Here is a 123,066-nt window from a genome sequence, read left to right as displayed (position 1 = left end):
TTCACAAAAAGTAAAAAAAATTTAATCAATTTCATATTTTTATTCAGCAAGGAGGCATTCAATTGATCAAAAGTGACAGAAAAGACATATATAATGTTATAAGTTACAAATATTTACTGCATATACAGCAATGTTTTCAACATTGATAATAAGAAATGTTTCTTGAGCATGAAATCAGCATATTCAAATGATTTCTGAAGGATCATGTGAGACTGATGGCTGGAGTAATGATGCTGAAAATTCAGTTTTGCCATGACAGGAATACATTTTAAATATATTAAAATAGAAAACAGTTGAAATTGTAATACTACTTGACAATATTATTATATTTTGATAAAATAAATTCAGCCTGGGTAAGCGCACTGTAAAAAGTGAACAGTTGGATCAACTTAAAAAAATTACTTCAATTGGTAACACCTAAAGAATTTAAGTTTTCTCAACTTAAATCATCACGTTTTTCACGATAAAACGTGATAATTTAAGTTGAGAAAACTTAATTTTCAACTTAAATTACATTAAACTGACAAAAAATAGTTGAATCTTGTATAACTTATAAATGCCTAAATTTAATGATCATATATATATATATATTTAAGTGAAAATATAGAAAAATGCTAATTAGAGCTGCCATATTATATACTCCTGCTCAAAAGTTTTGGGTCTGTAAGAGTTTTTAATGATTTTGAAAGAAGTCTCGCTGTAAAAAGTGAACAGTTGGATCAACTTAAAAAAATTACTTCAATTGGTAACACCTAAGGAAATTAAGTTTTCTCAACTTAAATCATCACGTTTTTCACGATAAAAAATATATAAAATTATATTTTTTATATATAATATGGCAGCTCTAATTAGCATTTTTCTATATTTTCACTTAAAAAATATATATATATATAATCATTAAATTTAGGCATTTATAAGTTATATAAGATTCAACTATTTTTTGTCAGTTAAATGTAATTTAAGTTGAAATGACTTAAACATCCAAGTTGATTGTACTTAAAAATGTAATGCAGCAACCTTTTTTTTTTACAGTGCACCAACACTAGCTATAGAATATATATGTAGAGATTATTACTCAGTTATTCAAAAAAAGATTATTTAGATTTATTGTATTTTTCTTCCTTTGAACTGGATTGCTTTAATTGGGGGTTAAAATGTTATTTCTGTGAAGTGCTTAGAAAAACTTCCTGTCATCTGAATTGAAGTTTGGCTCCTGAGACCAATCTGACCCCAGCCGTAATTATCTGGAGGGGAAATTGTTAGGCAGGCAGGTATAGATGGAGTTCCCACCAACATATAGTGGTCCCGCGTAAGAGATAAGTGGTAAAATGACATCCTCTTCCTCCAAATAGAGATTTTAAATCAAAAGTCATTATACTGGTTAAGTTTCAGTTAATCTTTTAATACCCTTTCCTATATAGATCCAGTGGAGATATCGCGATTGATTAAAGACGAGTGAGCAGCTGAAGAATGCATGTGCCAGCGTTTCCTTACACGGCAGGGCTCAGAATGACCCAGTGCTTTAGATGTTAATTATCCCACAGTAATATATGCACACCCCCCTCTGCCCTCTGCCCTGCTATTCCCTGACAAAAAAAAAAAAAAAATTGCAGTGTGTGAATGTAGTAAAAACAACAGGCAGATGAATTATCCAAGCTCTCTAAAATATATTTTATAGCTTTGTTTTTATATTCATTCACATTTATTATAGCACTAAAAAGGAGTAAAAATCAGCTCAGAGGTGTGTGAAAATAAAATGAATTTTAATGCAGGCATTATTACAGCCTGGGCACCTTCACCCATTTACAGGTCTGCAATACAAATGTTTTTAGCATGAGAGACAGAACAGTCTTTGCATTGAATAAAAAACAAAAAAAAGGTCTGACAACTACATCCCTAAAATTAGATTCATGGAATGAGTGACTTCAAATATGACACCATATTTTGCACAAAAAAAGCTGAAAATTTGTGTAGCATCAAAAAAAATATAAAAATATAGGATTTTATTCTGCGAGCACTGGTCCCATGAGATTGCTTGGTGCCATGAATAGTACCAAACTACACTGATTCTGAGCTGTTTCAAAGAAAAAAAATCTTTTATCAGTCCAAAAAGCAGCTAGACTGCAGGAATGTTCTCTCACAGCCAATAATTCCAGAAAATCTAGGGCTCTGGCTTCACATGGGCCACCCTAACATGAAGAAGAGTGGCAGCTATTCAGATGTATTCCAAGCTTGATTTCTGATGTGTAAGAAGAATCAGCAGATCAAAGTAGATCTGTGTGCACATTAAGGCTTTTCAGAGGTTTTCAAGAGCTGAAGCGCTGCTTAGTCTGACATTCCCCCTGTCACCATCAAACAAAAGCATCTCTCTCTCTTGAGGAAGGGGTGTGAGCTCCAAGATGAGCTTCAGCCATGGTGACCAATCACAACAGAGTACACAATCCATCGCCTGAGGCAAGAAACAGTAAGGTTTATGTTGTCACTTTCAAGACATCATATGTTTTTCTTCTTAGTGTTTCTGCTTACATTCTTGAGCACTTGTCAAAAAAGAAAGCAGCGAGAAATTTGTATTTGCTGTAAATGTTCTCTGAAAGCATTGGCGATCATGGGAATGCATTCCTTACCAGCATTAGTCATGTATGTGCAGTTCTGTGTATGTGGTGACCATGAAGCGTTTACAAGAAAAACAAGCAGGGAATTAAACATGTAGTGATGTCTTGCTGAGAAATCCCACTCTGTCAACAAGAAACAGTTACACCATGTTCAAGAGCAGATATAGTGTTCCACCCTGCAGTCTGCTGTGTGCACCTGAGAGCTGAATAATGTCTAAATTACAACTGGAACAAAAGATTCTTTTATGCAGGGAGCACTGGGCAGAGATGACAGCTATAATATTGGCCTCAGTACATACAGGTAACATTCTAGGTAAGAGGAAATAGCCTTTTTAAGCTTGACATTGACATGCAGAACTGATAACATAGGGTTAGTGTTTGTTGTGGGATATATGCAGGGGGAAACATTAGATGACATTAATGCTGTGCTATGCAGCGTAGATAAGAAGAAGACCAGCAAACGTCTTATTTTGCGAAAGTGTACACTCCAATTGGTTGCTTTAGTTTAGACCATTAAAGGGGTCCTGAATAAAACCATTTACACTCTCAAAAATAAAGGTTCTGTGGGTGCAGTGGGTTCCACAAAACCTTTTTACTGAATAGTTCTTAAAAGAACCCTTTTTTTTTTTTTACTGTGAAGGACATTTTAAACATAGAAAACCTTTTCTGCAATGGAAAGGTCCCATGCAGGTTAAAGGTTTTTAATGGAACCACCAATGTAAATAAAGAACCTTTATTTTTAAGAGTGCACATTTTTAAGGACCGTTAAAATAATATGTGCTCTAGTATACTTTTTGTTATTTATCTTTTAGAATTTATTTAATTTTTGTTTTATTTAAAATTTTTTTTTTTAAATCTAGGGGAAAATTGAGTTGTTGTTTTTTTTTTTTTTTTGGGGGGGGGGTTATGGGCGAGGCCAAGTGTATACCGAAACTGAAAGAAGATCGAGTTCAAGTCAAGGCTGAAGTTTACATGCTTTCGAGTCCAAGACATCACAAAGACAGTGAAAATGAGTCAAAGTCCAAAACCATATTTTTATGTTTAATATACTTTCTGTCATGGACTCGGGAGCTTGTGGTCTTGGTCTTGACTTGTTCTCGACCCTCTTTTAGCCTCAGTCTTAACTCAGACTCTACCCTCTTTTAGTCTCCGTCTTGACTTGGGACTCAACCCTCTTTTAGTCTGTCTTGTCTCGGACTCAACCCTCTTTTATTCTGTCTAGACTTGTTCTCAACCCTCTTTTAGTCTCGATCTAGACTCGGGACTCAACCCTCTTTTAATCTTGGTCTGGATTTATTCTCATCCCTCTTTTAGTCTCGGTCTTGACTTGTTCTCAACACTCTTTTAGTCTCGGTCTGGACTCGGATTCATCCCTCTTTTAGTCTCAGTCTTGACTTGAACTCAACCCTCTTTTAGTCTCGGTCTTGACTTGGACTCGACCCTCTTTTAGTCTTGGTCTTGACTCGTGACTCGACCCTCTTTTAGTCTCGGTCTTGACTCTACCCTCTTTTAGTCTCGGTCTTGACTCTACCCTCTTTTAGTCTCGGTCTTGACTCTACCCTCTTTCAGTCTCGGTCTTGACTTGGACTTGACCCTCTTTTAGTCTCGGTCTTAACTTGGGACTCAACCCTCTTTTAGTCTGTCTTGTCTCGGACTCAACCCTCTTTTATTCTGTCTAGACTTGTTCTCAACCCTCTTTTATTCTCGATCTAGACTCGGGACTCAACCCTCTTTTAATCTTGGTCTGGATTTGTTCTCATCTCTCTTTTAGTCTCGGTCTTGACTTGTTCTCAACACTCTTTTAGTCTCGTCCTGGACTCGGATTCATCCCTCTTTTAGTCTCAGTCTTGACTCGAACTCAACCCTCTTTTAGTCTCGGTCTTGACTTGGACTCGACCCTCTTTTAGTCTTGGTCTTGACTCGTGACTCGACCCTCTTTTAGTCTCGGTCTTGACTCTACCCTCTTTTAGTCTCGGTCTTGACTCTACCCTCTTTCAGTCTCTGTCTTGACTTGGACTCGACCCTCTTTTAGTCTCGGTCTTGACTTGGGACTCAACCCTCTTTTAGTCTGTCTTGTCTCGGACTCAACCCTCTTTTATTCTGTCTAGACTTGTTCTCAACCCTCTTTTAGTCTCGATCTAGACTCGGACTCAACCCTCTTTTAGTCTCGGTCTTGACTTGTTCTCAACACTCTTTTAGTCTCGTCCTGGACTCGGATTCATCCCTCTTTTAGTCTCAGTCTTGACTTGAACTCAACCCTCTTTTAGTCTCGGTCTTGACTTGGACTCGACCCTCTTTTAGTCTCGGTCTTGACTCGGGACTCGACCCTCTTTTAGTCTCGGTCTTGACTCTACCCTCTTTTAGTCTCGGTCTTGACTTGGACTCGACCCTCTTTTAGTCTCGGTCTTGACTCGACCCTCTTTTAGTCTCGGTCTTGACTGGACTCGAATGAGCTGGTCTCAATGAAAACACTGCATTTAAAACAAATAAATGTAAGTTGAACAATAAATTTCTATCTAATCAAATTTGTGACACTGATCAAGAAACATTTCTGATTATTATCAATGTTGAAAACAGTTGTGCTGCTTAAACTTTTTGAGGAAACCGTGATAAATTTGTTCTGGATTCTTTGATGAAAGTTCAAAAGAACACCATTTATTTGAACATCACAAATGGCTTTACTGTCACTTTTGATCAAATTAATGTACTATTGTAGAATAAAGAAAGAAAGAAAGAAAGAAATAGTGACTCCAACCTTTTGAATGGTAGTGTAACTGAAAAAATAGAAATGTTCACAGAAAACACACTTCAAAGAGACAGAAGCTCCGGTGCTCTGTCACCAGCGAGTGCCTGCCTGTCAGCCCATGCTGCATCTCTGCCAAATCCAAGCCCTTTCAGCTGCCCCCTGCTGCCATCATCATGGTGCTGTGGGGGAAAACTAACACAAAAAAACTGATGACAAGCTCCTTTCATGACACTTATCGTTGCATTCTATCTAAAATCTAGATGAGCCAGACAAAGCACCACCAGTCCCTCTACCACAAATCAGAGCGTAATCAATCTCAGCATAAGGAGTTAGGCTCATATCACACTACCTTTATTCCTGTAAGTGAGGATCTCCGCCTGGTGGTCCACACATCTAGCCTGAATGCCGCATGATGATGCTTGTCTTTATCCCAAAGAGATATCTTGGTGTTTTAACCTTGGTTTAACAAATAGAACAAAGTCTTGCCGCAGATCCTCAGAGACACACACACTTGCACGCTACTCTTACGTCGCTGATGGATACATTGTGGTATTGGTTTCAAGATAGGACAACAAAGGCATATGTTTCATCGGCACATACGATGTCACAGAAATGCGGGCCGCGGTCAGAACAACTGAGCACCCGGCATGTGCTCTTTTTTTTGTAAATTGACTTGAAATCCAATTTCATCATTTTTTCATTCCAATGAATGACACATGAATGATGCCAAGATTAAAGTTTCTGCACCAGTCATGTCAAAACAGCCATTATTTCAGCTGACATACCAGCACATGGAAAACTTCCCACAAAGCTTTTCTTTGGTGAAACATCTCAACCTCAAACATCAAAGGAGACAGGACCGCAAAAAACAGTTGGCATGAGCCGTTTCAAAAGACGAGTGAAGCTCCATTCACACTCTTAAGACCCAGCCGCACCTTCAGTTTCATGACTAGCAATGTGAGTGTGTTCCATCTGGACCACCTGGAGGATGATTTTATATTGTTAAACAGGCTTTGAGATCTTTGTGACTCTTATACTCATGGACAAGTATCCGTGTCTGTTAAGCCTTCTCCGAAGCACAATCATCCAGCATTGACCATTGATCTCTGCGGGCTGTTAGAAGATGTGTATCGTAAACACAGAGGGCAAGATGAAGGTGACTGGGGTTGAGATGGATCACAAAGCCACCCCATGAGTTTAAAAGCTCCTCTTAGAAGGTGTTTTCCTGTCAGTTTTAATGTGGATCTGCCTGAAGGTGCTGTTTCAAGTTCATATGTAAAGCTCTCTTCAAATGGAGTGCAAGGATAGAGAGAAAATCACTCTGCATTCTGAAGCCATGACACTGTCAGGGATTTGAAATAAATAACTCGCATATTACTTTGTTTAATGATTGTCACAACATTTAAACAAAAAAAGTACATTTCTCTCCTCTTAAATCTTTAAATCATTTCTTAGAATTATCTCCCTGCATCTGATTGACATTATTAATAGGCCATGTTTTGGACATCAGAAGTAAGTATACTTCATTAAACCTTAAATGCAGTGTTTCGCCAATCATAATGTCATGTTAGGGTCTTTGACGACCCGGATCTATATCTAACACGGATGGATCTCTACCTGTCGTGATAATATACAACTCTCCAGACATTAGAGTAACAGTACATATTTTCTTACCTTTTGATTAGAAGGGTTCAGTTTGAGCAGATGTTTTATACCATCGTCACTGTTCTCGTCAGAGCTCATTTCCCAGTTCATTCAATATCTGGCTCATATTCGCCATCTCAAACATATTCTCAAAACTATAATTTTCAACATTTTCAAAATCAACATTTTGATCACTGACAGCTTCTTCACCAGATCCACCATCAAGTGACAGTGACACTAATTGATTGCGTTCAGTACTTTCTCTGCAGTAAATCTCTGAGCCATTTCAAGTTTTGCTGATGATACTTCCTATTCTTTTGTTTTCTGCCTGCGGTTACTATGAGTGAAACGTCACTTCATCATAGTGTATCAGACATTGACACTTTGTGGAATAAATGTAAATTGAAATTATTCAGTCATCAAAGATTAAATAATTGTGCAGAAAAATATACTTGCACTGTTACACACCTCGGGTCGTTGGCGAAAACATGCATTCTTTGTTAATTGTATTGTTTTTTCTTGTTATATGGTTTATAATTAATTAATTGAGGAAAACTAAGAAGGTTGATGTCTAACTTTAAAAAATGAATGAGGAGGAGGGTATGAAAGAAAATAACTAAATCACAGATGTATTCTTTTTAAAGGGCTAGTTCACCCAAAAAACGTAAAATTCTGTCATCATTTACTCACCCTCATACATTACCAAAATTGTATGACTTTCTGTCTTCTAGGAAACAAAAAAGAAGATATTTTGAAGAATGTCTGTTTTTTGTCTATACAAAGGAAGTCACCAAAACAGTTTGGTTACCAACATTCTTCAAAATATCACAGAAGAAAGAAAGTCATACAGATTTGCAATGAGAGTGAGTAAATTATGACAGAATTTTTATTTTGGCGTGAACTGTCCCTCTATAAAAAAATGTTTATAAAAAACTGCATGCCTCTGCAACCATTCCCCATATAGCTGCTGATCTCTGCACAAACAATTTGAATTGTAATGTGGTTATGATGAGCGGTATGCACTTACAATACAATGAAAGGCATTTGTTCTTGGCTCAAAGCCAGCCTGTACTTTCCAAATGTAACTATGGCACTTTCCAGATTGGATTCACTAGTACTGCTTTGGGAAACCCCGCATCCAGGCCAAAGGTTGTTTTCTCAAAGTATACAGTCTGCACAGCAAAGATGCCAGGTGTTAACTGATTGTTTTTAAATACCAGTTTCTGCTGCGCATTTCCCGTGGATGACAAACACAAGTTTGCACACAACGTAATAATAATAATAATGTGATTTAACTTTGTATGTTAAAATTTTTACATTCGAACATTTCCTGTCAGAACACTGGGAGATGATTTCAAACACACTTGCAAGATGACTAGAAAAACAGTAGCATATTTAAATTATGGAGAAAACTAATTTTTCAATGAAATCTTCTTCACCTCACATTGCTTTTCAGACCTGATCAAAACCATCTATCTCAGTATTTTTAGCTAAAATAGAAATCGCACACTATTTTTAACTGCCGCCAGCTTTTTCCAGCACTGACCTCTGAACTGTTAAGTTGTTCCTGGTTTTTAAAAAGGGTGTTAGTGACCGTAGAAGAGCGCAACCTCCTTATTGAGCTGAAGTACATCCTGACGGATTACAAGAGCTCCAGAGCAGAAGTTGTTACCCAGCATGGCTTTAGGCTACCTGGGTCATGGCCCACCCACTGCAGGGGGTGCCAGGTCAGAGGAGCCAGCCACCAGAGAGACTCCTCAGTTAACACACAACCTCAGGGCACGATAAACTCCACGTCTACCACAACTTCTGCTCATGCCACATGCCTTAACAATGCAGCTTGAAGCGATAAACATGAAAAGAGCTCCGTATTTGTGAGTTCACTACTCAAAATGGACACAATTGCACATTGTTGGTTTCAAAAGAGCTATTTATACAGTACGGGGGACTAATTGTGCTGAACATTGTGAAAGAGTTTATTTTTTAGGCATTCAGAGACAAATTATACAACAATTGACTCTCTAAATTAATAGAGCATTTGTATGGCTCCCCGATGAAAGACATTATTCAGCAGAATGAAAATGTCAAATAGTGTCTCAGCAGCACAATTGCTAGTCTCCAAAGCTATTGTTAACGCGTTTTTGTTTTGACTATCTGGGAATAGAGGAGTATATCGCATCTATTTACTCTCTGTTACAGAACCGGGGCGGTGCTCTCCACTACAGTGGCTTATAAAAACAGTTTTTGCCCACAGAACAGCTATTAAGGACTTGGGATCTGTGATAAGGACAATATTTAGCAAGACTTCCTGGCTGAAATATGATAATGAACAATGGCTAAATAGGCCTCTGTTGCAAGTTCTTAGGAGGCTGCCATGACCTAGAGCTTTCTAAATGGAGTAAATATAAACCCTAAACCAGTATTTAAACTGCAATATGCTGAAACAGAACAATGTTTGGTGTTATCACTGCTATAGTAGTCTTGGTCTCCACACCCTGTCCGGTGCGTACCTTTGGGGTGATGCACGGGCCCTGCTCCGAAGACTGCCGTGTCCTGGAAGCGTGTCCAGCTGTCCTGTCACTCTGTCAGCAATGCTGCCTCTCATGGCCCGAGATTAAACGCTCCCGATGGGGCCTCCAGGAGAAGTGGCTCACTCGCATCTTAGGACTTATGTCAAAAATGTTTCAGCCCAGGTAATTTGCTACAGTCTGCGCTCCTTTCTCTGGTAACTTCAAAAGCTCCTGTGAAGGGAAAACAGACAAATGAAAGAGGGGAAAATGGTATTTAGTTGTGAGTAGCGAAAGATTGAATTCTTGAGGTCTGGGAAGATCTCAGGAAGAGGTGTCTTCCTCCAGGTACAACAAGCCAAATCTCAATGATGCCCTTGCAATCAGTTTTAATGAAACTTTAAAGGAGTAGTTCACTTTCAAATGAAAATTAGCCCATGATTTACTCACCCCTCAAGCCATCCTAGGAGTATATGACTTTCTTCTTTCAGACAAATAGAATCGGAGAATCGTTTTGTACATAAAGCTTGGAAGAGCCAGGACATTTTTTGATATAACTCTGATTGTATTCGTCTGAAAGAAGAAAGTCATATACACCTAGGATGACTTCAGGGTGAGTAAATCATGGGGTAATTTTCATTTGAAAGTGAACCAACCCTTTAAACCAATAAGTTCAATGATATGACACAAATGTATTTATCCCATCTCAATAATTTATTCAAACATACATTAAAAATGTAATTAATACTTGCAATGACTTAGATACAGCACTTATGTGATGATCATATTTTTAATTGAAATTAATTCAAATTCACTTTTGATTTTTTTTTGGGGGGGGGGGTCATAAAGTATATATGCATACATATATATATATATATATATACACACACACACACATATATATGTATATACTGTTTATACATTTGAAGAACTTTTGTCCACAAAATCAAAGTTTTGTAGTCCAACCAACATGCAGAAAAAAAAGCATAAAACAGGAAACGATATCATAGTGAGGACCCCTGCAGACCCTCATGACTGTGTGTCAAGGTCAATAAATCAGCATGAAGCGGAAGTTGCGATAGTCTTTACTGGCCACTTTATTAGGTACACCTTGCGCCTTCAGAACTGCCATAATTCTTAGTGACACAGATTCAACAAAGTGCTGGAAACATTCCTCAGAGACTTTGTGAATTGTAGCCTTAGTTTCCTGTTCTTAGCAGACAGGAATGGCACCCGGTGTGATCTTCTTCTGCTGAAGTAGCCCATCTGCTTCAGCAGATCTTCTGCATGTCTACATGCATTTTGTGCTTTTACTGTGATGTCATCTGAGTGACAGGTTGTCCCACCTTTGCACCAGTAAACACACCATCTGAGAAGGTATATTGCACATGTAATAATGTTGTGCAAGGATAAATCATTTAAAATAAATACTGCAATATTCCATAAAAAAAAACAAGAGTTGTCAATTTTGATTTCATGGTGACTTTAAAATATCAGATAATTAAGATATCATGTGGTAAAGTTCATTCAGGTTATAAAATGCCATGTGGTGCAAAATCACTGGACAAATGACATTTTAATGTCTATCTTACTATATGAGGGCAGTTGTTATCTTCAATGCTCAGCAAATTTCTCTTTTATAAAATGTTTTTACAACCATTAATATCAATATTAACATGTTTATAGCTCCTCCTCTACTCAACTATCCATGTAAATGTTTTAAATAGACTGAGGGCAGTGATCATAACCATGGCTTAAAGACATATTTGACCTCTTTTTTTTTTTTTTTTTTTTTTTTGAGTCGCTTCTCTAATTTTAAACATAATTCCTTGCAGATCTGACATAATCTAACAAAAGTTTTTTCTCAATCTGTGGAATGAGGAAATGAAATAGACCCCTTTGCCGTATTAACCAGACCTGTCAACATTACAAGGAAGCTGAAATCATTAATGAAGACTCATTGACCTTACAGCTAAACATTAAGATTGAACTCTACAGCACGGTAAAATGACGTAAGGTTTAGAAATGAAATAATCTATTTTTCCAAGTTAGAACAGTGGATTCTGACTAAAATAACATTAATGGGACACCACTCACTGGATATCCCTAACACAAAGACATTTTGCACAAAAGTAGGGATCGGTTTTCAATGAAACTACACCATTTGTACGTGTGCGTGCCGACGAGGATGCCTGTGCTTTGAAGGACGGGGCATGTACAAGTGTGTGCACGTGTGATGAAAGTGTTTGACAGCAGCCCTGCCTCGACAAATTGCTTTTGAGATGTGCCAACACAAATGTATTTAACTCTGAGTCCAATAAACCGTGGCAAGAGCAGTGACATCTCTGTGCTGGATCCTTGTCAATGTTTTCTTTAAGTCTCTCCCTCCTTCCTTTGTGCCAGATCAGGAATGCATGTGTTGCATTCACTATTAACAAGACTAAGACTACACAGGTAACAGGATCAGCTCTAATCAGTGTGACCAGAGAAAGCTTGTGAGGGGATTTCAGGCTTTTGTACTGAAATTTGCGAGGTGATTTCTTCCCCAACACGTTTAATCGTGAATATTGAGCCAGCATTCCTCCGTCCAGGCAGGACGTCCTCTTTAATTTGCACTTCAGTCCTTTATTGCTGGTCGTCATAATGATCAAAACAAGTAGAACAACACCAACTTGCCATTATGTGCTAGCTTCTTTTACCTCACAATGAACAATGGCCATCTCATAGGTAATGGCACTGGTACAGAGAGAAGCTTCTGAATGTAAAGATGGCAGAAGCAGAGAGAGAGAGAGAGAGAGAGAGAGAGAGAGAGAGAGAGAGAGAGAGAGAGAGAGAGAGAGAGAGAGAGAGAGAGAGAGAGAGAGAAGAGAGAGAGAGGGAGAGAGAGAGAGAGAGAGAGAGAAAGAGAGAGAGAGGGAGAGAGGGAGAGAGAGAGAGAGAGAGAGAGAGAGAGAGAGAGAGAGAGAGAGAGAGAGAGAGAGAGAGAGAGAGAGAGAGAGAAGAGAGAGAGAAAGAAAATAACCATTATCCAAAGTCATGTTCTATCATGTCAGAAACTCTGTTTTCTCCAGCCAAATCCCTTGGTGCCTTGCTCAGAAAATATTCAGGCTTCGTAATGGAGATGTGAATGGCAGATAGGGAAGAGGTTACGGATTTATCCAAGACTGAAGGAGTGAGAGAAAAATTCTGACATTTATGAGAGACAGACAAGTCATGCATCTTCGGCTTACCGCCCAGGAACACCGGTAACAACACCAGGCTCTCTGTGTCCACAAGCCAGAGCTCAATTATGAACTGAATCTGTTAGTACTATCTTATGTTGCCCTCTACTGACCATAAGGCTGAAACAGTGCAACCCTCTGCAAATCTTTGGAGAGAATAATTAACTCTTGCCCATGTAAAACCACTTCATATTTTTGTCAGTATTGGGTTGAACATGGCAGATATTTTATGTCACATGTCTCAACATTATAAAAGGAACTATAAATGGAAATTCAACACAATGAATATGTTGGCAAGACACTGAGATTAATAAAATATGTTGTTTGTGGATTAGCTACAGGAGAATCGTCCAATAATGGAAATTAATGATTTTTTTTTATTTTATTTTTTTTTATGTATCAACATTAAATGCTATAATAAATATTTTCTTGCAGTCACTGACGACACCACAAGATGGCAGCAGAGTACTGTAAAGAGTAAATGTACAGAAAAAGGACATATTGTTCAATAATAATGACGCTTTTATTTTTATTTTCTATTGGTATGATATAAACTGTCTAATAATATATCCCTTTTAGAGCTTTGTGCATATTGACTGATGTAAAGTTTAAAAGTTTAACTGAGCCAAGACAATTGGCACGGTTGGCTAATATGGTTGATGATAGTACCAGCCACGATAGCCTGTGTATCCAGCTTATAATATATCAATATAGCCTACTGTTTAACTATGCCAGTGAAATCTGGAAACTTTTACCTTTCTAAATGATCCTCAATGTGGCTCGTTCCAATGAATGTCTTGTGTGCATTCTAATCATGATTATTTTCGGAGCATCACGCTTTTCGTTTGTTTTCTATGTAAACGTGCACTGACGTGTTTACGGACGCGTTGCGCTAATTGCTTCTTCTGTAGCGTCACACAAATACGGCACTTAGTTAAAAGAAAAAAGAAGTTAAAAGAAGTTCACTTTTAAAGAACATCAGTCCCCCCAAAAATAATGGGTGTCTTTGGAAATCCATCAAAGCACATCCATTCATGATTAAAGTGTTCCACGCGTCTCCGGGGGGTTAATAAAGGCTTTCTGAAGCAAAGCAATGCATTTGTGTAAGAAAAATATCCTTATTTAAAACTTTATCGACTAAAATTACTAGCTTCCGGCAGACGGCCGGAACTTCAGGGTGAGTAAATCATGGGCTAATTTTCATTTTTGGGTGAACTATCCCTTTAAGTAAATCATATTCAAAGGATTTTTTTTATATAATATATATTTTGGATTTTATGAATTGTATCTCCCAGGATACTTGGCACTATTAAAGGGACAGTTCACCCAAAAATGTAAAATAATTTAGTATTCACTCACCTTCAAGTTCTTCCAAACCTATGAGTTTCTTTCTTCTCTGAACACATGAAGATATTTTGAAGAATGCCTGTAACCAAACATTTGATATGCCCCATTGATTTCCATACTTATATTTTTCCATAATATGGAAGTCAATTGGGTTCATCAACTATCCCTTTCATCAATATTTATGTGTTTTGTGATGCAAACAATATGTAATATGCAAAATATACAACATGTATGACATGTCTAAGTGTCCTAAAATTGAGGCATATACATTTCTTGTGTTTTTACACCGCTGAACTGTCTCATCTTCAACCTTAGCTCTGGCTTGATGGCCACTGTCTTGCAGAGTTTAGCTCCAATCCTAATCAAACACACATGGCTGTAATTTCCAAGAAAATCTGAAGACTTTTAGCAGGTTTTGGTGTGTTTGATTGGGGTTGGAGCTAAACTCTGTCCTCCAGGAGCAAGGTTGGCTACCCTTGTTCAACCCTGCAAAAAAACTATCTATTTATGAAAAGATAATAATATTAGTTTAACGTGAATATTAACATTTGTGCAATTTTTAAACTCAAAAGTTTATCTCAGTATATCTTAGGGGATGCGGATGTTTCAAAATGTGCTAAATAACAGCAAGAAAAACATATGACTTATTTTTTCAGCATCTTAAGACAATGTTCACAATTAATATTACCAGTTTTATTGCTTTTTTACTGTATAAAAGTAACATTAAATTTCAACTACTTTCCAAAAAGTCAGAATGCCCAGCACCATGAGCTAATATGTTTTGGATTTAGGTTAGGCTGACAAAAGGATTACAGAAAATGTGAACCAAGTAATGTGACCCACATACTCAAAACAGAATCAACTATAATAATTACAGTTTTAGGTGAAAAAAAAAACTTTCTCCTCAATGTATATTGCCTGTTTATGGGTTAAATTATGTGTTAATTTATGTATTTATTTTATTACTTTCTTTGTTATTAAAGTACTGATGTTATATCTTCATTTAGGACCCAAATGGTTTGGCTGAATAGCTCCTCCTAAACCATATGGTCCAAAAACTGATAGTATCATGTTGTTGACCTTATAGTGTGATAGGACTGTACTTTAGCTACTAGAAAACTATTTTTATATATTTAAATAAACAAACATAATACAACAAGAACTGATGAAATTGATTTATTTCACTGCTAGATTTACAGGTACCAATGAAGACAAACATTAGATAAAACAATAAATAGTCAAGTTAAAGTACACATGTCATTGAAAACATGAAAAAGTATCTGGCGGCAAACAACCTTGTGACAAGTGACAACCCTGTGCACAAGCCACACCATATGTCCAGTAGGTCCCTCTGAGAGACCATGATCCTTTCTCCATTGGAGCAGTGCCTAAATAAAGGGAAAACCCCCAAATGGTAAGAGTTCAGCTCCATGGCCTCCATGTGGACTGGGTTGGAAGAGGAAACGGTTCCTGTCTAAGAGCCAGGACAGGTGACTGAGGTGGGGTGAAATCTCTAGCCATGTGGGGCAGAATGGGCTGAGGCACAATAACAGGTCTATGGAGTGAGAGTGGTGTTATGAGGCGAGATAATGGGTCAGGAGGAGGAGGTAAAGAACAAGATGTGAAAGGATGTGCAGGAGAATTATTGGGAGAGGAGGAGGATACGCTGGTAAAAGTGGGAGATGATGGCGGGGAACTATATTGTGATGAAGAACTGGAGGGAGAAGTCGACTGACACAAAAGTTTAGAGCCATACAAAGACGATTCAGGGTGTAAAAGAAGTTCCTGGTGGTAGTTCTGGGTTGATGGTGATAGAAGAAAGCCTGTATGGACCACTGGTTGATTTCCTGCTTTGGAAGCATCAGTTAGGTTATCATCAAGACTGATTCCTACTTTCAGAAGAACCTCCTTCTGCTTCCAATAAAAGTCATTGGCATGGACGGGGCCTGCACAAACAGACGTAGGCCTATCAGACTGATTCCGAGTGGTCTTAGAATCCATTTGATTAGACGTCACTGCAGAAAGAGAGAAGAAAATTAGACACAAATTAGCCAAATATATCTAAAATAAATAATAGCTATTAAAAGGTACACTATATACTTTTGGCCCTCTATATATGTTAAAAAACAAAACTACAGGCATGTTGTGGAAGAACGTTATTTTAGTTGTGTTTCGACTCTGTGTGACTGAGTATGAATGTGGTTCTTTCTCATAATTTAAAAAGAGAGATTATCCTACTGCTCATAAAACATTCACTAAACTCATCTACTTAGTGAATCAGGGTAAGGCAAAAACATGTTTAGAAGGATTATTAGTGTATTGACTCTTAATTATTTAAATTGTACATTTTGAACAAAAAAGTTACAGAGTGCACCTTTAAAACTTCATTCAGAGGGGTGAAGTAAAAGGTAAAAATAGTAAAAACATACCTTTTGTCTCAATCTTTCTTGTTGACTTCTTGATGTATTGAACTGCAAGGTCTAAAATCTCTGCTTTTTCCAGTTTAGGATTGTGTAAACGCTGTGGAGGGATGGAATTGAGGGAGAGGGTTTTGTCATTTTAGGGTTTTGCCAAAGAAATAAAGTGAAGCAACTGATCATTAACTGAGTTGAACCGAGGTAGTCTACTCACCGAATCTGCAGTGTTCTTGAAAAGCAGATCTCTTAACGCGTCCAGATTATGGTTGATTCGATCTCTTCTCTTCTTCTCTATCACAGGTTTTAACTTCTTAAAAGTAAAATACATTTTTTTTAATTGTTAGAATGTTTTCAATTTCCCAATGCTTTCATCAAACAACTTTTAAGATTTGTGGAATCAAATAAAAATATGCAGATTATATTAAATATAGGCTAAAAGTTAAATGTTCCTTTGAAAGAAACTTACTCTTTTGATGCCTTCTGTCTTCGCCATGTTGAGAGTTAAACAGACTGCTGTTCACGCTAATTCGAGGATGTGGGAAACTGCTGAAATCTAACCAAACGGGAATTTTAAGCCTATGGAATGGCATTTGATTGGCGGAGAGTTGGTCGTGACGTAGGCAGCGTGAGCTTTCCACCCCATTCTATCTGGCCTTTGCTAAACAATCAGTAAACAGAGGTATTATGGCAAAGTAAAACTGCATTCAATAGTAGGCTATATCTAAATATAAAAGTCTAATAGTATATTTAAAACAGTCATTAATAAATAGATTAAAGTTTTATATTGACGCATATTTAAAAAGTCTATTTTTTCTGGTAAAAAAATAAGCGTTTGCCATTTGATTGTCTACTGCAACATGCAAATGTCAGCAAATGGTTTTGAATAAGCAGCTGAGCTCAATGCTTGAAAGGATAACACATATGGACAAATGGCATCTGTCCTGAGATGTTGGTGATTAAAGTAAGCTACATAACATTTTTGTCAGTAGGCATTCAAAAATTTTAATTTCAAAGTGATGCAATGTGAAAACCTGCAGGGGTAAAAGCACCATAACTTTTTTTTAAACCATTTTGAGTTGAACTACTGATACAGAAAATTGAGTTGAATCTTACAGAAATTAGCCTACTTAATTGTTGACAAATTGGCTGAAAACAAAGATTCAGGCATATGTCCTTATTGAAACATTTTAATCGTGTTTCGACAAATGGTTTTAGTTAAGAAAATACTCAAAATAAAAAAATAGAATGCATTTTGGAGTCGCGCGCCAAAGCGAGATTAGCTCGTGGCCATCAGTGAAAAGTACACGCGCATCCTGCTTTATGTTGAAATGGGGGATGTGAGGAGGTGTGATGCCCTGGCTTTTAGAGCAAATCTGTTAAGTGTGTTGTATGGGAGTGTTTTGATAGAAGTGTGAGCGATTAGGCCAACCATTATTGTCCCACACTTAGCCCTACTTTGGAATGGATCACCAGTAGCCTAATGGCGCGGTTGTTTTTGAAACTTTCTGAGATTTATGTAACGGCCTAATTTCAGAGAATACAATGGTTATTTAATTGTAATTTTGACGTGTTTTGTTGTTGCAGTTTTGTTTGTTTTTTAGTTGTTGTTTTTTTTTAACTTGGTAATCGGCACGTCCACAATTTAGCCTATAGAATTTGATAATACAGTCACTTCCAATTAGCTTTCATTCGTCAAACAGGAGAATTATTTGTGCACACACGAGAAGACCTCACACACATCAAAAGAACAGGAAAAACACCACTTTCAATTGAAGCCACATTCGAGCGCCTCAACCAAACCAAAAGCACGTCTTCCTTTGTTACGCATCGGTGTATAGAGATAGCCTACACATGAAAAAGCAGCCTAGTGATTGTAACCCAACAGAAATACGTTACTTAATTTTCATTGTGAGATTAAACCTAAAAAATTATTGGATTTTGCAAGGCAATATGCCTATCCAACATTCATAAGGGTAGAAAATTATGCGAGGTAGAGTAGTTTGTTTATATTTAGGCTATAGGCATTCACACATTTATCGTAGGCTACAAGCAATAGAAACAGTACAATTTGCAGTGATATACTTTTCCAAATGGCTAAACTGCACCTTTTATTATCTATCGATAATCAAACTATTTGAAATTCCAACAGGTATAATAGTCGCCTTTTAGTGGTTCTTTTAAATATAACGCATATGAATGGCTCAAACCTTCTTTGATAATCTTTGGCAATACTTTAACTGAAGCCATCGTTTAAACATCCCAGTGGGGGTCTTAATGGGTCATTATTGGCTCTTACTTCACAATCGACATTATCTACAGGCATTGTCTCTTTCATCAGTGCGCATGTGAATATTAATGAGGGGGTTTGCTGAGGGACGCACGCGATTGGTCCGTCTTCTTTTGTTATTCATTATGAGGAGAGTAGGCGTGTAGTAGCCTACGGACTGTACCATAAATCATGTGAACTCCAAAATGATGCTCATAATCTCAGTTTAGAAGGAATTTGGTGAATCGCCAGAATGAGCAAACAAGCTGTTGACATATCGGAACAAAAAGACTCGAGACGGGTAAAAACTTATTTTAATATAGGCCTATTTGTTAATTCTAATTAATTCTAATTCACATACAACATTTTACACATATTCCATTCGATATTGGGCTATTTTGATATGGAGACTTGTTCATGTTAAGGCTGCTAAGAATGATATTTGACCATATAATAATATTCAAACTACTATTGTTACAGGTCCCAAAACCTCTCATGGAGAAAAGGAGGAGAGATCGCATTAATCAAAGCCTAGAAACTTTGAGAATGCTATTATTCGAGAATACACACAATGAGGTAAGTTATTTTATTTTTTAAAGACTCTATTTATTGTATCCTGCCCTTATGTCTTTATCTGACCGCGTTTTGTCTAACTTTTAATAGAAGCTAAAAAACCCTAAAGTGGAAAAGGCTGAAATCCTGGAAAGTGTTGTGCACTTCCTAAAAGCTGAACAAGGATCAGAGAATGACCCTTTTCAAATCACTAGAGGAAAAAGGGCACGCGCAGAGGAGTATGATGAGGACCTGAGCTCACCTTGCAAACGTCAGAGCTACAGTAATGGAATGAGGACATGTCTCTTACGAGTCAGCCATTTTATTGCTAGCAAGAGCCATGAGTATGGGCAGGAAGTGGAAAAAACATGTGGAAACCTTCACAAATCACATGCAATGCTACTTTCTGCACCACCCCACAGAGAGACTCCGGTGCATCCCTATGAGGATCCATCACTGCCAGCACAGCAACATCTCACTCATGCCCAACTGAGCAATTCTTGCACACCATCTGGTTGTGCAAAGCTTGCACAAAGAACTGTCCTGTCTGCTCCCACCATGACTTCAAGTCCCAAGCAACCTGTGCTCTGTGACTCCATCTGGAGACCTTGGTAGAAGATCATGTCCTAAGTTCCTGCATAGCTCCCCAAAGACTGGAACGGCCTAGAGCGATTCGTCTCTGACGATTCAGCAGTTTGGGAACAACTCTGGGACAATAGACTATGTGAATGTGTAAATTTTCAGCATGTGTAAATATGTGGATTTTGTACAGTAGATGCCAAAGATTTATTTTGTTATAAAAAGGCACTGACAAATCTGTGCCTGTATAGTGTGTTTGGTGATATTACAGACAAAGAAGATACACACACTTGTTTTGAGATGTATATATTTCTTAGTTGGAATGTTGATGCCTTTTAATACTTTCATATCAACAAATTTTCTTTCAAAACTTTTATGAAATCCATTTTTGACTGGGGAATTGTACTTAATGAGGTGAATGTTTCAAGAGTTTTGTTCTTTAGTGCCAAGAAACTGTTGGAAACTTGTGGAATAGAGCACAAGTTAAAGTCGTTTTTATTTTTTTGGTAATTGTTGTAATTGCCATAAATTTGTGTTCTTCTATGAACCGTTGAAAATGTTAATTTCATTACTTTGAGTATAAGAGATTGTCTTTTTTTTAAACAATATAGCAAGCTTTTTGTTTGCTGTTATTTTTCTTGTCAGCAGAAAGTATTTTACTTTGAACAAAGAATTAAACCTCTTTGAGGATATATTCTTTTATCTTTGGTCTGCTCCCGTTCCTAATATTTGCATGTCTTTAATTCATTTCCTGAGAGATATTCAGCATTAAAAAGAATTGTTCTTCAGTGTGAATGTTCAGCGTTCCAATGTGATAGCAGTTGAAAACTTGATAACAGACCTGGCATTTGCAGATTTTCATTGGGCAATCAGTTGGTCATCTCAATGATGTTGCACTTAATCTATGGAAGATATAAAGTATTGAGGTGCAGATTGCTTAACTGCTCTTCTGCTAGAAACGTGGGTGTGGTCTTTACGGGCTTTTGTCATAACACACGTTAAATGGTTTGATTTCAGATGTTCATGTTGTTGGAATTTGATAGTACTCGAATGAGTCACCCCGTAAAAAATCTGTAGCAATTTAGACTTGATCGAAGATGGTAGATAGCCTGCTCTATATGACAACAAAAAGTTCAAGTTTTAGCCACGATTGACTCGAACGCGTATTTAAAAAAAAAAAAAAAAAAAAAAAAAAAGTTCAGAGTTTGAAAATATACTTTTTTACATTTTTGGCTATATGGTTAATTATATTTATAACAGGCTATAAGAAATAAATAACCCCAACTGTAAGGGTCCAACATAAAGAATACGCCCAGTATCCATTTAAACTACATTTGTATTTCCCTTAGCCTAGCCTGTGTAAATACATGGCATGCACGTACATTTTGGCATACATTTTTCTGAATAAACGATTTTTTTTATCCAATCAACAGTTGTTTGGGTGCAGCACTGCACTATTAAAATGAATGTATGCGCGCAAATGTTTTTGAAACTTGGGCTGCGTCATGAGATCAATTTTCGATAATTCACAGCCTATATTTAAGCCAATTTGAAATCACTGTAAAAAAAGTTGCTGCCTTAAATTTATAAGTACAATCAACTTTGTAGTCTAAGTCATTTCAACTTAAATTACATTGAATCGACTAAAAAATAGACTTGATACAACTTATAAAAAAGTTGAAAATTGCTTAACTTATTCTGAGTAAAAGCAATGTAAAAACATATGTTGTCATAACTAACCTCATCAACATTAACCTATCACAATCAAATGGAAACCATACAAATATTTAGAGGCTAAAAGTTATCAGTAAACAAAACGACCTCTGGAAAGTAGATTTACCACTAGATAGAATGGCTTAGTTCTACTTAACGCTCATACTCTCCCTTAAATCAACCTTCATGTGCAGCTTTGTTTCGCTTTGTCGCTCCGGATAAGCTCTTAGATAAACGAGTTTCAGCTGAAATGAGATTAGACCTTTGAGAGATGCCATGCACCGACTGATGCCTGAACCGGTTATTACAGAGAGATATAGCCTAAGTCTCCCAAATGCCATTCAACACAAAAGGTGTAAATAGATTATCCTTACCGGATGCGTGCTTTTGTCTGTTCTGATCAACAAAGAGCAATGCAAGCAATAGCCATATAAAATGCAGATGTGAAGAAAAGTATTTTCTATACATTTTTAATTATGACTATTGAATGTTCTGATGCCATTAGTTCTTAGGTTATATTTGTATTGATCTGCAGGATTGTTACTCGTTTTAATAATAGGCCTATAGACATTTAAACGTATACTTCAGCAATTATACTTCATTACAATAGGCTACTTATGAACATTATTTTTCATTTTACGCGAGTAGCTATAGCTATAAATATTGAAACTAAATAGGCTACACTCTTATTTATTTTTATTTTCCAGGCAAAATATATTTTTAAAGAGAATCCATATAAATTAATTTAGGCCTTAAATATTTTCCTCTCTCTTGTTCTCATCCATTTCACTCAGCTTCATGTAATGCAGTTGTTTAACAACCATTATTACCTAGAATTTACTTATTTTTAATTTATTTTTTTAAAGGCTGTTATAGTTTCTGTTTTGGCACTTTCTGATTTCATCACAAGTCTAAAGAACTTCTACTTTTCAATTATAAATGAATAAAACATTTTACGTAGTGTCCATGTATAGCCTACATTTTCTGTATTTGAAACTTTTGGATGTGTCATATTATTGTTTTCTCAGGAGGTGTGAATCAGACGCGTCTTGGAGCATCTTGCTTTCATAAGGGCAAACTTCGCCAAACTTAGGCTACACCCAGCTTGACATTTTCCACTATTCAAAATCTACCTCACTCTTATGAGACGTGTCTCTAAATCTGGTCAATCAAATGCTCTATTCAAACAAACAAGTTGTAGTCTTATGTGGTTTATTTTCGCGCCATATCGTGACAGGTCTCGCTGTCGACATACTGTCAGCTGTTGCCACGCACGAGCGCGAGGTGCTAACGTTCTAATACTATCACCTCACTCATGGGAACGAACAGCCAACGTTTATAGCAACGCCACCAACCCACTTCGCTAGTTCAACATGTGGTCTTTCTGGCCATTTGTCAAAAACTGTAAAAAATTGTCAAAAGCCGACGCGTGCCCTGACCTGGTTATAAAAACAAAGGAAGCACGCGCAGCCTGGAGCGTGTTCAGGTGACGATCGAGGCGCGCACGCATATTTGGCGTAAACTTTACTTCAAACAACAGTTCAAGTGAAAAGCAGTATAATTGCTCTATGAGTATAAAGAGTACGAATAAGTATATAGTGTATAATTATCAAACATAAAATAGATAACTGTTTTGTATAGGCCTATTTACATTTTGGAGGCTTGTGTATGGCATTTAAAAATCTCAAATAGGGCCTACTACAGCTATCAGAACTCCAACGTGAATCTACTCAAAACCGCCCAGCTTTTGCATAATTTACCCTACTCAGCCCAGAAAAGTCTACTTCAAAAAGGCGAACAATAGGCTACCTTTAAAGTCTGTCTGTTTAATTAGCTTTGCATATTATTGCTTCAATAAATAGCTAATCCCTTTAGAAGCTTTTCGCCAGAGTTTACGGTTTGGACTTAATGCGGGTGTGTTGGCAACCTGCTTTTAAAGCGTATACAGGTCCCTTACAAGTAGCGCCGTTCTTTTAATGCCTTTTATTCATGCGAGTTAATCCCCGGCGGGTGGGAAATGAAGGGGGACAGGTCCCCCTCTACGGGATATTAATTGGAGGTAAGCATCCACAATGCGGACGTCTGTGCTTCAGCGCTTCTCCATTGCGCGTCTGATGGCCTGTTGCGCAGGGGCGGATGCACACCCTGTTGACCGAGCTCTTCAATGACATTACCCTGAGCAACATCTGGTCGTATGCACCACTCGCCTGCCCCTTTAATTAGAAAACGAGTCGCCTCACTGCTCAACTCTCAAGGCCTTGATAAATGGTGATGCGCAGCCACTGTGAGGTATTACCTGACCAAGGTCTTGTGCTTTTGGGAATGTGGAAGTTTTTATGCATACAAAGCGCTTTTCAGAGATAAAAGCGAGGTTTGGAGGTTTCACCATGACAAAAACTTCTCATTGGTCTTTAAAATTTACTGACATTCATTTAGTGATCAAATTTAACACTCTAATGTAAATATGATGTTTTGTAATTATCTTTTAAACGTACACATTTTCTAATTGTTTGTCATAAATCAACATCTCAAGAAAATGTTATGGGGTTTCTAATCAAAATATGACTTTCTGTTACAAAACAGGGCATTGATTTCATACATGTCCTCTGTAGAGGACACTAGGACTTAAAGCATGTTTATCACAACAAGTGAAAGAAATTCTACATCAATATTCCTATGAAATATGTAATATTATTATGAAAATGTTGCCAACTGTTACTACAACTATTATTCATTTTACATGAAGAACACATATGCAAATTGAATACCATTTATGGCCATTTGAGACACATATTGCATAAATAAAATGGTATATCCATATTCATTCAGTTACATCTTTCATAACATATTGACAATCATCTTTATACACTTTTAAAACTTTATAAGTTTGGTTTAAAAAAAAATCCTGAAACCTTAAAATTGTTTGGTGAATAGAAAAAAAAATCAGATTGTTTTTGCCCATATATGTAATTTCATGTGTTTTTATTTCTTTAGTCCTGGTGTCCACTACAGAGAGAGAATAAAATATATTTATAAAAAAAAAAAAAAAAATCTTATGCTCTAAATCAATGTAGCACAATGACATGAAAAAATACTAAATTCAAAAAACTTTTTTTTTTCTGGGTCTCAGGGGGATATGACATGTTTTACTTTTTATAGGCTAAACATTCATAAATAGTTTTAGTCAAATAGCCTATGACCTAAAAAAAACTTGCCACCATTCATTTTCTAAAAGAACTACAAATACTATTCATGTTTTCATTCAAGCTGATGACCATGTCATGGAAGGTAGAAGGGAAAATATGCTTTTAACGGCGCTGGTTTGCCTGAAGTACATAAGATATACCAAGATACACCAAGTTCCCTTGCTACTTATATCAGAGGCAAGAAACAAGCAAGATTATGCAAGCCTACCCAGAATAATTAGGGTTACAGGCTTACACATAAACAAGCAGATGATACAGGTCATGCGTATCAAAGCTCTGACCCAGTTACCATTGAAGATATGAATGATTTAATATATATTGGTAGCGTCATTCGCACTGATAACATAGCCCAAAAAGACATCAAGGCCGAATAAATAAAACAAGAGGAGCTTTTAGCAGAACCATCTGGAAGCTAAGCTTTAAGCTTTAGAACAGCAATGTTAAATCAGTGCTTCTGTATGGCTCTGAATGTTGGAGAATAGTGAAAGTAGGCATGAGCAAGGTAGACGCCTTCCATAACAGTTGCCTTAGGAAGATCTGCAACATCTACTGGCCCAACCATCTCTAATATCAACATGTAAAAAGACAAGATCCAAGAGCATATGACAGGAGATCAAGATACAGCGATTAAGATGGCTCGGACATGTACTCAGGATGTATCAGGAAAGGATACCTAAAGAACAACATGGTGACGGACAGCGGCGACTGAGCTGGAAATGGGTCTGGAAAAATAAATGTGATTTTACTTTTTCACAACTGTTCTCCCCATCATTTTACAGTTAAAACCCCAGGAACAATTTCTACTCAACTTAATTTTTTTACATTTTCACTCAACTTGGTTAACTGTACATCCAGGAGACTTTATATTGTGCTTATTTACATGTAATATTGCCATTTTCCCCCAAAAGCATCAAAACTCATCTCTTGTGTGAACACTTAACTGCATCTGGCTGGGAAAAAAATATTATTCAATGCTTTCACCATTTTTTAATCCCTCCCTGTTCAAGCTTGTACTATTCCGAACAATGCTTGAAACTTCGTTAGCACTTTTCATGTTTTTACCCCCTTAAAATGAATCGCTTGTTGTATTCCACATTTCTAAATGTAATTTTGTTTTCAATGTATTGTTGAACAACATGTGTTTAATGTATAAAATGATATAATAAAACATGTATTTTCGAGTAGTGCTTTTTACTTTATCATAAAAGTTTGTAGTATGAATTACCGAGTATGTAGTGCTGTCTTTAGTTTGTGCACTCTTGTTTTCATGTTAACAATTCACGTTCTCGAATGTAGTGTGAACTGAAAGCTTAATCAAAAGCTAAACAAATGTCTTCTGTTTAGTTCAGCCCTGTATCACCCCAACCCCAAAATGTCCAACTTTTAAAACTGTCAATGGACAGCAGACTGATAAAATTATCTCAAAGTTGTTCACTGTTTGTAATAGAAACAATGATGTAAAAAAAGAGTCTGAACATAGATAAACAAAATTTATTGATAGCCTAATAGCATCAAACAAACAAAAAAACTACAGAATTATGTGAATAGACATGTGAACAAGCATGGGTTATTAGTAGGTACATTCAGTCTCTGAGTTTCACTGGATAAGACTAGTGTCCCGACTGAGTTATAATCCATTTAGGCCTTCCCGACAGCTTGACCCTGAGCCCGCTGGTACTCCTGCTGTAGGCTGGACAGAACTTCCCGATGCTGATCCGACTTCTTCTCCATCTCCTTCAGTAAAGTTTCATAACGCTGACTGAGATGAAGAGGAGATCAGTAAGTGGTTTGCCTATGTGAACTACTCACTCATTCACAACAGAATCAAATGCAATATGAGGGGTCACTATTCATACATACATTTCACCATTGATGTATTCCAATCTCTTGCCCACTGTTGCTTTGGCTTCATCTAGATCTTGTTTGACCAGAACTGGTCCAATTAGTTTGTAAACTGTATTTTGGCAATCCAACAAGGCAAGCTCCTACAGAGGGAAGACATATGTGGTAAACCATGACAAACCTAAATAAATTAACATGCAAATGTAGACGATATTTGTATTGTAACTGTATTCTTACCTCCTTAACAATATTATTTTCAGTCAACTGTGCCTCCAGTTTCTGTCGTGCTGACATACTTTTACTGACATCTGAGAAAATAGAGTTAATAGTTTATATATTCACAGTAAAGAAATGAGAGAAAGGACATTTTTGTGTGCGCAAAAATCGCAAAGCAAACCAATTTAAAATGTGCACTACTTGAATCTAACACGTTTATACATACACACACACTGAAAAACGCTTCTTTATTAAGCAGATCACTATGACAGCTCTGAACAGGTGCTGAATAACTAACTTAAATCAAGTCCAACTTGAGAAACTGACAGTGACATAAAGACACTTTTAAGTGCGTTGTAAAAAAAAAATCACATATATACAATTTTATGAAAATGGATGTTAATATCAGAGAATGTCTTAATATGCACATGCAGAGTGTGTTGAAAGGATTGCTAACATGGATAGCTAGCGTTGTGATGTATACCTTTTTGCAGTTGTTGATATTTCTCCAGCTCAGACTGTAATTTCTTTTGAATCACTTCAGCCATCACACCAGTTATTCTGATTTCGGAGCAAATGATTTTTATCTGGATAACTACAAACAAAAATATATATCTTACAACAAAAGCAGTCAGCAGCACACGGATCATGCAGTCTGTCTGGGGCGCAGAGGAAATGACGCAATGTTCTTCATGTTTTGACAGTGTCACTTCGCCATCTAGTGTTGAAATGAAGTGATACTGTTCGGTTTTTCACTTTCGCCCCCTCAAATAAACCTCTTGAAATGGCCATTAATCAGGAAATTATAGTTTGTCCTCATTTACTTACCAATATATTGCAATATGTTATGTAGAGGTCAATATAAATAACTTTCATAATAAACGCTACTAGATGCCACCAATATTTACAGGCGTAGTCCCCCTCCTGTCCGTATAGGGGCAGTCTATCTGCTTTCATCACACCACCAGAAGTGACAGTAAAGCCAATATGGCAGCGCGCATGGTTCAAATACAAACGTGAAGGTCTTTTTCGCTTGTACGAGAACACATATTATCCCACTTGCTGGTAATGTGAATTTCATTATTCTTTGTATCACAATCAAATGTATTGTTTGTTTTAAATATGTTCATGAAGCTGCTTATTAACCATCGTTAGAGTGCTATATGCATGCTATGATGTATTATTATTATTATAACTAAGTTACCTTTTCTTTAAAAAAATCGATTCTTTTAACTACTATAACCGGTGTAAACTACCAACTTACTCAATGCTTGAGTTTTACGGTTTCATAATGTCAGTCACTTATTCAAAATTGGGCTCTCTGTTTTCCCACTATTTACTAACGTGACCACTGATATCTATGTTTGCATGTACTAAATATGTCAGTGTAATGTGTATTATGTGATGATACATCCTTTTTCCTCTTTATTTATTTATATCTTTTTGAAGTTTTTACAGTCAGCATCCTTCAAAAGACAAACTGGAATTTAAACTGCTCTGGTCATGTGACTATGTAGCCCTACACCAGTCATGTAATAAACGACATAACATAAAAACAAATCACTCTGCAACTTTCACGATATTTTTTTTTTTTATTTTATTTATTTTTTTTGTCCTTTCAGACTCAAAAGTAAATTTTGGTCACAAATGTTACTGGTGGTGGGATTCAAGGGATAACCAGACGGTTGATTTTTTTTCCTCCTATGGAAGTCAATGGCTACTGTCAACTTTCATTTTTTTGGTGAACTATCCCTTTAAATTGGTTATTTTTATTATATTAACTGGATATGGGTCATTCCGTGTCATGTCATCTCAACCAGAGGTCCCTGGCTCAAATCTTTGATTTTGGTAAAAAAAAAAAAAAAAAAAAAAAATTAAAATAAATCTGTAGACAAACATAAATAGTGATGTAAGCCAAAATGTTAAATGTCACAGGTGTAAATTTCACCTGAGATTTGGAAGCAAATTACGGGGGGGTTAAAATTAAAATGACTGTAGAAAGATGGCTGCATCATTATTTTATTTTTGCACAGAGATGGGTAGGTCTATTAGTTAAATCTGTTGACTTTAGCAATCTTTGTTTCATTATATGCCAACATTGACAGTTCTAAAAAATGGCAAAAAGCACTGCTTGTGTTTTTTTGCCTCAATTTTGCATGCCTGTAATGCCTTTAAATCTTGTTTTTTTCTATCAGCTCATTTGCATAACATACTTGTCTGAGTGCCATAAATATTCTTTGGTTACACTTTATTTCAAGGTGTCATTGCTACAGTGTAATTATATATTTAAGAACTGAGTAATAATAATTAACAACATGTACTTACTATAGGGTTAGGGTAGGATTAGGTTTTGGTTTAGGGTTAATTGTAGGGGTGTGCATTGGCACTGCCACTGCCCTCACGATTCGATTCGATTACGATTCACCAGGTAGCGATTCGATTCAATTCGATTCTACGATGCATTGCGATGCATCAAAATTCTACTGCACACAACAAGGCAAAATTTTCATCAGTCATGAGGCAATACAAGCAGTCAGATATTGAACAACAGATTTTATTGGCTGCTATGTGTGTATTATCACTCTCCTGTATCTTTGACATAAATGTCATTAAATAAAATAAAATTGAATGGTACAGGGTATTGGATATGGCATTTTCAAACCTGAAAAAGAAAGCATAAATCACTGCTTTCAGTGCTTTGAATGAGAAATGTTTCTCTTCTCTCTGCTTGAGAACCATTTGAAATTAAATTTCAACTTTATTGTCCTACTCAAGGCCAGAAAATAAACAGTGTAGGGTGTAACGGTTCTCAAAATTCATGGTTCAGTTCAATACGATACACTTGTGTCACGGTTCGGTACGTTTTCGATACAGCAAAAAGAAAGAAATGCCAGAGAAATTTCCTTGATTTTTTTTTTATTCTTTTTTTTTTATTAGAACTAACATCATAAAGTATGAATTTGTTTTTCTTTGAGCAATGATGGAGCTATAATTGACTCTTCTTAGGAGAATATAAAACAAAACAGCTCCTTGGAAAAAATTATATGTAATATTTTGTGCTTATAAACAAATGTTTATTTTAGTTCAGATTAACATTTGAGGGCAGCAATGTTATTCATAATGTCGAAATAAATCCGACATTTAATGTTACTTGAAAGCATTATAGCCTACTATTCCTGCCAAACTTCCAAAGTTGCAGTTAGTGTTACTACAGTAAATCCATGGCGAATATTGCAGATCTGTGGACACTATTCATGTCACAATGTTCTTCCTGGTATCCTCAGCGCCGTTTGATCCGTTAATAACGGAGAAATGTGAATGTTTCTCACTAGATCTCGCAGCGATGTTATTACTTTAGTGGCGAGTTCAAATGCTTTCTTTACTGGATCTCTTAGCGTTGTGTAGTATAAGATCGGCTCGCGCTGTGTCACGAGTAGCCTAGCTCAGTTTCGTTCCGCTTACATTGCGTTTGCCATTTGATGTTGTGGTCGCGCCATACGTCTACATTATGAGCGCGCTCGCGATGCGCTTACATTTGAAATAACCGTTTGGTTTGAAAATGCGTGCCTTGTACCGAACAGTTTAATACGAATACGCGTACCGTTACACCCCTAAAACAGTGACATAATCGATTATGGCACTTTGCCGCATCGATGCTGAATCGTGCATGCCCCGCATTGCGATGCATCGCCGAATCGATTATTGTTGACACCACTAGTTAATTGTATGTATTTATGCATAATTTACTCTTATTACTACGGTAAGTACATGTAACACATGGACACTGTAAAATAAAGTGTTACCTATTCTTTTTCTAAAGTTTGCATGCCTGTAACTCTAAAAGTATTCAAGATATCTTATACCCTTCTAGATTCTCATTCTTAATAAACTTTTATTTTGAAATCTTCAATTTTAGGGCCCTATATATTCAGTCCCATAGATAGGGGGGATCTCAAAGCAGCTCCATGTTCAAATTGTTGAATTTTACCCATTTTCAGTGGCCAAGAAACAAATCTAGATGTAGACAGAACTTTTTAAACAGCTGATAATTATTGTGTTTAAAGAAAAATGTCTGAAAAACAAATACTGAAACTAGAAATCTTGTTTCCCTCTATCAAAACAATTGAATGCATTGAGTGCCAAAAACAAAACAAAAAATTCAAAAGTTTAGGCTACATGTCTATAATTCAAGAAGTGTTAAAGATATCTTAATGCCATTTTAGAATTTTTTTTTTATGAAACTTTTCTTTTGGAATCTTAATTTTTAAGGCCCTATATGGTTCATTCTCATAGATATAGGGATGTCAATGCAGTAACGTACAGTTACGATACTGCGTATTTGAACTGAAGCTGTTAAAATGAACAAAAATCCCATCTTCCAAATATCCCTAAAACTGATTCAAATATAGATTCTTATAAATAAACTTTTGAGAGTTTATCAACCATTTTCAGTAGATTTTCTTAGAGTTAGCCTATGTTTTATGCAATTCTTTTGATCAAGGGAAACAAGATAGGCTACATTTCTTGTTTAAACATGATTTATTCTTCAGACATTCCACTTTAAATGCAATAAGTATCAGCTGTGTGTGCAAAGTGAACCACATTTGGTTTTCAATCACTGAAAATTCAACAATTTGAACATGGAGCTGCTTTGAGATCCCCATATCAGTGGGACTGGACTATATTATAGGGCCTTGAAAATGAAGATTTCAAAAGAAAAGTTTATGAAGAATGAGAATCTAAAAGGATATTAAGACATCTTGAATTGTTTTAGAGTTACAGGCATGTAAACTTTGGAAAAGGAATATTTATGGCACTCAGACAGGTGTTCTATGCAATTGTGTTGATGAGAAAGAAAAAAACATGAGATACATTTCTAGTTTCAACATTATTTGTTCTTCAGATATTCCTCTTTAAAAAAAAAAAAAAAAAATCAGCTGTATGCAAAGTGACCCACATTTGTTTTTTGACCACTGAAAATGTGTAGAATTTACTCATGGAGCCACATAAAGATCTCCATAGCCCTGGGATTGAACCTTCGAGGGCCTTTAAAATGAAGATACCAAAAGAAAAGTTTAAGAACCAGAATATCTTTAAGATATAAGATAGATTTAAGATATCTTTAACAGTTCTTGAGTTACACAGGCATGCAAGCAAAAAAACACAAGGAAGTGCTTTTTACCAAGTTTTTTGTTGTTGTCGCCTTTGGCATATAATGAAACAAAGATTGCTAAGTCAACAGATTTAACTAATTGACCTACCAATCTCTGTGCAAAAATAAAATAATGATGCTGCCATCTTTCTAAAGGAAATGTCCCCCCCCCTGTAATTTGTTTCTGGTCACCGTGTGTTTCCAAATCTCAGGTGAAAATTTTCATTTTGACCCCGCTCTACAAAATAGTGGATTACTCCGTAAATATACACCTGTGACATTTAATATTGTGGCTTTCATCACTATTTATGTTTGTCTTTCTACAGAAAAAATATTAAAGCTACACTGTGTAGGATTTTCTCCCATCTAGCGGTGAAATTGTTTATGACTACCAACTGAATATTACTTCCTAGCCCCTCCCATTCCGAGGGCGTTTTAACTCCTACGGTGGCCGTATTATTTCAAATCTGCCGGCAGTCGCGAGTAATCTCCCCCTCGCATTCGTCACTGTGCCACTGAGTGTAAAAATGCAAAAGGCAAAGCTTGAATTTCCAGGTATGTCCCTCTTTGGCTAATGTATTTTCAAGATGGAGGCGCAACATGGCTGCCGTCATTCGAGCGACTCGCTCGTATGTATTATAAATGGCAGATTCTACGCTTACGAGAATACTTGATTAGTTGATACAAGTAATTACACATTAATGAGCACATATATTTTTGAAAGAACAAAGTGTTTTTTGCTAAGAATCAACTTAAAAAATTACAGTGTAGCTTTAACAAAATCAAAAATTAGAGCCGGGGAAGTTTCCAAACTTTGGTTGATTTGACACGGAATGACCCATATAGTTTTACTCAGTTTCACTGTGTTTTTTATGTTAGTGTTTATGATCGTGTACTTCTGTGTAGTAGTAATGTAATGTTAATCAAGAATACATAAATCTGAAATGTAGATAACATTTTATGAGGTGAGTCAGAGTGACACTGTTTTGTGCAGGAGTGGTAGCATAATAGTCGTCATTAAATGTAAGTTGCGAAAGTCTTCTTTCTTATTGTGGCGTGGAACAGCTTTTAAAACAAGAAAAAATGTAGGGCAGGTCTTGATTTTGTCCATTAGGAATTGATTGGATTGTTGTTGTTTTGTTATTGCTGTGATGTCATGATGAGTGTCAGGTTGTCCCGCCTTCACACCAGTAAGCGCATCATCAGAGAATAGATGTCGGTTAAAGATTACGAGGGCACATGAATAAAATGTGCATGGATAAATCATTTAATAAATACTGCAGTATTCCATAAAATAAAAAGAATTGTCAATTTTGATTGCATTAGTTCATAGATAGCATGCATGACATCACACATAAACTGAACAGCTTCTGACGGGTCATTATAAACCCTTGTCCCCAGATTAGATGCTATTTCTGCCACCAATGACTAAACGATAGGGTGAAAAGAGAGAGAGACATGTCGTTCTGGAAATTCTTCTGAAGGATCTGTTAGAAAAACAAGTAATAAAAACTCAGTGAGTGTTTTAGCGCAATTTTCTGACGTCATGGGATCACAACACTAAGAGATAGTAAATCTTTTTATGTTTTTTTTTTTTTTGTGCGTTCCCGAGATTAGACCTTCCTTAACATAATGCCGAAAACCCGAAGTCTCTAGGTGGTCTGGTTGAGGAGGAGATAGAAGTGCAAGATTGGTGCGCACAGACAGAACAGAAATCATGAGTTAACAATCGCAATTTTGTCCGTTGGAAAATTGCGCTAAAAAGTGACTGAAGTTTATTTAGGATCATTTAAGTTCAATCTTAACAGTTTGTGTGCCACATTTTAGAGCTGGTTGTTGTAAAAGACTACATTTTGACACTGTATAGCAAACCTGTTTTGTGAAAGAGCCTGAGAAAGTGCTGTGCTGTTGCTCATTTTACAGGGGCCTTTCTTAAAAACAGCAAACAAATGGATTGCTTTATTCTGATGGTCAGAGAGAGAATGGAAGATGATCATTCAAAACTATAACAGAACTATTTTTAGAACACTAACATTCTACAGTTTACCTCAGGGTAAAAAGAGGAAAAATTGTGATACTAATCAGAAACCTGACCTAAATTCTCTGAAATTAGTGCTAATTTGAACCATAACATTCCCACATGTTGATCATTTTGTTTTTAAATTTGATCATTGAATCAAGCGCTGATGATTGTGATAATGGCATTACGTTTGACACGGTGATACTTCAATGTCATTTGAGTGTTTCCGATTTTTCTAGTTTGCTGCTAAATTAGGAGGTAGTTTAGCTCTTTGCTGAGGTTATCACAAATTGCACTCTGCGGTGTTGTCAGAAATCAATATGCACCTGGAGGGCATCAGAGGAATTGAGCAGAACTCTGAAACACCAGCCTGCTCACTGAATTGCGACGTCTGTTGCACCATTGTTTGTTATTGAGACGAGAATAACAGAATCTGAGTTTTGTATCTTGTTCTCAAATCATTTAATTGCTTATGTTCAGAGCACATTTTCATTCACTGTTGTAACCTTTTTGCGAAAGCCAATTTTCCCATATCTTCCCATTTTGTGCAAAACGCAAGCTGGTCGAAGAAACTAAATCACTTTACCAGTCATCTTCTGTTATGCATAAATGTTTTATATACTTTCCTCCTCATTTATTTTCCAGCTTTTGTCTACTTTGCGAAAACAACGATTGCTTGTTCAGCAGTATTCTAAATGGCTATTCTTGCCTCAACAAACATGTTTTCCCATGTCTGCAAGTTCAATTTGTCTCAAACCATAAACAGATATATCAAGAGAGTTAGAATCCAAATGAACTGGCTGGCTTTCAAAAGTCGGGCTGTAAATCTATATATGTAAATGTGAAACTGCAGAGGGAATGATTTTGAGGTTCTTAAATCACTTCATAAAGAGAGTCCTGTCTCTCTTTGTGATCTTAAATCAGGAGTGATGTAGCCCTGCTAATGCCATTGACTCCCTTGAGTGTTTCATTTTTTCATAAACCAGGTTTTATCCCTTTGATGTTAAGTTTGAAGTTTGAACAGAACAGCGGTAGGTATGAGGTTTTTCTAGTACTATGGCTTTCTCTGAATTTGCATATTAATTCTTTTTACGGAGTCTAGGGATTTGTTTTTTTGGCTAATGGACAAAATGGTCCAAAAAAGAAATAAACAAACCTGGCCCACATTCATCTATTGCTAATGGTATATTGCCCTATTTTCCAGTGCAATTTAAAATCCCAGAAGTTGGCATTACTTTTTATCATTGTTATGGCCAAGATACTTCAGTGTAAAACACTGCAACTATTCATTTTCAGGCACCAATTGTTTGTACACCTAGGCCTACTTCATTATTCTCTGTAAAAACAATGCAGAAAAAATCAGATATCACTTTGGCTATAGATTGAGTGGGATAGTAAACAAACAAATGTGAATGTACTATGCAATGATGTTTCAGTGTTTTCAGGAAATTAAATTAGTCTGAAATCATTTGATCATGAAAGGCAAACAAAGCTTAATTTCCACAGATGAAGACATATAGCAGCTGACTCAGTACATTTTCATGACTCCATAAATAAATATATTTTTAAGATGTTTGATATATATATATATATATATATATATATATATATATATATATATATATATATATATTAGGGTGCATCAAAAAACACAATTCTTGAATTTTGATATGGCTGGGTGCTAAAAATGTTCCAATATATGTAGAAACAACACATGCAAAATATTTTTCCAGTACATGATGATTTAGGGGTGCCACCGCACATCTGGTTTTGTTGGATAAAGTGCTTAACAGTGCTCAATGGTCACAATGGAGATCTGAGGTCAACAATACTATAGCTCTAGAAAACTGAGATTATCTTTCTGTTTGAGGTGATCTTTCTGTGTTGGGTATGTATTATTACATAATTACTATCATATCTGTAATTTTGTCTTTGTATACTTATTTATCATAAGTCATTTAAGTCATATTTTGGTGCTCATTACATCTAGCTAACGTTAGCTAGCAACAGTTTATGTTAGCTAAGCTATTAAGCTTAACATCAACAGTATTCTAGAGTGGACAATGTCATATTCAGAGTATACAGTGGGGAGAACAAGTATTTGATATACACTGGCAATTTTGCAGGTTTTCCCACTTACAAAGCATGTAGAGGTCTGTAATTTTTATCATAGGTACACTTCAACTGTGAGAGACGGAATCTAAAACAAAAATTGTGAACCTGTATAAAAGACACCCATCCACACACTCAATCAAACAGACTCCAACCTCTCCACAATGGCCAAGATCAGAGAGCTGTGTAAGGACATCAGGGATAAAATTGTAGACCTGCACAAGGCTGGGATGCTAGGCTGGGCGCAATTATTAGAAAATGGAACAAGTTCTAGGTGACGGTCAATCTCCCTCGGTCTTGGGCACCATGTAAGATCTCACCTCGTGGGGCATCAATGATCATGAGGAAGGTGAGGGATCAGCCCAGAACTACACGGCAGGTCCTGGTCAATGACCTGAAGAGAGCTGGGACCACAGTCTCAAAGAAAACCATTAGTAACACACTACACCGTCATGGATTAAAATCCTGCAGTGCACTCAAGGTCCCCCTGCTCAAGCCAGCGCATGTCCAGGCCCATCTGAAGTTTGCAAATGACCATCTGGATGATCCAGAGGAGGAATGGGAGAAGGTCATGTGGTCTGATGAGACAGAAATAGAGCTTTTTGGTCTAAACTCCACTCGCTGTGTTTGGAGGAAGAAGGATGAGTACAACCTCAAGAAAACCATCCCAGCCGTGAAGCATGGAGGTGGAAACATCATTCTTTGGGGATGCTTTTCTGCAAAGGGGACAGGACAACTGCACCGTATTGAGGGGAGGATGGATGGGGCCATGTATCGCGAGATCTTGACCTACTACCTCCTTCCCTCAGTAAGAGCATTGAAGATGGGCCGAAACACACAGCCAGGGCAACTGAGAAGTGGCTCCGTAAGAAGCATCTCAAGGTCCTGGAGTGGCCTAGCCAGCCTCCAGACCTGAACCCAATACAAAATGTTTGGAGGGAGCTGAAAGTCTGTATTTCCCAGCGACAGCCCCGAAACCTGAAGGATCTGGAGAAGGTCTGTATGGAGGAGTGGGACAAAATTCCAGCAGTGTGTGCAAACCTGGTCAAGAACTACAGGAAACGAATGATCTCTGTAATTGCAAACAAAGGTTTCTGTACCAAAGTTCTGCTTTTCTGATGTATCAAATACTTATGTAATGCATTAAAATGCAAATTAATTACTTAAAAATCATACAATGTGATTTTCTGGATGTCTGTTTTAGATTCCGTCACTCACAGTTGAAGAGTACCTATGATAAAAATTACAGACTTCTACATGCTTTGTAAGTGGGAAAACCTGATAAATCTGCAGTGTATCAAATATTTGTTCTCCCCACTGTAGATGTCTCATGTGTATTGAGAGTAGCATTGTAATTGTTACAGTAAATTAACAGGGTAAGGCCATGTGAACATGTCCCATTGACCTCCATTCATTTTGTCTATAGGACAAATGAATGGAGAATCTTGAAAGTTGAATTCTGAGAAATGCCCAAGTTGCCCAAAGGGTTCAAACAAACAACTTTTACTTTGATAACCCTATAGAACATGTTACTGTATAAAAGTTCACTGTACTCAACATTTCCAGGTCAACCTTTTGGCAATTAGACTAAAAATTGCACATTTTTCGAAATTTCGCCAAAGTTCATGTGTTAGGTGGCACCCCTAAATCCCAATGGAATTCCTCAAAACTTTGCAAAAGTAATTTTTATGTTAATTGGAACAAAATGCAATGCCAGCCAAATTGATATTTTGAAATTGAAATTTCCCATTCAAATTTGATGCACCCTAATATATATATATATATATATATAAGTATCAGTGAAATGAAAATAGGGAATTAATGTTTATTTTTAAACAAACACAATTTTAAACGTTTTTTGCTTGCAAGGAATTAATTAATTTTATTCAAGAATTTAATTAATTAAAAGTGACAGGAAAGACATTTATAATATTACAAAAACTTTCTATTTCAAATAAATGCTTTGTTTTTTTTTTGTTTGTTTGTTTGTTTGTTTGTTTTTACTTTGTATTCAGCAAAGGATAGGAAACAAAAAAAAAGAAAAAAGCAGTTTCTGCAAAAATATTAAGCAGCAAATCTGTTTTCAACATTGAAATAACAATAAGAAGTGTTTCTTAAGCACCAAATCTGATTTCTGAAGGATCATGTGACTCTGAAGATTGGAGTAATGATGCTGAAAATTCAGCTTTGTCATAAAGGGAATAAATTACATTTTAAAATGCACACAATAGAAAACCAACAGCTAGTTTGCATTATAATAATTTTTCACAATATTACTGTTTTTACTGTAGTTTTGGTCAAATAAATGCTGCCTCGGTGAGCATAAGAGACGTCTTTCAAAACATTAAAATCTTACCAACCCCAAAGGGACTGTATTTCTGGCGTTTCTTATTTCCTAATTGCAATGATTCAAACAAAACATGTTGTTTTCCCCCCCTGAAAATATCAAATATTATTCTCAAGCCGTTTAATCTAATTTGGAAAGCTGATGAGTGCTTCAAAGCAGTAAACACATGAAGCACAGTGAAGTTTGACGGAACATGCCTGCAGTCCATATTCACTGAATTTCTTTTCTTTCATGTATTTTATATCCCCATCACGTCAACAGAGTTGCTTTCAAATGGAAAAGAAATTTCATGCATGTTTCTTCAAAACAGTCAGACACTCGGTTATTTTCGGCAAGTAACCCCCACCCCCAAAAAAGTCAATTGGTGCCAAATACAAATAAATTGCTTCAATTCAACTCAGGAATGTTGATTGTCCTATTTTGCTTCTGAAAATGTTAAGATACTTGGACCTCCTGCCAAGAAGTAGAGGTTTATCAGCAGCCCCACCGTCCTTGACTGCCTCTTAAATTGATTCAACATGCTTTTTAAAACAGCAAAAATACATTTGGAGAACAGCGTGAAATAGAACAGCGAAAAGAAGGGCAGGATGTGATTGGCGTTTTAAAGAAAACACAGAAAGTCATTTTTAACGCAATGCATTCCCACAACTGGTGATTGCTGAGCATAAATCTGCTGGTTCTGCTCTCCTTAGATAACCTGCGTATTCTGAGATCCAAGACGTTTCAGTGCTTGTGAAATACTCTCTTTGCTTGTCTCCTTGCGCGCACAGATGCGAGGATTAACTTGGCATTAAAACCAATGGCGCGTTCCAACATGTGGCTAGCGAGGTGTGTTTATTTCACCTCTGTCCTCATCTCCCTTGCATTTATGAATATATAAATAGTGAGGTTAACCTGGGAACAGGGCACTGTGAATAATTCAGAGATCTCGTTTTCACCTGGGTTGAACAGTCACAAAATGGGTCAAGTTCTAACGTCATATTTGTAATTGGCTGTGGCTGTGCTGTGGTCTGGCAAATGGCGTCGAACACGTAGTGGCTTTTATTCCATTTGATTTATATCAGATTATAGGGCGTGTTTTTTATGAGTCATGCTTCCCCATGTGCATACATTTCAGGCCATTTCCATCACTCCACTAATTGATTGAATCATGTAATTGAATTTAGTCTTGAATGGAAAAAACAGGTATTACCCTTTCGCCCTTTGCGTGAGACATTAAATCTGTGCGTTTTGGTTCTTGGTGGCTGCCGTCCAATCTTCTCCATCGACCCTTCCTGATGTAGACCCACAGAGTGCTAGCTAACTGTAATGGATCAGCAGAGTGCAGGGAATTGTTGAAGGCAGCCAAGCACAGAAGCTCCTCGAGTGCACGACACACATGTGCTTTTATCCCTTATCTTTGAAGGTCCTGAGGTTTCATAGCACTTCGTCTCACGACTGTCTTCACACACAGCATCTCGAGATAAGGCCACTGTGCACTCCTGGGAGAGCTTTTATGGATCATAGAGCTTTTGTGTGACTCACTTTTCAACCTCTGGACATGTATTGATTTTTTTGTGTTAAATTTTTTATGGATTAAGGAAACCTCAATAATTACCTTTCTCAACAGGCAAAGGGGACGGACAGACGAGTGGCAGGCCAGACACATAGACAAAATGTCCAAGATATCTAAAGCGGCCAAGGCAGTGAAAAAGTTGGATACTGGAGGCGTCATCAGAGCGATTGTAAGGTCTGGACAGGCGGCTCCTGGGCCTCCCCTGGGCCCCATTCTCGGACAGGTAAGCTTTTAGACCTCTCGTTTTCAGCATCGATTTAATTTTTGTGTGAACTATCCCTTTAATATTTATCCAGTAAATCATGAAAAATTGGACAAAGCCATGCGAAATTATTGGTTAAAAAGAGTGGGAACCCTGAATGCTGCAGGAATGATATTTGTAGACCAAAAACAGGAACCAGTTTGCATTTTTTAGCACATCTGGTTACATCGTCTTGAAGTCCATGTTTTTTTTTTGGTTAAACGCCTGAAATAAGGTACGTGGTTAACACAAGCTCAAGATGGTTTCATTCACGTGTTCTACAACATAAAATACACCAGAAATACCCTTGTGATGTTTTTAAAGCATTTACTTGTCTCAAAAAGAAAAAAAGCTTTTTACTTCTTGCAAATGTATTTAAAGGGATACTTCACCACTGGAAAGATGAATGTGTATTTAAAATAGGTCATTTATGTAGAAGAAATGTGAAGAATTTTTTTAATTTGGAGCTTTCTAGACTGAGAAAAGCCAGAAAATGTATTTTTGGCTTATGTGGATGAAAGACAACAACTCCCAGAATGCACTTGCTTCGCTGCCCTAGGAGGCCACGCCTACCGGTTATAGAGCGCAGTTGAAAACAAAAAGGTTAGGCTACCAGTGAGTCTCCGTGACGAGTCTGCCAGGGATTTCGAGATCGCCCAAAATGTCCGGGATTCGGCTTTTGCGTTCTACAGTCGCCATTCATCATGTTTACTGTGGCGAGCAGGACGAGACTGAGGGCCGCGGGAGAACGGTGCGAGGCCGGTGGCGTCATTACTGAGACGCGCCGGTCTCATATCTCTCACGGAGGAGCGGGAATTTTCTTAGCAATGTTAAAACGCACATCAACCGATCACTTCGGAATCGGAATGAATTCAGTTAGATTGAAACAAGAGGTGTGCATGTAAACAATGAATGGCGACCGCAGAAAGCAAAAGCTGAATCCCGGACATTTTGAGCGATCTCGCCCACCGCACAAGTCCAGGAAAAGGAGGATGGTAACCCCTACTACTCAGCTTTCTCCTACTACTCAGCTTTCTTCACAGAACAAGAGCCTGCTAGCTTAGCTTCCAAAGAAAGACGGCTGACTGTGTGTACATTATGTGAGTGAGACCCCACCCTCTTTGGGCGGGTTGAACACATGCGGAACAGCCCCTACTACTGGCTGTAGTCTTTAGCCTCTGGCCAGAAAATCCTCCGATGACGCAAAATGACGAAAATACATAAATCTCTCCTCTCAGGGGGATATGAGTGTGGAAAGCAAGGTAATTCGAAAATACTACAGGTTTTCTACTAATACAAAGCTTAATGCTAAATCCTGAAGTATCCCTTTAAGCTTTGAAATTCAAAAAAGTTGTGTTAATATGTGAAGATTATCAGGATGAATGAATCATAAACTGTTGCTGGTTACAGAGGTTATTTTCTGCAATAATCCAAAAGCCAATGGAAAAGTCTGTGTTTTTGTTGAGGGAACCAGGGTTATGCCAACTTCCGGGTTGGCCTATTAAAAAAACACAGCTTTCACAGCTTTGACCATTTCAAGTTCTGTCGGCTTCTGCGGGTTTTGAATGTTCAGAACGAAATCTGATATTATATATTTTACCACATCTTTTTATCCCTCTTGTTCACAGAGATCTTATGTTTTCTCTACCACATAGGGACTGTCATTTAGCCCAAAGTTCACAAAGGCTTACCTCTGCTCTCATTTGTAAAGCACATTCATAACTAACAAGCTAATTACAGCTGTAATGATGTCATTACAGTCCCTTGCCCATCATGATGATAATAAATGAGACGCATTTTCTTCTGCCAGTGCAAGTCAACCTGGCCTCCAGAGTGATCTTGCCTTTGAAGAAAGCTGTAATGAACTAAATATGAGGTGTAATGAGTCTCAATCAAGCAAAGCAGCACCATATGTCCGTGAAACACGCAGTCGTGTGTTTGTGCATGCGTCTACACGTGCTCTTGTAAGGTCTGTTTGAGCTCTGCCATCTTTGGCTCTACTTTTATGTGTATTAAACTGTAAATAAATTGCAGCCAGCAGGCCTTCAGCTTACAGCTCTGGCCCTTTAATCTTCCCGCTTTCTCCCTTCTTCGTTTTTTTTCTCTCGTCTGCCTAACCATCCCTGACAGGGTAAGCGCATAGAGGTAGGCTGCCTGTCGGCCGGGGGGCAAATTTAAACAAACGAGAGAAATAAAAGAGGGAGTTCTGGAGGAGAGGGTGGAAACTGACAGCTTCTGTGGAGGAGAGTAATTACAGTCCAGGGAGAAATTAACTCAGCCGGATGGAGGAGAGAAACAGGGACGGAATAAAAGAGGGGCGTGCAAGACAATAGTTCAAGTGTTTACGTTCAGATCAAGCATACCAAAACTGTGAGGGAAATGGCTGAATCTGTGAAACACGTCCACATCACATTTCACTCCATAATCAATAGAAAATATGAATGCACCATGCAATATTTTCATTTCAATTAGAGGAATAGTTCACCTGAAAATTATTTAAATTATCTAAATTAATTTTAGAAATGGTTGTATTGCTTTAGCTGTAGATTATTTCTTTTTCTTTTTTTTGTGATACAGAATTTAGAGAGGGTTGTAATGTGCTAAAACATTGTCATTTCAAAATGCAAAAAAAAAAATTATTTCATTAAGCAAACTACTTATTTGTTTCTTTTTTAATTTATTAATAATTAAATATTACATTTTTCTTGAATAATAAACATGTCTGACCTGCTAGTTCGGTTCTTTTCTCTGATTTCTCTTCATTACGGGCAAGCTGAAGAGTTACAGTGAACATAACATGGAGGGTGTGCATTTAAAATGAAGAGAGAGCGAGAGAGGGAGAGAGATGAAAGGCTGAGAAATGCCATTCTGGTCTGGTTCATATGTCTGATATACCTCTAAAGCGAAATCAGCTTCAGGTTGAGCTGCTCTCAGTAATTCAATTAATTTATAGCTAGGCTTATTTTTAGCATTTATCATGCAAGTTTGTCCCGTTTTACGTTCGGTAAATATTCCTTGTAAATCATGAAGTGCGGTATAATCTCTTAGCTCTTTGAAAAATTATTCCCATTTCAATTAATATGAGTAATAACGGTTTATTAGAGCAAGGGTAGGGGGATTGTAGAGGGCTTTAGAGGCTGCTGATGGAGAGTGAATAATGCCCTACCCCCCATCATCATAATCCGCACCAGGGTTCATTCTCTATCACCACATCAGAATGTCTTTCCCTAACATCGTACTCCTATGTACAGATCTGTCATTGGTAACCACAATAGGAAAGATGCTTCAGTTCATGCTGTGGTAACTATGATACATTTAAAGGTGGAGATTGGTGAGCTCTCACTGTCTATTCTGTGTACAAATGCCTGCTGCACACAAAACGGTCTAAGCCTGAGACAACATTGAGAAACTGGGACTCAGCAATCTGAAAATAAACAAAGTTTTAGGATTTTGAAAGATTGGTGACATTTTAATTTTGTGCTGGAGTAATGTGCTGCTTTTACACAAAATGTTTTCAAGTCAACTTTTGGCCTGAACTTGCTATGCTGACAATATAATTTGTAATGACAATTTTTGTTGAAGTATAAAAATGCAAAATAGAAGCATTTTCACTAGTAGTCTCAAACATTTGGACTCCACTGTATGTCATTTGTGCAGAAAGTTTTACTGTTTTAAGTGTTTGACAGATACTTTCGTTATTGCGTTTTTTCAACCATGAAATGCCCATTTAGTTGGAGGAATGGATTAATTTGTTTGTGAAGACCAACCATAAAAATTGTGATTTAAATGAAGTTCTGTCACATATCATTTTTGAAATGTTGTCATTAGGTTTGACAGGTCTCCACAAATTTACTCGCATGTCAGACCAACAGATTATAGGTCTAGCTGCATCTGAATGGTAGAGGCAGGTGTATATTAAACATTTTTATTACAGAGTGGAATATTAACGGTGGTCATGCTTCACAGTACATGGTTTAATTCAAGTCCTTGATGAAAAATAAACAAGAGTAACAATATTAATTGTAGCTCTTTAAAGAAGGCACTTAATTAAAACAGCTCCAGCTTCATTATCATTTTGTCTGGGAGCTTCACACCACAGTAGGCTACTCGTGTTTGGCTTTACAAATCATCAGTTGTTCAAACTACAAAGTGTGCTAATACGATAAGTTATCTCTGCTAATCTTGTGGAAAGCACAGAGACAGTTGGTTGGTTATGTGCCCATAAATTCCAGTTGCTGGCAGATTCAGGTCTTTTCCGTGACCTCTAGAGCTCGTGGGAAATGTAAGCCGGTCCCAGAGAGGTCTCGGTGGGGTCCAGGGTGACGTGAGAGAGCGAGTGGCTGTGTCCGTGATTGCGTGAAATCGTGTGGTAGCGCGTGGAGGACGGCACTGGAGATGTGCACTCTTGCTCCTGCTCCGTGGTTTGTTCCGAGGCCGCACCTCGAGTCTGGTTTTCAGTTCCTGTGGCGACTCCTGTTCCCTGCATCCCTCTGCTGCCCTTTCTGTGCCTGTCCCAGGCGGAGCTCAGCTTTACAGCAAGAGCCAGCAGGTTTTTCCCCAGGAACACCGTGGACACCCGTGGGTCCCTGTACCACAGCATCCCGACCCCTCTGGGCACGAGCGTGAACACATTAATGGTCACCAGACTGAGCCACGGATAGATGGCCTCCTTTCGTGCCGCCTGCAGCCCAGGCAGCGCAGTGGCACCCAGCTCTGTGAGCGACACGCACGGCAGTAACAGCAACAGCACGTAACAGTAAAAGAACACTATACCCTCAACCCAAAGAGGAACCCCTACGCTCCCCTGCACCTCCCATAGCCCAGCTTGCAGATCCAACACATCAAGCAAGTCGACCACCACCCACAGAAGCCGGCTGCGCACCTCCTGCTTCCTACGGAGGGGAGTCATGTAATCGGCTCCTGTCAGGATGAGGAAAAGCGAGGGCAGGCACACCGAAAGTAAAAGAGTCAGAGTCTTGCGGGCGAGAGGATCCGGGGGTCGTCTCTCCTGTCTGTAATTCTGACACACAAAGAAAAGCTTCAGCTGCAGCAGCGAGAGGAAAAGGAACCAGAGAGCATTGGCGAAGCCCCGACGGGGAGAGCGAGCCTCCGAAACCACACCGGCAGAAACGAAGCGGAGCGCCAGCAGGAAACACAGGTCACCGAGCGCGACGGCAACACAAGGCCATACCGCAGGACGGGCTCCGCTTCGAGGTCCCAGCATGCTCTGCTCCAGCAGGTAGAGGTCGACCACGGCCATCGTGCTCACTGTCACCAGAGTAGACACGCACACCTGGGGCGAGGGCAACATGCTTGAAGTAGAAGGAGAAACAAACAAGGACATAGTCAGACTCTGATGGCTCATTAAGGAAAGAGATGAGGATGGTTTAAGAGGTTATATCCTTCATTTCCTGATAAGGACATGAGCTGCATGATTATGTGCTATTACAAGACCGGAATATACAGAATTAGCCATAAATCTTCAAAGCCTTTGATGTACATGTTAGTAATACTTTAAGGCAGAACAGTCCATTTTTATGGACTAAGCAAATTGCATCATTTTCTACAATGTGCAGGTCAACAATAGACTATTCATACTCTCCCTCAATACCTCTTCATTGTTTGGCAACCTTTAAAATAGGAGAGTTTTTAACTTTAATTTCAAAAGTATGTCTGTACCGAAGGTTTTTCTTGATAAATGTAGTTTGCAATCCTTGGAGATTTTACGATTCATGGCATTTCAAAGGCTTGTTTAGTTGACAAACAAAGCTGGTGACATTGACAGGATTAGTAAGATGAGGTTTGTGGCAGTGCTGAATATAAGCTTTTGCTTGTTTGAGACGGGGCTTTATGGTGGCCAGGGTCTTTTTTCATTACTTCCAAAACAAGCACATCTTTCTGCTTTCAATCGAATGTATTTTTCCCAATTGACGCCTTGAATATAATAGAATATGCCAGAATCTCTCTTCCAGTCTTAAACCAGAATCTCTCTTCCAGTTCTTCTAGTCTTACACCAGAATCTCTTTTTTTTTTTTTTTAATCTTTTTAAATCTGATTTCTTAACTCATGAAACTTTAAGTCCTTTCGTCTTTGGAAGTGTCTGTTATTTGCATAGTATATAACATTCATGTCAACTCTTGTTCCCTTATTAATTAATTATATTGAAGGGAACCAAGGCACACTTTCAAAGCCTTTTCCTCGTGGCTTGCTTTCCATGCTGGTTTTTTCACATATTGCGGTATTTAATGGTTTTTGGTTTCAGTAAGCATGACATGATCAAGTCTGATTCTCTGGCTCATTTTCTTTGGCCTTTCAAGTGCATTGGCCACCTGCAAAATGGCGACACTCAATCTTAATACTGTCTGAAAGGTGTTGTCATAACACTGCATACTGATGTTGATTTTATTCATGTTTCCTCAAGCCATATTTCAGCAACAGACAGTGTAAAACTGGGGTATTGATTAATGTAGAGAAATGATTGTGGGCTTTATGGTGAAATCGAATGCAGGCCTTCTCAGCCGAATGAACTCAATGTCCGATGCACTATAGCCATCTACTAACCATTTGTGTTTGGTGTAGAGTGTCAACACCTCAGATAGATGACTTTTTTTAATAAGAAAGTCATTACTGTTGAGGACATACAGGGTGTCAACAGGGTTATGGAATACAGGATTTTTCTTAAATGTTATAACTACATAAAATAATAGTTTACACAAAAATGGTTTGGAATGGCAAGAGGGAGAGTAAATTATGACAGAAATGTTTTGGATGAACTATCCCATCACAACTCTTGCAACTTTTAAAGACCCATTAGGTATACATGTGGATACATGGGGGAAAAGTGTTAAATCGTGAGGTGAAATGGAAATTGAATGGGGTGAGAGAGAAACCGAGAGAGCAAGATGGTGATTCATTCCCTTGGCTTTTTACAGACCTAATAAAGTGTTATGGCAAGATGGTAATGGTTCATAAATAAGCTGAGGGAAATGAAGAAGGAAAGAGTGACGAGTATAACACAAAAAGCACAGGCGACCTGCTCTGGGAAAAAGGAGATGTTGTGTTGATGAGAATGTGAATGGAAATATATTCATAGCTTGGGAACTGTAGAAATTAAACGCATTAAGTGTGAGGAAATGAAGGGAGTATGTTGGTAAATGACCTAGAATGATTAATCTTCTGTGAGCTCTGTGGAATGAAAATGGAGTGTGCGTCACTAATATCTGATTTTGACAGCAAGATCTTATTTTGTATCTCTGTTACTGATTTTCTCCTTTGGTATTCAATTGAATCCAATAATCTCAGACTGAGTGTTGAATTTAGGAGAAGCCACATGCTCCTGAAAAAAAAAATGCTTCAGCACAGGACACATCTTTCTTTTTCAATCAGAAAAATGATAGAAGATAGTTATTTTTGGACGAAAAAGGAATTGAAACCCAGAAGGCTTGCCTGCAGGTGCAGAGCTTATCTTTTGACTCCACTGTCAGCACATAATTCATCAGGTTATCAAGTCACTTGGATGATACTGTTTTTTTTTTGTTTGTTTTTTTCAAGCACATCAATAAAGACTAGACTTCAGTAGGCTACTGACAGCCAATGCATCCTTAACTATAAGTAATTGTTTAAGGCCACAGGTTACAGTGAATAATTTCATGCAGTTTTGCTTTGTATATGTGTGCTTTGATCTGTGCTTTAGGCTACGTCAACAAAAGATGAGCAATGTACAGACACCAAATTCTTGCGTCTTATAACAATTAGATTTTTTTTGTGTGTGTGTTAAAAAGCAATATTGGTCAATTGATAATATGTAATATTATATTGTTTTAATGTTGTAATTGAATGGTCATGGAATTGTCTAAAAGCAGAAATAAAACAATATAATTTCTCCATATTTGTTATTGTAAACTTAATAAAAAATAACCTATTGATCATTAATATTTGCAAATGTAATTATTTGAATCTCAGTTGTTTTAAAGTGATGTCACCAATAATAATAATAGTAAGCAAAAAAACAGACGTTTCTCAAAATATCTTATGTTCTATGGACTAAAAGGGTATGATATAGGCTGAATAAATTATGACAGAATGTTGAACCATGTCTAATGTTTTATAGAGGATAATAAGTAGGCTAATGTAATAAAGTAATGTACGACATTGTGAGGAGAAATGTAAAAGCTTCTCATAATTAACACTCTAAAGTGATGGTCATTATTAATGGTCTAGGTTAAATATAGTGTGATGAATATTGTAAATGTTTAATTGCTGTGTGCAAGTGCCCATAATCGCGTCTACCTCTCATTCTTGGAGATGCTCTCTGCTGGACTCGTGCCACATGCCCTCATTTACGAGTAAACGACTGAAAATGTTCGTCGGTAATGTGCCATTGAATCATTCCCACACAGAGAATATCATCACAGTGGCTCTCACTATCAGTGTTCGCGAAATAAATGGCATCATCTGTCTTGATGCTTGTAAGTGTCGAGCTGCTGCTGCTGCTGCAGTACACGTGTGATCATCAGACCTGTGCCACTTCAATATATCACCATATTGCGACAGGTGTCATTGCATTAGGATACACATCCGAATTGGCAAGGTGTCAATCTCACCAGTGAGCTCGGTCAGCGGCGAAACGGTGACATCTAAAATATTATGAACTTTTTGGACTTGAAGGCTGCATGAATAATTGAATATTAAGTTGCAAGACAGCTCAACTTCATGTAAGCAGGAATGGATGAAGTAGAGAGTGTATTTACCCCACAGCATGAAGACTTCACAGAGCAGTCTCAATCTAAAGACCAGCGCAAACCTGCAGGCATCAAGATGTTATCTGAATCCAGTGTCCGAAATCGTGCTGTTCGTCCAGTAATGACACTGTACTGCTTCTTAAAACCAAACGTGGAAAATAATCCAGAGAAGTCAACCACGTCACGCTCAAAGGCTACATTGTCCATAACATAAGCCCCGACGTGTAGTTTATTCGGGCGAAGTGATGAGGAAAGCAAGCCTTTCTGCCTACTGACTTTCTTTGTCGCAAAACCCTTATATAATCGGCATGTGGTTTATTCCGTTATCTCGACTCGAGCAGGCTCCATCCCGGTCCATAAAGACTCTCAGGCGGCTGCGATGAAGCTTTTTGCGGGCTGAGCAGTAGAAGTCGGTCAGAAGTGCGTTATAACTGCTGACTCCGTAACTGAAGCCGTTTTTCCGAGTACCTCGACGTCGTCTTCATACTTCACTGTCGAAAGAACGCGTCGCGAGACAGTTTATGATTGCAGTGTGTCATTTGTAGGCAGCTTACGTGCACTTGCACCCCTCCCTCCGATCGCTCTCCAACTCTAACGCTTAGTTGCTTCTCTCTGAACCTCTTGGATTTCACTTCAGATAGCAGGCGGGGATATTTGAATGGCCTCGTGCCTATTGCGAGTCACCATCCGGATGGGTCCGTGCTGCTAATCACTGCTGCTAGTGCAATCATTGCTTTGATAATTACATTGTTCTAGCCTGGAGGAGAAAACAACACCCCCGATGTCCCTGCTGTTAGTGACGAATGATTGTGTGGTGTGAGATGAACTAGAAGGTGCTATCAGATTGGCTATTGTCATTTAACAAATACTTGGGGGGTGAAAAAAATCTAGAACTAATTGCAAGGACAGTCCCCTGGGTAAATGCCTGACTGAAGACTGGTGACTGTGTTCATGCATTGCATAGATTGCAAATGAGCTGCAGTCTTTGTATTGTAAGCATAGATCTTTAAAGGTGCACTCAGTATTTTTTTAATCTTACGTTTTTTGAAGGATGAATAGGCATACATTTGAAAAATGAAAAAAAAAAAAAATCATGTACAGCTCACATAAAAGCTGATTTAATAAATAAATAAAAGCTGGTTTATTTTTTGGGCACATAAATACATATATACTCCCATGCTAGTAAGCATTGTCAGTTGAGTCCCTTTAAAATGAGCCAAATGTTGTACTGTACCTCCCTGAGATATTCACATTTCTCCCATAGGGAATCAATACTTATGTTTTAAGATTTAAAAAAGAATAATTTCATCAGTATCCTGGGTGTCTTTATGGGCGCAATTAGGTCCCAAATACCACCCACGCCTAGAAATGTTTTAACTTTTTTGCAACTAGGGGCCAATTATGAAAGTATTTGTTCCCCGAAGAGACGCTGATCTGTTTGGTCCTGAACGGAACAAGTTTTTCGATGTATCTGTCTGCCAATTCCTGTGAGTCACACAATCATAATTCTTGACATATCACACCCTAAACAAAGCTTCCTAAATAAGACATTTTTTAGAAATAATGAATACTTCAGGGGGGCTGAAAAAAATATGAAAAGATTAAAAATGAAACAAGCTGTGAACATAATGTTTGCTATTACAACATCTTATTTGACATGCACTGACTCCATTGGAAAAAAAATACACATCAGTCTGTTTTAATTGTAGAATAAGGAGGAAACTTATTAATAAGTTTGAGGTATCTGCTGTTGCATGATCAGAGCACCAGTATGACTGGAGATTGAGCTGAATCTCATTATCTGTTAAATTTCTCCCACAACTACTCTGACAGGACAGTTTCCACTCTCTTTATTGAAATCAAAGGTTGTATCTTTTCTTCACAATGTGCTCCTCATATATTCATGGTGAGGGGTCATCTTGGAGTTTTAATCAGGCAGATGGGAAAGAAAGGCATTGAAGGCAAAGTCATCTTTCTTGTCACAGTCCGCTATACGCACCACTGGTTTCCAGACATTTTCCATTCCTTGTCTTCAATATTTTTTTGCCTTTGTTAGCTCCACCCACAACTCCACTCTATCTCTCCATCTCTATCGCCTCCTCTCTCACTCGCTCTTTCCCTTTCAGTCCCCGTGGGGCTGAAGTGGTTGAAGGTCACTCTGATCTGGCTAGATTTCAGCACGGAGGGAGTGAGAGAGGCGGAGAAAACGAGACAACAAAAGTCCAGCAGTGCACAGTCAACACTTTCGCCCCCATAAAGTTGGTAAAGACTTCAAAAAAATGCCTTTTGGAAATGTTGCAGGCCTGATTGGTGCCCCAGGTGTGCACTGGCAGAAGCTTGTCCCAAGACATTCCTCACTGCATCCATCTGCTGCGCATTAGAGCACTTAGCTGACACCACACATGCTCCAGCCACAGCAAAACAATCCGTCTTACTGACTGGAAGATTCTCGCAATGAGCGCACAGCTCAGTGCTGTTTTTGATCATAAATCGGCACCTTAACTTCCTGCTTTTATGTCTGGAATTTAAAATAGCTATAAATCTTACTATTAAAACAAACCCCGGCGAACTGATAATGATAATCGGTTAATTATGAGTCTTCCTTATTAACTGACTGGGATGTTGCAGAGCTCTGATAAGATAAGACATCCTCTGATGCGATGTAATTCTCTGAAGAGTGGGTCTGAGGAATTGAGCTCTTTCCTTTAATAACATACGTTTAATGAAATCTTTTCACACTCGCTGATTTCCATCAGACTTTGGACATTGGCATGCGGCTCCCTCAAAGCATTTATTGTCCTTTTTAACTTTTTCTCTGCCACATAGCCTCATGCTGTGTCTCAGACATTCACCCTGCATTTAATTATCTGTAAATAAATTTGTTCTGCTTTAATAAACTGATTTCAAGTCAACAATCCGCCATATTCAAGGACGGAGCGGTTCACCAGCGGGGCTGCACACTCATTTAGAGGCGCAACATGTTATTTTTGCTTCCAACTGAAGTAGGTATAGCTATCAATATTGGCTGTAAAATTGACCCGAAACTAATGTGTCCCCAGTAGCACGTCTCGCCCTGTAGCCTTCGCTTTGAACCCATTAATCATCACTGCATATATTTAAAAAAGAGAGTGATGTGTTTTTAAATGAGTGAAGTTACAGGGGAGTTTGGGATGATCAAAGATAAAGCCATTAGCCATTCTGACAAACTTTTATGTTAGCGTTCCACAGTGTCTGATGCAAACATTCTGTGATCGCTCATGGCTCAAGCAAATGACTAATAATTCTCTGTGCACCCACAAACAGGACCCTTCCCTGTACTAGGCCTTGTCCATTCCTCTTCTGAAGTTTCCAACTACCAGATGGGCCATGAGGGTATGAGGCTAATCAGCTGTATGACGCCCTTATGGGGAAGAACGTAATAAAATGGGAAGAGTTCAGCACATTGAATTAGGGAAGGGGAACTGGAGTAATTAATTAGAGTGTCTCACACTGCAGAGTTTAATTAACCCCTCGTCTACACCTCCCACCTCACCCCCATCCTTCAGGACGCTGGCATGGGCAATGAATTGCTCGTCCTTGGGTGCCAGGGGCAATTAATCCTGCCTGCTGCCCTTAGGCCACGTCCCCTGTCATGCTTGTGTACACACAACCTTTTTTGCACTTCTGTTTCACTCACCGTTACATATCAGTTCACACAAGGAAGGAACATGCGGTGCCGTGTCCTCTAAATCTTACACTGAGAGAGCCCTCTGAAAGAAACTGTTGTTACGCTCTCTCGCTCGCTTTAATCATCTCGCTCTTTCTCCATTTTACTCTTTCCTTTTGTTTTGTATTGTCTGTAATGTAGAAGGATCATCCAACCTATAATAATAATTAATTCATCATTCTGTCATCATCTGCGCACGATCATGGTGTTCCGAATCTGAACCTGTATGACTTTTCTTTTATCGAACACAAAAGGAGAAATTCTGAGTTCAATTATCGGAAGACTGCATGAGACGTAGAATATAACGCACAAGTCGTACAGACACTTTAATGCAGTTTTGTTATTGTGAACTAAAAATAAGCTATTAAAAATGTTTATATAAGTTTAAAAGCTTAAATACAATAAAATATGGAATATGAAAAATATGAAAATATATATATTTTTAAAATGAATAAACTGAAAATATCTTATTCAAAATATCAATAATGGCGGTCGGTATAAATAAAAAAATTACACTGCTTTAATTCCTTTTATGGTGCTTTTGTTTTTTTGTTTTTTAAGCTTGAAACCTTCAGCTCCTTTTAATGCTATGAAAAAAAAAATGGAAAACTTATTAGGTGTTTTACAGATTTCACCAAAGTCACACAATGACATTTAGAATGACATGGGGCGAATAAAGAATAAATTATGACACAATTAAATATTGGTGCTCTATTAAGTGCCTCATTTTGTTGTAATTTATTTTTTATATATCAGTCCCCATCACTGATTAGGTATTTTGTCCAACAGCTTCTATCCTCAGTACTGATCCATTCAATGTTCTGTTCCTTATATGAAGTGTTAACAATTTTAATTTGCTTAATTTCTTATTCATGCATTTAATTACACAGTTTTTCACTTAGTTGGAAGTCACACTGTCCTCTAATGCCTTCTCCTCAGAGGCTTTGCTGTAAAGTGATTGAACCACTTGAACCCACCACTGTGCTTATTTTCCTTTTCCTCTTGCTTTTTTTTTTTTTAATGGAATGAGCTCACAGCCCTCACACATACATTCTTTATTCATGCCGGTCCCCTATGGCTTCTCCATACATCAGCGCTCTGAAGCCTTTCACCCGCTTTTGTCAAATGGACCTCCTGAATGTTAGTATTGATCTTCATTATTGTTCTCATAGGGGACATGACTTGAACATAACACTGTTCTTCTCTGTCCTGCACTAGAAATATACACACATGTGAGCAGTATTATTAGAATCACTTATATATGTGGCCCTTCAAGCTGTTACTTCAGCTATCTGAAACAACGGTTACTTTCCCGGTCTGTTCTCACTCTTTTTGTCATTCATCCATGTCAGCGGCCATCTCGTTAAATAGAATTGCTGAAGCTGAAAGCTTACGTTATAATAATGAAACGAATGCAAAGTGGGAAAACTGATGAAAAGAATAGAAAAAGGAGATGTTTTGTGAATCTCAAATACAGTCCGGATGCAGATACCATGCACAACGTGGGGTTTTTAGTCTGGTTAAGTTATTCAGTCTTTTAGAGTTCGCTTGCACAATTCAGGCAGGATTTGTCTTCCGTCGGGACCTTCACTGGGAATGGATGCTTTAGAGAATATTGATATGATAAACATTTTTAATATTCATCTGATATGATAATTATAGTGCAGTGTCCAAGGTTGGTAGCACGCCTCCATCATGGTGATGTACTGCAGCCATTTTGTTCTTCGCAGTCCTGCTTTTATCGGACACTATTGAAGAAAGAGGAGGTTTAATTGGACCGCTTCACTTTTGGATGATTAGATCTTGGGTTTTAGAGAGCTATACTGGCAATCTGGCCAGCACTTGAAAGTGAGTGTATCTGCCATTAAACGTGAAGCGTCTTGGTCATCCGGAGCTTTATTCCGTAAAGATTGCCAGAGCAATCTTCATCTTCGAGCCTTGTCCTTTCAACCAACAACAGATTTCCATTTTTATAATGGCCTCACTTATGATATTAAAAGCGTTACTTTAAACTCAATTGCTGCGATTTCTTCCATTGTACCATCTTTGTTTGGCACAGTTTGAATGTTATGTGTGTCTGATCAGTACACTGTCAGAACACTTCCATCACATTTCATCCTTGTTGCCTGCCTGCTCCCCCCCCCCCCCCTCCATCACTGGACGACCTCTTCCTCTCAGATCTGTCTGCTATCCTTTGCATGTCTCTACTTGTTTGAACTCCTTTTCAGACAAAAAAACAACAACTTTAAAGGGTTATAAAGCAGCGGGTGCAAAAATCAGAGTGGAAGCGGTGTGGAATCTCAGTGTGTTCACCCAAGGGTTTCTGAGGCTCTCCTTACAACCTCGGTTTAATATTAATCCATATTTAATTAGGAGTCACCCACTGCCTTTCTTGTTTACTTAGATGTGTTGTTCTCGCTGAAGTTGGGGGTGCTTGAGGAGATGCTAGTGGGGTTGACATGGGATTACTATTAATAAGCAAGTCAGGAGGGAGATAGGCTGCCTGCCATCCAGGGCTTTGTTTTTCATTTTATTTGTGTTAAAATTGAAATTGCTGAACAGTAATACCTCTGGAAGTGGTGGGGAAATATTTGCTGTTCTCGCATGGCAGTGTTTGCTTGAACTAATCTGAAAAGATTGCATCAGTATTTATAAGTTAGAATCAAACACCAATGGCAACTAAAGGAAGTTCTTTGCAAATATACTTTATGCCAAAAAGTGCTGTTTATCTTGGCCCGTATATCACATATGGGAGGTAACTTCGACTTTGGCAAACAGTCTGTTATGTTTTGCAGCTCATTTTTTCCAAGAACCAACTACTTAAACAGGAAAGGTATGACTGACATTTAATGTCACCAAACTCAAATAATTTTCTTTTAACATGCTGTTTGAGGCAGTTTTGTTTATCTGAAATAATTGCTATGGTTGTGCAAAATTCAGAATTCGATTTTACTTTATCTATTTATACAAACATTTCTAAGTTTTATTAAAGAAATTCCAGTTATATGAATTTATTTGAATTTCAATTCATTTTAATTCTGAATGCCACACAGCCCTGGTTGATACCCCAGTAGAAGACTGTAAAGAATATACAGAAAAATGTGTGAAATACAGCACCGTTCAAAACTTTGAGGTCAGTAAGTTAATTTATACTTCTATTTGGCAAACACGCATTAAACTGATCAAAAGTGACAGTAAAGGCATTTATAAAGTTACAAAAGATTTCAATTTGCTTTCTATTCATCAAAGAATCCTAAAAGAAAAGGTCACCACAAAAATTATCATCCAGCAGTGTTACTAACAAATTATTCTTGGGCAGTAAATCAGCATATTAGAATGGTTTCAAGACTGGTAATATTACTGGAAGTAATATTGCTGAAAATCCAGCTTTGATCACAGGAATAGATTACATTTGAAAATATATTAAAACAAAACCAGTTATTTTAAATTGTAATGTTTCACTGTTATTTTTTTTCTTCTATATTTTTGATCAAATAAATGCAGCAATGGAGAGCATAAGAGACATAATCAAAAATCTTAACCACAAACACTAGAAATGGTAGTGTGTTAATATGACAGAATTTATGTCTATCCAAAAATAATAGGTTAAAGATTTTTTCACAGACATCTGAAACATCCAATAATACAATTCTGCTCATGGATATACACTCACTTAAAGGATTATTAGTAACACCATACTAATACTGTGTTTGTCCCCCGTTCGCCTTCAGAACTGCCTTAATTCTACGTGGCATTGATTCAACAAGGTGCTGAAAGCATTCTTTAGAAATGTTGGCCCATATTGATAGGATAGCATCTTGCAGTTGATGGAGATTTGTGGGATGCACATCCAGGGCATGGAGCTCCCGTTCCACCACATCCCAAAGATGCTCTATTGGGTTGAGATCTGGTGATTGTGGGTGCTATTTTAGTACACTGAACTCATTGTCATGTTCAAGAAACCAATTTGAAATGATTCGAGCTTTGTGACATGGTGCATTATCCTGCTGGAAGTAGCCATCAGAGGATGGGTACATGGTGGTCATAAAGGGATGGACATGGTCAGAAACAATGCTCAGGTAGGCCGTGGCATTTAAACGATGCCCAATTGGCACTAAGGGGCCTAAAGTGTGCCAAGAAAACATCCCCCACACCATTACACCACCACCACCAGCCTGCACAGTGGTAACAAGGCATGATGGATCCATGTTCTCATTCTGTTTACGCCAAATTCTGACTCTACCATCTGAATGTCTCAACAGAAATTGAGACTCATCAGACCAGACAACATTTTTCCAGTCTTCAGCTGTCCAATTTTGGTGAGCTCGTGCAAATTGTAGCCTCTCTTTCCTATTTGTAGTGGAGATGAGTGGTACCCGGTGGGGTCTTCTGCTGTTGTAGCCCATCCGCCTCAAGGTTGTACGTGTTGTGGCTTCACAAATGCTTTGCTGCATACCTCGGTTGTAACGAGTGGTTATTTCAGTCAAAGTTGCTCTTCTATTAGCTTGAATCAGTCGGCCCATTCTCCTCTGACCTCTAGCATCAACAAGGCTTTTTCGCCCACAGGACTGCCGCACACTGGATGTTTTTCCATTTTCTTTGTAAACCCTAGAAATGGTTGTGCGTGAAAATCCCAGTAACTGAGCAGATTGTGAAATACTCAGACCGGCCCGTCTGGCACCAACAACCATGCCACGCTCAAAATTGCTTAAATCACCTTTCTTTCCCATTCTGACATTCAGTTTGGAGTTCAGGAGATTGTCTTGACCAGGATCACACCCCTAAATGCATTGAAGCAACTGCCATGTGATTGGTTGATTAGATAATTGCATTAATGAGAAATTGAACAGGTGTTCCTAATAATCCTTTAGTTGAGTGTATATTTTTACTTGGTAGTAGGTGCTTCAAACAAAATAACTGATGCTACTAACTTATCAGTTCTTGGCATTTTTAGGGCAATATGCATCAAACAGTAAGTGGATGAACTGAGGGTGATCCATGGGTTCTTTGCCTAGTTGTAACCAGACTGTTAACTGCAATAGCAGCCCTTTCCAAATAGATCAGAGTCCGACTGTTAAATAAAGCTCTGTAACATCTACCTCAAGATGAAACAAGTGTGCCAGTCACTGTGGATCCTTTGAAAAGTCCAAGTGCAAGGAAAACTTTCACAACTGTAATAAGATTACAGATTAGCAGCTGCCTCTGCAGTCAACCCACAGAAAACACTCATGCTCTGGTGAAGCTGCTCAGGAGAAAAGGCAGCCAGTGTTGACTTAATGTCAGCTATACATTTAGCTTTCTGCCTGGCAAGGGCCAGGAAAGAGAATCTAATTTATCTGGAGTCTCAGAGGCATGATGACTGCCATACTCTGACATTATACACATACACACACACATATACTCACACCCTTGGGTAAATAGGCTTCCACCAGCCTCTCTCGTTCACTTTCTCACTCACTCACTCACGCAGGCATCCAAGCATGCCGAGGCATTCACAGTGCACCAATGAGTTATCGAATGATTGACACCATGCAGCCACTCTAAATGGATATTGGTATTCATCAAAAGACTGCCACGATGAATAACAGGCTAAAATGCGTGTGGGTCTAAACCTTTCTGAATGTTTTTCCTATGCCTTCTTTTCCAGAAAGGGATTCCCATAGGGGCCTTCTGCAAAGACTTCAATGAGAAAACCAAAGACCTCAAAGAAGGCATCCCTCTTCCCATCAAGATCAATGTGAAGGTAATGTAACCGCTAATTAGGAATAGTGTTGTCGTTTTCTCAATGTCAACAGCACTTTACCAATCAGTCACAGAAGTGACGTCTTGGGGGCCTCATAATACACCTTATTGCTTTCAATCAATCTTGCTCTCGTTTGTTTTGCCGCTTGTTTTCTCAGTTTATGAGTCCCCGGGGGTGCTCGTTTACATTCGCATCTCAGTCGCATTAGCAAACGGCATTAGATGCTCCTCGAATGCCAAAGCGCGGATTAGGCCTTCTACTGACATTATGATCAAATGAAGGTATTGAGCGAAGTGGATTAAACAGATGAACGGAGCTTTCCCAATCTGAGCGTGACTCGAAAACGAGGAATAGTCACTGATGCGGCGTATGCAATGTTCGTCTGGCCTAGGTTTATCTCCCCACTCACCTTCTCAGGGAGCTTCAGCATGTTTATTGTAATGTTTTGACAAGGACACACTTTCCATCATGGAAGTCAAAGACCGTAAATGTACTCCAGCTCGAAGTTTCTTGGAGAAATAGGGCCGTCTGATGGATCCCTCACTTGTGTGCATTAGCAGCTTTTTTTTTTTTCGACACATTTTAGTCTGTTTCTCTCGTACAATCGCTCTGTCTCTTCTAATCTATTCTCTCCCGTTTTTCACCCGCCCTCTGTAACAAAATGAGAGGTCTAGCACTTTCTCCTCATATTCTCAGTCTCTTAAATAAAGATGGATTGAAGGCTGTTAGTAATGCTTCCCGAGTCGGCGACAGATTGCTGGGGCATTTGAGCAAAGGCCCATTATAAAGGTTGTGAGAAATGGCTTTTTATTATGGAGGGGTCATTGATCACAACTTTTAAAGTGGCACGACTGCGTGAAATGAGTTCTCATTACAGGTTTCTATCTCTTTTACATTAAAGAACTGTTGAAAAGCTCTTGTGTGGTTTTCAATTGGAAGTCCCAGTTTCGATAACCCTATCCGTCTAAGCGAAATGGGAGATGCCGTGGCAGTCCAGACATTGTGAGTAAATTATATGACCACATTATGCTCCGGCACTGCCACCCAATCTAGGGTGTTTTAATGTCTCTGGCTCATGTCTAATGCGCCGTCTCAGTCAGAATCCAAACACATAATCTTTTCTTCTGAGCTGATTAAGTGAGCGTCCGTGGTCCAGTTCTGCCACACTTTGAATCTAAAGGCTTCTGTTGCATAAAGTAGAACTAGATATCTTTGGCAACAATGTCACCTTCATCTAGCTCATCCCTTTGTGTTGTCCTGTCAGTTGTGCTTGCCCGAGGGTGGGAATTGTCAGGCTTTGTTGTTGGCGCTCCTCTGCAGGTACATCAGCTCTCGTTCCAGGACCAGCTGCAAGACATTTTCAGAGGGAGAGAGAGGAAAATGCGCACCTCAGTGCTGTTGCCATTCATCATTCGCTCTTTGAATACACATGCAACAGCTCACTGTGATTTGACTTGCTGACATGATCGTTTCTCATCTTTTTTGCAATAAAAATTATTAAGGTAACACTTAATTTTTACTATTAAGTAGTTGCTTATTAGCATGCATATTACTAGGATATTGGCTGTCTATTAGTACTTATAATGCACATAGTAATGCCTTATTCTGCATGACCATATTCTACATCCCTTAATACCTAAACTTAACATTTATTGGGTGTGGGGTGTGGTTGCTAAGGTGCTCTCAGCAGTTTTAGCACATTGCTAGGTGGTTGCTCGGTTGTTGTTGTTGTTGTTGCGGTTCTGGTTGTTTGTTTTTCTTTAGTTTTTGTAGGTCTGATTGGTGACTGGGGCATGACTTGAGCACACCTGAACCTCATCATGGCACCTTATTTAAACAACATGCAGTTGTTAGTCGGGGCCACTCCTAAGCTAGACCTGCGCTCCAGTTGTGAGAATATTTGTTTTGTTTGGCATCCATCGCTCTGACAACACTCACAGTTATTCACTCATTCACTTGCAGTCACGACTGACCAACGTTATAGATTACTGATATTTAGATTTGTTGTTTTTGGTCATTTTTAATGTAATAAATTCTTAATTTTACTGTCATCTCCCCTAATGTCGCATCTTTGAGCCAGGTGTGACAAGTCATAAGAGCCCGTCCCCAGTATCCTTGACATCTAAAATTAAAAACGCTGTATTATTCATGCCAGGCCGGTAGTTGGTGATGTCACTTTGTAAAAAAAAAACTATGGACCTATGACTTAACACTTAATATGCACATGACATAATTTTCACAGATTCACATTTTTGTAGTTTACACTGAGACAATAATGGCATTGTTTTCAAATACTTTCACTTTGAAACCCGTTTTCAACAATTTGCATTTTCAGGCCCCCAAAACACTGTTGTCATGTAAATGAATGGCCAAAATGCATAAAAAGTTTTCCTTCTTTTTAGTATTATTTATATTCTATTATAGCATTTATTAATATTTTGAATGACCTTTTTCATATTTTAATTTATGTGCTTTTGTAATTTTTATTAGTTTTATTATTATTATTATTATTATTATTATTTTCAGTTAGTTGCAAGATTTCCTATTTTCATTTACTGTAAGTTTTTCACCTAATATTCATATTTTATTTTAGTTCTGCTTTATTTCAGTTAATGAAAATGCATTTTAATAGTTTTAGTTTTTATTAAAAATACCAACACTGCTAGTTAACAACTCTTTCAATCCATATCAACAATTTTATTTTATTTTTTTAAGTCTAATTGCTTAGAAATGTAATACTTAACCAGTTTAATATCGTTTCATTTATACTGGATGAGATAAAACCCAAATTGTAATACTTAGGTTGAGTGATTTATTCAAACACCTGAACCGGAGAACACCTTATTCAAACATGTTTATGAGCAATAGTAATATTAATGTTTGCCTTAGTAAACAGCACTGTTTGTGCTTGTGTGTTTGTGTCTCTGTCTCTCTCTCTCTGTGTGTGTGTGTCTCTCTCTCTCTCTCTCTCTCTCTCTCTCTCTCTCTCTCTCTCTGTCTCTCTCTCTCTCTGTGTGTCTCTGTCTCTCTCTCTCTGTGTGTCTCTCTCTCTGTCTCTCTCTCTCTCTCTCTCTTTCTCTCAATGCCTTCACCCAACTCTTAGACTCTAGAAATACATAAAGAAATACAATTAATCATAAAGAAAAATTAGCCAAAAAAAACAACTTCATATACTCTTTTTATTTGCAGTATTTGTGAAACTCTTAAAGGAACAGGTCCCCCCAAAATGAAAATTGTCATAATTTACTCACCCTCATGTGGTTCCAAATGTGTTTGACTCTTTCTTCTTTTGAGGCATTTTGATAAGTTCATCCATTTTTGTTGTTGTTGTTGTTGTTGTTGTTGTTGTTGTTGTTGTTGTTGTTGTTTCATATAGTGTAAATAAATAATGACCAAGGTCTGTCAAGCTCCAAAAAGGAAGAAGAAAATCAAGATGAGTCAATATTGTGTGCTATATTGCAAGCCAACAGCTTTCATTGTATAGAAAAGAGTAGTTTGGACATACTACTACAAATAACATCTTTGGTATTCCACAAGCAAAAGTCAGATTCTGGTTTCTAAAGACATGAGGTTGAGTGAGTGATGACGGAATGTTTATATATTGGGTGAATCCCTTTAAGACATCCCTTTAACTTTAACATTGCCAAACAAAGGGAAATGTCTTTTTATGATTTATTCTTCGAGTCCTACAGGCAGATTAGGCCCTAAAGCTAGCGTCCTCTCACTATAACGATGAGCATTCGACAGGGATTGAAGATTAGCCTGAGCTACGTGATCTTTAGCTGCAGGGGGTGTGGGGAAAATTCTGGTCGAGTTTGCAGCACAATGCTTGCTTTAGGCTTGAGCCGGATGGCTGCAGTGCATTTTAGCCAGGCTGTCTCCCCAAGTCAGACTGCCTGTGAAGTCCCAGTTGTCCCATTAAGCTGTCTGCTGCACACTCATTGTTTTTGAGCCTCTCTATGCAGACTAATCCCTGCCTTAAAGCTTTGGTTTCGGCAGGCCTGACAGTCGAGGGTGTGTGCCGGGGGAATGGAGGGTGTGGATGCATGCGCCTGGCTTCACTCGACTCGACTTTGAGTTTATGAGAGGCTGTCAGAGTCTATGGATGACAATGAGATTCTGTCAGGCTCCAGAGACTCTTTTGGATGCTATAGGAGTTTAGCTCTTCTCGCACTCGAAGAGAATTGTGTTTGTGATACCACCCGCTATGTGCGATGAGACTGAGAGACTGAGACCGATAGCTTGACGCCCACAAACCCAAAAACAAACATAACATTTCGTTCCAACAGTCTCAACAGATAATTGTCAACTCAACACACATAATGTTTCAGAATAACTGCAGTAGATAAGGGTGTTCTCAAATATTGTAAGCTTTCATTTTATTCATATCATTCTTATGTGGTTTTTATGTGGTTTTATTATGTCAGATACTAACATTTTATTAATTTAGATTCTATTCAAACAACATGGGTTTAATTCACATTTCCGTCTTTTGATGGAAATCGAGGATTATTTTTATTTTTAAATGTATGCACGTGTAGTGAGCACACTTTAAAAAATTTTTTTTTTTTTTTTTTGAGGGATCAGCAGTTGCAGTCCTGGCTCACTTAGTGCCTTAGGCAAGATACGACACCTTAATGACTTTTAGTGGTTCTTTATGTACATGTTTATGTATATGTATATATATGTGTGTATATATATATATATATATGTGTGTATATATATGTGTATATGTATGTATGTATGTATGTCTGTATGTATGTATGTATATATATGTATGATTATTATTTTTTTTTTTTTTTTTTTTTTTTTTTTTAAACCTGGCTCTGAAATTGATGAACCTGGGTCATTTTGAATGGGCTGAGCTTATCCCTCTTCTTTTTTTTCCTCAGTCGGACAGGACGTATGACCTGAAAATTGGGCAGCCCACTGTATCTTACTTCTTGAAACAGGCCGCCGGCATTGAAAAAGGAGCCGGAAAGACTGGTAAGCGAACCCTATTACGAGCAGGGCAGCTGTGGCCATACATCCTCCCTTCCATCTCTCAGCAGTCTATTTGTATATCTTGCCACTGCCTTATGTTTCAGTAATAGACAGACTCCCCCCGCGGGGTGTTTTGGTTCAGATTGAATTTTTTGACTGATGATATATTGATGATGAGCAGCACTGGTAGGGAGCCATGCAATTACTAAGAGGAACTCTGTGGTGAAGGTGGCATTTAAAAAAGGAGAATTATGGATTTGCTTCATTTTCATACATTCCACTCCACTTCAATTATTCTTTCTTATGCGCCCGCTCTTTCCCTCCCCCTCTTTCTGTTACCTCTCGCCTTCACCCCATCTCCACTTCCGATTTGCTCAATCATGACCAACCACACCTCCTGCTGGTTTCTCTTTCTGTGCTGCTGTGTTTCATCACCTCTCTCTTTCACCTTGTCCCCTTCACTTTCCCGTATCCATCAGGGCATGAGATCGCTGGAATGGTGACTGTGAGGGCCGTATATGAGATTGCACAGGTCAAATCTCAGGACGACAGCTTTAAGCTGCAGGACACCTCCATGCAGAACGTTGTCAAGAGCATCATCGGTTCCGCCAGATCCCTCGGCATCAAAATCGTCAATGAGTGAGAGTCCTTCAAACTTCATTCAACCACATTATTCACAACATACTACACCATTGAAATGTTTGAATACACTAACTCATTCTTGCCATTTTCCACATTTTATAACAATAGTAATGTCTTCAAAGCTAGAGAATAGCAGAAGTGGACGGTTATGTAATGACCAAAGACATTAAAACAAATATAAACTACTATTCAAATGTTTGGGGACAGTAATGTTTTGTTTAATTAATCATGTATGCATTCAATTGATCAAAAGTGACAATTCAGCTTTGATCACAGGAATAAATTACATTTTAAAACAATAAAATACAAAACGTATTTCAAATTTGAATAATATTTTACAATATTACTGTCTTTACTGTATTTTGATCAAATAATTGCAGCCTTGTTAAGCTTAAGAGACTTTCTGCAAATCCCACCAATACCCAGACTATTGAATGGTAGTGTATCTCTTAAAAAATATAATTAAAATTTTAGTTTTATGAAGACATTTATATTTAGGCATAATTTATATACAAAGCAATGTTTTCTTCATGTCTGGTCTCTACTGTGAGGTTTTAACATCCGTCTTTTCCTTGTATAAATATTTCAGACATCCCACCACCTAGTAAAGACCTTAATAAGAGATGTGAATAAATAATGGCTGAATAAATCAAGTCTTACTTCACACTCTCGCCAATGACTTCAGTTCTTGTGCTCATTTATGCCATTTCTCACGGTTGAGAATTGAGCTTGATTTGCAGGCTTTTAAAAATGAATCATAAAATTCATGTTATGTATAATTAATGCTTTAATAACACTGAGAGATTGTACGGGATGCTGCTAGCTTAGTTATTGACACTATTCATTTGAGAAGTGTTTGCTTGACACCTTCCAGAGCCTTTTCTATCCTGTCAAATGTCATTGCACCGTTGAAATCTGGCAACATTTTGACAGCCTGTTCTGCTAGCAGAGTCTGGCCTTTTTCTTAAGCCAAACTCTTTAATAAATGAGCCATGACGCCTAGGTGCAAATGCTCAGACCCATCATTATACTTGAAGGAAGAGCAAAGCTCGTTCGCTAGAAATGTTTGAAATTCTAATGTAATGTATCTGTTGATATGCCTGTAATCTCCGTCTTCTCTGTCATCCCTCTGTCAGCCTGTCACCGCTGGAGTACGGGGAGTTCCTCCGGGAGCGTGAGGAGAGACTGAAGGCAGAAGCGCAGGCAGCCGCTGCCGAGGCTGCGGGAGTAAAGAAGAAATGAAGAGCTGCTGTGTGCTAGTTATCATGACAAAACCCCCATTCACACGGATTCGTCCCACTATTCCGGATGTGTTTTTCTAATAAAATGCTGCTGTTTTACATCCAAACATATTGAAGTGTATTTTTTTTTCTCTCATTGTTGACTCTCCCACTAGCTCTTTTCTTTTCTCTGCCTCCTCCAACCTTTTTTTAGGCCTCTGAGACACTTTCACCTACTCTTTCTCTCGCATCCATCTCTTTTAGCCATCTCTGGGTAATAATTCAGGTTTTTTTTTAATAACTGCTGTGTCTTTGATACCTGTGCTGAAGTAGATTGGCCTTTGGCAACACGGTGACAAAAAAAAAAACGACAAAAAAATTTGGGTTGATATGCAAATGTCAAAGCAGGACACGTTTAATACTTATTTTAAGCAATTGTATGCACCCAAACTGGTAGAAAAGTTTGTCTCAGTCCCTTTGCTATAGTTTCTAATGTTTATCTTGCATAACTGATAATATTTTATGTGGGTTATGTAATCAGATTCCAAAAATGAATTACTTGTAATTAGATTATATTACGTTTTAAAATACTCAATCAGACTACTGTTACTTTTTACTTAATATTCACAAAATGGCAGCGAACAGTTTATGATTAATTGATTCTCTCTTATTCTTTTTCATCTTTTAAAAGCCTAATACTTATACAGCACCTGTAAAAAGTTTGGAAACATTAAAAATGTAAAGAATTGTCATGCTCACCAAGGCTGCATTTATGGAATAAAAAAAAAAAACAGTACTATTGTGAAATAGTACAAATTAAAATAACTGTTTTCTGTTTTTATGCAGTAAAGACAGTAATATTGTGAAATATTATAAAAATGTAAAATACATGTTTTCTATATGAATGTATATTAAAATGTAATTTATTCCTGTGATGGCAAAACTGAATTTTCAGCATCATTACTCCAGACTTCAGCGTCAAATACTCCTTCAGAAATCATTCCACAAAAATATGAAGCAGCACTACTGTTATTACCATTGATAATAAGAAAAAACACTATATAAGAAAATTTGACTATTGGGATAGAGCTTGGGAAAGAAACCTTGAAGTGCCAGACTGTGCAGGCAAACAGAAGATGTGTAATGGATGGTAATTTGTTCCATAATGGACTAGCCCGGCACTGACCCATTGAACAGTGAGAGACTTCTCAAGCACCGCCAAATCACTTTCCTCAAAGTCAAGTGCATTCGTGATTGTTTTCCGAAACGTTTGTCTATAGTGAGTGAAGTGCAGAGACTTTTTTTTCCCCCCCTTTGCGAATATCACAATAGACCATTTGGCTCTCTCTTTGATTTAAACGAGATTGCGGTGTCTGCACTCTATCTAGGCTTCAGTGACAGAGTGTTCTCCATGTCGCTGACTGCAATTTCATAAGAACGGAAGCACAAGAGACAATGACATGAAGAGGATGTGATTTCACGTGGCATCATGGCCCCACCCACTTATAGAATGATGGTCCAAATATAGAATGATGGCTGTTATATTTGGTGGTTATAAAGGGCAAAAGGCATCAGAATCTGTATCTTATGCATTAGATGAAGCTTGTCAATGTGCAGAATCTCAAAAGAGCCCTGAAGGGATTTAGAGGCAAGAGTCTTTCTCAGACACGGTCTTGTGGTCATATGAGATCCGCAGTGCGTTTTCGCTTTACAAATGAGATTTGCTGTTACGTAATCCAACCCTTCTTCATTATTATACACCTGTAGTGAACCCCACTCTTACACTACCTCATGAATATTGCAGTAAGTAGACCGAAGAACCCCACTTAGGAATCAAAAATTCAATGTTTGCCCTCATCTTTTAGTCCATATTAATACAAAATGGCCTGGGGCATAAACTAAAAAACAGAGAAACTCTTGTGCATATTAACGGCCGTGTCCATGCAAAAGTGACAGTGAATGCCACAGCATACAAAAGTGAGAGTACATGCTGCTATAAAAAAATATTTGCCTTTTGAATCTGTATTCAGCAATTTTCATAGAAATACCAGACATCAGAAAAGCAACATCAGCTGATATGCCATTAGGGCTAAAAGATAATGTCTGCTCCACTTCAAAGAACTACAGAAGAGGGGGGGTGTTTCCAAATAGGCAGCAATTTGAAGATATGTATAGCCTACACATCAGTGCAGTGGAGACTTCATAGAAAAAGCTTTTCAGGTTAGCTGAATGCTAAAATGAAACCTCAATTAATCTAAATCTATCTATCTGTTTGTCTATCAGTCAGTCTGTGACAAGATTTTGTCAATATGTCAATCGATGTACATAACTCATAATACATTCATTTGTTCCAATACAACAACAAAAAAAAACAGAAGAAAATGAAAATGTTCTTTTTCTTTAATTAGTTAGTTTTAATTGGTAATTTGATTAAGTTTCCTCATCCGAATATGTTCTGATACCTATTTGTGTAGAGGAGAGCAAGGCCACAACACATTTTTACTTTCGTCTACAAATATGTGGTCTTGATACACGTCACAGTGTGTATTATTTTTGTTTGTTTACCTTAAAAAAATTGAAGTGTAATTTGACAAATTCATGACCATATTTTAAAATGTTATCTAATAATAAAAAAATATGCAAACTAAAATATTCTGTCAATAAAATACAAATGAACGTTCAGCGATATCTTCCAACGGTTTTTTTTTTCTCCATAGAGTGTTGATATGGCAGAACAGTCATGCTAGAAACGTTTAAATAAAGTGTTACCTCACCCCTACTGTACCTATTGCATTTCTCTCAGCATTTTTCATTAGTCCCCTTTTGTAATCTCAGCATGAATATGAATCTTGGAAACGGTTTCCTTTGCTGAATATCCACGTTGTTTCTAATTTCAGTTAGCCTACGCTTTGTTTCCACAGAGTTCTCACTGGAGAATAAATTATGCTTTCTGGTAACACTTTACAAAAAGATTCCTTTAATTAACGTTAGTCAGACGTGGACAAAGTACACAACTTCCTTACTTCAGTGAAAGTACAAAATATACTTGTCAAATATTACTCCGTTACAAGTAAACGTTGTAAAGAGTAAAAGTACAGAAGTACTCGTTTTTAAAAGTAAAAAGTAAATGTCAATGCATTTTATTAGTCTTGCATTGTTGTAGCCTATGTAATACTTACTGTAGCCTACCTTATGCCTCTGAATCAATGCCTTTCTACCTACCCTCATATCAATATCAAATTTGTTTCTAGAACACAGTTCCAGTAGTGGGATTAAATGTGAGATTGAATAAGTGCACTCAATAACGTCCACAATGGTTTCGGACACCCAAATGGCTGTTCCCTCCAATAGTGCCCTATTTAAAGTTTTTTTGGCTTTTAGTATGAATACGTTAGCCTTAGGCTACTGTTATCTATAAGCTAGTGTGCTCCGAAACAGTGACAAAATTCGCATTTACAAGACCAAACCCATGCAACGTTGAAAATGAAAATCAGGTTGATGTCAGAATCCAACGTCATATTGACGTTAATCTCCAACGTTGGACAGACGTTGCATTGTGGTTGAAAATGAAAATCGGGTTGACGTCAGAAACCAACATAATTCGGATTCTGCCGTCAACCCCACTTTCATTTCCAACCAAAATCCAACATTTTAGTTCTGACGTCAATCCGACGTCGGGTTCTGACATCAAACCAACTTTCAACCATTTTCCAACCAAAATGCAACCCTGCAACTAAAAGCATCCCCTGACTGACGTTACTTTCTACTCAAGGACCTTGACAGAAATATAGTGGAGTAAAAAGTATGATATTTGTCTTTCAAATGTAGTGAAGTTAAAGTAAAAACTTTCCAGAAAAAATAATACTCAAGTAAAGTAAAGATAGGGCCTACTCAAAAAGTGTACTCAAGTACAGTACTCAAGTAAATCTACTTTGTTACTGTCCACCTCTGACGTTAGTTAATAAAAAATACGGTTGTTAATTGTTTGTTCATGTTAGCTCAGGTCCATTCAATTATTTACAGATAAACATTTTATTTTAATGATGTATTAGTAAATGTTGAAATTAATATAAACTATTAATACACGTGTAGGCTATTAATAAATGGATCTTTATTGTAAAATGTTACATTCTTCTGAACGCCAATTTTATTGAAAAGGCTTTTTTTTTTTTTTCTAAAATTGCGATTTAATCCACAAGGCTCTTTGAATGTCCACACGATGGCACTGCATGTTTAAAGACTGTTGCAGGTTGCTCACAGACTCGGGTGATCATCCTATGGTGAGTAACTCCCTACACTACATCCTAGAGAGTTACTGTAAAGCCCGAGAAACCAGTCAGATCTGTGTCCCTTTGTGCATAAAATTTATAATCACGCCATGCGTAACTAGATGCTTCTGTCTAAAGCCTGAGACAAATTTCTCAGACGCTTCTCTTCTGATCTTGGCTTCTGACTGATCGTCTTCGGGCCCCAGTGAGTGGCTTTGCTTTGATGTGAACTAACCTTTGTCAGCTGCCTCTACCAACTTCAAAAGTCTCTTTCTGCATAACGAATGCAAAAATTACTTTGCTTTTAAAGAGACAAAATGGAGTGTCATGCTACATATCTGTTTAATAAATGAAAATCATGCCAACCCGCGACGGGCTAATTAGGCTAATTCATGTTTTCATGTGACGTCGACGTCACAATCCAAATCCAAATATACATGTAAAAGTCACTCGCCAACATGTTTAGAATGGTCTAATTTTTAAAGAAAGCAGGTAGAATACTAATCTGTCTGGTTTGTAAAACAAAAGAAAAATTCTGTAATCATTTACTCACCTCATGTTGTTTCAAGTTTCTTTGCTCTGTTGAACACAATAGAAGATATTTTGAAGAATGTTGTAATCAAACAGGCACCCATTGACTTCCATAGTGGTGGGGGAAAACACTATGGAAGTCAATGGTGGCCTACGGCGGTTTGATTACCAACATTCTTCAAAATATCTTCTATTGTGTTCAACAGAAGAAAGAAACTCATACAGGTTTGGAACGACATGAGGTGAGTAAATGATTACCGAATTTTTATTTTTGGGTGAACCCAAAGGTCTGTGTGAAGGTCCAAAGGTCTGTACCATGAGGTAGTTGAATGAGCTCAGTGTTACAGGATTAGTTTCAAGTTTCCAAAACCAAAACCAATCAGACTTTGTTGGTCCCATGACATTGATAATTTAAAAATGATAATTCATGTGTAATAGATTAAGGCTAATAATTACTAATATCCAAATCACACAAAATAATTATTATTACAGACAATATTGTCTTTAAAAATCTCTTTTTGTGTAGTACTTTTAATTTAGAGTAGAAACTAGAAGAAACTTTAGAGTATTATGGCGATGAAAAGCCAAGCCACTTTTATTGTGCCTAAAACACAGGGTTGGCACAAACTAAACTGAAACATACCTGGCTAGGCTTATCCACCTTAACCAGCTTTACGGGTTGCTTCTCAAAACTCAAATTGATGTTTCCTTGTTTCCTCACTTCTACGTCCTTAAGCCAGTGACCCGGAAACCGATCGAACTCGGCCATCTTGAAGGACATCTCAGTTCTCTAAGTGCACCTTGAGGAGGCGAGGAATATGGAGCAAGGAATCTTCCTAAGGAGTCATGAGCGAGGATACACAGGTGTTTCCTTCCCTCGCATCCTATGTGGGTGGAGCTAAGACGCAAGGAAAGGAAGCAAGAGAAAGAGAATGAGAAGCACCCATGGTAAAAACCACAGGCTTCCACTTCCTAATGTGTGTGTATTTGTATGTTTCCACAAGGGGGAATCCGTTTTAATTTGTTTTATATTATATTTTATATCTTTCATAATTTATTATATGTATCCTTACTAATCTCTTGACAGCACTGATGACAATATATGTTCAGAGACTAAAGAAATTTTGTCTGTGTGATATATGTATAAACACTCAGACTCCTGAATGATTTCTATTCCATCATTTTTTTACAGGAGTGCTATGGACCCAGGGACCGCCAACCCAGAAACCCCAGAACGAAGAAGTAATATTTTCTAGGTAACATATTATAATTTTTATTAATAAAATTCCTTGCTGTTTCTCAGCTAGTGCAAGCTGGTAAACCATATTGGACCAGCAACAAACTATGTACCAGTCATACAAGCTTAAGTTGGTCAAGCTCTATCCATCCATCCATGCATCCAAACTGTAGTTTTCAATGATACATTTTTAGGATTACTACAGAGATGCATTTTATTTGACACTAGATGGTGTAAGAGAGCCAATCTGGGTTTCTGTGACACTGTTTTGTCTCAATAAGCTGCAATGGAGAAGCGATGAGAGGCTGGAACAAAATGTTCCCATGCTGACGCACAGCTTGGTTCTACTCTTTTATGGCAGATGGTTACTATACTTATGATGCTTGATTATTTCTAAGCTCCCAAGGTGCATTGTGCCTAAAAATAGTAGGTAAGAGAGAGAGAAAGAAAAGAGTTAGAGGAGATTGTGCTTTACATAAAAGATCTAGAATTGGGAGGAGGCTTTGAATCACAGCTTTTGGTGACTTAACATCGGTTGCTTTAATTGGCTGACTGGCTCTTGTACGTTAAATTCATTAGCATAGCAACACAGCTCTCTTCTCTCTCACATCTCGCTCTCTCTCTCTCTCTCTCCTTTTTGGGAAGGATGCTGTGAGGAAAGGGAGGAGGGGACTAAAATTGGTGCCCCTGAGCAGGAAAGCCCATATATGGAGTCTGATAATGCTGTCATGCGACGTCAAAATAGCAGGTACATTGAGTGTGGGCTGAGAGAAAAAGAGAGAGAGGAGAGGGGGGGGGGGCTACGTGCGTGTGGCATTCAGTACGTGAGTGCGTCAAAGCGGGAAGCTGACGGTCTGTGTGAGCGCCTCTGTGTCAAGTGCGTACGTCAGTCTGAGTCAGATAGCGCCTCATCGCGAGCGTGCGTCAGTGGTGTTGCTGAGCAGTCTGCACTCCAGGGAAAGAGTGAGGAGAATGCTCTTAAAACAAGGGATATGGGGATGATGGAGGAATGGGAGTGAGGAAAGGACAGTGGTTAGCAAAAGAGAAGGAAAGGAGGAACTAGAAACTGACACATGAGTACTTTTAAGTGCACTTTAATATAAATGCCTCTGTTTTGACAAACCAAATACACTTATCAGCGACACAAAAGAACACTGATCCACAATGTCCATTCTTCATAAATAGCATATGTCAAGTATGTTTTCATCTCATATGATACAAATGTCTCTGATATGTACAGACTGTTGTTTGTACAAATGTACAAATTATTACAATCTTTAACCATTCCGCATCATGCCTAGCTAGAGGCACGTGCACCAAGCACCCAGTAAATCAGCATACATACAATAAAATACTTTTTGTTTTTAAACGTAGCATGTAAATAGCTAGAACATAGGAATCAATCCTTTACTTGACCGTAGACAACTCTACGTTAGCATGTCGACACCATGGGCATAGAACCATTCTCAACCCGTGTCGATTAGTAACTGAATAGAAATAGAACTTCATCCCTATTTTCCTGCTCATTTTTTAAAACAAAACTTTGCTTCGTTTTTATAACCCCTCTCAAAAAAGAAGAATCAATCATTCACACAGTCATTTGTCACCACTCCACACCGCAGACAGCAAAGTTACGATGTCACTGTGGTATTCACTAAATAAAGGTGCTGTTTCTTTTAGGTCTGCAACCTCTTGATGTGCCAGGCACATAAGAGCTTCTGCAGATTGCAAGCATTACAAATATTGATGCTGCAAAAGTCCAGTGCAATTCCTTCTAGCCATGCCCATCAGAGTAGCCGACCGAATGGATTCGTTACTCCTTCGCTCAGTAGTAGCTAGAAATAAGTCCAGTAATGTCCGTGCATGCAAAGCCATGCACAATATTTTCTCCCTCTCCCTGGCGGCTTCCGCTGCAGATTTTGTCCACCGGCCAGTAGGAGAACAATGTGAAAACTTGACTTGTCTTGCACACAAAGTGGAATTCGTTCACATTTGTACATGTGAAATGATATGTTCAAGAAATGCATTCACAAACTCGAAGCCCAATGTAGTCTGAATTCTGTCATTTATATTATCATTAGTTACTGAGCTGAAAGATTAGACTGGAAAGTCAATCAGCTGTGGTAAGCATGCTGATATTATTACTTTTACAAACTGTTCACTTTTTGAACTGACCAAATATTGATCTATAATGTGAATACTTTCCACACATTGAACTTTGTGTATGTGTGATGCTGGATGACAAGCATTGAGCCATATAAGCTATCTGTTGTTTCTCAATGGAATTTGGAATCTTTTTTTCATGTCCTCAAAGTTCACAACTGAGTTTCACTACAAGTGAATACAAATGCAAGTCTGTAAGTTGGTTTACACTTACATAGTCAGAGCTGTAACTCTCACTCATATAAGCTCATGTTACATTATAGCAGAAAGACATAAATTGATCTCTTAGTCCTCTTAGGACTTGTTACACACTAGTATATTGCATTGCTACCAAAGGGTTGCACTATTATGAACATAAATGAATGGATAATTAGATGAACAATTGTGAACATGACTGTTTACTCTCATTGGATTCGAGAACGTTCAAGTCTTTTTTGGCATTATATACATTATGTATATATTTATACAATTAATTAATATTCACTTTTCAGCAAAAGTAGCTCCATGAAATATGACAATATGCCATACTTAATGAAGTAAGTCACAGACTTATTTTAGAACGGAGGATCACTTCCACTCCCATCTGTAAGACAAAAAGAAGGAACAGAGGACATAATGTTATTAACAATAATACTAATGTCAGTTTGGCAAAAGTGGCAACGCAGAAGTGTGATCAACAAAAAGACCAACTCTCACCTTTGCGGAAGCACTGTTGCGGTGCATGACATTGGAGTTGATACAACTCAGGTTGTTGCCCCAGGCCGGGGGCGATCGAGGCACCTGCCCCAAATATGGGTTCCAGGGCGGCCAGCTCCTCGAGGAGGGACTGGGCGCAGGGCAGGCCGGGCGGCGCAGGGCTGACAGGCGACGAGACAGGCACCGAAGCGGGGGAGGCGGTCAGCTGCAGTGGTGGAGATGTCGGTATGCCCATGAATAGAGGCGATGATGCTACCTCTGTCTCCATCGCAACTTCGCCTGCCGCCTTCCCATCTGCCATGTTGTCTGCGTTGACTGGCGACATCATAGCCCCTCGCCCGGCCTCATTGTTACAGTGCGCCGATTGGACGCTACAGAAGTGACCGGCACTCACAGCAGAGATCCCGTCAAAGTGCAAGGGTGGGCACCAGCACTCAGGAGAGGAGGGGGGGCTGGAGTGAGAGGAGTAAGAGTGAGTCGGTGAAAGGGGAGGGGAGGATGTGAGGTCCTGGAGAAGGGTCTCTAATATACTCTCTTCAAACAGAGATTCGTCATCAGAGAAGATGGGCAGGTCCAGGCCTTTCCAGGACTTGAGTGTGTAGAATTCACCAAACAGTGGGACTGTATCAAGCCCTGCAGAATTCAGAGACGGAGACTGAGAGCGTTCAGAAATGGTGGAAGGAACCAGCTTGGCCAGGAATGGATCTAAGTAGAAGCCCTCTGCTAGTGTGCTGATGTGCTGGGCTAAAAGCGAGATCTCCGTTCTCTCTTTTTCTCTCTCACGCAGTGAGGAGAAGAAGGACAGGCTTGGCTGTTTTCCAGGTGAGGCTTCAGGTGTGAGGAGACCGTCTGGTGGGTAAGTGAGTGGCCCATGGGGGACGTCAACATACAGTGGACCACGGACTTCCGGTAAAGTCATGACCGTGCAGTCACCATCACCTGGACTGTCAGGAGTAGGAGGGAGTTTTTCATAGAGCGACCCACTGCAAGGCTCCACTGGGAAGAGGATATCTGTGGTTGGAGATGTTATTGTCAGTGGCAAAAGAGTCGAGAGTGTTGTCGTTGGAGGTGGTGTGCTGCCTTGTGGGTTTGATGGCTCAGATGGAGAAAGAGATGGAGCCGTCGTTGTTGTTGCTGTTGCAGTTGAAGCAAGAGGAGATGGTGAGGTGGCACCGGTAGGGTCGAAGCTGAAATGAGGCTCCCCGAAGGGAAAATTGCTTCCACCTAGTTGAGGTGTGTATGGGGGTGTGCACACAAACTCCTTGGTCTGTTGGGTCTCGGAGGTAGGTACAGGTGGAAGAGGAAGGGGCAAGGCTGGTAGAGGAGGATCTATCTGGAATGCCGGTGGCAGCAGAATATTCTGAGTGAGGAAGTCCAAGTCAGACACTGTTGCAACCGTGACTGGAATGGGAGATGATGCAGAAGATGGACTGGCCACAGGTTCACTTGGCTCATGCTGGAAGAAGCTCTCTTCTTCCATAGAGGAGAGACTGGAACGTGGGCCACTCTCCAGTTGTACAGGCTCCATTGAGGAGCTGCCACCTTGTTCCTCAGTAGATCCTGCACTGCATGCGGCCGTGCTGAAGTCAAATGACTGCCCAGAGAGGCCACTACTTCCTGGCGTGAACACTTGGTCAGGGCTTGAGAGTGTTTCTGGACTCTGTAAGCTTAGGCTTTCTTGTTGGGAAGTGCTTGAACCCAGCACCAAGGAGAGCTGGGTCTGTTCAGAGCTCAGCTGCTGCCTGATTGACCAAGCCTCTGTCTCACTGTGGCAAAGAAAAAGAGTGATATTAGTGATATTCCTACTTCAACTTGGGTTATATACTTGACTTGATAGATGTAGGCTGAGCCTTACCTGATGATGTAATTGTTACTGACAATGGGGTTTTCCCCAGTTTCCAGCTGCAAGACCATATAAAGCCAGACCCATGAGTGATCTGTAGTCTCAACACGAACCACCATCTCTGCTCTGCCCTCTCCTCCCTCTCTCACTGTGTGGTGAAAAGAAAAGATGGGAGAGTCAAAACATATTCAACTCCTTGTGAGATTTAATGTCATGTCTTGGTGGGTAGTCAGAAATGCTTTTTCACTATTGATGCGTATTGCTCTGTATTGCTCGCTGTGAGTGTCAAATGTTGATAGGGAACTGTGAGGTACGAGAGTGCTCATGCTAGGCCTAACCGAGCAAATGAAGCTGAGAATATTTTTTTGTTTATTCATTTAGGAGTGAGACTCACATAGGCTGCAGTGCTGAGCTGAGGCGTGTGAAAGATCCTGAGGATGCAGGAAGCTGTACCAAGATTGGGACCGCAGAATCTCCACATTTAGTCCCAAATAAACATTCACACTGAAAGTTGGAAAAAGATAAATGGTAAGGAAAATTGTATCTTTTAAAAACACATTATTATAAAATTCCTTTTCATTTATAATTTTATTTATAAAAATACTAGTCATTTAACCTCACCTGTCTTGTGCTTCCTGAAGTCTCATGTCACGGCTATGCTGAGAACGGAAACATGGCAGGAAGAAGTTGCTCTCTAGTGTTGGAGCTGAAGATTGTTCTCTGTCCGGGGCAATTCCCCCTTGGGAAGTGTGAGGCTCCAGAGGAGCACAGAAACATACCCACACTGGGTTGGAAGTCCAATAAGATCCTGGGGAAGACTCATCGGGAGTTTCTGACAGGCAGTGGGCTCGGATTAAAACAAGCTTATTGCCTGCACTCTGCCTACGCACTGATTTGGAGGTGTTGAATCTGCAGCGGAACAGACGATCTAAGGGGGAGAGGCACAAAATAATGAGTCCTTGCATATCTTACATGTATTATCTGTATGTGTGTCAAATTTTAAAGATCTTACCTGTGTCAGGTGAAGTTGGAGGCACCAGGTTACTCCTCATAATAAAGTGGTCTGCAGTGTCTATTATGTCGTACACACTGTCCCCTTGAGCGACCAAATCTACCTAAATATTCAAAAGAGAATATACTGTAGGTGAATGTCCTCTTTAATTCATTTTGCTTATAAAAAGACTGAAATAACATGAGATGAAAGGGAGAGGAAGGCTATAAAGATTTAATGAGAATAACTGTTATGTCTGCTTTACTCACCATTGAGTGTCCGAGGTGCTCTGAGACGCTGTCTGACAGGTACAGTAACTTTCCTTCACCAGTCAATAGCATGAGAAAGCCTGGCATAACTTGAACCAACTCATTCAGTTCATGAAATGAGAGGAATCCCGTGGTTGCTTCAGCACTGCTAGCTGTATCTGAAAGAAGTAATTTCAAGTCTGAATAAACTATCAAACTTCATCCATATATAAAACATCTAGTACGAAAGAAAAATTAGTTAGCACTATTTTCAGCACCATGGACAGCGTTTATGTTTCAGTACCATGGAGAGAAATTGCGTTCTAAAGCGATGTTTTCACTACGTTCTTTTGTATCTTTAAAGAGATTTCTTAATTCATATTACCAAACAGAAAAGCAGCTCAGATATTTCTACAAAAAAAAAAAAATGTAAGATGCACCTGTTGCATCTACTTGCGGCAATAAAAGAGTAATATACAGCAATGTCTCAACACAAACTCATATCTAAAAAGCTTCTTCTAATTTCATGCTTTTATTCTAATTGCACTGCAGTCTTTTATTCGACTATATTTGCAAAACAAACGATATTTACCTTGGCTAAAGAAGACAGACTTTCTCGTGTACATGCAAGCCAGCGACATGATGTGAAGATAGGACAGCCGGGACTTGTCCGCATCGGAGATAGGCAACAAGTCCTTCAGGTTCCTAATCTCCGCGTTTATTTGGTCCCTTCGGGCTTTAGAAGCTCCTTTAGTGGAACGATACATTGTGGTTACTAACGGAAGATAGCTGTTTCTGAGGTTCGCTGAAAGTGTTGACTATTGTGCAAGTTGAGAAAAGTGTGATGCTCTTTCCCAAAAGAGTTCAGGCGTGTTCACAGGTGTGTCATCTCAGCACATGTCCAGAGTACGGCTGCTCTTCTCCTTTCACCTGCCTCTCCCGGGTTTCCCCCTGCGGTTCCGCCACAGCGCCTGGCTCAGGTTCCGAACCGGAGGATGGATGGAGTCAGTCGGCTGCTGCTGAAGCCGTATCTCGCCCAGATATCAGGAGTCCGTAAATCTGGTAGAGTTACATTGCAAGCCAGTAACTTATATAGGCTGGGACTCCACCAGTGTAGGGGGGCTCCCAACGCGCCAACACCGACGTAAAAAAAGAGCGCGAGGGGAGGGGGGAATGGAGTAAAAAGGGGGGAGGGGAGGGGGGATTTATAGGTCTCATATCAGTGCAAGCAATGCTGAAATTCACTCATCTCACCCCTCCCAACCCTTGCGCTCTGACTCTGCTCCGACGTCAGCATCCCCTCTCTCCATTGATGACGTTGGCTTGAAATCGGGAGCTCCGGCGACGCAAAAAGCCCGATTTGGACAAAACCTAGCAATGGGCGGGGACAGAGAGTGAAACGTAGACGGAGTCACCGCACTCCAGTGTAAAGACGTGTGTAGAGAAAGGGGAGGTGGAGGGGGGGCTGTTTCTGAGCTGCATACGAACGAGACCACTCTGCCCGAATTCTCTTGCTGATTGCCTCCAACTGACCGAATTCAGATGTGATTCAGAAACTGATTCCTATATTGTATTACAATGTCTTGCACTGCATGTTCATGGATGCAGAAAGGGTTTACATGGAAGCACGGATGCAATCCCTGACATTTTTGCTGTTAACTCATGTCTCACTGCGTTATTTGCATCATTTTCCACATTTTACAAGCTCTGTGACCACAGAATGAACCCTTAAACAGATTTCCATTAAAAAAAAGGCAGATTATAGTAGCTCTGGCAGCATGCGGGACACTGCAGTGCTTGTGATGGCTTTAAATTCAGCAGTGCATTTGTCCCAGTGAACCAGACGGTGTAAACGAGAACACTGAAATATCTGCTTTATTGTTACATAAATGCTTTCTCTCTGTCCTTATAAGGGAAACATGGGGCAATCATAGACAAGGACAGCAGCTGTATTGAGTTATGTCTTATGAGTTTGTGTGCGTACGCCGACATTGTGGGGAAGAGCCAATGGCTCACTCAGAATCTATCAGCGCAATATGTAGTCACAGACTCAGTAATATGGGACACAAAATTGGTTGCTTCATTATGAACTTGAGATGCTCCCGACGAGCGCAGTCTGAGTGAGAATTAAATGGACATCAGGTTTATCCATCACAACTGACTAAATAGATTCTGTGATTCCTATTTCTCAGAAAATGAGAACTGTAAGGGAAGCCTCAGTTTGTTTAAATGTATAAACTCAGTTGTTTTGTGCACTGTCTCAAAGTTCGGTTTGATTTGTCTGCTTCGAATTAGGCTGAAGTACAGGCTAGCTCATTGTTGTAATCAAATTTACTCGTGAGATATCCCGCTTTATTTTAAACATTTGAACATTGGAAGCAAATAGAAATGCATAAAACAGATTAACGATTTTTAATCGCTCTCACAGTTGTCATGTGGTCTATATATAGGCTACACTCTCATATTTTCTGCAATCTAATATCCATTATGATCACAAATCATATTATAAACCACGTTTGAAATTTCACTTTCAAGTTCTACTGCACCTCAGTGTGCTGGTCATGATTTAACCTCTAGCTCTTTTTAATTGGTTGCACACTCTGTATTGCACCACTCCACTAATTAACTTAAAATACCTGTCAAAAAATGTCTCGTTTAACTCGCAAGCTCGACTGACGCCTATATGCATCCTCTTTGGACAGTTTGTTCCATCCGCAATGTGGACAAGACGAGTGTCACAGACAAAAGTCTCGTGCGCTCGCTGCGGTCCTGCCATTCGAGTCGATTCGTTTTCAGAAGAGGAAGCGCGGTAGCCTGTTCACTGAAGGTGAGCTATTTTTAGCAACATGCAGAAACTCCAGTGCTTTTAGGAAAGTTACAGTGTTATCCATGTGGCTTGGCGAGGTTCAACGATGCAATATCATACGTTACATTTTCATTCATGATAAATAACCAATCCCAATCATTAAAAAATATACACCTGGATAGGAATATCTATTCATTTATCAGTACAAAGCTATTTTAGAAGTATTAGCCTACTCTTTTAACGGTCCTTCTCAGAGGCACGCGCACATCACTGAAACCTGTTGCGCGCGTGAGATGACCGTTTCGCTTTTCTAAAATTAGCTTTTGGATAGTCGCCTGACAAACGCACTCAAAGAGCTTCACCGTCCTCGGCGACACATTTAGCCTTTTTAATAATGCATTTGTGTATATTTGTGTATGAGTAATTGAGGGTCGAAAAAGATTTATGCGAGAATCTAATTTCTGTTTTTGTTGTTTTCGGCTAGAATTCTCCCAACCCAAATTCCATCTTAAACGCATTTGAAACAAACCAGCTTGAGCAGGATGGGTGATTGGCTAACCGGTTTACGTTGGTTTAAGAAATTATTTTCAACATAAGAGAAGTTTTCAATAAGCTCGGATCACATTTAATGCAGAAATTGTATACAGCATGAAAAACAATCATTTGTGCAAATGCGTTTATAGTGGGATTAGCAGAAAAGAATCCAGAGAGCGTTGCTATACACAGGACTCTTAATTTCCCTTTAGGATCTCATTAACCAAATGAATGTCTTGTTTGGTAGGCCCTAGTCTATTGACTAAGTTTTGATTTAGCTCCTAAAGCATCTTGTACTTGCTAAGACTAATTAAGATGCTCTCAAATTCAGTGGCAGAATCATACATTAGCTAATGCTGAAGATAGATCAACCCGATCCCTAATGATCCATCCTTCAGTGCGCCGTCCGTGATTAAACCCTGGCAGTGGTCACCCTTTAACAAATTTCACCTCTTAAAATAGTTGGCAGGTTTTTCTGTTCAGCCAGCCCACAGAGTGATTCAGAAACACTGAAGCGTGCCAGGCTTTCTGTGTGGCTTTCTCAAGGTATAGATTGTATGAATAGCCTCTGCTCTTTGGCATCTTCAAAAGAGGGACAGTACAATATGGAACACCAGCGTTCAGCCTTCATCACCCATTTATGTTCAACTGAATGCAGTCCAAGAGCAAATTCTTATAAGAAAGACCTATTGTGAGGATAAAGTTTAATAATCCTTCGGCTTTCTTTACAGACCTTAATAAGAAGAATTGCACAAAAGAATACCAAAATAATGCATTTCCTTCCTAATTCAGAATCATTCACACAAAATCTAGGAAAGCTATGTTAAAGGTGAGGATAAAACGAGCCCGATCTCACGGGAAAACGTACAAATTCTACGAGGTGGCTTATTCGTACGAATTCATACGACCTGACTCGTACGAATTAGTACGTTTTTTGCAAAATCGTACATATTTTACGAATTGGCCAATTCGTATGAATTCATACGAATGACCTACCCCTGACCCCGCCCCTAAACCTACCCATCACGTGGGTTTAGACAAATCGTACAAATTTGTACGAGTGAGGTCGTACGAATTAGTACGAATTAGCCAACGTTTTATCATTCGTACGAATTTGCCTTTTCAAAGTGTTCCATTTTTCATACTTGTTATGTTGCAATCCAGGTTTTGAAGGCAGAAGATAAACGTTCAGTGTTTGACTGCCGGATGTGAGTAAATGGATAATGGCCAGCATGATACAGTATCCCACTGTTAGCAGTATATCCCAGGGAACAGGAAGAAGTCATTATGCCTGTGCCCAGAGTACATGACTGAGTTGACTGTGCCCACTTGAAGCCTCCTATAATTTTACACACAGTGGACAAAAATAACAATGAATTATTCTAGTCTTTTCAAGTATGAATGGTTACTTTTTAATTCATTTCAAGACTTGTGTGCAGGAACGTTAAAGATAATGCGATTTATTGCAAATTTATATCACCCATCTTGTCATGCATTAAAATACAAATGCGTTATGTTTGGACCCATCTGAGGTAATTCTAAAGTCATCTGTGCAAGTTTAATCCTGCTTTTCCGTCAAAGACTTTTGTGAGTACAATCAAACTGCGAAAAAATGCTTTAATGAGAAACAAAATGTCATTGGCCTCTTGTGCAGTTGAAGTACGTTGTTCCTCTATCTCAAGATTCTTTCTCTCCGCACTGCTGTTTATTTTTACACAGAGAGAATCAAGGTCTTCACTCTGCCTCTTGAAAGAAAGGAGCTAGCCTGTCGCCTAGCAACACCTCCCACTCCTGCTGAAGCCAGAGTAAGAGAAGAGAGGAAGAGGAAGGATTGAAACAGTCTGAAAGTGAGGAGAGAGATAGAGGTAAAGAGTAAGGTGTGGGGTTGACTTTAAAGGCGAGAGAGTCCAGCACATCATGTGCCGGTATGTTTCCGTTGTCTAGCCTACTGAGAGGCCAATGAAGTTGCACCTGTCGTGGTATTTAAATAATCTAGATTTAAGTAGAATAAATTATCTAATGCATTGTTCAGCCGTGGTTCAGCGCTGGTTGATTCATATAAACTACTGTGAGTGAGCAGATGTAACACTCAGACACCCACACACTCCCTCCCTCCCTCCCTTCCCCATCTCTGTCAGAGATACTTCCCCAGCCTGCAGCCGGGTGAGGTTTTTTTTTTTTTTTTGTGCAGTGTATTTTTAGACCCAGGGCTCAGAACAGTGGGAAAATGACTTTTGCTGAAGTATTTCTATCTCTCTTGTGCTTTTCAGTGTCTGTGAATGGTGACTGTACTAATTCATGACTCTTTTGTACATTTTCATTGACAAATGTCAGTACATGCTTTAGTTTTTGCATATCTTTCCCTTTAAATCACTTTCTCCATTTTTTTTAAAGAATCATTTCCACCAGTCTATAAATAGTCTAGAAAAAGCGTTCTTTAATTCCATACGGTCTATTTTCTCCCTCTTACTGTTTAAGCTCACTACTCAGTTCTAGCGCTACATGCCAGCACATTTTGCTCTCACCCTTCTTTTTCGCTCCCTCTCTCTCTCTCTCTCTCTCTCTCTCTCTCTCTCTCCCTTCATAAGTTGTTGCTGATGCAAGGTTGCCATGGTGACGTGATGTAGATGTGACATCAAAACAGACCTCAAGCAGCAGATTTTTTTCCCTTTTCAGTCTGTCGCTCGCTCTCTGTTCTCCCATCTCATTTCATATTACGCCAAAGGCATTGCATTACAAAACACCTCCATGAGCTTCTGATCTAAACCTCACAAAAAGTAAGAAAGATGCAATTCCTTTTAAAATAATGCAGCTCTTAGTGACCATAAGAGATCCATTTTTCTTCGCCATTCAGGTCTGCCTTTGATAGTAGCAAGAAAATGATCAGTGATTCAGCGTGTGCTTCTTCTTTCTCCTTGCCCATCTCTGTGCATTTCAAATCTGACTGTAATGTTCTCAATGTGTAGTGCAACTGTCTTTAAAACAATATTTGTAGTACCCAGGGTTGCTCTTCATCCCTCTCACAGTAGTGTGTTTGAAACATGTTGAAAATCTAGGATTTAAAAATCCTTTTAAGTCAAAGAAAAGAAATTACTAAAATGCATAAGAATATATTTTAATATATTGTTAAATAAGAATAATATCGTGTGGACTATTTCTAGGAATCTCGATGTACATGTTAATTTGCCAGTTCAACTAATCATTCAAATTGTTATATGCCGATTAAAATACAACTTAGAGAATAGAGAATATATATTAAATTAGAAAAATGCAAATGCAAGGTCGACAAATCAATGGAAAAACGAGAGGACGTGAAGTTTGATGAAGCATTGCATAACTATTAGAAGAGAAGAGAGTGGGCAGAGATGGTTAGAAAGAGGAAGAGAATGAGGAACAAGCAGGGAGGGGGGGAGAAAGTAAGGTACTTCAGTGGCTTTTTTTAGCTCCAGGCTAAAGTTACGATTATTGCTTTTATCCATCCTCAATTTCCCCTCGACTCCCTCTCTTTGCAAGCAAATATGTATTTCCCCCTAGGAACCGCTATTTTCTCCATGATTAGTGATCATTTCAGCAGCGTGAACGCTTCCGCACAGTTGGCAGTAGAGAAGCAGAATGACCTGTGTCATTCACTATGGCTGGATTTGAACAATAGAAAGTTTTTTTTTTTTTGGCTCACTGAATCATTGGTATGAATTTATGAATGGGGAGTCCATTACCTGACAGTTTCTCAACTCACGCTCTGAATCACTTGTGCCGAACGAACACCAAATCTGCTTATAAGGGTCATATGATAAGAAATCATATTTTCCTTCATCTTACGAAATAAGAGGTTAGTGCATCTGTATGAAATGCACAGAAACTTTCAGAACCCAAAATTTCCTTCCTAGCAAAAACAAAGACAATCTATTGAAAGTAAGCAACAATGGATTGTTCCAAACTCCTTTAATGAAAAAGATTTGGTGAAGGTTTACTTTGAAAATTTTTCACTCAGAAATTGCTAGTAAGTTTCAACGCATTCTCATGCTTGGGCGTCATATACTGACGCTTTTGAAATTTTGTCTACATCGAATGCACTTGGCAACCTTTAGCGTCAATATGAGACGCACAGAGCTTTGTTCGGTTATGGGTAGGTTTAGGTCTGGTGTAGGGTTAGGGTTAGACCGCTAGGAGGCGCCTTCTGGCCCATATCTATCTGCGTCTCATATTGACGCTTAAAGGCCTCATTATACTTCTGTCCACATTGACGCGCATGCAGAGGGAGCGTGTGAAACCCAAGGGAGCGTTCCTAGCAGACCAATCACAGCGTTTGCGTCTGCGTAGAGTTGATGCGTTGTTAAATTTTTGGAGAGGTGCACGTCAGGGTACGCCGAAGGGTACCCGCGCTACACACAGCCTACGACGTAGCTACGGCGTGAGTTTGACGCAGAAGTATAAATAGGCCTTAAAGGGTGCCATGTGCGTTCGATGTAGACGAAATGTCAAAAGCGTCAATATATGACGCCCTACGGGCTGTAAGTTTCCCAAATAATTACAAAGAACAGGCAAGTAACTCACTGAATTAAATGTGAAATTTGGATGTAGAAAGACTGATATACAAAATTATGTAATGAAACTCTAGAAGGCGCAGGCGGAAAGGTCCTTAACTCAATCTGCTTGCAATTTCACCATTATCTATAGGACATAGCTGATTGGTTCCTGCTGTATCAGTAGTCAGTCAACTCGCTGATCAACATTTGGGTTTCAGAAACCCTCCACCTTCCCTACGTTTACACGTGGCCTGCTATTTTCATAAACGGACATTTCACCCTCACCGTTTTCAAAAATAACATTGTGCACACCTGTCAGTTTTCAGAAAAGTGTTCGTTTACACGAACCCGTGTATATATGCCGTCAAGAGCATGCCAAACCTGTAGGTGGCAGTGTAACGAGAAGCTCAAGCCCACGTTAGCCAATTAGAATCCTGAAAATAGCAACAACAGCAACGAATCACTTCCTCTTTCTCTTTTGAACAAGGTCGCACTTTTGACGCAGGTGCAAGTTCTGTCGCACATTGTGACGTCGGCTGCCTAAAACTCAGTTTTTCTCAGTTTACAAGCAAACGTGCAAACGAAGTTTTCCAAAATCTCCACTCTGGCCGGAGTTTTTAGAAAGAATCGTTTTCAGAGGCGAATTCTCCGTTTGCGTGTAAACGAAGGGCACAAACGAAGGGAAATGTCTCAGTTTTTTAATATAACCATGCACGTGTAAAGTTACTTTGAGGGTTGAGGGTACTTCCCCAGTCACAGGATGATGTCTAATTTTTGGATTTTTTTTTTACAGGGTTTGATGAAGAGCAGGACCATGAAAAGAGTTGTACATTATATTTGCCTTAATGCTTCATGAACAGAATGAAGTCATCTGGAGGATCAGTGGAATGTGAGTGTGATTTGCATTTTTGCAATATGGTGTTAAATCTGCCTGATGCGTTATTTAGTTTTGCCACAGAAGCTGTTTTTTAACACCCTATGTTAACACTCAGCATTCAGACTCTCACCCGCAGGCTCATTCATGGTGACAGTCTCTCACACATTACTCATTCACTCATCATGAGGATAGAGTCGCTTTTCTGTCTCTCTCTCCATCTCTGACAGAGTTAGTCCGAAAAGACGTTGTTCCCCTCTCTTGACATTCAATCTGAAGCAATAGGCCTCAAATCAAAATAGGCTATATATGCATGAAATACATTAAGCAATAAAGGGTTTTTGCTCATTGTGAGAGTGCAGTGATGATTCTGGATGCTTAGCGTTTCATATGTTTTTACTGATTTAAAAACGTATGCTCCCTTCTTTGAAGGAATTGTCTCTTTATTGCCGTCCCCTCTGCTCGCACGCCCACGCGCCCATAGCAACACGTTGTCGTATCATAGTAACCACATTTGCGCAGGGAGAAAAAAATTAGGGTGGGTTGTAGAGGTATCTTTCACTGACCACAATGAGCATGAAGCTTGATGATGGCTCCTTGTATTCAAGGGTGAGATTATGAAAGCATACAGTATAAAGAAATGTAGCACACTAAACCACATATTCGCTATAACTTCTTATATGAAATGACCTGTCAATCCTGATTCTGGTTCCCAGGTTGTGAGCCATATAATGTAATTAGCCATCCTCGTTAGGCTCATCTGAATAGCCAATCAGTGGCAGATGAGGTAGATGACTCTTGTTATCAAAGTCACTCCAGCTCAGACAAGGCCCTAATCAAGGCGTGTTGGTAATATTCAGAGGTCAGTTTAATTCCCTTAAACAAATGGCCCAATTATCAGTGACCAACATGTGTCCCTTTTTACTCTCCATCTGTGAAAGATGGCCCTGTCTGCTCTTCTATGGAGATCCTTCTTTAATCAGGACGCAGTGGACTGAAGCTAATGTCGCATGCTAATAGAGCTACTGTGTAAACCCCAATCACCCAACTGTCCATCGAGGGTCGCAAAACATCACAGTTGACACCTTTGATTATAAAGGCTATTTCTAATATTATATTAGTTTTATTAGACAACTCTGCCAGGAAATCCAGTTCAATCTGTATTGATGTACCTTAGGACATAGGAACATAGGTGAGTTGGCCAGATAGATAGATAGATAGATAGATAGATAGATAGATAGATAGATAGATAGATAGATAGATAGATAGATAGATAGATAGATAGATAGATAGATAGACAGACAGACAGACAGACAGACAGACAGACAGACAGACAGACAGACAGACAGACAGACAGACAGACAGACAGACAGACAGAGATAGATAGATAGATAGATAGACAGACAGACAGACAGACAGACAGACAGACAGACAGACAGACATTAGGCCTCCTCTCGTGCTGATTGGATAGATCATTTGAGCGTGTTCCTCCTGAACTTTGTTAATAAAACATCATATAATCCAAAGGCCATTTTGTACAATGTAATTGTTCCATAAAAAAGTTAAAGGTTCTTTATGGAACATTGATGTCAATAAAGAACCTTTATTTTCAAGGGTGTAGTTCAGGGAAAAATGAAAACCTTTATGAAACGGAATTATATTCTAAATATGCCTGATGTGTTTTTGTCCATACAATGAAAGTCAATGAGGTCCAGTGTTCGTGTTTGGGCAAAAAATCTTATTTTATGTTCCACAGAAAATAAAATCCAGATATAATATAAAGCACTTAGAACTAGTTTAAACTGGGTTGTTATCCGGGAGGTTGGCATGTTTATTTTGTTTATATTTAGGACTAAAAGTAAAAGTCCTGTTTGCTTTGCCCACTGCCTCCCCACACACGCTTAGCGAATATAGATATCATGAATACTGATCTGTTGTTTGTAATGCCATTAATGCAGTGGATGTCACGAACGGTGAGGGCTTGTTTTGTAATGGCTTAATGTGTTTGAAAAAGCTGGTGGAGGGCAATAGTGTTTCCTCTTTTCATTCAAAAATAACCATGGATGTCCAGGTAAATATAGTGGTTCTCTCTCAATGACTGACAGCAGCAGAGTTTGTGGGGAATTTCCTGAGGGGTCCTGTGTCTCAATTAATGTGCGCACTCAAGCGTGAAGGAAAAACGCTCTCGTTCCTGGCTATAAAACTGTATTCGTTCCTGGCTGTGCGAGAAATAATCTGATCAGCAGTTTTTTGTTTTTTGGAATTGCCAAAAAAAATTGCCACAGTTTCACTGGTGAGGACAAAAGGAGAGATTGCAGACACAGCATTAAAGGAACACTCTGACTTTTTGGGACTTTAGCTTATTCACAGTATCCCTCAGAGTTAGATAAGTCCATACATACCTTTTTCATTTCTGTGCGTTCTGTAAGTGTTATTTGACACACCCACCGCTAGCCTAGCTTAGCACAAAGACTGGATGTAAATGGATAAGGTAGCATACTAATCCCAATAATTGACAAAATAATGCAAACATTTTCTATTTACATGTTGTGATCTGTATAGTCACAGCATGTACAAATAACAAGGCTATATGAGACAGAGACCATTTTTAATCGTATAAATACTGGGAACTATATTCTCACTAGGCGTAGGAGCACAGCTACTTGGGCGGAGTGATTAGCGCAGCACACGAGACGGCCTGTGGTGAGGAGCAGAGAGTTCGCTCAGAGTTGGAGTAATAGAGTCAGCAATTACTAGATAGTAAATTTATAGTTTACAATCATGGGTGTTCGCTGTATCTTGTCTTACAGCTTCCAAAGTTTGTAACTCCTCGTCTGTGTATTCTGGCTCAAAACTATATGGTTCTGGATCTTGGTTTGATACCCAGTAAAATTCCTCTGACAATTCCTCAAAGTCAGCCATGATCACGAGTCACGTTCGCTACTAGCTAGTTAGTCACGTTTATTTTGTTTACGGAACCATCAACAGGGCGTCTCGTGTGCTGCGCTAATCACTCCGCCCAAGTAGCTGTGCTCCTATGCCTAGTGAGAATATAGTTCCCAGTATTTATACGATTAAAAATGGTCTCTGTCTCATATAGCCTTGTTATTTGTACACGCTGTGACTATACAGATCACAACATGTAAATAGGAAAATGTTTGCATTATTTTGTCACTTATTGGGATTAGTATGCTACCTTATCCATTTACATCCAGTCTTTGTGCTAAGCTAGGCTAGCGGTGGGTGCGTCAAATAACACTTACAGAACGCACAGAAATGAAAAAGGTATGTATGGACTTATCTAACTCTGGGGGATACTGTGAATAAGCTAAAGTCCCAAAAAGTCGGAGTGTTCCTTTAAGAATCACCTTCACAGCGAGAAAGTGATGAATAAGTACAGTAGTACTGCCTGTTTTAAGTCAAATAACAAACACATTTGGCTTTCGTTCATAGCCAGCAGTCGGTTCAAAAGAATTAAGTTCACATGGTTCAAGATGATCAAAAATATGTGTTATGTGTTTTGTGTTGTGTTATGTATTATAATTTATGTTGTTATATATGTTATATATACATATATATATATATATATGTATATATATATCACATATATAACAACATAAATTATTACATAATTACATTATATATATATGTATAATAACATAACATAACATAACATAACATAACATAACATAACATAACATTTAACAACATATAATATATAACATCACATTGCATATAACAACATATAACATAACATATAACACAACATAACTTATAATACATAACATCGCATAACATAATTTCATATAACATAACATATAACAACATATGTTATTATACATTATGTTGTTTTGAAAAGCCTGTTTTTTGGTTGAATGACAAACACATTTGGCCTTCGTTCATAGCCAGCAGTCGTTTCAAAAGAGAGCGGAGAAGAAAGAAAGTTTACATGATTCATTATAAAAAGAGCACTTGAACAAGAGAACAGTTCAATCCCAGGACATCTGGTCCATTCCCATTCCACCCACTCAACTGTTCCTGACCCATAAATGAGGTCACATTTGGCATGAACTTTGGTGTGTTCCTCCACTCCATAGGACACCATGACACATGAGTCTGTAAGTAACATTTTCACACACCCATGCAAACGCAAACACACACACACACACACACCTTTTCTGAAGGACACCTCCACATGCGGAGGCATATTGGCAGAGCTCATCAGCCCTCCTCGCTCTCTGTGCCTGCTGGGTGGGTACAGCACATCTCGCTCCTGCGTTTGTCTCACAGTTGGGTTTGGCGTTTGTCTGCCATCCAACAGGAAACGGCACGAGAATGCCATGTTCTCACCCACGTATATCCCCATCACCCACTTCCTAAAGAACACGTCTTTATATTGTGATCTCTGCTGTGAGGTAATGATCGAAGCAACCTGCTGGTGCCATCTGTGTCCATCTACGTTTCCGAATTAATGTGCCCGTTGTATTACTCACCTAGATTCTCAGGTGTGCATGTTTGTGTGCGTGTGACCGACTACATGCGTGTACGAGATGCCATTCATTCACAGTTGAACAGTCTAGCTCTGGAACATGTAGCCAGTCAGTTTACAGGAAGGAGGTAAAGAATCTGGTTCACTGGACAATTAGGTTACAAAACCAGCTGCAAGATTCCATCACTTCAAGTTATGTCTATTTTGGGCCTGAGACTCTGTGTGCTGCACTGCCCCCAAGTGGCAGACTAGAGTTAGTTTTCAGACCTGCGATTATGTAAGACTTTGCGGGGAATGAGTCATCACTGGGTTGTATCAGAGAGAGTAGAACTCTTTGTGTGTGTGAGTGTGTGTGTTTGTGGGCACAGATAACTGGAGACAGGACAGTAGTGGGATGGGCGAGCAGCGCCGGGGACGATGAAACGCAAAAGTGGGTATTTTCCCATTGCTTTTTTCGGCTGTGATTGATCAGTGCAAGTGGTCACTCCTGAGAAGCTGCTAAAGAACAAACGTAAGCAGTGATGCTGTTGATGGCTGGTGGAAGGTTCTAGAACTGCATTCATGTTACTGCAAATAGGCTGAATGTATCTTTGATGCTGGAATGATCTTGATTTTGCTGTCCAGATCAGTCTATACTTGTGTAATGCAGCATAATTCGAACATTATGCATATTTAAAGTTTTTTTTTTTTTTTTTATAAAGGCATAATCCAAAGAAAAAAAAAATCTGTAGTATATTATTGATATAATAATGTCATGGCCCTCTAGAGGATAAGCATATTAGACAATAGATAATATAATATAACAATATATATTTGTCTACTTTTGAAATGAAGTGGCAATGTCAGTCAAAATAAGACCATTTTAAATGCCGATATACTATAATATACAATATATAGGCTAATAATAATACTAATTATTATCAGTATTATTATATAATAGCATAATATTAACATAATACAATATAGTGTATCCTAAGACTCTAGAGGATGAGCAGTTTGGAGAATGGATGGAAGTTCTTGTTCATATTAGTTTGTGCAGAATTTTTTTAAGTACAATATATAATATACAATATATAATTATTAGTAATATAAATAATACCAATAGTCTACATTTAAAATAAAAGGGAAATTTCAGTCAAATGAGGACTATTTTAATTCTGTATTATATTATATTAATTATATTATAGTACTTAACATTTATTCCAAAAAGTATGCATTTTAGCATGTACTTTTTTTTTTTGCTATTTAAATATTAAATATTTTGCACAACCTAACACGAACAAGAACACCTACACAAAATCATGTAAGTCTTGTGACATCATTACCCCATTAGCCTCAAATACAGTAACTCCATTTATGATTCAAGCCACTGTAAATCCATTCAGAGAAGTTCTCTGCTATTCTGAGAAAGGGCCCTCTTGCTGCTAGTGTTGGATCCGGATCAGATCCAGAAAGTTCTATTAACCTGGATCTGTGACTCAGTGGAAACAACATAGTATTGATTATAAAAGATTGAGTTTTGGACTTTGATTTAATAAATAATAAATCGCCATTGTTTTCCACCTTAAACGTTTTCCTATATAGTTTAGGCAAGATGCTGTAGACTATACTGAATATATATAATTCTCTCACCTCTAAATCAGATCTCTTTCTCTGTCAGGCTTGTGCTAATAAGGCTATAGAGAGGCGGACAGCTCCTCAATGGGGTTCAGTCTATCCCATGGTTAGATGACTCAAGAGATAGGAAGGGTGGGTGGAAGGGTTAAGCAGGGCACGTGAGCATTTTCCATTTGGCGGAAGAAGATGCATAGCAGAGAAATGCCAAGAAAACATCCCAGCGGGAATGCTAACATATGTGGGTCTGGAGCCAGATTTTTATGGTCTCATCAAATTTATTACAGTAATAAATCCAGGATCGAAAATACAACAATGGCACCTTGGTATAAAAAATACAGCACAAGGAAATGTGAGCATTATTGATGGTGGTGGTGGTGGGGTAGAGGTTTGGAATGACTGAGTGGTTACTGAATAACAATAATGAATAACAACAATACTGAACTCAAGAGATGGATTATACATAGTGGAACATTAATAGAGGCTTTTGACACTAAGAACATACAGAGATACTTTTTACAGCCTTGGTTTTGTTATTGCTACATCTATTTGAATAGGAGGGGTTCATTATTATTGCTGACTTCTGAACTGGAAGAGCAAACCATAGGAAAGAGAGGAACAGAGCTGCACCCCTCATCCTGAGAAACAGGCATTTAGAAATGACAAAAGACAGTTTACATAGGTTGTACAGCAGGTTTGGGATCATAGTGCAGCTGGTAACTTCGCCATTTTCCATAAGACACAATCTAGTGAGTTGTTATCTTGTAGACATATTGCCCTTAAAATATAATGCCAGCTTTTTTATTATTTACGATGTAGAAGTTGAATAGGTTGGTACATGACTTCTGTACAATCTTGGAAATGATGTCTGTCATTTGGCAGACATATCCAGCTCATAAGCCCTCCTTGTTGGATGAATCAATCAGTGCTTCCACTCTTCCACCCCGTTTACCTTTCTAGGCATCTCTGCATCTCTTTCAGTTAAAAAGCATAAGGCCCAACATAGATGGTTAAGCGCAGGGCAGAACTGGTGTGGTAGCTCATGAGTGGGTTGACAGAAACCATCTCCAAATCCAGCACGTACTCTCTGGGGCCGTTCACGGCGCGGGCGAGAACAAGCATGGCACTGATGTTGTTGATTTGCTGAGGAAAGGCACATGACAGGCACAAGATCATTTCAAAACTTGGCAGTGTGAGATATGTATTAGTCGTGATGACACTAATCTTCTTGATTTCATGGACAAAACACTGTGACTTTTAAAATTTATATATACACTGCTGTTGATATAATTTTTAACTATATATATATATATATATATATATATATTTTTTTTTTTTTTTTCAGCAAGGATGCACAAAAGTCACAGTAAAGACATTTATAATGTTACAAAAGATTTCTATTTTAAATAACTTGATAATATTTCTTTTGAAATAATCCTAAAAAAAGTGTTTTCAAAACTGATAATAATACATGTTTCTTGAGCAGCAAATCATCATATTAGAATGATTTCTGAAGGATCATGTGACACTGAAGACTAGAGTAATGATGCTGAAAATTCAGCTTTACCACCACAGGAATAAATTACATTTTAAAATACATAAAAATAGAAAAGTTACTTTAAATTGTAATAATATTTCACAATATTATAGTTTTTGCTGTATTTTTTATTAAATATATGCAGCCTTGGTGAGCATAAGAGACTTCTAAAACTTTTTTTTTTTTTTTTAGCTCCAAAGTCCCAAAACCTATGAATGGTACTGTGCATCCAAGAATATATTTTGCCAATGGGGAAAGAAATTGAATTTGATTCAAGATATAAATCTAGCTTGTTTTGAGGGTGTTTATATCATTGTACTGGAAAACAAGACAAATGAATTGCAAAAACCAATAATAGTATCCAGCACACCACCAAAATAAGGTTTCAGAATCTGCAGTAATTAAAATCTGAACATACCCTGATGTAAAAATCTCCATTGTCATCTCCAGAACGGATGCGGAAGGTGTTATAGGCTCCAGGGTAGACGCTGGTGGCCTGGATCTGAAAGATATCTGAGGGGACGGAGCGCTCGGATGTGATGCTCATGTAGCGATGCACAATGGAGTAGGGCATGTCTCGACAGCTGGGCTTTGTGACAGGACACATACAGCGACTGCAATGAAGAGAGACAATTATATCAGATTGACTGTAAAAGGTTTCAGCACTAAACGAAAGTGAACTGAATAGATTTGAACTGATCTGCACTAAAATGAATCAACAAAATTGTACAGGATTGGACTGATTTAGACTGAATATATACTAAAAATAGTATTGTTTTTACTCACTAGGTCAGGTTTTGGCATGACTAATGACTGTGTTAGCCACAACTGTACCAAATTATAGAAGAATGTGTACCATATGTCCAGCAAATTGGCTTAAAATTTTGGATGCCATCCATCGAACCGGAAATTTCTTCAGAAATGCCCGACCACCTGTTTTTCATTAAAAGCTTGTGGAACTTTGCAGATTATTTTGAGACCTGTTCAGAGGCACAAACTCAAGAACTGGCCTGAGATATGGAAAAATAAACTGGGTGATTTGAGAAACCATGTTAGGTATGTCCCAAATAGGCAGTAATGAAGAACAATGGACAATTAATGAAGAGGAAAATCTCTCCGAAGTTCCAGTGCGTGAACTGAACTGCAAGTGCTTGTGGTAATACCAAATTGTTAACTTACTTTTCAGACACTTGTACATAGGGTTCCTGACAGCTTTTGGTGTCAACACATTTGTGACCTCCATGAATGTTCACACAAGTCTGTCCATCAGAGCACTGATGAGCTCCTGTCTCACATTCGTTTATGTCTAGATTGAAAGAAAAATTGGGGAAAATAATGTTTCTTTTATCCTATGAGTGAATTGGGAAGCAAAGCGTTTAACGAGAGCGTTAAATTGAGGCGAACCTTGGCAGAGGCGTGTGCCCAAGAGCTGATAGCCATCAGGACAGACACAGGAGAACTTGCCGTGTTCATTAACACACTGATACTGGCACAGGTAACTGGAGTAGCTGCACTCGTCTATGTCTGTAGACAGAAGGAATTTGATCAGTTGCTCCAGTTGTAAGTTGCATAAATATTTTTCACAAATATGTGTATTTATTTTGGTTTATGTTTGCTCCCAGCTTACCGTTGCAGGCAAAGCCATCCGGCCCGAGCTCATAACCCTGCTCACATCGACAGAGGAACGTCCCGTACGTGTTATAACACCTCTGACTGCAGGGGGCCCCCATGCCACACTCATCAACATCTGAGTGCAACAGAATGACAATACGGGATCATATGTGAAAACATTCATCGCAAGGCAAGCAGTGAAGAATTGCAGTCACTAAAAAAGGCAATCGGATAATTAAGAAAAGAAATACTTTCTGAGGTGGACTGGCCATTTTTGTCTAATAATTTTAAGTGGCTGAGCAAATCAAATCTCAGTTCATAATCGTTTGTTTTAGGGATACCCTAAAGGAAGGAAATGTTCTGTTTAATTTTGATGCACCCAATGAGATTTTATTAAGTCAAAATTGACCCTATTTACTGATGCTTAATGCACACAGTAACACGTCTTGCGTTGGTAATGGGGGAATAGCTCGCCAACGTGAATTGCAGCAGAAGAAAGTATAGTAGAAACTTAAGAGGAGGTTGGCATTTCACCGTTTGTATTTTATTCACTACTTCACCAGGAAAACTCCTACAAGCTGTCTTCTATAAGCATTCAGCTGTCAAGTGTTACTTAAACAAAAGTAGTTCATAAGCAACACAAATAAAATGTATCATCCGATTCCCGCACACATGTGAGGCTCGAGGCACATGCTATTAGCAAACTGTACATTCCCATCACCCGGGAGGAGAAAAAAAGGTGAAAGGCTTTGTTCCACATCCTATTCTCCTCGTTACAACATTATTCTACAGAAATGTAGACGAAAATGTAGGGCATTTTATTCTACAGGCAAAAAATATTAATCATAATATCACCATAATAATTTGAAATTAAAAGACTTAATCAACATGATAAAAGTGTAATAGAAACAAAGTAAAAATAAAAAAACTTTCATTTTCTACTGAAGTTTGGCCTCTCAGGCTATTTGGATACTATAAAATAGCAAAATGGCTATTTTGACATTGTTTTAGCAAACTGGCATGACTCAATTCTGGGCCAATCAACTGGATAAATTAAAGTCACGTTCTGCTTTTTTTTTTCTGCTTGTTTCATTTGGAAATGCATCCAATAAAGTGCTGGAAACAGCTGTTCACACTGACTTTAATGACTCAATTCTTCGTTTTCCTCCATGCACAAAGTGCTCTTTTACTGGTTTATATTTTGGCTCTTACTTAAAGAAAATGAGGTGTAGGATGCAGTTGTGTAAGCACGTGGGTTTGGATTCTGAGTGCTGTGTGTGTGTGTGTGTGTGTGTGTGTGTGTGTGTGTGTGTGTGTGTGTGTGTGTGTGTGTGTGTGTGTGTGTGTGTGTGTGTGTGGGGTGGGTTGTCCTATGACTCAGGGTATGGCAAAACGGGGCGTGGGAGTAAGCGTGTGGGTTGGCTTACCAATACAGGAGCGATTGTTGCCAGCCAGCTGGAAACCAGGCTCACACTGGCAGGAGAATGAGCCAGGGACATTAACACAGCGATGTTGGCAATAGCGGTACCGGCACTCGTCAATGTCTGAAAAGTATGAAAACATTAAATTAGATTACAAATAAAAAGAATTATATTCCTCATTGGTATGATTGGACAGATAATGACAGATCACCTCTCCATTTTATGTGAGTTAAGGCACACTTCACTCAAACAGAACAACTTACTAAATTGAACTGATTATATAAATATGTGTGGATACAAAATTCCTAAGTTTCCAAAGTATTTTAAAGTTAATATTTATAGATATTTTTAAATATTAAATATCAAGATAATATTTAGATAATAATATATACCAAATTAAGATCATATATCTCTTAATTTGTCAAGCTAGTAATAACATTTGAGGTACTGGAACCTCACATCAATTTTTTTGTATGGCTTCAGAAGACTTGCAATGTACACAAGCCATATGTAAAACAGAACTTATTGTGCAAATAATACACTTTAAAAGATTATGCTTGTGTACAGTCGAATGTATGTCTAAAATATACTTAAATGTCATTTTTATTGAAACTTTTATGTAATGCATTTACATATGATTATAATTACACATTTAGAATTATGAAGTTACAATTTAGTAAATTTAAAGTATAATAACTATCATTAGTAACAACTAGAAAATGTATCAAGTACTTCATGTGTGCTTTAATACGTTAGTCGACACACCAAAATAAGTGTAATTAAAAAATAATTATTAAGTTTTGAAATACTCTACAAGTCCACATTCAGGACAGTGAAGCAAACTTATTTTTCACAATGTGAAGGCTTGGAATGACATGAGTATGAATAAATAAAGACATATCTTTGTGATTTGCTTTTTTTGGAGACGTGAACTCTGTTGTCTTATTGCTACAGAATTAGACAGGCGTTTCATTTCTCACCGATGCATTCTGTGCCCACTTTGCGATACCCATCTGGACACTGGCAGGAGAAGGAGCCTTCTGTATTGAAACACTGCTGACTGGGCTGGCAGTCGTGACTGTCCCGTTCACACTCATCCACATCTGTTTTTGTGAGACAATAATGAAAATTTATTGTGGACACATCTCTGGTTCAGTTTTTATCTTTTCTTTGTCTTCTCAGTTTATGGCATTGGAGCTAGCATAACTCTGGAATGTAGTTATTGCAGCATTTATTGGTTTACTGCTCATGGGAAGTGAAAACTACACTGCGGTCTTGAGTAACATTATCTGTATTTGCTTCCTCTTGACGATAGACGACAGCTGGGATGCCTCAGTCTTAGTAAATTCTTCGGCCCCCTGCAGACCAGCCACCTGCCAAGACTTCAGCATGACTCGCATAGTTGTAGGGGCGCAAAAACTAGCTGACCACTTCCCCTGACCACCTGTTTCTGCCTGAGTCATTCAAGCGCTAACAGTCAAAACTAAAACATTGCATGCAATAACCCCCACCACAACCATCCCATTCACATAACTGATTTTGACCTGGACACACATGACTCTCTACAAAGGCATGCTACTGATTACAAGAGCTGATTCCCGCACACTCACCTGACATCTGTTCTGAAAACACACACTCGTTTTCACACACTCACCCACGCAGCTGTCTCCCTGGGGCTCAAAACCTGAAGGGCACAGGTTGAATGACTCGCTGGCCATGTTCTCTAGGCTGGGATGGACCTGGTTGGGCGGATCAGGGGCGGGGATGACCGAGGCAGAGCGAGGAAGGCACAGGTACCCGCCATAGTGGTTGAAGCACTTCATCTCTCCCTTACAGGCCTCTGGGATTGTCTCACATTCATTTATATCTGCAGACAGGATAAGCAGGATATACAGTCTGTTTGAATGCCATGGGTTTACAAAACTGTTAAGAAGACTTAAACTACTATTGGAACAGTCATTTTTCAGAATGTCAAATTATATTAATTTAAAGATATAATAATATACACTACAGTTCAAACGTCTCTTATAATCATCAGGTTTTTGCATTTATTTGATACTGTAATATTGTGAAATATAATTGCAATTTAAAATGTTTTCTATTTTTAAGAAACTTAATATGGCTTAATAATATTTGATGAATAGAAAGTTAAAAATAAATATTGTGTACCATTATAAATGTCTTTACTGTCACATGTGATTAATTTAATATGTTCTTACTGAATAAAAGTAATAATTTATTTAAATATATATATATATATTTCTGACCCCAAACTTTTGAACGGAAGAGTATATTTTATATAAATACACATTGTATGTGTAATAACTAAGTAGGCTTATATATGACGTATATTACATATATCTATCATATCCAAAACTCTTAATCTGTGTGATTTAACTAAATGTTGTCTGTGCTTGATGATTTTCCAGGGTGTTGCAAATGAATGTTTTTTTTTATTATTATTATTATTATTATTTAAGTAAAGTGAACTTCTACAAATATCCGTAATCAGCATTGAACACAGCATGAAACTGAAAATGTTTTACCTTTGCAGTGCTGAGTCTGTGAATCCCAGTGATATCCATCTGTACATTCCTATAGAAAAACACATGAATTAGTTCATTAAACCTTATATAGGTGATCTATAAATCTAATAGTTACACAGTACAGTAACCTATGTGTAATGTAAGATATGAAGATGATATTAAATGATGTAACATAAGTTATGATATGAAGATTTATTTAGAGAGAGAAAGGAGGGAGAGAGACAGGGGAAGGTTTCGTTCCTCCTTACCGTGTAGGTGTCAGTTTCTGTGGGTGGCTGTGAAATAGCGCGACGGAGAAACACAGAGATGCACATACAAAAGACCAAAACACACCCGGGCCGCATCCTCACACACACCTTCAACAGGCTCTGATGAGCAGACACAAAAACACCTTCCAAGAGTGTTGAGAACAGACAGATGTGCACGCGCGCGCGCGCTGGTACAGTGATGATGCAGCGATAAAGTTCACTGAGGAACCTGTGGATGAGAAACAAACAGCTTGAGAAAACTTCAGAAACAAACTTTCAGGTTTGAACACATTTAAGTTATACCGCTGTATTAATCATAACTAAAAGTCAGAACGGATGTCTGTGTGATTTATTTCGGCTTTCTTTAGTATATCAGATTTTAATGTAATATCAGGACCTCTCATTTATCCAAGTGGTGCTGCTCACTCACTCAATGCACAGGACCGCTGAAATTGCTTGATAACCAGACTCCCTCTAGTGGTTGTATTAAAAATGCAACTTGATCCTAGTCTGTTTCGCTGTGGACAATGTGAGGTAGACATAAAGATTAAGACCTAGGCTCTTTACCTGTGCACAAAAGTAATGTTGCAATACTGTGGAACAATGATTGTATTAGATGATTTATACCATGGCACTGAATGTTGATCATGTTAATGTTATTTATACAGTACTCCAAGGTACTTCACAGAGTAGCCTACCAATAGCAATGGTACATGTGCTAAACAAAAAATAGACCTATTTAAATACTAAATGTTTAGTTTATTAAATACTAATAGCCTACTACTAAATAATTCAATATTCTTAATTATTATGAAATGAATATTTGTGTGCACTGTATTAGCATGTAGGCTAATGTTAATCTAGATTAATAAATGCTTCAAAAGCATTGTTTATTGTTAATTCATGACACCTAATGCATTAATAACGTAACCCCTTATTGTAAAATGTTCTTCATTCACACAACACAAGAAAAATCTAAATATTAACTGTAATTCTTTGAGGGGAGTGAAAAGTTGTTCAGTTTACACTGAGCAAAATATCACACAGACATTAAATGCAGCACTATTTTCCTGGGATTGTTTTCTGTAAATACACGCGTATTGACATTGTTTGCAGGACAGGTGTTGTATGGAAACGCAAAAGCTGCTCCAACATGACACAGAGCCCAACAGTAGCTCTTTGAGTTGTTGTGTGTGTTGTTGTTGTTGTTGTTGTTGTTGCTGTTTTTTCAGAGAGTCCAATCTAAAAGTATTTGTCATTTTGACTCAGTGTGACAAACCGCAAACCACTGGATGACGTGCAAATCTGCACGTTCTAGCTCAGCTGCGTCAGCCTCCAGATAGAATTGTTGTGCTTTTCCTCCCAAACCACAAGAAATGATTCAAGCGATTTACAGTAGACACCATACAAGAAACACTTGCGACTTCACACGCAAACACACTGAAATCCAAACACTCTCACGAATCCCTCGGCTGTGAATTATCCACTCCTATACTGACCTATACGTGCTATTATAGTTAAGTGGCATCCTGCTAAAATCTGGAATCAGGCTGTCTCTGTGGTGTTTCATCGGACTGGGAAAAACCTGAAATCAACCATCATAAACAAACTTGAGGCCAGCGAGAGCACGGTTCAGTCGCTTGGCCGGAGTGTGGGCAATGTGGAGGCGTGGGTAACATCGTCTGCCATGTTGTCTGAGTGGCACTTGACCTTCTGGAATGCCAGCGGAGAGGATGTGGGCACCACTCTGAATAACGGTCAGCCAGACACTCGCTGTTTTTCCCACAGTATCACATTCCCGGGAACCCCCCAAGGTTCACTGGTAAGGTCAAGTGATTACCCAGAATGCCCTTTTATAAGTCCCAGTCTCTGTTCTACTGTTTTTAGATTTATTTAATAATTTTCTTTGGCAGATAAGTCAGTATGGCTGCAAATTAAATGTGGAGCATTCCAGATGCACCGTGTGCTTTTAGATGGGAAGCAGCGCGTCTATTTGCTTAACATTTGCCGTGACTTTTGTAAAGTCTGCAGTGATTATACGACCGCCAATAACACAAGTAATAAAGAACGGACTTCATGAGCAGACCACTGCAGAGACCACACACATGTAATGACAAACGCTCTCCTCCTACCTCTCTCTCAACCTTATAAACTAGTCCAGTGTCATGTCTACGGTTAGCTCGGTGTGCTCAGCTGGACATTAAACTCCAAATCTGACATGGTGGCCAAAGCACTCATGTAGGGTCCCCAATTTGAAACCTTGCTGGTTGGTGCACTTATAATTTTATGAATACTACCTCCTTACCTCCCACCTGTGCAAACCTAAGTGGGTTTTTTATGTCAGGACCCCCATGGCCCCAGCAACACGCAGACTGTCAACAAAGACATCATAGAGACACATGTATTAGTTGTTTCTTAACTGATTTTCTTTAAGGCCAGTTCTCACAGGTGTCATTCTGGTCTTCTATCAGAGGAACCATAGATGCAGTTTATCTCATTGATTTATAATAATTAAACTGCAATCATTTTTTAAGCGACTCAAAAGTTTGTTTATTGCTACAGTGTTACTGTATACAGAGACCAAAGATCGTCTTAGGTTTTACGACAACTTGAAATCAGCCAAGTACACTACGGTTGTTTTTCAAAAGTTTGTTATGCTCACCAAGGCTGCATTTATTTGAAGAGCAAAATACAGTAAAAACAGTAATATTGTGAAATATTATTACAATTTAAAATAACTGTTTCAAATATAAAAAAAATTTAATGTATTTCTGTGATGACAAATCATTACACAGTGTCACATGATCCTTCAGAAATCATTCTAATATGGTGAAGAAACCAATGTTCAAAACAGGTGTGCTGCTTAATATTATTTTATTTTTTTTTACTTAGTAAGATTAATTAATTTTTGACTTTTGTAACATTATAAATGTTATTACTGTCACTTTTGATCAATTTAATGCATTCTTGTTGAATACAAGTATTAATTTCTTAAAAAAAATACCAATCTTACTGACCCTAAACTTTTGAATGATAGTTTGTACATTATACAACTTCTAGACTCTTTCTGGCCATCATCAGTGATGCTCACTACTTTCATGTTGCTTACTTTAGCAGTTCTGCCCTGAGATGACAAATGAATATTTCCAAAAATAGAGAACTAATGTGGCTATAACAGTCTGGCATATCCCGGCTCTCTGTCACACTCTCTGCTTTTAAATGAACGCTCAAGTCAGCATCCAGCCATATAAAATAAAACATCTAACATAAGTAATTAGCAGAAAACATAAACAAAAAGTATGCAACAGCAGTGGCCTATGTAAGTACAGTAAAGCAGTGTTCCCTGTTCTGATGTCACATAGGCATTTTATTGAGCCTTCGTTCTTATAATAACACCTGTGCTTCCAGAGAAGTTTAGAACGCTTTCAGATAAACACAAGTGTTACCACAAATTCCCCAACCTTTGTGTGTCCTCAGAAACCTTTGAGAGTCTGTGCGTAATAGTCCCATTCTGCTGTGTCTTTCACATCAAACCAGCTCGTACAAACAGACGGGAGTTAGTATGAATCAGCTTTTTGTCTTTAAAAATAGAAACATTATCTAAACAACGTCCCCCATTTTACGTTCACAGAGCTCGAGTAACAACATACAGTCAATGGCATTAGTCTGGTTGTGAAACAGTGCTTGGAAAAGCGATTGGAAAGTTTTGCAACACTTCAGACATGTAGAGATGTGTAAAACCATCATGATGGTTGAGTAATAAATGCTGAGGAAAATACAACACTATGTATGAGCATGGAAAGTTGGAAGATACGAGATGATACAATATGGTAGGAGATGAGGAATCTGCTGAATAATGTGATTGATTGTTCGTTCTATAGAGCGCAGTGTGGTGTCTGTAGTCGTGGAGAGTGAGCGTGACGTGTGCAGCCCTTCAAACAGCCTGGAGCAACCCGGCTAGTTGAAATTTTCCTTAGTCTGCCCTTAATCGCTTTCTCCCTGTGCCCCACTGTCTGTGGCATAACTTCAGTTCAGCCTGACATTTCTGCTTTTAGATGAGCAGATCCACAATGCCCAAAGACTCCATGCAAACAACAGCTATTGGAGTACAGTGCAAGATGACATAATATTACAGTGCAATTTTAGATTTTCTTTCGTAAACATGCTATACTCACAGGCCTGTCTTTCTTTCTTTCTTTCTTCCTGCTGTGTTCTTGAATTCAGTGGTTTATCTTCTTTTGTTTCCGGTGGATCCCTCTCTTGCTTGTCTCTGTGCAGTGGTGGCACGTCTTCTCCTCTATCCTCACTCCTCAGCCTGATAGAGTGAGTGTGGAGACGGACAGCTGGACTGTGAATGTATGCAAGGGAGGGAAAGACGGAAGAGAGGAGAGAGGGACGGCCCATTCCGACCCCCATACAGCCCCCCTGCACGGCCATCCTCCGCCCCCTGTGCCCCCCTCGTCTGACCCCCCAGGATGAAAATTCCTGGTCTGCGGCCCAAATTCCAAAATTCCAAATGTGTCCAGCTCAACGACAGAAAAAACAGCATACAGATTCACACACACATGCAGCCAACCCCCCTCCATACACACATATGAACCAGCCCCCGTGCGCGCGCACACACACACACACACACACACACACACACAAAAGCAAAGACCCCACCTGGTTTCATTTAAACTCGCCCCCCACAGCCTATAACTTTCTTTCTCTCTTTTCCCCTCCACCTCAAGTCACCCTTCATCTCTCCCATCTTTTTCGGTCTCTCGCTCTCTCTATTCCTTTCATTCGGCTGGATATTTATAGCTTGGGAGAAGCTAGTGGAATGTAGACAAAAATTGGAGAGCAAACTAGAAAGAGAGAGAGACAGAGGAGGCAAGGGTAGAGTGAAAGAAGGGAGGATAGGACACACGTCTTACTTGGAAAAGTTGGTTGGTTTTTTTGCAGTCTAAATATTGAAACTGGAGGTGCTCGCAGGCTGATATTACTAGAAATGAGAGGCAATGGAAACACTTTTACTTTTACTTCACTTTAAAAATTTGAGATTGTGGCTTGAAGACCAGATCTAATCCACTCTTTAACATCATTTCTCTTCTGGGAAAACCAACAAAAATATTGATGACTCATCCTGCACTACACAAATTTTTGTCTAATCAAAAGCTCACTAAAAAAAAGCAACAAGTTCCAAAGAAGTCTAAGTTATTTCTAACTACATAAACAGAATTCTGCCAAATGTATTCAAACACGCTTGTCTGAACTAAGAATTGTAATATCTTTGAAATATTGCTGCTGCTGCTGTTAAATGATTATTAATTTGCTATTTGACGACTTACATTTTTTTGTTTTGTCATTATGAATTGTGTTGTGATGTTAAGAGCTCCTCTTTTTAGGTTTATGTGTCAAGTGTTGAGGTCTTTGTATATAGTATACAACCTTTTAAAACTTAGATATCTTTGGTTTATAAGGTGAATACCTAAACCTGTAGTTGCCTTCACAAATGTATTGGCAGAATGAGGCATTTTAATAAACAAATTCCAAATATGGGCAAAACAAAGAATCACTAAGAAAACTTGAAAACAAAAAAAATATATAAATACATTGGTGCCTGTTCTCAACAGTTCTTTTTTTACAGTCTAGAATGAGAATGTCCTGCCCACTAATACTAATAATTTCGATAATAATAAATATTGCTGGATTCAGAAAAGCATACTTAATTTGGCAGAAATAGTAAGAATGGTATGTTAGTAGATATACAATATATTTGTATTTATACAAGCATGTAGACATTGACCAAACTCCGTTGTCAAGTCACGAAATCAGTTGATGTTGGAGGCATTGCATTCAAGCTTTATCAAATTATACAAAGAAATAAACATTGTTTTGCTCTGCAAATGACAAAATGGCAAACAAATCTGTTTGCCATTACTCTTGTACCAGAAAAACCCTCTAGAGTAATGTGGTAGGGCTGACAGCTGTCATTACACACCATTATTGCAAAAACACACACGTACACTGTGCCACCAAGACCTGACAAATTGTGGCCCCCTACTGCTTTCCCACCCCCCAATGGGCCCACACACAGACCTCACACCCATCAGTGCGCCATGCGCCCACTTATTCTGGTCAAGCCAGAGGGGTCAGGAGTTTAAGGACCATAAGGGCTCAAGCCACAACATCCTTTGGACTGTTTGCATGTTAATTATCATTAGGACCCCCAAATTATGTCAGTCAAATCAAGTATGTTCAGGGCATAATTTTGTTCCATCCATCACTACCAAATACACCATTTTTTTCAGAGGGTTTGCTAAAAGGGAAACCCACAAAGCAGAGTTAATGAAAACACAATGCAGACAGTGTCTGTGGAAATCATGCTGTGTTTATTTACAAGTCATACAGTTCTGGAGGCCAAGGGGTGAAAGAATGAAACAGGGATAGAGGGAGAGGGAGGTGAAGACATGGACAGATGGTAGGGGGGGTTGGGTATATTTGAGAAAAGATTAAAGAAAGATGATGATAGACAGGAGATATTAAACACCAGGCCATAAATTCATCAGATGCTAGACTGAGTTATCATGAAGAGAGAGAATGTGTAAATGAAGATTCTTTACTCATGGTACATTTTAAGGATGCAACTTTTGATAACTCCCATGTACCTGGTCCAGACAGAATGATGCCTGAGGAAAAAATTGGAGAGAGAGATTTAAAAATGTGTCATAACATACACTTTTTATCTATTTGGTTGTTTTAGTTAATACATTCAAAATGTTCAAAAGTTTGAGGTCAGTATGATTTTTTTTTTTTTTTTTTAAGAAATCAAAACTTTTTTTGGGCAAGGATGCATTACAATTATCAAAAGACTTTTACAATGTTACAAGAAAAAAAATCGGTTTTTAATAAATGCTCTTCTTTTGAAGTTTCTATTCATCAAAGTATCCTAAATAATCACAGTTTCTATAAAAAAATAGGCAGCACAACTGTTTTCAACAATGATAATAATAATACATGTTTTATTATTAAGTAAATCATCATATTAGACTGATTTCTAAAGGATCGTGTGTCACTGAAGACTAGAGTAATGATGCTGAAAATTCAGCTTTGCCATCACAAGAAAAAGATCAATTAAAATATATGAAAACAGTTATTTTAAATTGTAATAATATTTCATAATATTACTGTTTTACTGTATTTTTGATCAAATAACTGCAGCCTTGGTGAGCATGAGAAAACATTTGAACGGTAGTGTAGTTCAGGATAAATACATATTTTCCAAGTGATTTGGTTTGAATAAACATAAAAACACATTCCACAGTGGTTAAACCACATAAATGACTGGACAGGAAACAAAGGTGACTACAGATAAAGCAATGTTCATTTGATAGAGTGACCCCCACTGGTTGCAAAGAGAATTTCCCCTGAACTAAGACCTCCATATAAAGCAATTGTCCAGAAAAATACCAAAAGAAAATATACAACAGCCATAGTGACACTTACTTGAAGGTGTCAAGGATATGTGCCGAGTTCGTATAATGAGTAAGGTAGAGGTTCACATCTACTGATGTCCATTTGTCTGATCTGCAAGGTTCAATAAACTGTGAAGAGAAAAAAGAATAAATGCTTTGTGAAAAATTTGAGTGCTTCAGACCTGATAGATGCTATTATTAAGTTTTAAAAAAGTACCTTCTCAACAAGGTCAATGAAGAAATCGCGGACATCTTTTGCGTTGATTAATTTGGCAGCGATATTCACAAGGCCTCTTGAGAGATTCTACAGCAGAAGACATTTTGAAATCAAAAATCATGTAGTAAAGCATTTATTTCACAAGAAACACATGACCAACTCTCTTACCTTAAAATTGGCTTCCATCTCGATGAAGACATTAGTTTTACCCCGCAGAGCAGTGCACACTAAACTGAGTGGATGAGAGGTTTCATTATTCAGATGGCTGAGACAGAGGGAGTAACCATGAACCATTTGGACATTTACAACAGCCCTCCTTAGACTCCATTCTAATCTCTATTCTCCCCATCCAAATCACTCACTCACTCACTCACACACAGTGCTGAACACACACCTTTTGTGTTGGTCTAAGAGATCCTTGTCTGTGATTAGAATTTTGAGGTCTTTGAGGTCTTGAAGGAATTCCTTATCCAGATCTACATCCATGTCCTCCATCATGTTATCTAACGGTAAGAGATCGTGGATTTTGAAAGTACAAACAGACAAAAAAGGAGATCATTTCATCTATGTGTTTTTTCTAAACTACACAAGTGATCAGACAGAAGATGTCCATTAATAACCTTAGATTAGATGCTCAAGAACATACAGATGAAAAATTAAACATTAGGACATTTACGTAAGGGAAAATGTGCATCAGCTAGGCTTTATCGCAAAAAATTCGCTATATCAAACAACAAAAGACAAAAAGAAAATCACTCACTGCTCTTGACTGAATCATTTTTGTAGATTAATCTATATTCAGTTCATACAGTGAAGACTATACAGTGTTGTTTTGCATTTGATTATTCAATTTCTGTGTTACTTCCTACTTGAAAAACTTAAAAGCACTGTTTATTTCATTCATAATTTGTTTATTTGTTCTTATTGTATTACTGACTGTTCACTTTTCTTTAAAATCAAGCTTTTAATGCTGTTTATATGTCTATGATGTGTTTTTAATATGCTTTAAGGCAAACCATGTGGAAATTCATAAGTCAACACCATCGCTGAGTATTTTCTCTTTGAAACTGCAGTGAACCAAGGACAGTCTCAAAAACGCAGTTTGAAATCGCTGGCGTTTCTGACGTCACAAACTACCATGTAACCAAAAAAAACTTTTAAATATGTAATTTTGGTGATCAAAGATGAGTTTTAAGTTTTAAAATGATTGACTACAGGGGGACGTTAAACATGTTTGAACTTTATATTAGTTATACTAGTAGTTTTTGCAGTGGTATCGAAATTGGAAATGAGATTGTGAAATTTCAAATATTGCAGTTGACTGTGTAACTGGTCTTACCAACAGCTCCTAGAGTCCAGTTGTTGATGAGCTGCCCAGCACAGAAGGCAAAGTCCTGGAAGGTTAGATACAGCAACTTTTTCTTCCCCGTCTCAAAACGATTATTGGCAAAGAACACTATTGCAGCATAGTCTCTGGAGGAGGAATTGGCAAGATCGTTTAGCAAGAGAAGGTGAAAAAGCACCAAATCAGCACTGAAGCAACTGTTCATGGGATGAATATATCACTCAACATTTACCAATACATGTTTAAGATCAAGTGTATCTGTTAACATTATTTACATGAAAACCAACATTAACATTATGCATTAACTAATGTTAACAAATGAAACCTTATTGTAATGTGTTCCCAAAACTTCAAGGAATAGATCTAAGCAGAGTAATTTAAGCAAATGTTCATTTCTTTCTCACCTCGCTAATTGATCGGGTAACAGAAAGTGCTGCCGTATGTTTTCCACAAGGGGGCCCTTGAGTTCTTCCACCACTTTGAACACTCGCTTGAAGTTGTCAAACTATATTTGAGGAGATAAATATAATCATTTAATTCCCAAAAGGGTCTTGGAAAAGCATCCAAACATAAATCATATCAATGAGAGAGATATAGTTTCAAACAGAGTAGTTCAGCCCACCTGTCTTCTGCAGCTCTTCAGCGTAATGCCTGTCTTTGTGCTGACATCATCAAGGTCTTTTTTTGTTCCCTTGGAGAGTTTTTTTCCCAGGACCTCTCGAACAAACAAATCATCAAAAGCATAATACCTAGAAGAAAATGTGAATGAATGTAGTTTAAACTCTAAATAAATAAATAAACTATTTCAATTGGCAAGACACAAATCAGTGCATACCGTTCAATGAGCATGGCTTGTCGGTCTGGCGGTATCTGAAACAGAAGCTGATTGGCTAGTTTAGCTGGGTGGTGTAAAAGTCTCTCGCACATCTGGAAAGTTCTGTACTGGTCCATGGTGTCACTGAGCAGCACCTCTGCACTCACCTCACACTCCTCCATTACACCTCCTTCTATCCGCACCGTCACTGCATCATTCACTATGAAGACAACCACATTGTTATAAATATAACATCAATTTCTAAGCAGGTATTACAGTAGTTCATAGTCTCATGCACTATACTTTACCTGTATATCCATTCAACCACAGTTGATACACCTCTTTGTCCATAATGGTGGTGTTTCCAACAAATACATCCAGCTCCACAGACATCTTGACATCGGCAATGTATGTTTAAGCTGTACAGAGACACATGGTCATGGTAAGTTAATACCAAACGGATGCTTTAAACATCCAGTGACTTTGAGTTGCAAGGATAGTCTCACTATTTGGCACTTTTTGCAAGTCAAGAACAAGACTTAGCTACAGTAACCGAAGTATTTAACACACCACACATCTCAGACATGCTACATGACGTATTTTCCAAATATCCTAAGTGGACTTACCAGACACTCAAGCGTATTAACGCGACGGCTGGTTTTTAATCACATTCAGATATCACAACATTAGGTTTCTTTTTTGAATGTCTAAGTTAGTTCCTTTCAAAATTGACTCGCTCGAAAACATAAGCGTATCGGATACGTACGTAGAAATAATTATCACGAGTCGATTATGCATTGGTAACCATCACAGTTATGTTTACCAAACACAAACTGTCAAATCGATCGACTTCGCTTCATCCATAGCAACAACACACCGTTATGATTACTTCCGGGTGTGCGCCGCATTCGTTTTACGTCACATTCACGTGACTGTAGTTTCGGGTAGTGAGTGTTCGGGTATCACAACCTATGATCACAACAACCGTCAACTGAACTGGTCTTATAGTCAAATAGTGATATTTGTGACTTAAATAGGAACACTGAAACTTTGAAGTTAAAAAATATAGATGTCAGGAGGAGTAAAAAGAGATTTTGCTACATTGAATAGATCCTATTAAAGGACTATCCTGCAATTTGATTGTTAAAATGGAATGCGTGGTTTAAAAGAATCCATCATGGTGATAGTGGTAGCTTTCTAATAACAAGAGCTTTAATTTCAGGTAGAGGTAACCTAGATAACCAAGAAAAGGTTACTGACATCACAATTCTGGTCTATGATGCCCTTGAGCCATTTATAAAGGGAAATGTCCCTGCCCTAGCATAGGCAAAGCATCTGTGTGGTAAACAAAGTAACCAAATTAAAACGTTCACATTCCCTAGTTCACCAAAATCCCTCAACATTTTAAAATGTATTTTGAATCGTAAATTGACAGGGAAATAAAATTTATAAGATGATTTTATATGAGAACATGATCTGATTTATTATTATAATGAAATACCAGACTCAGAGACAGGATTATCATCAAACAGGTATTTATTGGACAGATAAAACGCACAGATGAAATAGCGAGGTGAATAAAGAGTCATCGATGATTGATAATAGTGAATAACAAAGTAATTTCCTTTTACCAGGTAGCTTGGGAGGAGACTATGACCGGTGATTGGAGGAGACTGAAGAGCACACACTTCGTGGATGGTTGGAACAGGTTTGGAAACAAATAGTAAAAACACACATTTTTAAAACAGGAGTGCTTAGTTTCAAATCGTTTCTTACATTTCCAAGAAGAAGATTAGACTGACAAAGACTTATTCTCTGCTTTCAATATGTTTCCAAGTAGCCTATAACCATTCCATCATTACCAGCTAATTATTGGATATTTCATTACAATAATGTTAAATATGTATAGGCTACTTTTTAATCCCCTGCACAGCAGTTTAGGCAACATAAATCTAAATGTTTTCCTTGCACCCAAACTGCAATTAATTAACTGAATCCACCAAAGGAGCGCAAGCGTGTTTTTTGACATGTCCTTATTATTCTGCACCTCTCCCCTATTGTCTTGCATGCCTTTGTTCACCCCTCCCGCTCGTTTATCCGAAAGTGTGGCCTGTTTCCATTCTCACTCCAGCAACCCCCCTCTCACCCCTGGCCCTGGTTAACACCCACATTGTTATGTCCTCGTGCGAGCAATTGTGCTGGAGAGCAGGGAGGAAGGATGTGGCTAAATACCATGGCTTAAAGTAGAGAAAAAGCTTTTGTCACCCTTTCCGTTAGTTTTGTGTGTGTCCCGTGTGTATGCAGTCTCATCGCCGCAGTGGGAAGACCTCATCCAGAGATATTTCAACATAAACTTGTATTAATAGCCTTTAAAATACAGTATATCTTCAGTGGTAGGAGTATCATGAAGCTTTAGACATTAGAAACAGCTGTGAGAGTGAAACTCTCACTAGCCAGGATACAGTGCAGATTTTACGGTAAGGGAAGAGGGGAGGGGGTGAAGAGAACAGGGGGAGGAGAGGAGGAGATGAGGGAAGACATCACTGCCTCCAACCACCACCACCGCCAAAGGAAACACTGTAATCTCAAGGAACATCTCAGCGAATTCCTCAGGAATCACCACGAAGTAAACCCGCAGGCTGCCGCTGTACATTTCAACCTCGTTGATTCGGATTATCCGGCATAGTTTTTGGTAAAAACCGACCAATCGCATGCAGCACTAGTGTAACCAGCCTGTCCTACATTTTGACTCTGATTTATTTATTTATTTTTCATATTTATAACGCGTTTTATGAACGCTAGCGATTGGATGACTTGCCTATTTAGACAGTAAATAATAACGTTGTTATGCCGTGGATTGCACTGGAATGAGTGGAAGTTAGGGCGGACAGAGAGAGAGAGAGTGAGAGAGAGAGAGAGACGGATGCGGACGGACATTGTGATCCCTGATAATGCAGAAGAGAAGAGATGCTCCACGGGGATTATTTTAAACCTCTCTGTTGACCTCTTATCCCATCCCGAGGAGCAGGAACAAACGCGATTGAGCTTCAGTGCTTCCCAGAAGCCAAATACTGAGAAATTAATGCTGCCAAATACGATTTAAAACACCGAGGAGAGAGAGGTAACGTTAGGCCTGTTCAGTGTGTTTCAATCGGGATGAGCTTGTTGTTTTAATCGTTAAACATGGCCAAAGACAAGCCTGTTTGCATATAAGAACTGTGATTTTCCCTTATTGTAGGTTATAAATATCGGACCGAAGAGGAAATGGCCGTTTTCTTCGTGCCTGGGTGAGGAATGTTGCGAATCGATTCATTTACAGTGACTGACATCTCATGTGCCTCGTAAGACTTATTTTGTAGTTTAACCGCTGTAATATCAATTGATGGTGAATTTGTGTACAAAATGGGGAGCGACAGTGAAATATTGAACCGGGAGCTGTCAAAGATGTCCGATGAAGACTTGCTGACTTGTTCTAAGGAAGAGCTGGTGAATCGACTCCGCAAAGAAGAATCGGATAAGATGTCCGCTCTCATACAGCGCGGCCGATTAATAAAGGAGGTCAATAAACAACTGCAGGGACATCTGCTTGAAATCAGGGAACTCAAAGTCATCAACCAGCGGCTGCAAGAGGAGAACCAGGAACTTAGGGATTTATGCTGCTTTCTGGACGACGACCGTCTGAAAGTGAAGAAGCTCGCGCGTGAGTGGCAACTATTCGGCCATCACGCGGCCAAAGTGATGCGCGAGGACCTCGGCGGATACCTCAAGAAACTCGCCGACCTGGAGCGGATGCAGGACGGTCTGGTTAAGGAGAATCTGGATCTGAAGGAACTTTGTTTGGTGCTTGAGGAAGAGTGCGTGAGCAGAAGTGATTCCAGCCCGGGTGGCTCCACGGATCTCAACATACCGTGTATGGTGGCCCGGGACGTGGGTGACGGGAGCTCCAGCACCGGGAGTGTTGGCAGTCCAGACCAGCTGCACTTGGTGTGTTCACCAGATGACTGAAGGAGAGGAGCAGAGCCATATTACTTAACCCTCTCTCTTGATGCTGAGACAGACTTTTTGTCTACAAAAGTAGTTTACATTTTCTGGCAATGACATCTCAGATTTCAGTGAAAAAAACAGACCAGGACTTCAGTAGGCTAGTTTACTCATGGCCTTTTGATGCCATAAGTACAGTTTCTCTATATTTCATTGATTAACATTTTATAGTTGGCAGACCTTTAAAACTTGAGGGAAATTATTGGGTGCCAGGCAAAATAGGATTATTTTTAAGCTTTAAAGTGACAGCCTTTTCTTTCAAAACCTGCTGGAAAATCCATCTTTAAGAAATAGTTTACACTAAAATGCAAAATCTGTGTTCATTTACTCACCCTCATGTCATTCCAAACCTGTAGACTGTCTTTCTTCTGCAGAACACAAATGAAGATATTGTGAAGATATTTAATTTGAAGAACTGCTTTTATCCATAAAATAAAACTCATAGTTGTCCAAAACAGAATTGGACCCCATTGACTTTTATTGCACAGGCTTCACAAACTGGAGGTTTGTGAGGGAACTGCAAGGGGTTCATGAGTGGGTGAAAAGCTAATAATTAAATTATAAAAAAAAGACTAAATAGAAAAATATTTTAGGGCAAAGTTTTTAACCTGACAAAAATGTTTGGGAATCCCTATGTTTGGACAGAAACATAAGCATTTTCTTAATATCTTCTTTTGTTTTCTGCAGAAGAAAGAAAGTCATACAGGTATGGAATGAATGAGAGTAGCCTAAATCATCACTTTCCCCTTAAGCTGTGTTTCTGAACATGGTGGCCGGTTTCTTGCTGGTCTAAGCTAGTCGAAAACCATCTGGACCACCTTAAAATGATATGACAAACTGGTCTAATTCTGGTCTAAGACGGCCTACCGGCTTGAACTTTCTAGAACCCATCCACCATGTTTCAAAATCTTTAAATTTTCCTGCAGGCCTATTTATCGTATTAGTAGCATTATTTGAATGTATGTTTTTCCAAGTGTTGCTGGAATGTTTCCTCTCATCTCTTACAGGGGTTGTAGATAGGGGCAAATTAGGGTTTAGTTTTGGGGTTGACATTTTAAACAACATTGGGAGAAACTGCTAACTTTTACCAGGTTTTACTGTGCACTGATCTGTTCACGGGCTGATGTTTCTCCTACGATGCACTATGACAGGGCTGCAATGAATCTTCAATCTTTAGAGATTCACATTTTTACTGATTAGAGCCATATAATATAGTGATCTGTTTGAGATCATTTACAAAAAGCACTGAATCATTTTCAACAATGGAGAGGAACTGGTAGTATCAAATGATTGTGCAAAGCAAAGCCTCCATTGTAAGCAGATCAGATTTTTTGTGAAATAATATGGCTATTGTGGTTTCGCTATTGCGGAGGCCCAGGAATGATTCACTGGAAATGCACATGTTACTAGACCACTTTTCTACAGTATGAGATTGTTATTTCTTGTTTATTTTGAACTGGACAGTATAATTCACTAGATGTAGTGACGTGTGCTCCACTAAACAGTGTTACTGTGCTCTGCACTGAATCCAAAATGAACTTTTTTTTTGCATTAACCCCACTTTAACCATAGCTGTACTGTACAAAGCTTTTTGTGTTCAGTTGTTGCTTTGACAAGACTTTAATTAATACATGCTGAATTGACACTGATGTTTCGAGGGGAAAACATTGAAAGAAATGTAGTTTTAAAATTATTGTGCTATATATTGTTATTATTATAGTCATTTTTGTTATATTTGCTGCATTCTACTACAAGACCCCTCCTATCTAGGATTGTTCTGTTGTACATGTTTTTATTCCAAATATATGATCAGTATTATTTCAATGACTTCAGTTTATAGCTACAAGACCCAGCTCTCTGATTGATTAGCATTGCTTTGTTTCAGGCTATGCTCATAGTAATTGAGATAGCTTTAAATACACTTGACTGACACACCATGTTCTGTTCTGATCTTTTTTTCCTCATACTTTCACTTTCCATTAAAAAAAAAAAAAAAAAACATATAATGAAATTTTCCCAGTCATGGCTTAACGAGGCCGTAGTCATGCTGTAGCTCAGGCCTTAATTTATTGATGTTTCACTGTTTTATTTTTGGCATGCTGTTTGCACAGCAGCACCGGAGCCAGAAATACTTTCACTGTGACTGGCATACAGAGGTCCTTTCAGCAGAACATGTGCTCGCCGGTTCATTCAGTACAAACTCTTCATTATCTCAATCATATGTTCTCATGTCGCCTCTAAGTGACTCACTTGAAATCCGAGCGATAACAGAGGACGCAGTGTGGAGGAAATAGGGTCGCCATGTTTATTTAATATGCTCTCTGTATATTTATAATGTTTTTGGCTCTTTTACCTCATACGCGCTTTTACTTTGTCACTTTTGTTTATCCAGACTATTCATCTTTAATTGTTTTTAATGTATTTTCCATCTTTTTGTCACCATAGGCTATTAATTGCACTCTTAAAAATAAAGGTTCTTAATTGTTCCATGAGGAAACTTTAACATCAATTGAATCTTTCCATTGCACTAAAGGTCCGTTAATAGTGGAAAAGGGTTCTTCAGATTTTTTTAAACATTTTTCACACTTAGAAGAGAGAACAAAAAATTCTTCTTCTATGGATGTGAAAACCCCCTTTTTAATTGTGATAATTTTTTATTTTAATAATCCTCGCACACTTGTCATGCAAAGCACATGATTTTTTTTTTCATAAGCACAAGCATGCAGATGACACGAAAAAATAAAACACAGAAAGTTTGTCCTGAGTAGAAATTAGATTTTTGTTTATTCTTTCAAAACATCACATTAAGATCAACACTGTTAGAGGAGGGTGTTTAACAATGGTTTCTAGTTCAGAGGCAAATGTGTTTGTGACTCACTGAACTTTTTTTGACATCCTATTAGGAAACTGCGCACTTAACCCCTTCTCACTTTCCATTATGTAACTTACTAAGCATTTACTTCATTGCATATATCTGTGTGCCCCCTGAAATAACATTACAGCTACAAATAGACATTTGAAGGGGCAAAACTTAGTTTTTTCATACAGAATAGAAATAAATGGAATCCCTAATTTCAAGGCACTATTATTTACAAAACATCTGAGAAGTCGTAATATTGTGTAGTATTCCCAATAGCAGCACATATTTTCAGTAATTGTTTATTTGATGTTAAACAGCATGCAGCATGTTTCCAGTAAAAAGTATTTAAAAAAATATCTCGTTTTCAAAAATAAATACAAAACTATATGTGGTCAAGCAATAGTAGAATCTAACATAGTTTACCCAATACAGTATAAAGAGTCCATCTTAATAATTTACTTCTACTGGCCTATGAATCATTCACTTTTGTACTTGTAGGGAAAACCTACTGTAGTGTAGCCACTGAAGTGTTCAGTGAAGTTCAGATATAATTTAACCAGTGTAACAGTAAACCGGTCATTGAAGTGTACACTCTCAGTGTTGAGATGTGGTGTTGCAGACATTGTATGTAAAGAACCAAGTAGGCTGCATCCCTTCAGTTTCTTTCAAACTAGCTTATTCAGCACACACTGTTATTATAACATTATGTTTCTTAAAACCAAGGTTAAAAACATAAAATGACATGACAAAGAAATAGCATTACGCTGGCTGTGTAAATCCACAAACGTGCACAGCAAGACAGTAACCAATACAAATTCAGATCCATCAATTGAAACCATAACATTTCTAAAATGAACATACTAATAAATAACTTAATAGACACTCTTTATACTAAATCTGTAGTTAAAATAAATGAATATATATCAATAATATTATCATTAATGCCACTACAGTCATCTTCATTTATATAGCGCTTTTAACAATGTAGATTGTCTCAAAGCAGCTTTAGAGACAAGCGTATAATTTAAGGTAACAGAGATTGTTTCGGCTTTACAGCAGAGTTAAGTTATTTCCATCTAAAGTTAGCTGTTCCATCTAAACAGTCAAACGTTATGGGCTTTAATGTCAGTAAGTTTTCTTTTCAGTGTTATATATATATATATATACTGTATAAATACAGTATGTGCTGTGATGATATCAGTCTACTTCATATGAAAGATGCTTTTACCTCTCGTTTTGCACTACACATACATAAAGGTGAAGTGTGTAATTTCTGCGCCACTATTTCTTTCACCAACTCAAATGGCAAAAATGAAGACCATTTTTAAACCGTTTTCTGAAACAAATCACACTGTCTGTCATAGGTTGGACAAACAGATGCCCCTGGTTTAGCCAGTATTACTGATCACCCAATGAATGGCCCAATTAAGCTGGGACAGGGGAAAGTGTTTCAAAGTCAAAACCGTTACACACATCACCTTTAACTCGTGCTTCTGTATTCTTATAATGCATTTAAGTGACTTGATATTAGCCATTAATAAAGGTAAACAGAATACACAGGTAAAAGCATAACACATGCTGTACTTGCTTATGCTTGCGTGTAGTAGTAAGGACACTTTTGGAAGTCATGAACACATTGAGAAATCAAAGGGTGAGGATGGTTGGTGAGTTGAGAGAATGATCTGACTGATCCCCGCTGCTGCTGCTGCGGCGATGAGCGACGCCGCACGGCTGAGGGTTACGAGAAGGCTGGCTGGTACTGTGTTGAGAGGAGGACAGATTGAGGGCTTGGGATGAAGACGCTGAGCTGGTATCCATTGAAGAAGGGTAGCTGAAGACCAGGCTGGCAGAAAAGGGAGTCAGAGATGGAGTGGAGATGAGGACAGGAGTATGAAGAGACTCTGATTCTAGGGGTACGCTGGTAACAGTGGAGGCTGAAGCTGGAGGTGGGATGGTAATTTTGGGTTTGGGTTTGGGTTTTTTAGACTTGGTGTAACTCTTTGATTCTCCAGAGGGTCCAGGAACATCAGGGTCCGCAGGCTCAATCTTGATTCCACTCAGTGATGGGAGGTCATTGTTGGAGTCAGAGTCCGAGTCCGAGTCCTGGACTTTGCAGATGGGTTTATGGGCCTCGAAGACCAACTCAAGCTTCTCTTTTTGCTTCTGAAGCTCTGCAATCTCCTTCTGCAGACGTGATTTTTCATCCTCTAACTGGTCAGTTTGCTGTGAAAAGTTGAAACGTTCAGTGTTTGGGTCCAAGAAATACAAAGACATTTCAAATGAAAGAAAATGTCAAATGAAGCTAAATGAACTTACATTTTGCAATGTGTCAGTCAGTTCGCGTCGACGATTCCTGCACTTAGCCGCAGCCATTTTGTTACGTTCCCTTCTAATTCTACGCCGCTCAAGCTCCTCAGCGGATAGCTGGAGTAAGAAAGTAAAGCAAATGTAAGAAACATGAAAATAAATTTATATTCATGAGGTAGTTTGACATTGTACACAGGTAGGAAATGTAAAAAAAAATAATAATAATAATATTAATTGATAATAGTAATATATAAAATAAAAAATATCTACAAATCATAAAAAATAAATATAATTATAACATTTTGTGTCTAATTGGAACCATGGTCAACTCAATTTTTATAGTTGTTAAACTTGTGGAAATACTGCCATCTAGGGGATGAGATTTTTAATTATATTTCAAAAATCATCAACTACCTTTCAGGCAATATGGCCATCTCTGCAAATGCTCTATTATGAATCTATTTATATTCCTTTAATTCATTTCACACTGTCTTTCTTTTGTGAGCATCATTTGCAGTTTCCTGTCCCTGTATTGATGAATCACCTGCAAACACCCTAGTGACTCAGGAATGAGTCATATTTCTTTACTCCAGTGAATCACATGATATCCCATTTCCTGTCTCAATATTTCAGTCTCACGCTGCCATACTCAAGACTTGGATGCATGAGTCAAGAAGGATTTCATGAGTTAATATTGAACGAGCATCTCTGCGATTCATCTTCGGTAGATGCTGTCTAGAATCTAGGATCTAGGAATCTGTGAATCTATGTATTGATACTTTTACAGCTCAATACATAGTTCACACTCTTCAATAAGCCCAAATGAGATTCACACCCTGTATGTATCAGCAAACACGTTCACAGATCACACATACACACTACAGACACACAACAGGATATTACACAATCTGTGTCTTCCACGCTTTGATTTAGAATACATGCATGACTGGGTTTGGGTTTGGTTTTGGCCAAGACCACTGACAAAAATGGAGAGGATGACAGGTGAGCATGGTGACAAACCATGCTGTCACAGTCTCCCGTCATGACTCATCACCTAGACAGACTGACAATTAAACTTGCATGTTCATTATTTCTGCTTCTTGTTGAGCTGCCGACAGCTGTAGCTGCTCTAATAACACCTGGCCGGGATAGATGTGATAGAGTAAGTTGAGGATTCATAGATGGGATTCTTGGTGGCAGTGGGTAAGATGGTCGAAGTGGCCTGGATGGCCCCGGGGTGCCCAGAAGGGAGGGCTGAAGCATCCATTGAAGGTCCTGGTTTGAAGTTATAGCATTCAGACTGGGCACAAACTGACTGGATCCTGCCACAGAATACTTCTGCTTTAGAGTACAGGAGACACAGATAATATATTATGAGTTACCAAGGCATTGGCATCAGAGATTTAAGGAGGAGACTTTATTATATCTCATTATGACGCAAAAACCCATTGTTGTTGTATTTGCAGAAACACCCAGATATAAACACCAACCTGAATAGGCAATCACACTTATAAAGATAATAACATTTTTGATAATATCATTACTTCACTACTCTTATTTGGTCAATACAGTTTAAACCAGGGGCTCTAATTGTACTACAGGGGGTCCACAAAGATAATTAAAACGTACGTTATGGAATTAAATTTTTCATGACAATTCAAACATGGCTGACTACTTCATGAATATGAATTACAACTAATTTCTAATAAAAATAAATAATATGTTAAGCATTTTAAGTATAACGATATGTTAGTTTTAAAATATCACTGAGGTAATATATCTTTAATGAACAATGAAAATGGTCCTGTAACTGTCAATTATTATATATAACGTTACTTGGTTAAATGTTAATTGAAACTGTTTTGAAGTCTTAAATTCCTGAAAGAGTATAACATATTATCTTGTTAGATATGATATAAAAGACGCTTACCTGTTGTTGTTGCTGTTGCTGTTGTTGTTGATGGTGGTGGTGGTGTTGTTGTTGAGTTGTGACAGTGGTTGTAACGTTAGGGAGAGATGCAGAGCTCGAGCCTGATCCAGAGCTGCTATCTGGGAAGGTCCGGTCGATTCCTCTGCCCAAGTTTCCGTAGTTGTACATGTATGCCGTTTACTCTTTAGTAATCCAAGGAAAACTGTTGTCTAAGTCCGAGAAACTCTGTGTTGCCTCTTTCTTTTCTGGGTCTGCTTCCCGAAAAGGGTCCTCCTACTTATATCACTGACAGTTCACGCGAAATTCAAAAGCAAGTTAAAAATCCACCTTATTGCGGGAAAGCGGTAGAATCCAACACGATACACTTGGGGGAGTCTAGAAGTTTCTGTCAACGTTCAAAATGTTCATATTGCATACAGCGATAGGATAACATGTAAAAAAAATTTAGTTTTAGAATATGTATAATGCAGTTGTGTTTTTCTGCCAGGCTGGTGGTTTCATGTGTTCACGAGAATAAATATGTGATCTGAGCCGTACAGTTTTCGCCCCTCCCATCTTACGGGAAATGGTGCAGCCGGTATATTTGATATTTTTGAATGACGTACAGTCACATGGAAGATTACGTATATGACCATATTTGGATTTTTCCGGGAACTCCTTCTGCTTGAGCTAGTGATAGGCGCTCTCATCTCTAAACCGAAACTTGAGCTACTTTTGTTTTTTTCTAATTTAGTTTTTAGTTTATACATCTATTCAGAATTTATTTTCCTGAACTAGCATGCGGGTCACTTAGTAAGCAGTGTGTGGTCTACATTTAATTGGTCACACACAGCAGTGCACGTACTCTTCCGATGAGTAAATGTTAAGAGAGTGGTTGATCTTCCACAAGGGAAATCGTGTGTGTACATTGAGGTTTTAGCACGTTCCTGTGGAGAGACCACTTTAAAGCACTATACACTGAATGAATGCTATGAATGAATGAAGGGTCATGAAACAATTTTCACTGCTTTTCACAATTTAGCTGAATCATCCTTACAGCAATGAAAGGGAAAATGATTCATCGTGTCAGGGAGTGAAATCTTGATTCATGACCTTTCCTTCTTTCTTTTAAAAACCACAAATGATTGGGCAGTTCACCGTAGACCTGCAATCTGGTTTATTTTGAGCGCAAACATTTTACAATCATAGAAGATACTTGAAGCAAGCCTGTGCTTTTTATGTAAGTTGCTCTCACTCAGTCCAATTCCTGTTACAATGTTCACATCAGTGTCAGAAAAATATTTTGGCATCTTATGAGAGTACTTTTTTCCTCACCATTTAAAAACACAGTACGTGACCCTTTGTTAAATGCTTCTGAGTCAATCATCTGAAATAATTCTAAATCCAAACAATTAAGACTAACATCACCAAGTATAAAAAAAAAAAAAAAAAAAAAAAATTACAAAATTACATTTTAATATCTGCTTGGGTAATTTTTATACATTTGGTGGCATTTTTGACCTAGTTAAGTTCTTATCCTGGTCCCTCTGACATCATTCGTACTTCCTGAATTTACAGTGCCAATTTCTACATACTGTAAATAGGTTTTTCTTGTTTTTTTGTGAAAACACAAAAAATATCTTTTTTTTATTTTAAGTTTTATTTTTATTACCATTCAAATACAGTCATTGTTGTTTATGACCATTTTTCAAAGCATATGAGCATAATTTTCAGCATCATTATGACTCATTTTGGACTGTTACAATGCACTCAGTACACTGATCTGATTGTGCCCATGGAAATGTTTGTAAAAATGAAACCGCAATCCTGCAGGAGATATCTTATCCGCTTTCTCTGTGTTTGAGGAAAAATTGACTCCCCACCCCTGTTTAAATGGTATTTTGAAGTACATGTTTCAGATTTCTTCCGGCAAAATCTGGTTGTGTCCAGAGTGTTAGTGCATCATTAAGTGTATTATGACATAAGCAGAATGGAATGCTGTGATGACACACCCCTTTTGCAACTCTCCGCAACATGCCTCAACATGCAGGCAAGGTGCTTCTTGCCCAGTGAGATAGGATGTGCTATTACCCAAGGCTTGGTACTGATGCAAGCTATTTACGTATGTTGAAGTTCTGGACACTAAGAAATTAAGGGCACTCCCCAATGCCAGTTATTACACGTATCCAACCAAATATGTTGCTATTCTTTCATTTATCACAAAAATATTACCAGCATTATACCAGGTAATTTACAGTTTACCAGATTAAAATATATATATATAGCTTATTATTTCTCACACACTTAGGTGTCATTATTGCATATTATGATGTATTAATGCTTTTTTCTTTTCTTTTTTTTTTCATTCTCATAGTAATTGACTTTAATTGTGACATTAAAGACATGAATTTAATAAATTAAGCATCATTTCAACATAAGAGAAAGGCCATAAAATATTCAAAATTGTTTAATTGTTTGGCCTATTACAACAAATAGATTGGGGTGTCTCAACTTCATTACTGCAAAAAAAACAGTGAATCATGAAAAAGGCCAACTCTGTGGCAGTTAAATCTCTCTCTTTATGTCCAAATCAGTTAAAC

At 38.4% G+C, this 123,066-nt stretch overlaps 10 protein-coding genes across 20 annotated transcripts; 3 read left to right on the top strand and 7 right to left on the bottom strand.

Moving 5' to 3' along the window:
• Positions 1–15,238: 15,238 nt before the first annotated feature.
• Positions 15,239–17,116, bottom strand: her11 (hairy-related 11). Its single transcript, XM_081382089.1, has 4 exons — positions 16,961–17,116; positions 16,709–16,804; positions 16,507–16,597; positions 15,239–16,092 (listed from the first exon to the last, which is right to left on the bottom strand). Exons 1-4 carry the CDS (start codon positions 16,985–16,987, stop codon positions 15,500–15,502), a joined length of 807 nt encoding a protein of 268 aa, XP_081238215.1. The 5' UTR covers positions 16,988–17,116; the 3' UTR covers positions 15,239–15,499.
• A 2,121-nt stretch (positions 17,117–19,237) lies between these two features.
• Positions 19,238–19,927, top strand: her5 (hairy-related 5; the record flags this gene model as incomplete). Its single annotated transcript, XM_081382087.1, has 2 exons — positions 19,238–19,336; positions 19,424–19,927. Exons 1-2 carry the CDS (start codon positions 19,256–19,258, stop codon positions 19,925–19,927), a joined length of 585 nt encoding a protein of 194 aa, XP_081238213.1. The 5' UTR covers positions 19,238–19,255.
• Positions 19,928–26,287: 6,360 nt separating this feature from the next.
• On the bottom strand, positions 26,288–27,808 carry pfdn6 (prefoldin subunit 6). The gene is made up of 4 exons (XM_081383026.1): positions 27,353–27,808; positions 26,890–26,960; positions 26,671–26,795; positions 26,288–26,569 (listed from the first exon to the last, which is right to left on the bottom strand). Exons 1-4 carry the CDS (start codon positions 27,516–27,518, stop codon positions 26,449–26,451), a joined length of 483 nt encoding a protein of 160 aa, XP_081239152.1. The 5' UTR covers positions 27,519–27,808; the 3' UTR covers positions 26,288–26,448.
• mrpl11 (mitochondrial ribosomal protein L11) lies at positions 27,805–66,269 on the top strand. Its single transcript, XM_081383025.1, has 6 exons — positions 27,805–27,933; positions 40,109–40,277; positions 58,390–58,485; positions 63,378–63,471; positions 63,948–64,107; positions 65,247–66,269. The coding sequence occupies exons 2-6, from the start codon at positions 40,155–40,157 to the stop codon at positions 65,350–65,352; spliced, it is 579 nt and encodes a 192-aa protein (XP_081239151.1). The 5' UTR covers positions 27,805–27,933; positions 40,109–40,154; the 3' UTR covers positions 65,353–66,269.
• Positions 44,560–45,606, bottom strand: tmem265 (transmembrane protein 265; the record flags this gene model as incomplete). Its single annotated transcript, XM_081383024.1, has 1 exon — positions 44,560–45,606. One exon carries the CDS (start codon positions 45,604–45,606, stop codon positions 44,560–44,562), a length of 1,047 nt encoding a protein of 348 aa, XP_081239150.1.
• A 7,814-nt stretch (positions 66,270–74,083) lies between the features above and the next one.
• Positions 74,084–78,074, bottom strand: npas4a (neuronal PAS domain protein 4a; the record flags this gene model as incomplete). Its single annotated transcript, XM_081383272.1, has 8 exons — positions 74,084–74,112; positions 74,226–75,991; positions 76,081–76,216; positions 76,463–76,572; positions 76,690–76,996; positions 77,081–77,183; positions 77,329–77,486; positions 77,900–78,074. 8 exons carry the CDS (start codon positions 78,072–78,074, stop codon positions 74,084–74,086), a joined length of 2,784 nt encoding a protein of 927 aa, XP_081239398.1.
• Positions 78,075–92,413: 14,339 nt separating this feature from the next.
• On the bottom strand, positions 92,414–104,307 carry efemp2a (EGF containing fibulin extracellular matrix protein 2a). Its single transcript, XM_081383604.1, has 11 exons — positions 103,689–104,307; positions 99,514–99,742; positions 99,266–99,314; positions 98,374–98,586; positions 97,700–97,822; positions 96,726–96,842; positions 95,315–95,434; positions 95,092–95,211; positions 94,867–94,993; positions 94,106–94,301; positions 92,414–93,293 (listed from the first exon to the last, which is right to left on the bottom strand). Exons 2-11 carry the CDS (start codon positions 99,607–99,609, stop codon positions 93,132–93,134), a joined length of 1,323 nt encoding a protein of 440 aa, XP_081239730.1. The 5' UTR covers positions 99,610–99,742; positions 103,689–104,307; the 3' UTR covers positions 92,414–93,131.
• Positions 104,308–105,870: 1,563 nt separating this feature from the next.
• On the bottom strand, positions 105,871–110,326 carry fibpa (fibroblast growth factor (acidic) intracellular binding protein a). Of its 10 annotated transcripts, XM_081382930.1 has the most exons (13): positions 110,116–110,326; positions 109,976–110,003; positions 109,658–109,768; positions 109,517–109,569; positions 109,371–109,417; positions 109,158–109,284; positions 108,940–109,040; positions 108,530–108,663; positions 107,585–107,693; positions 107,359–107,422; positions 107,191–107,277; positions 107,005–107,102; positions 105,871–106,187 (listed from the first exon to the last, which is right to left on the bottom strand). In XM_081382930.1, the coding sequence occupies exons 3-13, from the start codon at positions 109,740–109,742 to the stop codon at positions 106,118–106,120; spliced, it is 975 nt and encodes a 324-aa protein (XP_081239056.1). In that variant the 5' UTR covers positions 109,743–109,768; positions 109,976–110,003; positions 110,116–110,326; the 3' UTR covers positions 105,871–106,117. The 10 variants fall into 10 exon arrangements, with proteins under 10 accessions (XP_081239056.1, XP_081239057.1, XP_081239050.1 ...); XM_081382931.1 differs by lacking the exon at positions 109,976–110,003 and having other exon boundaries at positions 110,227–110,326; XM_081382924.1 differs by lacking the exon at positions 109,976–110,003 and having other exon boundaries at positions 109,371–109,405; positions 110,227–110,326.
• Positions 110,327–111,848: 1,522 nt separating this feature from the next.
• On the top strand, positions 111,849–115,371 carry ccdc85b (coiled-coil domain containing 85B). The gene is made up of 2 exons (XM_081382922.1): positions 111,849–112,470; positions 112,588–115,371. Exon 2 carries the CDS (start codon positions 112,752–112,754, stop codon positions 113,352–113,354), a length of 603 nt encoding a protein of 200 aa, XP_081239048.1. The 5' UTR covers positions 111,849–112,470; positions 112,588–112,751; the 3' UTR covers positions 113,355–115,371.
• Positions 115,372–116,149: 778 nt separating this feature from the next.
• fosl1a (FOS like 1, AP-1 transcription factor subunit a) lies at positions 116,150–120,890 on the bottom strand. Of its 2 annotated transcripts, none has more exons than XM_081382921.1 (4): positions 120,488–120,890; positions 119,638–119,895; positions 118,567–118,674; positions 116,150–118,473 (listed from the first exon to the last, which is right to left on the bottom strand). In XM_081382921.1, the coding sequence occupies exons 1-4, from the start codon at positions 120,653–120,655 to the stop codon at positions 117,895–117,897; spliced, it is 1,113 nt and encodes a 370-aa protein (XP_081239047.1). In that variant the 5' UTR covers positions 120,656–120,890; the 3' UTR covers positions 116,150–117,894. The 2 variants fall into 2 exon arrangements, with proteins under 2 accessions (XP_081239047.1, XP_081239046.1); XM_081382920.1 differs by having other exon boundaries at positions 116,540–118,473; positions 119,638–119,898; positions 120,488–120,802.
• Positions 120,891–123,066: the final 2,176 nt, after the last annotated feature.

The sequence above is a fragment of the Scardinius erythrophthalmus genome, assembly GCF_964197995.2.
Source record: "Scardinius erythrophthalmus genome assembly, chromosome: 13".
NCBI classification, from domain to species: Eukaryota; Metazoa; Chordata; class Actinopteri; order Cypriniformes; family Leuciscidae; genus Scardinius; species Scardinius erythrophthalmus.
This window is presented reverse-complemented; position numbering and strand designations above follow the sequence as displayed.

Bases quoted from the DNA above. Each gene is read 5' to 3' on its own strand.
- pfdn6 (XM_081383026.1), bottom strand. From the start codon at position 27,518: ATGATCCGTGTGCTGCTGACTGCTTTTGTTGTAAGATATATATTTTTG. The intron at 26,796-26,889 runs GTAAGAATACAG...TTCCCTCTGTAG, and splicing joins AAAATAATATTGTTAAGGAG to GAGCTTGCCTTGTTGGATTG. The intron at 26,570-26,670 runs GTATGTATGAAT...TCTTCATCTCAG, and splicing joins GAATACATCAATGGTGAAAT to TCAGCGTTATGAAACTTTAC.
- her11 (XM_081382089.1), bottom strand. From the start codon at position 16,987: ATGGCGAAGACAGAAGGCATCAAAAGA. The intron at 16,805-16,960 runs GTAAGTTTCTTT...TTTACTTTTAAG, and splicing joins AGACAGAAGGCATCAAAAGA to AAGTTAAAACCTGTGATAGA. The intron at 16,598-16,708 runs GTGAGTAGACTA...ATCCCTCCACAG, and splicing joins TCAAGAACACTGCAGATTCG to CGTTTACACAATCCTAAACT.
- mrpl11 (XM_081383025.1), top strand. From the start codon at position 40,155: ATGTCCAAGATATCTAAAGCGGCCAAGGCAGTGAAAAAGTTGGATACT. The intron at 40,278-58,389 runs GTAAGCTTTTAG...CTTCTTTTCCAG, and splicing joins TGGGCCCCATTCTCGGACAG to AAAGGGATTCCCATAGGGGC. The intron at 63,472-63,947 runs GTAAGCGAACCC...CGTATCCATCAG, and splicing joins AAAAGGAGCCGGAAAGACTG to GGCATGAGATCGCTGGAATG.
- ccdc85b (XM_081382922.1), top strand. From the start codon at position 112,752: ATGGGGAGCGACAGTGAAATATTGAACCGGGAGCTGTCAAAGATGTCC.
- fibpa (XM_081382927.1), bottom strand. From the start codon at position 109,742: ATGTCTGTGGAGCTGGATGTATTTGTTGGAAACACCACCATTATGGAC. The intron at 109,570-109,657 runs GTAAAGTATAGT...TTGTCTTCATAG, and splicing joins GTGGTTGAATGGATATACAG to TGAATGATGCAGTGACGGTG. The intron at 109,285-109,370 runs GTATGCACTGAT...ATTTTCTTCTAG, and splicing joins CAAGCCATGCTCATTGAACG to GTATTATGCTTTTGATGATT.
- efemp2a (XM_081383604.1), bottom strand. From the start codon at position 99,609: ATGCGGCCCGGGTGTGTTTTGGTCTTTTGTATGTGCATCTCTGTGTTT. The intron at 98,587-99,265 runs GTAAAACATTTT...TCCTGTCTGCAG, and splicing joins ACAGACTCAGCACTGCAAAG to ATATAAATGAATGTGAGACA. The intron at 94,994-95,091 runs GTTCGCCTCAAT...CTTTCAATCTAG, and splicing joins GGGCACACGCCTCTGCCAAG to ACATAAACGAATGTGAGACA.
- fosl1a (XM_081382920.1), bottom strand. From the start codon at position 120,655: ATGTACAACTACGGAAACTTGGGCAGAGGAATCGACCGGACCTTCCCA. The intron at 119,899-120,487 runs GTAAGCGTCTTT...TGTACTCTAAAG, and splicing joins AGCAACAGCAACAACAACAG to CAGAAGTATTCTGTGGCAGG. The intron at 118,675-119,637 runs GCAAGTTTAATT...TTCTTACTCCAG, and splicing joins GAAGCAGAAATAATGAACAT to CTATCCGCTGAGGAGCTTGA.